The sequence below is a fragment of the Numida meleagris genome, chromosome 10, assembly GCF_002078875.1.
Source record: "Numida meleagris isolate 19003 breed g44 Domestic line chromosome 10, NumMel1.0, whole genome shotgun sequence".
NCBI lineage: Eukaryota > Metazoa > Chordata > Aves > Galliformes > Numididae > Numida > Numida meleagris.
Window position 1 is genome coordinate 6,497,977 of NC_034418.1, and position 141,582 is coordinate 6,639,558.

Consider the following 141,582-nt stretch of genomic DNA (forward strand, 5'->3'; position numbering starts at 1 on the left):
TTTTTTTTTTTTTTTTAATTAACTTTCAAATGAGTATGTAACTTAACACATGAACCAATACCCACTGACATATTTTCTCCATAGCTTCTTCCTTCTCTAACACTTCTAATAATCCTAGTAAAGACAAATATATGTAATGTTGTCTTTTAGAAGTAGGTCTGCAGTAGCAGCTGTCCTTGGCAAACACTTTAGGAAAACGGGTATTTTATATTTCTTTGCATCTTCCATTAAAAATATCATAATAGATGGAGAAATAGAGGGGTAGATTTTTTCCTTAGATTAGCATATGCCAGATCTGCTTGCTTTTGAAGAGCTGTTATTGTCAGAGGTCCAAAATGGGCCAAGTCAAATTAGCACTAATTAGCACTTCAGCATCATTTGTGCTGTAAATAGCGCATTTACCGCAACTTACTACTGCCTCATTGTGGTAGCCTGTGAATAAATCCACAAGTACCTAGCAGATGCTCAGACATTTAGGGGATATAAACCATGCCACTAACTAGGTAGCCTAATAATCTAGATTTATGAGAACCTGATATGTTAATTTTTTTTAAATATATATGTACTACTTCCTGCTGCTATGGTGTGTGAATAATGCATTAATATTGAGACAGCGACTACATATGCTGCAGGGTTAACTAGCTTCTATTTTCTAAAGCATTGTTCAAACTGTCTCTAAATGCTCTCCAACAGTTGCCTTATTAATCAAGTTTATAAACAAGAATCTGGAAGTTTTATTTACAAGAAAGGGCTGTTTTACTCAAGTTTCTGCCTGCATGCTTGCCCAGGTCCCCCCTCCAATTTAGAAAGCCTGGAGTGGAGGTAGCAGCCTTTGAAAGAAGTAATGTGGAGAGTCTCTTCACAAACCAAGGGGCTGCAAATTCTTTTGCAAAATTCAGCGACACAGCTCCTTGGCTGTATGAACAGCTGTGGCAAACAGCCCTAAACAGGAGGAAAAAGCATGGATACAGTGGCAGATGAGATGGAGCAGGAGAGAGTAGACAGCATTTGGTTGAGCAGTTGGGTAGGGATGAATTTAAAGCAACAGAGATTTGGCAGGAGGGTTTTGAAAATGGTCAAAGCATGGAGTAGAAATAGTAGCATGTCCCATGACGCTGACAAAAGATCACTGAAAGCCTGATTGGAAAGAGCTGCATAAGGACTCTTAAATATGTTTGATCTGAACAATGTTTCTAATGCTAATGAGACTGGACATGCTTTCTAGGACTACTCTAAGCTTGTTTCTACGTTTTAATCATTCTAAAGTTTTTGACAGCAAGAAAACAAATGAACTTTCTCTGCCTCCTCCCACAAACCATGACAGAGGGAAGAGCTTTGGTTTTCTCTGATTTAGAAAACTGCTAATGCCTAAGTATTTAAAGAAAAAAAAAAAGCTCTTCTAATGTATCATCATGAAGAACTACCTCCATTTCTTTTAGTGAACATCTTATCCAAGGGGATGAAACCTTTCAGTAGTAGAGGAAGAAAATTGCCTTGGAATGGATGAGTTCATTGGTCATCCATCTACTGCACTTTAAAACAGTAAATGGTCTTTCTGACATCTCTTCCCTCTGAATATCAGTTCTCATTTTCAGAGACTCTGTCTGGCAATTGTATACATTAGGGAATGCTGCTTAGAAGTAATAAAACATGCTATGGTTGTGATGAAATAAAATTAATCTATAATGCCATGGAGGAAGCATATGTTGAATGCTTCTCCCAGGGATAACAGGGGTATTTAATCACCAAAGCTTTGGGTTTTGGCCTTTAAAGTGTTTGATTACATACATTTAAGAGTCCCAGCCCCCAGAGTAATACAAAGAAGTTTGGAAAGGTTGGGGCTGGATTGTTGCATGCTGCTCGTATTGATTTGTTCTGATATTCACTAAAACTTGAATAAAAAAACATTTAATACCACACTTTGTGTTTATAATTTCTATTATGATAAATTCATAAAATATGGCTTTTTTGTGTCTGTATTTTAACTGTGAAAATGGTAATATAATCTTGAATCATCATCATCTCTCATATTTTTCTTCTCTTTACTATGAGTAGCGATACCTGCCTGTCTTCGTGTTTAAATAGGCATTGCTGTCTGGTTATTATTGTTATTGCTCCTACATTCTCACTCAAAACATAAAACCAATTTGGCATAAATTCTTTACATAAATGCTATTTTTAAGTGCTACCAGGGATAAAGATCGATCTTTTCCAACCTTGGTGATTCTGTGATTCATTAAATCCTTCTGAGCAGTAACAACCAGGAGGGTTTAATGGAGCCCCCATCAAACACAAACACCGAGGAAGATGGAGAAATGCTTCTGTGCATGCTGCCTGCAGCGTGGAGGGGAACAGAGCAAGGAGAACCTCTATAATTTACTATCATAAGGAAAAAAAGAATTAAAACACATCACCTAAACCAAAGCCCAGTAAAACCTGTGGGAGGCTTTCTGTTAACTTCAATGCTCACTAGGCCTGGTCAATAGATTTCTAAAATATAAAGCATTTCACGTTGTGTGTTGAAGAGATTTTCCATGCAGTGGACACACAGAATGAAATCCTTTCTTCTCTCTCTTTCCCACACCTGTCCTTGAAGAATACCCTCGAGCTGAATGTCTCTTAACTTTGAGCAAGGTTGGATTCTAATCTGAACTTTGAGGACAGAATCTTTTCTCTTCTTGTTTGTTGTGACACATAATTTCTTTCTCATTTGCTGCTCTTTTCTTGGTTATTTGCAGGACAGAGGATTCTGAACCTCAAACAGAACTGCAGATGGAAATGGACTATAAGGGCCCATTTCTCTCTACCCCATTAGAAGTGCTTGCTGCTTTCCTTCTGTGTCATGGAGTCACAGATGTATGTGCAGAGTCGCCTTTAAACACAGATGTTGGTGAGTGTAATTTTTTCTCAGCACAAATGTGCAAAGTAGAATAACTAGTAAAAAAAAGTTAAGATCTGTGTTTCAGGTCATTAGATATGAACACACCAGCATGTTGGTGTAGCTTCCGAATTGATTTTGTCATCTGTTACTTGGCTTCTTGAATGCTTCTTTGAACCAAGCACCTACACACAGTGGTACATAAATCAGAGGCCACAACAACTGTGCAGATCTGTGTTCAGGGGTACTGGAGTCCCTGGGGAACTACAAGTACATCAGTGGTGTGAACAGTTCAGAAAAGTGGAAGGGTTCCTTACCAGTTCCACAAATGGAGCTAGGTAGGAGCAGGGCCCAGCCTGTCCACCGGAAGAGATTGCTCACTCCTGTTCACAGGGAAACACCTTTGCTGAAGAGAAATTATCCACACTTGTTTTCTCAGCATTACAAATATTTACTTAAAATCAGCTTTTAGTGTTTGCTTTGAGTGGAAGAGCTTGTCTTGAACAATTAATGTTCAGCTCAATCCTGTCATCGAGCCACATAAACGTTTTAAACAGTGAACTACCTAAAGTGTAACCTTCTCTGTTGTGTTGAGCACAGGAGAAATAAAAGATGTGTAACCAGGCCCAAGATTCTGCATCAAAAGTGACTTGTTTAAACACAGTCATTTTTTTTTATGTATTCAGCCATAATCAGCTCAGAAAGGCAATTGAATAGTTTACTGTGGCACTTCCAGCATCTTGCCTAAACAGTGAAGCTGCTATCTTTGGCAAGTGCTGAAGCACCAGCTGGTAGCCATGAATATTTTTGCTGCACAGAAAAGCTGCAAGCTGTTTCTCATGGTACTCAAAGCTGTAGGCTCCTGAGCAGTACTGTCAAGGTCTCTCACAGGAAAAGCGTTTGTGCTTTTGTGCCCCACACAAGGCTGTCAGTGCCATCACAGCTTTGGCAATACGCTGCTTCTGTCACCAAGCAATTCTGTGTGTTCATGGAAACAAAGGACTTTATCATGTGATTGCTGTTAGTGTGTTGTGTTGATAAAGTGGTTGCATTTTGTTTTTCACCAACTCATTTAAGCAATTCTTCAGTTTCTTTGTTTCTTTGCAGTTGAGAGAGATGAGTTTAGGAGGATACAGATGAAAATAGTGCATGGAAAGAAATTTTCAATGAGGTCATTTCGCTGTTTCTTCACATAAGGAGAAGGTTAAGGACAACTATTCAGGCTTGCTGAGAACACAGATCTCTAGTAAGAGGTAGAGATTCTCAAACATTCATTAGATGGCTTATACCAGGAATGTCATAATGTTTTTCAAATATGTTTTTTGCCAACCATTTCTCTATTTTCTCCCACAATTCAATAGATGGGAAAAAAAAATCTGTTTATGGGGAGGCTTTTCTTCTGTTAAAAGTATTTAGATTGATGCAAAGAACATAACAACATTAACGCATCATTGTTCTGATCCTCATTTCATTTTCCATCTGCTTTGCCCTCATGTGAAAGACTATGCAATGTTTAGGGCAATGGAAACTGGCTCAGTTTGTGTGCTTTTAAAAAAAACCTTGTATACGTTTGGAAGCTTGCCACCACTTAGTGGTCTCAGGGTGCTTGGAGTCATTTGTTCTGGAATAGCTGTGCCCAAAATCCAAAGGAGGGTACCCAGAGGGGATAAAGAGACTCACGGGTTGAGGGGGCTCTGCAAATGAAGTCAGTGAGATTTAAGAGAATCAACAACACACATTGCTTCTTTGGATTTCATAAAAATGTCACTATCCCAATTGTGGCTCTGTCTTGTGATATGCCCCTCAAATATATATATATTTTCCAGAAATGTTTGAGTATATTTGCAGATAAATTCTATCAAAATAACAACAATACAGGTACGTTTGATTGATCTTTCGTGTGTTGTCTGTTAATCACTACAAAGCTGAAAAGACACTGATGGACAACGAAACAAAAAAATTGTAGTCTGCTTGAAGAGGATGGGAAGCACCATTCATGTAAACTTTTCTGATTAAATTACAACTGGTAACAGTAAAGTCATTGTTTCCAAAAAAAAAAAAAAAAAAGGAAATGGAAAAAGAAGATAAGAGGAGAAGAAAATAGAGGTAGTTAAAAACCTCCTTCCGAGCCTCCTGCAGAGTGGGCAGGAGAGATAGTTGCAGGATTTCCAAAATGCTTAATAGTCAGTGACAGTGAAAAGAGTTGAAAGATGAAGAAATCCTGTTTCACTGACAAGATCTGCCCTGTCACAGCAGAAGCCTGCAGGGGACTGGTAATGCTGCACTAAGGTGTTTGCAAATTCACTAGAATACTTCTTGATCCTGAAGCGTGTAGTTTAAGAATGTAACTTTTTCAACACCCATCTGCTACATAAAATACATAATTTTAGTGCTGTAGACATAATTTATAAATTAAAATCAAGGGAATCTGAACAGTTAATGTAGGGACTAATTGGAGAGAATGGATCTATGATATAATGAAGTTCTAAGGAGGTCACAGCTGGAATATTAAAAGAAATACAGCATTTCTCTTCTTTGTCTGAGAACCATTATCTTTTTAATTCTTCATTGAAATATGAATCATGTCAATCCTACCGTTGAGTTATTTCTTTATCTCTGCTTTGCTGGCTTCATAAGTTATCCAAAACACAGCAGAGGAGAGCCATGAGACTATATGTCAAGTATTATAGTACAATAGTGTAATCACTTTTCTCTCTAACACATTAGGTTTTGTCATCAAGTTTTATGAGTAAAGGTGTTACTTTTCTCAGAATCTCCTAAAACTATCCATCTTAATTAGCAATAGTATAAGGTTCTTCAAAAAGTTAGAAAATACTTTCTTATGTGGAAGTTCTGTGGTAAATGTACGCACTTAATATTTCTAAAGAAAGTGATACAAAACAATTTCTACAGCTCAGAAAATTTTCTTTATTAAAAAATCATTTTGCTGCTGTTGCAGTAGGGCTAGAAGTTGCAGTATTTTCCCTTTAAGGGACTGGATGGTGAGCTATGGTTTGCAGTTCACAGGCTAACTGCTCTGAGCACCAGAGCCCCGTAACTGCTGATGTTGTGGCAGTGTCCCGGGTACATAATTAGGAGTTGTTCTCTTTGTTGTCTGTGCTGTGATGTGACATGTTTTCCTACAGTCCCGTGTGAAACTGTGGGTATTTTTTGTCTTTTGACTCCGAGCAAAAAAGGCTTTTTAATCAGAGGTCAGACTCCCACTGACCTCAGCACATGCAAAGTGGATTGTGTTATCAAACAACAAAATTACAAAAGAAAAATAATACAAAGAGATAATCCAGCTGTCAATGGCCAACCCTACAAACAGATTTCTTAAAGATGAGCTTAGCTGCTCTCCACTAAACTTTGGAGGTAGAATATGGGCTAAATAGTCCCTGGGCTAAATAGTCCCTGAGCTATGCGTGATGGTAACCCGGGACACCGATTCACCAGCAGCAGCACCCCAGAGAGCTGGCGCTAGTGTCGAGAATGTTGTTCCACACAGAGTTATTTCTAGTCGTGATGTTTTGCTCCTTTTTTTATTTCTTCCTTTTTTAAGAGATTGATGAATAGAAGACCCTGAATGAAGTGGTTCGGCATTTGTTTTCTGATGTGGCAAACAACAAAAGTTGCTGTGTTCAAGGCCTCCTTAATCCTCAGCAGCATTAAACTAGCTGTGTCCTGTCATTATGAAACACTGGAGATATTTTTTTTCATTAGCTGCAAAGTAGAATTTGACAAGAAAAGCTCTTGGAGAACAACAAGCATGAAGGGACATCTTATACATTTGAATGGGGCATTTATAGGTTATTTTTATTATCAGCTTTTTGTCAGGGGGCAAAAAACTTACTCTTTTAAAAACTCTTGGCACTGTTACTCATGTGAGATTTGCCTTCAAGCGAGCCTAAATTCTTCACCCCTAAATTCTTTATGGACTCATGCTGGGCACTGCATGACTTCTTACTTTCAAAAGAGTAAAGACGTCCTGTGGTACTGATTGTCTGAAGACGAGCAGCCTGTTCAGCACTGCGGGGCCCTACCTTGTCCTGCCCTGTTCCGGCTGCCACAAGGCAGGTGTCAGCAGGTGAAGGACTCTGAGGTAGCTCTCCTGTTAACCCACCGTGTCCCGCAGAGGGTAGCTCACATGCAATGCGGCTCTGACCATGCACAGCTACTTCACTGTTGTAATCTGAGCACCCTGCATTTTCTGTTTAAGTGGTGATCCTACTGAACTAATGTGTTTTTACCTGTGTATTGTGGTCTTATGTGAAAAGAAGATTATTTGAACTCTCAGTGATACATACATACATAGAGAGTTATTTTCCTTCACTTGCATTTTCTTTTCCAGTATGGATTAAGCATGTGCATTTGTGTGTCAAAATATGTATCTCAAGTTCCATGAAGGTGAGAAAATGTGATGTGTATATGCAGTAAAGCATCACAGCTTTGTGCTGATAGTGATTACTCAATATGGAGCCTGGACAAGAGAGGTTATAGTAAATGGTGGCATTTATGGAGAAGCAATTTATCCGTTCGTGTCACTCAGTCTAACAGCTGCATCTGAAATCTGTTGCCCTTTGTAGACTGATCCTGGTATTTGAAACATTATGAGAACTGCACTGTTCAGGTGTCCAGAATTTGAAACAAAATCAATTACAACTGCCATAGGTATGGGTTTTTATGGTCATAAGGTTCTAACGACAGCTGCAAGGGAAACCATCAGGAACTTTCAGCTAATGTTTATTTGTAGACGTTTCTATACAGTCTTAAAATAACAGTAATTGGTGCAGAAAAAGTAGGTACAGCATGATCTCTGCTGCTACAGGAAAGTAACTATACAGATAGATAGGTACTGTTAGGAATAAAAAAAATGAGATGTGATACAAAAATGCAAGTCATGCTTTTAGATAGAAGACAGTTGGTTTCGCTGCACTGGCTTCTAATGGCAATTTCTTCACAGGATGCTTCAGAAGTGATGGATTGAGGAGCACACGTAATGACCTGTTCCAGTCAGAAACTGCGAGCCTCAGAAGGAGTTGCCAACCAGATCTATAGAATGAGACGTGAGTGTATACGAGATCAGTGCTTGTACATTTTGCATGTCTGTCTTCCTGCCAAAACAAGAAAAAGTCAAGACTGCACATTTTCGAGGATTAATTATCCGAGATTTTTCTTTAATTTATTACCAACAGAAATACTGTTCACTTTGTTTCTATTTTACAGGGAAACCCACATAATCTTTAAAAGACATAAATAAAATGAAGTCCACGTAGGCTGTGGGACTGTGTAACAGCTGTTCATGTGACACTGTATCTTATCTGCATGTATTTAATCTTTCTTTTTTCCTGAGTAGCTGTCTCAATCTATCAAAATATTTGTAAATAGATTCAGTTTCTGGTGAAATTTGCTTTCACTAGCACAACAGAGAGACAGGGAAGACTTATGCCGTGTGGGAATGAAAAAAAAGCAAAATTGTTTTCCATTCCGGGCTGAATAGATCAGTCCTCAGGCATTTGCCATGAAGCCTGTGTGAATCTAGTACTCTCACTTAACAGCTACCTCATTTCTTGGAGGTGATGTTTCATTTCATCAGACAGACTTCTCCAAAACTGAACAAGCAATAAGCAAAATGGTAGGTGATGGACGGTTGCCCATTGCAGTAGAGGAGGAATTCACCTTGGCAAGAGGGATATGTGCGGTCTTGTCCTGTTTTTACCCCTGATCTGCTGTGTCCTTATCTTATTTTCCTTCTCTGTGTGATGGGTTAATTCCTGTATTTTGGAAGCGCTCTGTAGTCTGAGTGTGCCTGGGGGCTGCTGTGTGACAGCTTACTACTATAATGAAACAAATAAGCGGTAACAACTTCCTATCACTAAAATTGTAAATTTCGTATGCATTAGCCCAGCCTCCTTGTAACTGACCCTGAGTGTACAGGTAGGGGAGGAGGCCTCTTGGCCTTCCAAGTCCATCACTGCCTTTCTTGTGAGATACCAAAGATACCTGCATTAAACTCACCACACAGGAAGGAGTGACGTTAAGTCTTGATCAAACGGCAGTGAGGGCAGTTACCTCATTAGAAGGTATCTTTTAACTGCTCTCCAGAGCTATCCTGGAGGAAACGAATTCTCTAAATGCACATGACATAGGATCATTTTAGGAATGAAAGCATGCAGATATGTCAGCATTGCCCGCTAACATGCTCATGCAGGCTTGTCTAACAACTTCTGCACCGGCAGTCAGATCAAAACTGTGCACCTGAGGTTGTAGAAATCCACATGCTTTGATTGGACCCTGAATGAAGTAAGCCTTACAGCTCAAATCAATATATTGAACCTTAGCTCTGCCTATAAAACAGAAAATCCATACGTCAAGTCTATTTTTAAGCCCTGAACTATAGCAACAAAAGTTAGTTTCATGTGTTTGATAAACCAAGGTGATTTCTGTGTGTGCAGGACTACCTGGGGTCTCACGGAAGGGCTTGCAGGGGGAGGAGCAGGCTGGGTTAGTTGTGCAACTCCGTTGATGTTTCAGCCTGGGCTGGAGCTGCTTTTGGGGTGACTGAAGCAAAGAATCATTGTTTTACGCAGAGGCAGTACCAAGTATTGACTGCACTGTATGTTTGTCATACATTTTGAACTCGTGCTTCATCCTAAATTAGGATACAGGTAAGCCACAGCCTTGTTGCAGAGCAGAGCAGTAGGCAGCCACCCTGTCTTGGCTGAGACTGTTATGTCTGTGTCCCAGCTGGGACCACTGCTGCTCTTGGTGTACCCAGCTGTATCTTAAGGCAGGTGCTGAGGATGCAGTGAGACCAGCATTTGCAGTCACGTTAATTTAGCTTTGACCACTGATGTCAGAGCTGTGTGCAGGGACTTCAGTATAAGTGAGTCAGACCACTCATTATTTCACTGATGGGTCCTCTGGCATTCTGGACCCCATACTCACTGGTTAAGTGGCCAGATGTCCTGAAGTTGTTGCGTACAGCTGGAGAATTAACTGTCTGCCACAGAGTAATGGCAAAGGCCTCCCTGTTTTATTAGGATAAAACCGGCCGTTTTATTGACTGGCTTTTTGCCTTGATCGCATTTGCAATGTTACACTCGACCCATTTAAATAATTTCAGTAGCGAGCTGGATACTCTGTGAAAGCAGTTCTGATTTCCAGCCTGAAGAATAGGTAGCTGTTTAATAGAAACAGAGGAATAATTATTTTTCATATTAAAATGTGAATATGTGACAGTTCATTGTAACAGCTGACAGCTCGTTTTGCTGCAGGCAAAATACATCTTTGATAAAGTACACTGCCAAAATGAACACCGCACTATCAAACTGCTGCTTTTGCTACCTGTGTACAAGACACAGTTTTAGGTGATTGTACATAAAAGAATCCACTACAGATGCTGGAAACAGAAGTCAAATCAAAAAGCAGTGAAACCAGGAAGATGTATCAGCCTGACTCGAGTGAATCAAAAAACTGATAAATGAGGGATCCCCATAGCCCCAGCTGCCAGGCTGTTTCTCAGGCTGTGGTCTGTGGGACATCAGAAGGTCTTCTGTCAAACAGCTGTGAAAGGAAGAAAATCCCTTTTAAGAAAAGCCGGCACACATCCCTGCAAGTTGTGAGCAAATTGCATGTGGGCATGAAAGCAGCACTGTATATACATATTTTAATTAGTTGCAAACTAACTTTTTGTTGGCAGCTCAACAGAAGATGTTCTCGGGAAAATGAGATATTCCTTTGCTCCAAAGGTGCAATGTAGAAACAGCATTCTAGGAAATGCAGCTGTACTCCTGTGAACGTGCTGTCCTAGTCCACTATGTCTGCCATCTCCCCGAGACACTCAGCACAGGTGCTGCGAGGCTGCTCAACAGCCCCCACTCGAGTGCTTACCTTAACGACTGCACTTACCTACATTCATATCAGAGCCTTTTTCCTTTATTGGTTTTATTCCTTTCTGCTAAGGCAGAGCAAGTCTGCATTAGAACTGCCGTGCAAGAAAATGTCACGTAAATATCGCTAACCCACGAAAGCAGCAGGAGCTTTGCAGAGCGCACTGCCGGCTCGCTCTGTCTGGCCTGGCTCCGGCTCCGGCTGCAGCTGCCGGCGCGGGGCAGCAGGTGGGGCTGGTGCTGCAGCAGCGATGCGGGCTGCGATCTGGCCGCCAACGGGGCACGGGAGGGTTGTACAGAACGTTCCCGCGGACTCCTGCTTTCCAGCTGCTGCGGTTCGTGTAGTTTAGGGAAACGGAATTGGTAAATATCAGGAACTTCCACTCAGAAATGTGAAAAGCACCGGTCTTGTGGTCACAGCAGTATTTAGGGAGCTAAATTTCAGCATGAGCCAGTCACAGGATGGGAGTCTGGTTTGGGTGTCCAGCCTGATCCCCTGGCTGAAAGAGATTTTATGGAAGCAGTGCAAACATTTGCTTGCTGAAGTTATGAAAACCTCTTCAAAGCTTTGGAGCAAAGGGTGATTTAAGAGACTAACTGCCCTTTACCAGCTTGAAGTTTGATTTAGAGAGAGCTTTTTTCGTATGATTCATGAGAGCTCTATGTCCTTGGAAGCTCATGGGCTGCGAGTGTTACCAGGGCTGTAGTGGCATGCTGGAAGGCCCACAAATGTCTCCGTGCTCACCTACCTGGGAGAGTGCTGGAGAAGCGTGAACGCGTGCATGATGACAGAGCTGCAGGGGAATTTTAATTGAAATAGTTTCAGATGAGCAGGCAACTTTCAAAAGAAACAAGGTACTGGGACATATTTGACATATATGCAAACTAAAGTGATGTTTAGCAAGCTTTTTTTTTTAGTTTAGCAAACAAAAGGCAGTATGCCAGCAAACTAAATGAGAGAGTATTAATGTATATAACATAGCTTATTTCAGATTCTTTCTCCTACATTGGGAATCTATCATGATCCGATTGTATCAGTCCATTATCTCATTCTGTCTATTAGCCTTGTGCAACCAAACCTTTAATTAATGTCAGCTGTTATACCTCAGCTGACTTCATCAAGCTGTGCCAACACATACCAGCTGTACACATTGGCATCCCCCTCCAGCCCTGCCAACTCTTCGACCTTTCCTGGGAAAGTCCTCCTTTGTTCAGCCAGTTCTTGTCTTTCAGAGCTGGTTTAACATCCTTATCAGTCTCATTAAGTCTGCACTGTTCTTAGCTCTGATGGTTACTTCCTTATGATTTCTTATTGGTATTTTTTTTTCTGCTTAGGTATACTTAAGCATCTCTATCTAATTCAATTCTCTGTAGGTGACCTAACAGAAATACAACTGTTTAAAAATAAGCATTGTATCTAACTCCTTTGTAGCCTGCAGCATGTGGCTGAAAAGGCTCATATAAAAACCAGAGAAAATTCAAAATGATCATCTTGTTATTTTTCATTCTGGCTTGGACAAATACTTTTTTAGGAGCCACAAACTTCTTTAAACATATTAGACCTTAGAAACAGGAGCATAATATGCATCTCTACTTCCTTGCATGTCAAAGGTGCTATATTTTTGAATGTGAATAAAAAGTCTCATGATTCAGCTACTTAAGCACTGATGTTAGTCCAGCTTTCAGAAGAGCTTTGCTGCTGTTTGGACATCTCAGTGAGAAAACTACCAGTCCCTAAAAAGGTGGCTGAAAGTAAGAGGGACCACTGCATTCTTTGCTGATTTAGAGATGCCACAATGGTATTTACTCTTTCAAAAATCTTGAACTGAGTGGATTTGTAGTGGTTTCTATTTAAATGCCAATAGCTGCTGCTAAGTAAAAGAAAACACTGTAAACCAACGTCTCTGGGGAACTGCATGGAATGAATGTGTTAACTGTCTAATCTGCTATGCATTAGTATGAATTTGTGGGTTAAATCATTACTTGTAATCTGAGATTTACTGAAAACCTTCTGAAGAGAGAGCAGAAAGAAACGGCACAATTATTTTTGTTTTGCCTAATGAGCCTGGAAAAGTAGAAGGTCACCTGAGAGTGGAATTTTTCAAGGATACCAGCATTTCTTCATCCTATAGCAAGTGTCTCATAAAATGGCTGGATCTCAAGATGTGTTTGCTTCACTAATTGAAGGTCGTATTAGCATGAATGGATATAACCTTAGTCAATAACTACTGTTTTAATTCAATGTCAGTTTTCTTATAAAGCAGGTGGATGTTTTTTATAATACAGCCTCATCAAATCCAACACAGAATGGTAGATTCACATCTATGAATAATCTTTCCCATTTTAAACAAACAGAATGAATGACTTAAGGATGAATGAATAAAATCCGTATACAATAGGAAAGATGTAATAATGTGTGTGTGCATGTATATGAAACATTGCACCACACCTTCTACAATGAGTTAAGGTTTTGTTGATCTTAGGAGATAAAGATTCAATTGGATTATAATGTGGAGCTTCAGTGAAGGTTCCCAGGGTCTTAGAAATGAATGCACTGTTTATGAATATGGAAAAGGTTTCCTTGTGGGATTCAGAAATGAGGTGACAGTGCAGCAGCTGGCCATCAGGGCCGTGTGACTTTTGGAACAAGGGTATATAGCATCCATTGCTGCAAGCAGAAGTTAAAAATGTGGCGTATACAATCATTTGTTAAGTTGGCTCTGGTGCAAAATAACTTTTGAATCAATCCAGAAACACAAGAAGTAAAAATTGGTATTGTTTATGTTATATTGCAGGCAGGGATTTATTCCTTTGAAGCTTCTTGTGCTGCTGAGTGTCGGAAGCAGAATCCTTGCCTCAATGATCCATTGCTCCTAACCAGTTTAGTAGTTTCTTATGAACATAATACTAGTACTTCCTAGGTGCTTAGAGCTTTCTACATTTATTATAATGTTGAGAAGTGCTTTGAGAAGGGGAATGACTCAGGTTCATAACAATTTTAGATTCTATTTGAGTAGCAAGAGGTTAGGTGCATTTTTAGAGTATTTGGAAAACAAAATATTTTGAAATGAATCTTAGCTGATAAAACCATTATCCATAATCAAAATTCTCTGTAAATGTGCAAATGCTTTCCAGCATAATTACTTAGAATAGCTGTCTAGAAGTTACAGATAGAAGTCACCACAATGAACAGTGACCAAGTGTGAAAATGAGTTTGTGTTTAAAATAGTTCTGGCAGGCCCCTGGACTCAAATCACTTGATTTCATGTAGCTCTGTTTAGTCTTACTCTGCCAGAGACACTCCCCCCCGTTCCCCCCCCCAATTTGCAAGTTGTCTTCTTACTGATATGGGACATAACAGAGGGTTAGATTAATGACAGCTGAGATAGCAGCATAATATAGGATCTTTGGAAGGGGATAAATTACAGTCTCCTTTCAGTGTCAGTGTGTGACACTGGGAGACTCGTACACCACAAGCTGGGTTTCTTGCAAGGACTGTAAATATTCATCAGGGCAACTGGGATAACTAATTGCAGTAGGTTTTTTTTCCCTGTATTTGAATGAGAGGAAATTATAATTGTAAGTATAGTTAAAATTTGTTCAGCAAAAACAATTTGTGGCTATACAGGAGAATGCTGAGCAAGGAGATAACTGTGAAGAGATGCCTCACTGTTTCTGAGTAATTGGGCAGCAGGATCCCAATGCAATTTGTTTGTTATAGAATCTTCTTCACAAGACTCTTTGCTGAAATTTGTGGGTTCCTGAGATGTGACACCCTGCAAAATAAGCATAGGGTTTCCTGCAATTTAATTTTCTACTTTTCTACCTATTAACATATTTCTTGATTACACTTAAAGTTTTCAAAAGAGATGCTGGAGTTTCCCTGCAGTAAAATTATTACTTAAATCTTCATTCACTTGTTTGTGCACATAGCACTGATCTCTGTGGACAGAAGCAGACAATCTGCACATGCTTTGTTCTCTGTCCACAGCCCTGGCATATGCTCAGTGGCATTGTACAGACCAAGACATTGGTGCAAGCACTGGTTTCCCAAATGCTGTCAGATCAGAAAAATGGTTTACCAAGCTCTGGTGACTTATTTCTCATTGTTGGTTTTTATTTTGTTTTGCTATTTTAATAATAATAGGTCAGAGGAAGAAAAGCCTCCTTACAATCACAATGTATGCCATGCATAAACCCTAATTTACAGCTGCAGGGGAACACTGTATTCTGGATTACCTGTCAGATGTAGACAGTGCCTTTCACTCCAGAGTTGCAGTGAGGGAGAAATAGAAGGCTGCTTTTCTCTGCTCCCAGGTACTCTTCTACTCTGCAGTGCCATGATGAAATATTAATTACATTTATCAGAACAGGATTAAACGTGGAATGAATGATTAATTATTTGGCACCGGGATAGATTAAAGTTCTGTCCAGGGTTTATGTATTCATTAATTACTTGTTAAATCAAAACCACACTACTGTCTTTGGAGAAGCTGGAAAAAATTCAGCTGCGTTGGTGCAGTGGTTTGTACAATCAGTTTGTTTTTTGGTGGTGCTTTCTGTAACAAAATAATTGTCACAGTAATAGATTATTCTACCTAAGCATGATAAAGAAATCTTTACATGTGTAGTGCATGGTTTATTTCCTTGTGGGTTTTACCCTTTTATTATCTGTCTTGTCTGATGCTTTGAAATGGTTGCTGTCATAGGATTTAACATAACACATCCTTGATAAGTTTTTGCTATCACAACAGAAGGGAATGACTGGAATAGATTTACTTCTGCCCTTCAGCAGTGGGGAAACTCACTACCAAGAGAGCAGATGAGCATAAGCCTTCCCTGCCAGATGGTTACCTGCCCGGTGCCTCCACCAATGTGTTCAAACCACACCAAAGTGTTGTTACATGCTACATCTGTATTCTTTACCTGGATCATATTTATGAATATTCCTCAGAGAGAGCGTTTCTGAGCTGAAGAGATTTTTGAAGAACTTTGTGAAGTCTCCACTTTGTGTTGTCAGTATCGTACACGTGGAGATTGTGCTTTGTGGTATTTTCACTGATTTTTTAATTAGGAAGATGCCAAGACTGACTAATTACTGTCCTTGCTTGAATCTGTTGGCACTTTATACATATGGTGTCACAGACTGAAGGCTATCAAATGGGATCAGTTTTGTCCTGTTCTGCTTGCCTTAATGTCTTTATTGTTGTTATTATTTTACTACTGGTCACGTTATTCTTCATCGCTGCTCATCATATTATATAACAGCTGTATTGCTCTGACTGGCAGAATAGAGGGCTTCATGTTCTTTTGTGCCATTTATCTCTGCTTATATTTTGTGAGTGATGAAGGCCATCATAAACGTATATTTGTATGATGAATCCCTGTTTCTCCACAAAAGTCCCGTGCTTGTAATGTTCACTATTTAACAAAGTAAATCAGGATACAGTTAACAGCTGTGGGACTGAAGGCTTGCTAGAATAGCCAAGTAAATACTGATCCTTCAATTTTCTTCTTTCTCTGCTCTGATATTCTTATACTGCGATCTCCTGGCACTTCTATGAACATTATTGATGAGGGAACACTTCAGTTCCTTTCAAAAGCAGTGCATATTATTGAGAGTGCAGAATCAAGAGCTGTAGGTTTTTGGAGTTTACAAAAAGTGTAGGGATTGATTAAAAACAGAGATTCTGTTCAGGTCTATGTGGAAGTTGCAAAATAAAGAGAAAAATCACAGAATTGGTCAGAATCCCGGGTACTTCTAGAAATGAAGAATAGAGAAAAAGGTCAAAATGGATGAACACAGTTGAAAAGATTAACTTCCCCCAGACACCCCAGCCCACCCACCAGGGAATGCAGCTGTTTTGGGCATTGCAAGGACCACATGCAGCAACTGCAGTGAGCCTGTTCTCCTTTCAGGCAAGCCCTGAAATTCCAGGGCTTGATGAACAGTATTATGAATGTAGCACTACTGAGAGACACTAAAGAACATGTCATACTGAAGATGTGGAATAGCACACTGAATCAATAAACAGGCTTCTGACTAACTGGAAGCAGTGGGACAGATTCTCATTTGTTGCTCACTTAAATAAATCCACGAGTATCAAGAACCAAGTTGTGTTTCCCAGTGGTACTGCGTCATGAAAGGGTATTCTGTAACCTAAGGGTAGGTGACATTTTGGGGGAACATACCTTTCCTGCAGAGCATTTTCCAAGTTTTGGAAGCTCCAGGATTTGTGAGATGTCATGTTTATGAGTCAGTTCCCACTGCTGGCCATCATAAATTTAAAAAATATCACAACATCAGTTTTTGTATCCTGGACCGACTGTGTTGTATTGGTCTAAGTAATAACATTCTTTATTCTTAAGCTGAGAGCATTTTGTTTATGTATTCTCTCCACAAGGGAAAATATACTTCTGCTATCTCTGCAAAGCACAAGGGACAGTTAAATCTAATAAGTTAATCTAGACTTCTAGAAACAAAATTAAATTTTCAAATAAAGGCAAACTGACAGCTAAGGCATAAATCTTTTATTTAAAGTAGAAAATAAGCCCATTCAAATGCAATCAGAGAAGACAGATGTAGGTAAAAACAAGTAGAGATAGGATATATAGTGCATAAATTTGCTATGTCTGTATGATAGATCAAACAGGGTGACCTTAAAAATGTTCCTAAAACATCAGCTAAAATATGAAATTTGCATATATTTAAATACTGCTTGTTAATGTAAGATGGACTAGAAAGAATGTTAACACTGAAACTAAAATACAGCACAGGTGTAAAGTGTGCAACAGAAAGGTCACATTAGCCATCAAAGTGCCTGAAATGTAAATATTTACTAGCTCGGAGCTGGCAGCAAGTTCTATAAATGAGAAATATTACATTCCACTGTTTAATATATCTTTTCTGGTAAAATATTTATCTGAAAAAAAATCTTGATTTAGCAACATTTGTAATTAACTAAATGTTTAACATCATACATCCTCTTAGATCCAAATTACCTTAATGGGACTACTCACAGAGGTAATTTTCATAGAGGTAGAGACACATCTCTCTGATGAAAGATGTTATCAAGATCACAGATAAGGATGCTATGAAATTTTGTCTGCCTTTGGATTGGTAAAAGGAGGTGTTTATACTCAGATTTCTCAAGTATTTTTCATTCTCTTTTTCTGGGTGCAAAGCTATGGTAGATTATTGGGTTTGCTTAGGTGTGGTATCAGGCTGCTATTTGGAAGGTGGCATCTATTGGCCTATTCAGGAGAGAAAACATAACTTTTCAAGAGGACCTGATACTAAATTATAAGGAGCTCTTTCATGTACATATCCTCCTTGGACAAAAAGCTGCCTGTGTTTTCTTGATTCCTGCTCTCTCTTTCTCCCCTGGATACCTATTCCTCTGTCACCCTGTTGTCACAGCAGGGCATAAGGCATGCTGCTTCCCAGTATGGGATGTGTTTTGATCCAGTCCCCTCAGGTGTCTGCTGAAAGTCTCCGTCTGTTTTCATCATATTCTCAGAATGGGAATATCTCCAACTATGTAGGCAACAGCACGGGCACCTCTCATTCAGCTCTGTTATTCTTACAGAGTTTGAGACTGGCTGGTCCATCTGCTTGTCCCTAGAAGTACATCATAATTATCTCCTGGTTCTTAGTAAATCTGGGTTTTCTAGAGATTTCCACTGTAATTGGATCAGTCATTAATGTAGCCCAGATTTCTCACAGTATTCTGCTGAGATTACATCTGTTCCAATACCGTGACCCAGTTAGAGCCCAATATCTTTGTGACTATGAAAATCAGTTAGGAAAATGTTCCACGTATTTTGACATACAAATGCAGCTGAAGAAATGTAGTCAATTCTGATAGTATCATCTAGCCTCAGAGAACTGCGTGTGGATGCAGATGATTCTAGCTCTCTAAATATGGACATAGGTACCAATAGGCACAGGGTATGTAGCCTTTCAATTTTCTTGTTCGATGTTTTGTTCTGTTGTTTTGTTAGCTCATTAATGCTCTTTTCTGTGGGCTTTGTGAACAATTTACTTTTAAAGTGATAAAATTCTGAAAGATCTTTTTTGTATTCATTTCTAGGAAGAGTATAAGTTCTGCGAGTCATTGATTAGTGACAAATGCCATCTATGGAGAAGTTCTCTTAATCTTTGGGATGTCTCTTTTGAAGGTCACTTCCATTTATTAAAAGATTGCGACTGTACACTTGAATATTTCATGAATTGTCGGTATTGTTTCTGGCTTTTGCAATACTTCCCCACAGAAAAAAAAAACACAAAGGTCAGATAACAGATTTTTAAAAAGTTACCCAGAAAGCTACATACTGACCTAATAATATGTTGTCAAAGGTCAAATTGGATTGTTTCTGTCACATCTGTATTGCATAACACCGGATAAATTGAGGTGTGAGTTGATGTATATGGTGCAACATGGGAATACAGCTTTCACACTGACAGTCAGCTACTTGTGGTTGGTAGAGTTGTGTGTGTAGACCTCTGAGAACACCTGCAAATGTATAAGGTGAAAATACAAAAATAAACAATAGCAAATAGCCAGAGGGGCTTGCAATGAATTTGTCTAGAGAAGATTAAGCACTGGATTCCCTTGAATGTGTGGCATGCTACAGGTCTGAGGTCACTTTTCTTTGCTCTCAATTGCTGAGGAGTGTCATTGTCTGAGGAAGGTGGAATTTGGTGCATAATAAAAGGCATAAGTCTCTCACTGTTCCTTGCTGAGAGCTCCTCCTGCACAAGGCAGGGGTCTGTCATTCAATAGCAAAGGTCCTAGACTCAGTCTTCACTGATGATCTGTGTTTAGCTGTGTTAGGTTTGCAGTCTCACCCTGTGGGGAATAGAATGTTGAAGAGAAGGTCCTTCACACTGAGGGATTACTAAATCCAGGTCATCTACAAAAGATTTGGTCTGCAATAGAGACTTTTCTATATGTTGTTATAATAAAACATGCCTTGGCAGGAGACATTTTAGAAATGCTATTTTTAAGAGCACAACATTAGAGTAAAATTTTAAATTTGCCCTGTACTCCCAGCACTCTGAAAGCTGAACTCTGGTTCCAGGAGTCTATAAACTTTATTCATGTATTTTTTTCTTTAAACACTGACTTGGAACATTTGGCTGCTTTTCAGACTGGTTGGAGTTACACAGTCATTAGAACTTGCTTGTTTAGGGCAATGAGGCTCCTTTGTTTGCAAAAGGCCTGTTCAGAAAAGATGTGTTGTTCCAGCATGGTCTTTCCTATAGATTAGCCACAGTAGAGGACATGTATTGGAGCAGCCAAAATACATGTAGACAATTAGCTTTTCTACCAGAGACTAGTTTTGTTAACATTCCCTTGATTTGACAGCTGGAATAGATGAATGTCATTGCTGACCTTTTCAATTTTACAGCTTCTTCACTTTCATAATTCTAACTCCTGCAGCTGCAGCATGGAAATGAACTTTAATAATGTTCCCCAAACTCTTGAAAATGCATTACTTTCCGTTAAATTTTATAATACTCTAAACAATAAGAATCTTTTATATCACTGCTTCTTAAACTACAAAATAATTATTAGCAATTAAAAGAGCTGGACGTTTCCTGACTGCTTTCATGGAGCAGATCTGAACAATCAGACACTAGGTATCCAATTTTCATTGTGATTTATGATGACTGAAAAAATTGTTCTGCCCTGAGTTTTAATTACTGCTGGAAGATATTCTCTAGGTTCTTCTATTAATGTCTTTCATTTACCATTAGAGGGTCAAATGCTGTTCACTTTATTGATATGAATAATTCCACTAGAGCTAATAAAAGGAAACAGAGAGCAGAAAATAGTTTTGCATTCTAAATTCAAGACGTACAATTGTTTGACACGATGCGACAATGTAATGTTGTTCGAGATGAGACTCTGCTGTTCTTAACTTAGTTAATTATACACTAACTAACATAAACATCGATTGTGGTCAAATTTGAGTTAAAGAAAGGAAAGTGTTAGAGGGAATAATGCAGCCACTGTGGAGAATTTGAGGCTAAATAACTTGCATTTAAAAGTATTATCACAGGTCTTTTAGTCATATATACCTAACGTGATGACCAGTTTTAGTCCAGTTTTAACTATCCAAATTTAAAGCTAAAGGACTTAAAAATTGGGAAGCAAGGTGAAATTGTGTAACAGGTTGAGGCCAACCTTAGAAACTGCCAGAATCCAAACTGTTGGTGATGTTACTGGATGGGCTCTAGGGGGAACTTGAGCCTATTAGTGACTGTGTCTGCAGGACTTGTGGAGAAGCTCCCCACTAAAAACCTCCTGTCAGACAGCCTGATCCGAGGGGAATCTTGGTAAAGTTCACAGTGTATTAACCACTTTTTAATGTATTCTTATAGTCCTTTTGAAAGGCTTATTTCAAAGCTCTCATGTAGCTAATGGTTTGAGCCTCTTCTGAGAGTTCAAATATCCTAATGAGATTAACTCATTAAATAACTGCCCATCACTTAGTGTCTGATACTCTGATTCATTTGTTGCACTGGGAAGAGAATGTAGCCCATGCAAATGTAGACTATTTCTCTTTGAATATTTTTAGATTATTACATTTTCCATCCCAGTATCCTTTTCTATCATGTAAGTGGATTGGACTGAGCAGTAACAGTCTTTCTCCCTCCAGGTTGGTCGGGCAAAGTGACAGGTTTTGCCACCACGATGTTACCTCCTCATTTAGGAATGAGACTTAAGCCTCCCTATGACTAATTAATTAGTTGTCTCTCAGGGATGCTTACACAACCAGAATGGCAATGACTCCTTCTACAGAGCCAGAGGAGGTAAAAAGTAAAGTAATGTCACCTTGAATTTTACAAATCAACCAAAAACCATAAGGGAAGGGAATACATGTGAATATTTAATTCACAATTCAAAAAAGCAAAAACCAATGCAGATAACATAGGCTACTGCTAACTTGCATACTGGTTGTATGCAGGAGCTGTTGCTCACTTTAAGTTAGGTAGGCTGAGTCTTGCTCTTGCTACCTTGTTTGTGTCCCATTGGTCAGGGAAAGCCCAGGAGTCAGTGGTTCTTTGGAGAAGAGCCAGAAAGGAACTTGTTTTTGGAAAGGCTTGTGTGGGTAGCAGATGAGCTTGGCACAGAACTGGTCAGCAGAGCAGCCAGGAAGAATCTGGGCAGCATGACCTGTCTTGGCTGCTGCACTATGCTGGTTGCTCCAGTTTTAAGAAATAAAAACTCTGTCTCTGGACAAAGCACACAGATAATACCAAGGCCAGGAGATTCCTCTGAAGAACTGGCTGCCTGCTTGAGCTGCTGGCATGTTTTACCTTTAATAGACCTGGAGGTTCCAAGCAAGCTAAAAAGAAAGAAATGGCTGTAGCTGTGATCTTGCACAGACATAGGCAGTGGCTTACAAGAGCAGCCCTTGGAAAAATAGTAGCAGTCCCATTTGAGGAGTCCCCACATAACGCAACTATCAGAAAGGCATGATTTGAATGGTCTGAAGAGGTTTGGACCCAGTGGTTAATGAATTCATGTTTGAAATTCAGACAGGCACTGTTATGATGACTAAGACCACACTAGTATTGCGATGATGCTCGTGTATAATCAAAAGTTCATGTATAGCTCTTAAGATATAAAACAGTATTAGATGTTATGCTTTAAAGAAATGTGATGTGATTTTCCCTATGCTCTGTGCTTCTCAAGTGTTTGTCTACACTAAGTCTTTTTATGGTCGCTTTTTTCAAAAAGCTCTGATTTCTAGAAATGTGAAGGATGCTCTTTGAAATTTGTCAGTGGCGTGAGTCTGTCTTGCTTTTCAGGTTCTTTTGGTGAGCAAAGCTGGTCAAAAATACAATGTGAAAGTTTTGACTATTGGAGTGAAAATATAAACAAAATCTGTAATTCATTTTTTCCTGTTTCTAACCCATTCTACTGTTGGTTTAAATATTTAAAATAATGAAATTTTGTCTGCTAAATCAGGATAGAAAGTAAGAAAAAAGGGAAATGTTTCTGTCTGATCTTTTTGCATGCATTGACTGTGTTTACCAGTCATCTACAGAGGGACATCAAAAAGTTCTTAATTATCTGCACTAGGACTCAGTATATGCTCATCTCTATGATAAAAACCATCCAAACTATTGAACCTACTGAAGTAGACCCTTCTTTGGTTTTGGTCTGTGTTGTTTTTGTTGTTGATTTGTGGTTTTTTTTTGTTTCTTTTTCGTTTGTTTGTTTGTTGTGTTTTTATTATTATTGAATCAAGCCTTGCAAAAAGAAAAAAAAGAGCAATGCATTATTAACATAGCTTTACTATTTGCTCAATCAAATTTTTAGACATACTGTTTGATATAGATTACAGGACAGCCTTGACTGTGACCCTTAGTACCCTATATTGGCGCCCATATTGCATGTAATTTTACTATTTTTTTGTATCGTAGGATAGTTCGTTGTACTGTACTGTCCTCCACATACTTGCAATGTAATAACTCTAGTGAAAAAGTGGAAATGCCTCAGATTCCTAATGGTTTACCTTGTTTAGGCCCATTCAGATGAAATGTCAGTCAACATCTGTCCAGATGCAGTAGCATTTGTAATTGAAACAAAATAGAGAGCAGCAATACTTCATTGCTAATTTTTACTGGCTGTAGTCTTCCTTCAAAGGCAGCAGAAGGAAATGGAAAAGGAGGGAAACTGCCAAAGTCACATCTGTACCTAACTGTGACTAACATTATCTTTTATGTCAGATCATTAGCATACCCAAGAAAAAAACACTGGTGTTTGGTGCCAGCTGTCTGCTTATTACAGCAAAGGACTGGGAGAAGACACTGGGAATGAAATAAGCACTTAAAGGAATACAGTACTTTTGCATTATTAAGGTCTTTAGGTATTACTAGCTTTGCTTTGGGATAGTGGGCAGGAGGCAGCTTGGTGCAGAGCTGGGAAGCACGTGGTAATCACAGAATCATAGAATTTCTCAAGTTGGAAAAGACCTTAAAGATCAAGTCCAACCGCAACCTAACCATACTATCCTAACAACCCACCGCTAAATCACGTCCCTGAGCACCACATCCAAACGGTTTTTAAACACATTCAGGGATGGTGACTCAACCACCTCCCTGGGGAGCCTGTTCCAGTGCTTCACAACCCTTTCTGTAAAGAAGTTTTTCCTGATATCCAACCTTGTAGAACCTACTGTCAGTCTGCTGGAGCCAAAGGCAGATGCAACACTTTGTCAGCATCCTGTGCCAGCAGTGGTTATAAAGTGGTATGGGCTGATGAAGAATGGAGGGAGGCAATCAGTGGCTCACCTATAGAATGATTTTTATAGCAGAAGAGACATTTTGGCCATCTGGGTTAGTGGACAGAGAGCCTGATATTGTGTACACGTGCCTTGCTAATCTAAGAAAAGGGAAAAAAATATTTTTGAATGAAGAGGGTAAAAGTGGTAGTAAGGCTCAGGATCAGCCCCAGCAGTGGGCATCCCATTTCTGCCTTTGGTTTATTCAGTGAAGAAACTTGTTACGTCTGAAGTTTGATCACGATTTAATGCAAGAAGTTGTGTTTTGATGCTGGTTTTTTTTTTTAAAAAAAAGTGAATGTGTACTCTTATCTCTGTGCTTTTCACAGTTATGAATGATGGCAGATTTCAATATTACATTCAGAGTTACAGTGGTAAAGAATGTGTGCAGTACAGGATGCAGCCCATGATGTGGGATGTGCTCGGGAAGTGCGTAATAGTAAGATCTTATGTTAATAGCCTAAACCATTGATTACATCTGCTTTGATATGAAGAACGGCACTAACTGAACTTACATTATCATTGTGGCTGAAGTCAGGAACAGATTCACTGTATGACTGTTTTTAGCCATTCAGCTTCTGAATTATGTGTCTTTAATTGCTTTGGATTCCTGTTATTGATCTCTCATGTCAAAATAATTGAACTTTATGGCCAACTTCTGATGCTTATTGAGAAATCATATAATTACTTCCAACCATCTGTGAGTCAATAAAAGTTGAGTACATACCACTACTCAGATTGCTTGATGGATACATTTCTCTCCAAATAAACACAAGATGTACAATATATTAATAAATCTAGCAGAGCACAGTTATAAGTTACATAATTATATCTCCTAATACTTGCAATAATATAAATATGTTATGCATTTATAGATAAAATACACCTACTTCAACCCTGACCCTGCAACACAGGGAGAGTGCTGTGCCTGCAAGAGAGCCACCAGCACAGGTGCAGTGGTGTGCTGACATACACAGCAGGGATCAAAATCTTTGTGGCCAAGCAAACACTACAAAGCACTGGGAGCCAGTGTGTTTTATCACCCTAAGGCTGACTGGGACATGTCCTGTAAGTTCACACTCGTCTGTGTGTCCTGTCCCATATATCTCTTTCTTTTTTTAGCTTTGCCTTTACTGTTTTGTTTACACCAATGAACTGTCTGGAGCCTGTATCCTTGCTCTCCTTCAAAGAGAGTGTTAGAGTAGACATGCACGTGCAGTATCTTCTTCAAAAACCTCATACTTCTACCATTTCACAAAACCCCAACATTTTTGCTGCCTACAGGATGGTGACCATTAAACAGTTCTAATACCTTTGAACAAGCTCCTTAAGAAGTACCCTGATAACCTGAAGCTTTTTTTCTATAGGGGTTTCATGTAGAATTTTCACACCTCATTGCTGATGGTAATAGACTGCATAGTGTAACACACACAGCTGGCAAGATACTTCCTTGAGTGATAAAAAATGTTTTATGTGAAGGTAATGAAAGCTTAGTCTTGCCTAGTTGAATAGCTTTAGCTGCCAATTTCTAGACCAAATCCTATCTGAGAAAGGACATTAGCTTTACTGCATCTTGTTTCCTATGTAATCACTGTGCTGCTAGTATTGGTTTTATTCACTCCTGTATTTCTTTTAATATTGTTTTAGTAATTCTCCTTCCTTAAGGGGAAGGGAGCATTAATCAGCCAAGGCATTTAGCACCTATTTACATTAATATATAGACAATGCAGTGATTTAGAATTCTTTACATCTTTTTGCAGGTTTTTCACTATATTTCCTAGTGTCTTGAGGATGCCTTTCCTCACGACACTTTACAACAAACCTTTGCAGAATGAATGGCTTTCATTATGAAATCAATGATATTCTCTCTAAACTTCAGGGGCAATGTCAAAGAAAAGCTACTCTAATTGCTAATGCTGAGCAGTTTTTATGACCAAACTCTACTTTCCAGATGTCAGAGCAATGCAGTCATCACCTTCTTCAGCACTTTTGCCCTCCCTTGTCACCATGGTTCTCTTTCTCAAGAACATGATTGTCAGCTATGGCTTTTTCTGTTCTTACTTCTTTACTCTGCTTTCTGTTCCAGTTCAACCTTAAAGCTACCCTTTTCAGCAGAAACAGTCTGAAGTCTACAATCGTGACTCTTCATAGCAGGAACCCCTGACCACTGCCTCTTCTGAAGCATAATTATACAGGCAAATTTTAATTCTGAAGCATAGGAAGTATTTAAGACCTTACACATTTATTTTAATTCCAGAATTTTTAATTTCTTTTTAGGAAGATCTACTGTACAGGCACAAAATAGTGGCTGTGACCAGCCCAGTTCTGGCCAGTCTGAGTTAGTGGACAGAGTGCCTGTTATTGTGTATAAATATGTTGCTAGTGTGGGGGGAAAAAAAACAACAAAGAGGGTAAAGATGGTAGTACTGCCTCTGCTATTGATGCACTAGCCCTTGTTCTCACACAGCTTGAAAAAGCTAGAATACTGTAACATGGAAATTCTGCTTTGCATGTCTATAAGTAACGTAGACTCATAGGTTTGGTGAAAGGCTTATAAACTAACAGGTTAGAAGTACTTGGCGTCTGTTCATTGAATGCAGGTAGTGTTTGGTCTAACAAATGTAAGTCTCTCTCTTGTAGAGACTAAAGTTTCTTTTACTTTCATTTTTGAAGTTAGTACTTACGTTTAGCTCTGATTTACAAGAAAATGCAACTGAAATCGTAAAAATTTGTCAGCATTTTGATATTCTCTTGATTAAAACCAGTTTAACTTGTTCCTTCCCTTTTTAGTACAGAAATAGACATCTGAGTCATTAATTTGTTTGCCCTCTTTGAGGTTGTTGAATTGTAAAAGAAATGAGTTAGCAGCCCTTGGCAGTGGAGGCATTGATGGAGACGCTGACAGACTTTATTTATAGCGTGGTTGCGCTACCAGGCATTACTATAATGCAATTCAATCAGGGAAGTTACTTTGACTTCTTCAAGTAATAGCTGTAGTTAAACAGCTTTATAAAGCTCCTTGTAGCACCATAGTGCTTAGATGATTGAATTTTTATCATAACAAAAGTATCATAGAAGTGGTTATCCTTAAGCTCTGTTTCACTTCAAAGGCATAGAATTGTCTTATCTCATTCCCTGTCTTAACTACTTTCAATGTACTGACAAGCACAACTGACCAATTAATAGAACATTTTCTAGTCTTATCTCATTTGTTATCCATGATGCTCTTCCATGTTGTAATTACTTTTCAATTTTTCATGACCCAAAACAGTAGATGTACATAATGAATACAAATAGCAAATTGATTAAATGTAACATGCATTGTAGCACCAAAGAGATTGTCGTTTGTTATTAATGAGAGAGATTTGTCAGGTTCTTGTGTAAAGGCTTGTGACACACAGCAGTCCAGACCTAATAGCTGCAAGACTGCAGCTGACCTTCAGCTTGTTATTTGTCGTGCAAGAAAAATAAGGAAGACACATGATTTTCGAGACAATTTCAAATTTCCCTTTTTTGGTGCCATCTCAATGTTTTCAAGATTAATTTCAAAGAAGACAGGTCAGGTTAACAGGTAATTTTGTGCTAAATGATGAGGCATTGTAAGGCAATGAATTTCAAGGCTGAAGCGATTTTGTTGGTGCCAAATACTGATTTTTACACAGATGAAACTGAGGCCTTTTCCTGAGCCATTGTGGCCAGCAGCTCAGTAGTCAGGGAGCTCATGCAAGAAGTGCAAATAACTGGTGTTCAAATGTTTTTCCCTGATTTATCAACACACAAAGTATATACTTTTCCTTTCTCATCCTTACTGAGTCACCTAGCCATCAGTCAACAGACTGCTCCAAAGCCTTGTTCAGTTGCTCCTGATCAAGTTGGTTCATTTTACATAAGTTAAGTATCCATTGACTATGCACTGGGAAAATATTTTGGTGTAGGCAGGGAGAGTTTATGATTTTGAGAAATCTCTTTCTTGTCAACATTTGACAAGAAGTTTATTTGAAATCCAGAAGTTCTTTGTGAAATGAGAAGTTTTCTTCATTGTACAGAGAATGTCATTGGTTTTATTAATGAACAGCAAGGGAAAGTTCAAAAATGAAAATGGCAATGCAGGAAATTATTTCCCATCCTTGAACCAAGGGAGGTCTTGTTCCCTTGGTTCCATCAAAGCCGTGGCACTCCCTTTGGATACAGATAGTTTTTGTTACAGTTGAATAGCTCCAGCAGCATCAAATAAGCTTTGCATCTGCTAAAGTCTGCCTCCTGGTCAGTTTGTTCTTGCTATGGGCCATACTCAATTATGGATTACAAAAACAGGTTTTCTTTCAAATTATATGTTACAGCGTGAACGTGTATTATTTACCTAAGTTTAACAAATTAACTGGAGACCAAACCATGCAAATCTTGCTATTCAATTTCTTAGAATTCTGCTTTCATAAGGGAATGTAGGGATTTTATTGGCATTTTCTAAAACAACATTTTTGATCATAAAGCATCTGAAGCATTAAATAAAATGTTATGCACTTCTTATACATCTCAAGGTGAGGAGAATCTTTGAAATGTATTCTGAAATTAGAGACTATATTTACATAATTTATACACTGAGTATTCATAAAAACGACTACAATTGCAACTCACCTGTCATCAAAAGTAAAAGCACAGAAACAATGGCCAAGACTGAGGCAGGGAAATAGTGTTATGGATGTTATTTCCTAAATATTTTCTAAGGAACAGTTTCTATCAGTTACTGAGGAAATTAAGGAAAAGTGACAAAGCAACAATCATTTCCAAGCAATAGTTCTTTTTTCTTTTCATTATCTGTGCTGTCTGCCCTCAGATCTCCTGCATTGTTCAGATTTCAAAACATTTCCTGTTGTAATAGACAAGCAGGAGACATTCCACAGGGTAAGGAGGAGAGCTCTGCTCCTGCAGCAGCCTTAGCTGGGGCAGCTCTGGGGTCTGCTGCTAGACGCTGGCCCTGAATAGCCAGGGGAGTCTTCATTACTTAGGGATAATTTTTCTGGGCTCAGAACTTGGTTTGGGTAAACCTGTGAAAACTGGGCTATAATTTAATTGTAATGAGCTGCTTGTTCTATTTGTTTTCTTTTCTTGCCTCCTAACTTCCCTAACAGTACAGGATTACTACCACTTGGCTTTGGAACCACTTCTGGCTCATCAGGTTTTTTCTCTCTGCCCTGCTGCTACCTAAGGTTGTCTCAGGAGCACCTGTTTCATCTTCTGCAAGGATCTCATTATTAAACACAGGTCCTGAGTAGGATTTACACCCTTCCTCTGGAAACATAAGAAGCTTGTGTCAATTCTTACTCTTTCACAGACACATGTCAGCTTGTTAGGGACTATTGTTTATTAATAATTTAACAGAGGAAACCTGACAGGATTGGTCTCTTGGTGATACAACAATATGAATATTTAATAATGACATGATGATACATTTCTATTAACACAGCTAGCATTCTGCACTTGAGCACGATGGGATAATAGTTCTCTTTATGACTACACAGTGATTAATCTATTTATGTAATAGGTGAATGTCCAAAGCTACAGTAAACAGTACAGAAGAGGCAATGCCTTAGGACCAAAGTGGTAGAAATCCCTAGTGATTTTCCCATAGAGTACTGGTATTTGTGGACTATGAAAGGTCTGTTTTCTCTGAGTTAGAAGTTTGCCTGTGCCCTTTGTGTGTACCCTCTTCTACTGTTCATTCATACTTTACTAGGCTAAAGAGAAATTAAATAGAAGCTCTTTCTTTGCCACGCAGTTAATTAGCTGCTGGGGCATTCTCTTCAATAATTCAACTGCACTCTGTCCAAGAGGTTAGTCTGACCCTGCTCATTGCCCCATAGCATCAACGTTGATTGTTGCTGCTTTTTTCCTATTGAAAACCTGTCTTCCAGTACTCGGGTGCCAGTATGGGCTGGCATGTCTCTACTCTGTACAGGATTTCATTTCTCCAGTGAGTACATCTCTTTTAAATCATAGAATCATAGAACCTTTTGAGTTGGAAGGGACCCTTAAAGGTCATCTAATCCAATTCCAAATTTGAACGGCAATTCTATTGAGTTTTAAACTGTTAATTTATAGCTTCATAACAAAGGAAGAGCAAAGGAGTCATGCAAGAGTTTAAGCTAAGGATGGACAAAAAGAATCAGAAAACATAGGAACACTCCAGCATAACCCCTAAATTAACTCTTTTTGTGGAATGTGAACTTCTCCCTAGGCTGCATAGAGGAAAGGAAAGAGGAGTCTGACTGGCAGCACCTCAGTCTTCCTCCTACTCTTACTTGTGGCAGGTGACAGGAGGAAGGCTCACCAGCACAGTTTATCAGTTCCTGCCCTCTAGCATCTCTTCCAGAGTCCTTAAAATATCTCCTGGGGAAACTCCATTAACCTGATTCCACATTAGAAAAGAGGGGAAGAGTATGAGTTGTTCTAGTGACTGCTGTGGGAGAGTTTGTGGAGCACGGTATAGATTGCTAAAATTAAGGAATCTTAAGTGCCTAAAAAATTCTGGGAGGAAGAGAAAATACAGACTTTGTCATTCTCTCTCTCTCTTTTCCATTTATTAGCATCTTCTTATGTATAAAGTTGTGCAGTTGACCTGTGAGGGGAACAACATATTTTTACTTTTAAAAATAAATCTATTTGATTTTTCTGTAAAATCCATTATTTTCCAGTCTTCCTAAGTGGTATTGAACATAAGTTTTTGAAACTGGACTTAATTCAGGTCATAATTGGAAAATTGTTTGAAGTTTTTTTTTTCTCAATTCTGTGTTTGAATTTATGTAACTGACAAAACAAGCCAACAGTTTGTAACTTTATGATCAAAAGTACTGCTTTTTCTCTGCTGATTTTCTTTACTTTACTGTTCAGAGCTCTGTTCAGAAACTCATGCCAGTTCTATGTATATTGGAGCAGAAGTACTTATCCAATTAAATTGGGCACTTTTCTACAACCGTGCCTCAAAAATCTATGCTGCTCAGTCAAGTGGAGGTAAACTTTGGGCATTGTACAGCAAGGACAGGCTTGTTCTCAGTTGTGCACAGAGACATGGAACTTGTTCAGTGTGGAAAAGCCGGCGGTTTAGCATATACGTTGGTTGGTACACTTGATACAAAATGTGCTATATACTGCCTCTGAGCTGCTTTGAAATCTGAGGCCCACAGGCTTATGCTAGCAATGCATCTAATATATGTGCACACATAAAAGTAGTCTTTCCTTCCCTTTCTTCTCAACTTAGAGGAATATTCTAATTAGTTATTGCAGGCAGGAGAAGAAGGGGAAGAAATTTGGAGCAAGGGAAATGTGTGACTGTTGACTTTGCAGTAGCCCTGTCAAAAAAATGTATTCTACTTTTAATACATACCATTTGGAAGCAAAGCTCCTTTTAAAATGCTTCGGAACTCATGTCCTTTTTAATTGCCTGGAATTCATGGCGGCTGTGTGAGAAAGCCATAAACATATACAATCATAAAAACACATTTAGACAACCCAAACAGAATCAGTGCCATATTATTTTAGTTTATTATTCCTAGTGGAGTACAGATTGGTCTTCCTACTTTGATATTTATTTATACCAAAGAACTACAAGAACATAAATGCCACTCTTGGGATAATCCTAATGCTGGGGCTGAACAGAATACACATTGCATCTGTCTCATTTGCAGTAAAATGAAGGCGTGTTTAGGTGTAGTCCTGCTAATGAAGGACAAAGTTGAAGGTCAAATGTAGTCTTCAAAATGAATGTGTCACCATGAAACTGAGAGAACTGTGTTAAGAAGTTTTCTTAAAATATCAAATAATGAAGAAAGGGAAAAGGAAAATGAAGCCCTTCGGTTTTATTACTCCTTTTTCTTTGAAGCCACTTAAGGATTCTGCTCAAGACTTTAGTGCTCATATGAAAAATTAATGATGGGTTTTTGGTAGACAGAAAGCCTTCTTATTTTGCACATGATTAACAAAGAAAACTCAATGCAGAAGCGAGATACGCAGCAGGGGGTGGTTCTCTCGAAGGCCAGCTCACAGCTTCACACCAGAACATTTATTGACATGGGAAAATACCCACTTTTATCCAAAGACAGTTAAACAGATAGGATATGTGCAGAGCTGTACATAAGAATAACAAGGAACAGATTCTCAACAAAGGAAAATGTCAACCAAAATAAACAAACAGCCTATCAGCAGGCTGACCCTGCACCACGCCTGTGGGCTGTTTTGAGTCTACTGCAGAGCCAAGTGCAGTGTTAGTCTTTCACTAGTTACTGTCAGGAAGTAAGTTATCGGCTGAAAGGCTGGAGGGAGGCTTCAGACACTCTTCCTGTAGAAGAAAAGCCAAGGATGTGTAGGCAGAATGTGTAAGCCAGGTCTGCACCCTGTTCACATGCTATTTTGGTTTAATGTTCCTCACCTACAAAGATCTCATTCTGGGGGGGCTGGGGTACTTTTCTCACAGGTCTTTCCCATATGTAACATCACAATGTAAGGCCACGTGAGCTTGTCCAACTTTAAGCAGCATGTTTTAACTCTGTTGTTCCTGTGTATTCCTTTCAATTTTTAAACGTTCTTATTTTCATCTAGTCAGCTAACTTGGTGCATCTTCTGGGGATTCAGAAGGGCCATCTGCTACCAGCACCCACAGGAGGAAAGCCAGCCAAACAAGGTATAGTTTTTACAAGTTTTCATGTAAATGCAATGAGCTTTAATCATTTTATTCATTACTGGTGTATATTTATGATTTTCTCCCAAGTACAGGAGGAGCTTATAAATATTTGTTAAATACATCAGTGCACTACAAAGAGCTGATTGGGGTTACGAATCTCAGGTCAGACTCGGGGTTTCAGATGTCAAACAGGAATAAAACAGATCACCCTGGGTGAACTGGTCCAGAAAGTTTTTTCTTTCCTTTTCTTGTTATGCAAGCAAATGGAAAATGATCGCCTAAAATACTGCCATTATGAACTACAAGCTATGTTTATCTGTAGGCTCAAAAAGGAATTCTTAGCTTTGAAAGTGCTATGTATAAGTATATATGAAAGGTGCTGAATTAGTGTCAAATGAGCAGAAGTGATGTTCCAGAAAGCTGATTTCATTAAAGCTTCCTTCCATGTGGCAATAATGAATGCCTCTTGCTTTTGAGGAAAGGAGATGTAGTGAAAGTTAAAGTTGGTAAGAAGTGCAGAAGGAAGCAAGGTAGGATTTATTTTGAATAAGTTATTTCAAAATGATAGAGAATAAGTTACACTAGATTTAAAAAGGCATTAAGCTTCAAATAGAGCATCTGATAGCAGCATTTATGAGCTTCTCTAGAATGCTTCATCTTTTGTCTAATTTGGTTTATAGTTCCTTTGCTTGAGCAATTCTTTTGAAGTTCTCTACAGTGGTGGCACTGAAATGCAGTGACTAGTGTACAGTTACAGACCCAGACTGGCTGAGTGATAGAACTGACCAACTGCCATTTTCACAGCAATTATGTGGTTTTTTTCTTGTGGATTTTTAGATCAGATCCCTGCAGGAACAGAATGAGTGGAGTTTTTATTTTGTTACTATGAATGTTTTGATATTGAAGTAATGATTTTTTTGATATTTGATAATAAAACCTTGAGATTATAGTAGTGGAAGCCTCAGAGTAGCTTTCATAATGTATTGATTTTGTGTTTCATAGTGGTGGTTTTTTTTCTTTGTCGCCATCAGTTGTTTGGTTTCTTTAATTATTTTTGTGGATATTTCTCTCTGTGTTTTTGTCTACCAGCAAGTGCTGCTACTTACAAAGTATATACAAATAAGTATGTTTACATTACCCTATCAAGAGCTACTAAACAAATGCAGAGCAGCACAGCCCAAGTTTCGTACATCATCACATTCAGTGGGAGCTTTACTTTAAAAAAACAAACAAACAAAAAAAACAAAGATCAGACCCTATCTGAGAGCAGCTGGAGTGTTTTTGATTGGTGAGACTGTATTACAGTCTGTAACTCAAGATTGATTTAGGCAAACTGTAGGTTTTAAGAATTAATATGGTTTGTACCGCTCAGTTGTAAAATCTCAAAAACAGGAATTGTGTTGCCATGTGTCATCCACAGAATGTCCTGAAGATGACATAATTGTAACTACAGCTGCAAAGTGCAGAACCAGAGGCTTGCCTGCAAGAGCTGTGCCCTGTGCTCCTTGGAGCCTCTCGCTGATGTATGCCATCGGGTATCCCTAATGCACCCTCACCAGCTAAGATGCAATTGCTGCACTGGCTTGTCCAAACTTAGCGTTGTGCTGATGAGTAGCAATAGTGATGAGCGTTGGTTTGTCCTTTGGCTGCTGCTGACTGCTCAGTAACAGTGTGGATTTGTGTCTCCTTCCTCTCTGTCACTGAAGGGAGCAATGCAAGTAACTTGTAAGAGAGAAGCAATATTAAGTTTATTGTTGCAAGATAGCAATTTAACAGAATAATCATCATAAATATGACACTTACAGGATTTAAGATGGCAGGGTTCACACGAGACCAACTGCAGTGTATCTGGGGGGGGTCTCAAATTAGTTGCGCACCTAAGGATTTCACCCTATTGGAGTGCAATACTCATTGCAGTTATGTGTTGGCTGTCAGCAGATGATTGTGAAACCTCAAGGAGTCTTCCCTGAGAACACTCACGGGGAACTCCCAAGCTACAGCCTGCTGTGGTCCCAGAGAGCTCTAAGAGGTCTTGCTTAGGGACACTATTTATAGGATCACGAGATCATTGACTTTTAGTCTGTAATTTTTCATTATTTGGGTCTTTTTCAATTTTTGGCTATCACATAGCCAAATGGCTTAGCACATAATTGTGCCTTCATCAGTTAGCCACGTCACCAGAGCTCTGGATATGGTTGGGGGAGGCCTGATCATCCTGTGCCTGTAGCCTAAACGTAACAGGGGGATGATGCAGGGTCAGGCTCCAACATGCTCTGTAGGTAACAGGAATGATGCTGTGATAGCTCATAAACCTGCCATACGGATAAAAAAGTAATGATGATGTGTGAGAGCTGCTCCACCACGCTCAACCCAATCAAAAATGTCCATGAATTCTTGCAGGTATGCATTTATTTTTTGAGACATGCAATGCTTTTGTATTTTGGCTGAAATTTTCTCACAAGCTAAGAAGTTTCTTTGAGGCAGTATGAGAGAAAAATAAGGACAGACAGACAGACAGCGGTGTCATGACCCTCATTTCCTTAGGAAACCAAGCTAAAAAAGAAAATATAACCTCAGACCCTTTGCTGAGGGCTTTGAAAGCCAGGATAAGAACGTATGTATCCCAGATTAGAAAAGACATCTGTGGAGATTACTTTGTTCTTGTTGCTACATTAAAGGAGTCAAGAAAAGAAACCATTGTGAATAGCTCTTAATTCCTTTTAAATGAACACTATTATTATAATTATTAGTAAGATCATTAGTGTGTTTAACTTTTCAAATTTTAAAAATGGTCACTTGGTACAACAGAAGCTGGAGTGGGCTGCCTGGGGGGCATAGTGTAGCTGTGCATGCAGAGGTGTCCCTGGCTCTGACCCCACTCAGGGGGCTCTGGGGAGTGGGCTGCTGTCATATACTGTGATGGTCAAACCAACCAGGAGAAGAGGCTGCATCAGGAACTCTTCCCCAGATCAGGCCTAGAACAGAGATCAGAGAAGATTTCGATTTTTGTTATGTGCAGCAGCAGGGAGGTTCAGGTGTGGTGCAAGCTCAGAAGACGAAAGCCACGCATCCTTCCAGGGCCACGCTCACCTACGTGCTGTAGTCACTAAGAGGCAATTTGTAAGCATTTAGGTGGGTGTTCAGTATCTGCATGATGTGACTTTAAAGCTTTATTGAAACTCTTCAGTCAATTCACCAGTGACCTTGAGAGATCCTATCGTGTGTGCTGGCGATCGTGTACTTGATGTATTTCCATATGAGGCACTAAACCCTTCCGTATTGGAAAAGTCATTTGGTCTGTTAGAACTTGCATTGAAAAATACAAATATTTCATAAGGACAACCTGGCAGATTATTCTCAGGCTATTGATTCCACATTTTGTTCTGCTGAAAACCTGCTGCTAAACAGACCTCCCTACTGGGGACCCTGAGCAAAATGGCCATTAGAGGAAGAGGCTCTGGGGATTTATTGATTAGACATGAGAACACTAATCATGCAATAGCAAAGACTGAGCATGCTGTTGTGATGACTATTTGCATAAACAGCTAACATTTGAGTGTTGGGAAGCTAGATTCTGTCAGAACATTAACAGTAGCTGTCCCAGATCTGGTCGTATCCCTTTGCCACATCCAGCAAGGCAGCCAGTTCCTCAGGCTTCTCATTTTCCAGCATCTAAACAAACAATAAATTAGCAAATATATTTGCTGTGCTAGGTAGATATTGAAAATGAAAATCCTATCTCCAGCAAACCTACAGGATATTGTTTTGCCTCTCAAGTATACTCAAAAATGGCATCAATTTGGGATTTTTGAAATGGCTAATGATTTTGTATGATTCTTATAATCCAGAACTCAGTTTAATTAATTTCAATCAGTTCTTGTAATCATAATCTTCTAAACTTTCCTTCCTCCTGAGAAAATGCTAATGTCATCTTCAAGTATTCAAAAATGAGGAGGCCCTTAGAATGATGAGCAAAACTTTTGTATAGTTTATTCTTTCCCACTTCAACTTTCTGATTTTTTTTAATGCAGTTCATCAAAGATACAGACTAAAAATGAGGATGGCATCTTTCTACACTGTTTTTAGACAAATGCCAAATTTTACACACATTTATACATGCATTTATAACTCCTAGCTTTATGAATTAAAAAAAAAAAGTTAAATTGTAACACTCATCCTCAAACTAGGCAACACTTACTAAGCTGTGTTTGCCACAAAACTTACCTGTATGAGATACTTTGAAGTTTCCACATGGGTAATTTCTCTTTTGTCAATGTCAGCTGGTAGGGTTAGTCATGAAAAGCACCCACAAGTGTATTCACTGAGGACTTCACTTGAAGAATAATGTAGATAACCAGAAAATAAAACTTGCTAACAGAGAGGGTGTAGGTCATCAGGGGACCCTAACCAGGCACTGAGCTGGGCTCTGAAGAGTGTGCAGGTGTTTGTCAGAGACAGGGGAAAGTCAGTCAGAGAAACCAGTGGAGGAAGGTTGTGTATTTCATATCATGTGGTCAGCCTTTGAGAGAGGTGCAACCTTCGTGTGCAATTTTTTAAGCACCGCTGGTGAAAATGCATAGCTAATGGTGGTGAGTATGTTAAAAAATTGTTCTGTAGCTGAACCCCAGCAAACAGGGTTATTGTGCTCTTTGTATCTGTTGTAGCTTCCCTGGAAATAAATGGGAGACATTACTTTCAGAGAAACCTACACACATGCCCTTGTGTATCCGCCTTGCAACCTAAACCCTGCAGTAAAACATTCACTACCTTTTCTAGAAGCATCTAGAAGTAGAGGCTGAGACAAATAATAATTTAATATTGTTTGTGCTAGGGGCTGGAGCCAAAAAAATCTAGTCTGTATTTCCACACACATGTGGATGCAAACTGCACTGGTCCAGTATTGCTGGAGCTTCCTGTGCTGCTATGCTCTGAGGCATGTTGGAAACAACTAGTTCTGAATGAATATATGGAGACAGTGCAGTGCCCATGATGTAGCTCTTCAAGTGCAATATGGCTTTGTTTATTAAGGTAGAAATCAAGATGGCCCAGACTGAGCTCTTCTTTCTTAGACTAGACTCCCTGTGACTATGGTACTCTGTACCTGGAGACTACAAGTCTCAGTTCCTTGCAGATGGAATTCAGCAAGGTATCTTAAGTGCTGGTACCTCCACAAGGTACTTTACCAGGTAGGGTTCTGAAACACATCATTCCTTAAACGACTGTTTAGCCTGCTGGGGGACTGGAGGATTCATTCCGCATCTGATAAGAGGAATCAAATTGTCTGTTCAGTGGGATAGTCTTTCTGTTGTAGGGATGAAAAATCTCGGAGGACTTATGCTCAGTGGTCTTGTAATTAAATGTTACACACTTGATGAGCATTGCATTGCAAGCCTCAAGGCTAATTTACATGTTACCACCAAAATGTCTTATTTCAGTTTGCTTGTAAAAAGACTGTACAGGCATCGTTGCACGTCACTGCGAATAGTTTGTTTCAACAGTGCTTGGGTAAGCCTCAACATTACTAAAAGCTGAACATAATTACTGCTAAAGAGCTCTATACAGAACCAATACTACTTCCCCTACAATAGCTGTTTTATTACTGAGATGGCTTTCCTGATGTGACCGACAATGCTAGGATCACAAACAAGTGGCCTGCCAGCTAATAAAGAATAGCATTTTTGGGAAACAAAGTAGTTTGATTCAATTATGGTATTATGTGCATAATTTTAGTGTGTGTCACTTTTCCAACAGTTGCCCATAATTCACAACAGTAAAGCAGGGTAGGAGGAAGGAGAGAATAATGAAAGTAGATAGAAGAAAGTTGTATGAATAGTGATAGCTATGATATTGTTCTAATGTATTTACTGGCACATTTAAATGCTTTATGTAGTAAAAGTTACTTTCAGTGATTTGGGGTCACAACTCATGTCAGTGTATTCATAATGGATGAGTGACGAGAGAAAAAGCTTCTCAAGCCTCCAGGATCCATTTAGCACATGTAGCTTTATCAGTTTCTTGTTTTGAGAAGGTCATCCCACAAGTAACATTTCAACAGAGGCATATCAGATGGACTGAACTCAGGTTTCTTACAATTCACAATTTCTTTAATACTTATTTGACTGACTTCAAAGCAATGCTAAAGCACTGCAACCACTTATTGGAATGTATTAATAATAATAAATTAGAATTTCATTCACTGAATTCAAGCTCTTAAGAAAAAATAACCTTGTGCAGAAGCAGAAAAAAAGGCAGAGAGATATTAGATGACTTACCCAGTTTGCAGCATGGTGAGCAGGAGAATAAGAGACAGAAACTCTGGCCCCTGTCCTTTCTTCCAGATCATCTTTCTTGTGTTTGTGCCACAGTAAAATGATTTTGCATATGTCCTGTCTTGGAAATATGAAAAATATATGCAATATGCAAAGCAGCCGATGGGACTGCATTTTAGAGTATATCATCATTTATGAAATCTAGTAGCCTGAAGAGATTGCATGCAATTAACTGCACACAATCCAAGAGACTGCAGCACTTTACTGCCCATTTGTAAGTAAAACCCAGTATGCAAAAGCGCTTAGGCCAGTGGGGTGAGCTTCCATCGATAAAGGACAGGCAGCGTGCAAATGCAATGCAACACAATTCTTACACTTCAGCCTTTAAGAATTGTGCTGACCCTTTAAGAAAATGTAGTAATGCAGAGTCATTGAATGCAGCTAGGCTTCTTCATTGGTAAATATTTTACATAATCTAGATGAAGAAATCCATGCTTACATGAAAAGCTGAAAGAATAATTAAAAGTCATCAAGTGCAAAAAGTCCTTTTAGATTTAAATCTTGGCAAATACATAACAATGAATGATGTTGGTAAACTGTGAATCATTCCAGACACGGGACTGCAAACAAAGCAAAACTCCCATTATTTCTTTATTCTGACCATCAAATGATCTTTGTTATGAATATGCTCATCCTGGTGGCTGGCCAATACCTGACTGGATTCCTTATGCAGTGCTGTCTAGCTCCCTTTGTATCACTGCTGTTTCCATCCCATGTCTCACTGTTCCCCTCTGTTACGTTCAATAAACAGAATATGCTTGGTGCCACTGCTGATCTGCTGAGCCAGTCAGTGTCCAGCTCAGTGACTCAGACTTGGTCTCAGCTTCAAAAGAAAAATCATGATGCCTGTCTTTCTAGATTTGAGCCCCTCCAGTGAGTAGTATCACAGATATAATACGGATGCTCGGTAATTACTGAAACAGCAGTTTGTCACAAGCTGCTGGGGGCACTGATGGACTAGTGCTTTGTGGGTATAGTTACGGGAAGGAATATGTGAGAAAATATGGTAATTGTGACAGGCTCAGCTTGGAATTGTTTGTGTTTTCTTTTCAGGGATAAAATGTACATGTGGAAGCCATGCATTTAGAGAGCTAGGTACCTATTTTTATCTATCGTTCTTTCCACCTCTCCGATATTTAATATACATGCAAAAATTATTCCAGTGTAGATGAGAATCTGGGCCAGGCAGTAGCCACATCTACCCTAAGCACAATTTGTATCTCCTGTGAAGTTCACATACATCAGCAGTTTCCTAAACAAGTAGATTTGGCTCTTGGGAAAGAACAGAACAGCCTGTATATCCCAGCCACCCTCCACACCAGTGCCACTAGGGGGTCCTTATGATGCTGAATAAATAAAAAATCCCTGCTCCACAGCCCTGAGCTTTGTAGCAGATCCAGAGCTTACTGCAGCGTACAGGCACTTCCCTGTGCTCTGTGAACATGAAAAAAAACCACAGAAATCTAAAACTTCACTCTTTGTGTAAAGCAGTTCTGCTTTTTATTCTTTTTCTCCTCTTATCTTGTAGTGCAAATGCAGCTTCAGAAATGAACAAAAACATCAAAATCCACAGATTGTTAAGTAAATTCAAGACTGAGAGAGGATGAAAGAAAAAGAAAATGGACCTGGAGCCTGATAGGCTTTGGATGAAGCTTTACAAGAGTTGCAAAGGATGCTGTTGCAATGGGGACCCATCTGGACATGCAAAGCACAGGCTTGATTTGCTGCACAGCTGAAAACGCAGTATTTAGAGGTGGGAATGCTCTGCGTGGCCGAAGCATTATTAATGGCACTCTGTTTCATAGCTTCATAGTATTTAAACTATATTCTAATTACTGAATTGAAGACATTTTGTTTTCTGAGATACATCCCTCTCCCTCAAAGTAAAACATCGTATTTCCATTCAGCATTTTTTTTCTAAGTAACACTTGACTCTAGTAATAGGTTTCCTTGAAAAGCCATCAGTGAGTTTATGGCACAAGTAGCTATGTCTCTCCAGCCTTTATTAATTCAGACATACAAAACCTAAGCATCTACATGTTGCGGTTGTTCTGTTTGTGGCACTGCTGCAAACTGATAGTGTTTCACCAGAAAACCTCTCGTGTCTGCAGCTATCCTATTTTCTTTCGTGTCACTCAAGCGAACTGCCTTGCAGCTTGCCTGCGCCGAGGTCGGAGCAGAGCCGCAGGAGCTCGCGGATCCTGCTGGGGGCTGACGTGCCAGGCACCCGCTCAGCCCCTGGGACCTGTTGGTGCAGATGCCAGCAGAGCTTCCTAGCACTGCTGGGAGCCAAACGGGCTTTTGCCTGAGTGAGTTCTGGGGGATGGGGCACTCATTCAAAGGCACAAACTCCTTCAGCACTGATGTGTTCAGAAGATGGAAATTAGCAATATTACAAATGCAGAAAGCAGCAGATGAACACGTAACATACTGAATATGAGCTCACTCCTCTTTTTGACCAGCTGCTCCAAACACAGCAAGCCCTCTGACCACTGCAGCTGCAGCCTTTGGCCTTATTCATTAGAGGTATTTTGATGTACTGTGAGCAGTATGGAACAGTATCCATATGCTCATTTATGGGTTAACCCTATCCTTGTTAGACTCGTACTTTCCAACCTGAAGTCATGAGTTTGGTTGGCATGCAGGGTTTTGCCCTCCCTTTCTGCTCTCTCAGCCACTGAAGTAATCTGAAGTCATTTTCAACTGAAATTTTTTACGTGTTACCTTTATCTCTACTTGCCAATGTCTTTAAGTGCTTAACCCCATACCTCTTAGTGCCACCTCTTGCTTCTGGAAAGCAAGGAGGAGACTTCCACCTCCTGCTCCTGTTGCCAGCATCACTGTGGTTTCCCAGCACTGAAGAACCAGTGTATACTGAGCAGTACTGATGCTATACTGGGTTCCCGATGGGTATGAAGATGTGATTAGTCGATGTCACAAAGATTTTGGAGGGCAGGATAGAGGAGAAGGGAAGAGTATTATTTTCTTTAGACTTCATCTTCTGCCTTCCCTTGACATTTGCCCCACACAACTTGCCTCTGTCACAGTGTGCACTTCTTTCTCCTGCAGAGGCTCTGCTTCTTTTGGAAAAGGCTTCCACAAGGATACCAGCAGCATTAAAATCCCACTTGGTCCACTTGTTTTTTTACCAGCCCTACTCAATTGCCCTGCAAAAACAGAGGAATATTTTCCTTGTTCTCAGGAGTAAAGTCCTCCATTATCATGCCATGAAAGGAAACAGGCTGTTTGGTAGCTAAGGAAAAATGCTGACTTTAAACCAGAGATAAGGTTCTATCATTTACACTAATGAGCTCACTGGTGGGAAATTTGTAAAATTTTATGATAAGAAGTAGCTGTAGTCAGTATTTGATGGAATTTTCTATTTCTTTTTTTTTTTTTTTTGCTGAAAATACACATAACTACTACTAATTTTCCCATCCAAATCCAGAGAGGAATAAATGCAGTGAGAATTGTCCCAGCTGAAGTTCAAAGTAACCCATTATTTTAGGGGGTTATTCTCTAACCACAGGTTGATCTAAATTCTGTTGGGAAGGCTGTAAACACATTTGACTGGTTAAATAATGAGTTATTTACTTAGAAGGAGGAGACCTTAATGAAATATTAATATTAGGATTTTAATTGCTGATGACTTGTGGTTAAAAGTTGAGCCTCAAGATCTGATAGTCACATCACGTCAGATTTTTATTTTTGATGGAAATGTACTCTGAGATTGTATGTCCAGTAAGTGCTACGAAAATGGGGAGGTATCTAATAGCCTTTGCTGGTATATTCTGCCAGAGCACTGACAAACACTGATGAAATCTTCTAGTTACTGTAGGTTACAAAGACCTAGACTGTTCTGTTCAGAACCAGAATGGAAAAATCCAGCTGGAGAGAGCAACCCTGCTATGAAACTGGTTTAAGTGAACGCAAGCAATAGGGTGACAGTAAGCAGAGGAAAAGAGATGTCTTCAGTTGAAGGGCTGGAAAACTCTCACAGTTTGGCCCCCATTGTGAGACATGAATGAAATTCCAGCAAGTTTTCTCTCCCCCTCTGATTTTTTTCCAGCCTACCTACTGAGTCTGAGATGTTTAGACTTCATAGTGTCCCTGGTTTGATGCTTGGAAAAGCTGGCCAGAGCTGCAGTACCGTGCAGGGACCTCCTTGCATGACCACTTGCCCCTATGTGCAGGGAAGAAATAGGTCCTTACAAAATATTCCATATGCTGGTTGTGCCTCTGCAGCCTTGCTTATGGGTAGCTCTGCCTTTGCAGAGCTCTCTTCTCCTAAGGGTCATGGGTTTGACTCATCACTTTGATAGCATTTTGGGAATGGGTGTTCGGTTGTATTACAGGCACTAATCTCATAGTCGAAGTAGCAGAAAAGTAAGCAATGAACATGCAGACTGGGATATGGGTTTGCTACTGTTGAGAACAGAAGGACAGATGAATTGGAGCATGTAGTGGATAGCAAAAAGGTTTGAAGGAAACAAGAGGGATAGATGTTCTATAGGCTTACTGACATGTTTTTTTACTCCTGTAAGGTGCTGGCAATATAGGAAAGCAAGATAAGATGACAAAAAGATTGGTCTGAGAGACTGAGAAATGGCTGTGAAGCTGGTTTTGCACGCAGGTGATCACAACTACTATCATCTTTCAAGGAAAATGTGTTTTTCACAAAAATATAGTCAGATCTGCAGCTCTTGTTGTGCATCTCTGTCTTCATACGGCTTTTATCACTCCAAGATTTGAATTTGCTAGTGCACAAAAGATTGTATCTAATGTCTCCTTCCTGTCTAGCTTCCCTCCATGCTGTGCCCATCACTTTGTACCTAGTACAGATGAAATGCTGAAGTGTTGCAACTTTTCTGTGAGAGGAGCAGCCGCTAGAGGGGAGGATGTACTCTGTGAAGTCCCCATCAGTACCCTGTTACTGAGGCTTCCTCAGTAAGTAAAAAATAAATAAATTTTAAAAATCAGAATTTTACCAATCATTTGTAGGCTGTCCTGGTGGATCCTTTCAGATAAAAGATATCGAATGAGGTTATTTTTAGTGTTGCAGTTTCAACGCTTATCTTGAAACACAGCCAAAACTAAGGGCCAGGAAAAAAAATCATTGGCTAAATTACACAGAGAAGATTGGATTACCTGTTCAAACACAGCTCTTAATTCTGCATTTAAATAGAATCCCCAAATACAACAGAACTGTTGCAGAAAATAAAGCTAACCAACAGCCCCTAATAACCCCTAATTATTAGAAGCTTCAGTTAAAATTTGGACAGTGTTGGTTTTAATTCTTTTAAATCAGAAGAGGCAGCATGACCGTGGTATCCCCATTTACAATTACAGTGAGCACACACGCTGTTCCAACACATGCTGGCTTTAGCTGAGTGTTCTCTGGCAAGTTGGCTTGGGATTTTGCCCCGATAAAATACAATTACCTATTTGAATAGCAAATAACTTTCAATTTGAGCTATTTCTTTGTAATGATGCACTTGTTTTGACAGAAGTGTCTGACAAGAAAAACAGGTCAAGCTCCTGACATTGGCATCTTTGCTTGCTTAGGAATTTTTTGTACCTGGAAGAAAACCTGCTGATACCCTATCCAAGCAACATTCATGGCATCGGTAAATACAAAAGAGATCTGCCTCGAAGGAAGACGCTCCCTCAAGGTAAGACTGAAACCCAGTGTTACTTTAAAATAAGAAAGAGAGAAAAGCTTGGCAGCACAATGGATATATGGACAATTACAGCTGTGTAAACCGGCATGTTTAATGGTTGTTTCAAGGATAGTTTTTTCAAGTATCTTTTACATTGAGCTAATATTTTTCTCACTTTTAACATTATCCAATGTAATGTATAAATGGGAGATTAGAAGTCAAAGACTGTATTGCAGGCACCCAGTGAAAAGCAGCAGATGACATTACCCGAATTGTCTTAATAAATTTGTTCTTCAGAAGGCACAGAACCCAATATCCACGCAGCCCAGTGATCCTTCGAGGTCAGTGGTTTTATATTTTTACTGCTGCAGTCCCCACTTTGTTTAAGATCATCTAACAGCTTCCCTGTTAACCTCCTGTTTACAGCTACTTGTAAAGATCAAAAATTCTCATTTCTGAGACTGACATTTGCCAAAATTGCAACTGGAAAATGTGAATTTTTATTTCAACATTTTATCATAATCTTTGTGAACATTTTAAAATACTTCAAAATACTGGGAAAACACTAAGGTTATTTTGATAGTCTCTGGGCAGAAGTAAGATCTGAAAATAGAAAATCAGAACTATTTCTCTATAGGAAATAGGGCATGATTAAGCTTGGGAACCAGTCTGGTTTAATTGGATCAAATAAAATCACAAAATGTTTGGATATGAATATATGCAACTGTCTACCTGGCAGTTGTTCTTGGGTACACACCTCAGAAAGCTTATGCATTCTTTAGCTGTTCATGTTACTGCCTGGGTTTTAGCCTCTGTGCTTGCTTTCTCCTACAACCAGAAGTAGTCATGAGAGAATTCCCTTGGCCCAGTGCTGTTCCCCGCTGGCACCTGAAGCAGCCTGCCTGTGCCATTCTGTCCTTCCTCTGCTGTGCAAAACCTGTGCTGGCAGGCACGGAGTGCAGCAAGTCTGCAGCCATTCTTATTCCACAGGGAGCGGGCTGACAGATCGCTGCTGCTGGGTGGGACCCCAACAGCTTATCTGCTCCTGCTGTGCGCTCTCTCTGGACTTGACCTGCTCTTTGACATACCTTAATTGCTTGCTGTGGAAGCTGAAGGTGACACTGTAAGCAAATCACCATAAATACATGCAAATCTCTCTTACAACTGCAAATCAAACAGTTGTAGTAGTGCACAGTACAGATCAGGAAGAGCTCTTTTGCTCTAAATCTCATTTTCACACATTTTCAGACTTTGTACAAAATGCCAGCAGATGCTAGGGAAGAGGGGTATCTGAAGTTTATAAGGGCAAAGATGGATCCCTGAATTGGCTTTTTGCTGTTCAACTAATATAGCAGAGAACAAACTGCATTTTCAGAACTGTGAACAAACCACACTTCATATAAGTTACCTGGTTACAGGCCAGACCTTGTATTTATAACTCAAGAAGGATTAAATCAAAAGGCATGTAGTCCGTGAAAGGGTGGTTTTATACACAGCCAGCTAAACTCTTGATAAATTGTTCTCTTGAAGGAAAAAAATAAAGGCTTCTAATAGATTTTTCTGTACTTGTTTTCAGAGAAGCTTATGGTTTCTCCCTTTAGAGGCTTTCTTTATAAGGGAAGCTAAAGTTAAATGCATAGTGAGACTGAGTTTCCAAGGGTGATTTCCCTAAAACAGGATTAGGGTTCACTGACAATGTAATGCAGGGCAGGTAATGCTGCTGTTGCTCATGGTTTGAACTGCTTTATGGCTAAATTATATTTCAGTTTCTAGAGGTATCAGTTCAGTACCTCTGAGCTTTCAACTTGCTTCTGTTATGGTGAAAAAAAACCAAACAAACTGGTTTTTTTGGTCTTCCCATATTTTCTTTCTGGACTAAAACAAGCAATTCTTTCATTGTCTGAGCAGGACAGTAACCAGTCCTGAAATGGAGCACCAGAAATTTATGAGGATCATTCAATTATTTTTTTTTCCTCCAGATTATTTCCAAGTTGATGTTTTTCTTTAAGCACGGCTGAAGCATTAGAGGAGTTTTACAGACTGACAGTCCATTCTGAATCTGTAAACCAGACCAGCCAACCAGCCACATAACCAGCTCAGGGCTAGCTACCATGAGGTTCACCCATTTTCTGCATAGCTGTAGAAATATTTTGGAAGACAAACCCAAAAAAAGAGCCCTACTTGAGAAATACCTTCATTTCAGTCTAATGCCAATAACAAATACTATCATTTGTTAATACATTGACATAATTGCCATTGTATCTGAACAACAATTGCCCTATTGTATCTCAGTGACATTGATTACAAAGCAGTTTGTAATTAGATGGAGTCGTGTAATTCATGGCCCTCTATAAACATCTGGATTTGCAAATCTGCACTCCTAGCTTGGGAGCTCTCTGCCACACATCACTAATTAAGCCATGTTCTTATATATCAGTACATACTCCTGCTGAGCATCCTTTCTTTGTTCCCAGTACAAATAAGAGCCTGTTGTCAATACAGAGAAAACCAACGTAACTGCCTAAGCGCAGTGTGTGGCATTTAATGAAGTAATATCTCATTTACGTGGCTGGCATTACTGTATTAAAGCCAGAGCTGCAGAAGCTGGGTGCTACAGCACCAGTCAAGTGTGCAAGGCTGACAGTCCATGGGAACGATGGTGTCCAGCACTGGAAGCTTTGCACTTCCTCCTGCCTGTCTGCCCACCCCCTGTTTGCAGGGTAGGGCTTCTGGGAAATCGACAGATCTGTTCCTTTTCCCAGCCCCCCCAGTTCTTGTTCTCCCTGTTACCTCCATCCCTCAGAGCCCAGGGAGCTGGGAACCAGAGCCCCCCTTGCTTCTCCCAGAGGAGTCCCCTGGAATCACCATGGGTGAACTCCAGCTGAGGAGGGAACCCATCAAAACAGCACTACAGAAAGCAGTGCTGTAGCACAAGAGATCTATCTGTTGTGCAGAGGAAGTGCCTTAAAAGGAATATATAGACCTTTTTTCACACACACACACAAAAGCCAAGCAGACACAGGTATGGCAGAACACAGCCAAGCACTCAGAACTTCTAACAAAGTTGTGCTCCTTCAGTTTGCATTTCCCTCTGCCATTTCACCAGTACTGACAAGGAAGCAAAATCCTTATTGTGGCTGATTCTGATTTGCTTTAGCCTCTTAGACATATTTAGAAATAACGATTTTATTTAAAGAAAGTTTCTGATTCTGACCTTGGTGCCCAGTTCAGCCGCGATACAGCAGAGACCAGAAGCTGCCAGCGGGACAGCTCCTGGCAGCCTGTGCGTGGCTCCTCCCTCTCCATTTCAGGCTTCGCAGGAGTTATTGTTTCTGCTATCTCCGACGCCGCTCTGACCGTCTTCCTTCCCCCGTCTCCTTGTTGCGGTTGCGCTGCCCCCAGCCGCCTCCGCGCTGCTGCTTCCCGTCCCGCAGCGGTACCGGCTCCCGCACGGCCCGAGGCCATGGGCTACGCGCACCCCGACCCCCGCACCGCCCCGGCGCGCCAGTAGGAGCAAGGTTTTATTGGCACCCGTTTGCAGAGTGAGCGATTTGCCAGGTTAACACAGTGAGAACAGCCCAAATAAGTGAAAGCCTTTCCCAAAATTTGTACCGGTTTGCACACTTGGAGACCGGCTTTGAATGATACTTAACTTCCAGAGAGGATGCTACCAACTCCAGTTGATTTTAATCTCTGCATACAAGTTTACTTTTGCACGCCATCTGCCACTTAGAAAACTTTTGTTGCAGCGCTTCATTTCTCATAGTTCACAGTGAATCCCTTTTGCTCCAGTCCGGTTTTGGCGGCGGCACCTCCGGCACGGACGCGGCGCGGGGTCCGTGGGCCCGGGAGCGCCTCTCCGCAACCAGAACGGCGCCGGGGCGCGCCGCGCGGGGCCGGACCGGAGCCAGGAGCTCCCTGGCAGCGGAGCGCCGTGCTGCTCGAAGAGGGCTCGGCGAGCGAGGAAAGTTTCTTGGTTACAGCCGGGACCGCGCCTCTCGCTCGAGCCCTTCCGCTCCTGCGGAAGGGGACGGCGCGGTCAGGGCATCGTCCCGTAACGCGGGAGGGGCTGGCCGCGGAGATCGCCGTGCGTCCCGACGGTGCCGCTCAGAAGCGGCGGGAGGCCTCTACCCCGCCCGCAGCCGCTCGCTTCCCGCATCCCCGCCCCGCTCCGCGCCGCCCCAGCCCCACGCGGCGCCGCTTCGCTCCTACCTGCGCGATGCGGTGCGGTGCGGGCGGCTGCCGGGCACCTGCTGCTGGGCACCTGCTCCCGCGCCCGCGCCGCCTAACAAGCGCGGCGGCGGCAGGCGGACTGCGCGGCCATTGGCGGCGGCCGTGCGGGGCCGGCGCCGGTTGGGTCGGGCGCGGCGGGGGCGGGCGCGGGGCGCTGACGCCAGCGCGGGGCCGGTGGGGAGGCGGGGCCGCGCCCCGCGCCGTCTTTGTGCTCGCCGGCAGCCCCGGCAGCGCCGCCGCCTCCCGCCGCCTCCCTCAGCCCCGCGCGGCTGCGGGCGGCTTCGCTCGGCCCCGCACCTCCCCGCACCGCGCGGCCCCGCTCCTTTCCGCGCTATGTGCGCCGGCGCTGCCGTGCCTCCTCGCGGCCGCTTCCTTCCCGGCGGGGCGCTCCCGGCCCCGCTCTGAGCGCGGCGGGGCAGGGCGAGCGGAGCGGTGCCGTGCCTGGACGTGCCGTGCCCGGACGTGCCGTGCCGTGCCGTGCCGCGGAGCGAAGGAAGCGCGGCGCCATGCGGGGCCCGGGGCCGGCGCTGGCGCTGGGGCTGCTGCTGGGCGCGGCGTGGCTGGCGTGCGGGCAGAACGAGACGGAGCCCATCGTGCTGGAGGGGAAGTGCCTCGTGGTGTGCGACTCCAACCCCACGTCCGACCCTACCGGCACCGCGCTCGGCATCTCCGTGCGCTCCGGCAGCGCCAAGGTCGCCTTCTCCGCCATCCGCAGCACCAACCACGAGCCCTCCGAGATGAGCAACCGCACCATGATCATCTACTTCGACCAGGTGCGATGCGGGGCTGCGGGCGGGAAGTTGTCGGGGCTAGAGGGGACGCACCGCCCCGCGGGGCTCTGCCCGCCCCAGGGGGGAGCCTGGGGCCGGGGCTCGGCGGAGCGCTGACGGTGCCCTTCCCTTGCAGGTACTAGTGAACATCGGCAGCAACTTCGACTCGGAAAGGAGCACGTTTATAGCGCCCAGGAAAGGAATTTACAGTTTTAATTTTCACGTGGTGAAAGTCTACAACAGGCAAACCATCCAGGTCAGCCCGCGGGAGCAGCGGCGCGGGGGGAACGGAGCGGAGCGGGACGCGGCGGGACCGTACCGTGCCCCGGGGCGTCCCCTGCTGCCCCGCCCGAGGGCCGCGCAGCCCCGAGGCCTCCACTGGCAGCCACAGCAGCCCCGGGCCCGGAGCTGACGTCCCGACAGCCGGGAGCGCCCCGCACGGAGCCCGGCAGCACTGCCCGTCCGCCGGAGGCTGGGCCCGGGTAGCTGGGGGGCGCCCGGGACACGGATCCATCCGGAATGTATGAACGCAGCGCTGCGTGCGGGCATGCAGACACCCCGTACGCGTTCACGCCTTTGGTGTGCGGCTCGATGCGCACGCACCTCTGGGTAGGGATAAGGAACTACCGGCCCGAAGCCAGGTAGCAGAACCCAGGCAGAAAATGTCTGTGCAGCGATGCGCATTGCAAAGGTGAATGCACAGCTGCAGCGCCGTAGTGCTTCCCACGTTAGGTTGGGCAGGGAGCGCGTTGTTAATGCGGGGTACACAGTCCTGGGATCTGCAGCGTGAGCTGAGGAATGCCTATCGACTGTTGTGGCACACTGCCTTTGCTGCCTGACAAAGGCAGACACCCCTGAACACACCTCGGAGCCGTGCTGAGTGCCGGCGGTGGCAGCGCTCCGCACGGCTCTGAGCTTCCGCACAGAGCCACCTTTCAATAAGTGCGAGCAGAGCTCTTTCATAGCCTGAAAACATACGGGCACCCCACTGAAACCCTTCAGAATAGGATCAATGCCTCGTTCTATATGCACCAGAGGTTTTGATGTGGCTGCCGCTCTAAAACAGCGGTGAAAGCCCTCTTCCCTTGGAGCGCACACCTCAGCCGGGCTCACATCGCTGTTTCATTTTTATGGGCTGGAGTTGCGGCTGCCAAAAGAGGCCCTTTCCTAACGACGCTTTCCCCTGCGAGGCGAGCCTTGCACTGACGGAGGGCTTTGTTTTATCTTGCTCTTTAGGTGAGTTTGATGCTAAATGGGTGGCCAGTGATTTCTGCCTTTGCAGGAGACCAGGATGTGACCCGAGAAGCTGCCAGCAACGGAGTGCTGATACAGATGGAGAAAGGAGACAGAGCTTATCTAAAACTGGAGAGAGGGAACCTGATGGGGGGCTGGAAGTACTCGACATTCTCTGGATTTCTGGTGTTCCCGCTTTAAACCACATCTCATCCGAGAGAAGGGAGAGCTGCAAGTCAGAGAATCTCCTGCAAGTGCCCCAGCCCCAGCTGGGTGTCCGGAGCTGTGGACAGCAGACTTTTTACGTGCAAATATTTAAGAAGCTAAATCCTGCTTAGGTTGTGTACATCGCTTTGAAGAATTACTCCTTATTTCCGTTGTGTTGCAGCCAACAGGCGGGAGACACTATAATTGATCACAGCCCCATTTCTATTCCTCTCTCCTCCCACAGAATTAGTTCCCATCTCTGTGTCACTGTGTAATCGGCCATCGTTCCCCATGGTTTCTGCCTCACACGAGTAGACTTTAGGTATTTCCATTGTCCTTTACAGCATATTTTGTAGTTTTGTTTTTAAAACATGTTAATCTCGACTCTTTTCTCTGAGTTTTAACTTTAAAAAAAAACAAACAACAAAACAAAAGCGCGAAGTATTTTTGAATACATGGATGCCATGGTGGAAGAGAAGACGCCTGCGGCTGCGTGCGGGCGGAAGGAGATATTTCCACGTGAAGAACTGTTTGCAGCGAGGGCTGACCGCAGTATTTCAGTATTTCTATGTAATTCTGAGTGATTGTGAAATTTAAGGCTGCTAAATGTTTTGACGCTTGTTTTGCTCTTGTAAAATGTGGCCCAACTAAACGCCAGGAAGTATATTGAACTTTTACTATTACTCTGTAATATATGTGTGAATATTGAAAATTAATTTTTGCTTTAATTCAATAAAGTTTAAATGGGACTTTTATTTTTCTTAACCCGCACTGAGGTTCCTCACTGCAGGCGGCGGCGCGGCCCCGGGCAGGGGCTCCCGGCTCCCACTGTCGGTGCGTCTGTCTGTACTCCAGCCCATAGAGCGCAGCGCATTTTACACGGCCGCCTGAAACGGCGTTACGATGGGTGCTTCGACGCTAGCTGCATTTAGTCGCCAGTGTTGTTTTGTTTACTGTCTTTTAAAGACGGAAATGCTGTAATTTCGCAGCGCTCGGAGAGAGAACTGCTTTTATTAAAAGGTGCGGACGAGGATTTCGATCGTAACGAAAGGCGAAGGCGAGCTGGAGCGGGGCGAGGAGCGCAGGCTGTGCGCGGGGCGGCTCTGCCCCCACACCCGGGGCCGCCGGTTCGGGTCCCGCCGGAGCTCGGGGCGCCGAGGCACGATCTTTGCGGCCGAGGAAAGGCGGCCCCGCCACCCGCCCTCAAGAGCTCAGCGGGGGCCCGGCAGCCGAGGGACTGGGGAAACGACGAAGGTCTACGAGCAAGGGCCGATAACGGACGGCAGTCGTCGGGCTGTCTTCTCCCGGAGTTGCGCCGCAGCCCCGCGCAGAGCCGACGTTGCTTCCCCCGAGCGCGGCAGCGCAGCGCGGTGTCCCGCGGCCGGGACGGCTCCGCAGCTGCAGGGGACCGCCTGAGGGCCGCAGGTGGTGCTGATGCTTTTTTTTTGTTTGTTTTTCCTTTGTCCCTCTACGCAAAGTAACTAACCCCCCACCCTCAGCTGCGAGTTCTCCCCCGGCTGCGAGCGCCTCGTTAACTCGCTGCAGCTGGAGCTCGCTCTGCCCGGCTTTGCACTGCCGCGCGGCCCCGAGCAGCAGCGCGAGGCTTCGCCTCGAGGCCGGGCACGCGCCGGGGGTCAGCACGCGGCCGCTCCCTCGGGCCCGGGGCTGCGTCCCCTCACCGCTCCCCGCAGCGCTCGGCCCGCGCCCGGGGGGTCCGTGCCTCTCAGCCGTCGCTCTCCAGTCGATGTAAGTAACGTCTGATTGAATTTATTGCTGATTAGAGCTGAGCATCGGTTTACACAACAAGAAATTATGCCTCGTTCAGTTCATTAGCGTGACGGGTGTTTGGTTTATGAGTAGATCGCTAATGGTAATGACCGGAGCTGATTGATTTCTAATGCGAATATAATGACGCAGATGTAGGGGAATTAAGGAAAAAATCCACACTGATAATTGTTGGGTTTTCAGGGAGCGCGTGTGGGGGCGAGGGGAGGAAAAGGAGAAGCCAACCGCCTCGCTCCTGCGTGAGCAATGCGGGGATGGAGATTAATGGCTCCGGCAGGAGACGGCAAGTTTGGTCCGCAAGGAAAAGCGCCGTAACTTCGGGGCAGGCGCCGCGCACAGCGTTCCCCTCCTGCCCGGGCTCCGCGCTCCGCCGCCGCCGTGTGCCAGCCGCTGTGCGCCGGGCGGGCCGGGCTCGGGGCTCGGAGCCGGGCGGCGGGGAGGGCTCTGCTCGCGGCGCGCCGCGGGGCCGCCCCCGGCAGCCAGCCTGCCCCGCTCCTCCGGGACGGGTAAGGGCAGCGCAGCGGGACTGCGCGCTGCGGCCGCCAGGTGGGATTCGAGAGGCGGGGAAGGAGGGACGGGGCGCGAGGTGCGTAGCGTAGGTCCGCGCGCAGGGTGGAGGGGGTCTCGGGTTGTGGGGGAGCCCCGCGGTGCGGGCTGGGGGAGGGTGTGCGGGGCGCGCTGCTGCCGGGAGGGCCCCGCTCGCCCGCCTCGGGAAGAGGCCCCGTGGTTGTGCGGGGATGTGCCGCGAGCCACGTGCTGCGAGGGGGGAGAAGAGGGCTCGGCAAGGCCGGCAGCGACCGGTCACCGCGGGCCTCCGGACAGCGCTGCTCTCCGTGCGGCCCTGGAGGCCTAGCGCGGCTCTGGGGCTGCGCGCTGTACCGAGGCTGTCCGAGCTCCGTGCGTTTCCCCACCTCCCAGCAGGCCCCCTGGGACGGGAGGCAGCGGGCGCTCCCCCGATGTGAACGCGTGGCTGCGGGGCTCTCCCCTCCTCGCCTCATCGCGGCTTTGAGCCTTCTGTTGGACAAGCGAGGAAGATGATGCTGTTTGTCCTTCTCCCACTTTAGATCTGTGTTGGGATGATGAGCGAAGTGCCTTTTTAAACTACATCGTTGAATTTAGTTTCTTATGGCGTGGGATTCTTGCAATGAAACAGTTGCTGTTCTGAACTCAGGCCTTGAGGCTGAGAAGCCCTTGGGAAGGTAGTTGTGCTATCAGAGGTTCTAACATGGCGTCACATCTAAACTTGCAAAGCCCAGGGCTCTCCTGTTACTTGCGCCTATATCACTAGCAACAAAGCATTGAGTGTTGGGAGCCTTCCTTGAAGAACGTGACTCTTAGTGCTCTTGCATTAGGAGCCTTTTAATTCTCTTTCTCCTGTAGCATAGCAGGTCTTAGTCTTTTTGGTCTTAGTCTCTTCCTTTGGTGTGCCCCTCTGCTGTGTTTTAGAGTGTAATTCTGTCTGGGGGAAACAGAAACTCTGCTGATCTGTCAGAAGATGAAGACGTGAGGAACGGATGCTATGCTGGAAGAGTTTGAGTACAGTAAGGACAGAAGATGTGACTGTCATTAACTTATGCTGTGTACAGTGTGTTAGAAATATCAGTGCATCAACTTCAGTTATAAATCCCATCAGAAGTGCTGAAAATTTCTTTGCTAGAAACATCGAGGAATAATGTGGGGTTTTTTATTTTTTATTTTTTGTCTATGCATTCAAGGACTGAAGATCACAGGACTCCTGCTTTGTTTTTCAATTAGAAGTCTCTCAGCTCATAGTGGAAATTCCCCTTTCATTCTTGCACTTAAGGCTAATGCATTTTAATGTGCTTTTGGTACTTCGGGCTCAGGGTCATCCAAGTCAGGGCCATCCTCCTTGAGCTTCTTCTGTACTGGCGGTGTTTCCTAACTTTGTCAGTGGTAAATGACACTACTTAAATATTGTAGTGAAAATGAACATTATCCTGAAGCCTTTGTATTATTAATAAAAACAGCCAGTAATTTTGTGGTGGTTGTTTTCAGAGTTGATGTCACTGAAGTATGAAGTAGTTCTGTTTTTCTCTTCCTGCTATTAAATAAAAGTGCTGTGTTTAAAAAAAAAAAAAAAAAAGGAAAAAAGGTAAACATGCTGTATTACTCATTGTAACATCTTTCCTTCAACTTTCCTCGTGAAACACTGCGGGGTGCTGGTCAGACTGCCTGCTCTGCTGACCTGGCAGGTAACACTTCCATTGGAGGAACAGAGAAACACTGCGTTCTTTCCCACTCACGAGCTCCTAAATTCATAACTGTTGAAGTCTGGTCTACAGAACTCGAAATTCCATCAGTTCTCCTCCGTACTCCAGCTTCCCTGTAACCCTTGTGCATGTGTTGAGTCACGTGCTCAAATTATCCATTGGTGTTGATCTGTCACTCCCTTCTGAATGTTTGTGTCACTTCTTCTGCCTGGTTTTGTACTTCCCAGCTGTCAGCAGAGCTGAATATCCCTACCGTTCTGTCTGTTGAGTTGTAGGGATAGAGAAGCTTCTGATCTCTCTCTTTTTAATCTGGTTTTATTGTTCCTTTGCTGTCTCCTTTCTGGTGATTAATCTCGCTATTTCAGTCTTCGGAGCGCCTTTCCAAGGGCTCAGTTGTTCTTAGAACCTGGAGGACTGCAGCCTCTGGTTTGAAAGCGCCTCTTTTGAAATGGCACAACCAGTTCTATCCGTGATAAGGAAATGAGGCTCAGCGCTTATTGGATACATAATAGAAATAATAATGGAGGTAGCCATGCAGTTTGTTGTGTGGCCAACGTTGTGCAGTGATGTACTGAGCAGAGATCTTTACTGAATTTCCTGCTGTATATTCCCAGGTCCCTACTGTGGCTTGATTAAGCTAATTGGGAACCTGGCAAGTAATTCACTACTGTTAATATGCATAAACTTACCAACTTCACGTTTAGCTTATCACGTACATAAAAATTGCATGACTCTGATCGGGATTAAATTATTTTCCCACGCTGGGCTAAGGCAGCGTTAAGTCTGGAAGCACTGGTTTAATGTAGCATTTTTGATCTATGAAAGTCATATTTGTTTTCCTAACGTACATAGTGAAAAGACTTCATTGACTTAAAGGTACTTTGGAATGGGTATGCTGAGAGAAAACAAGCTCCTTCAGGAGGTGGAGGATCTTTCATTGTTAGAGCAAAGGTGCCAGGGCTCAGGATTCAAAGCGTAGCTTTAAATTCCAGCGGGTTGTTAAATGAAGTTTTTCTGCTGACGAAAATTTGCATAGCTGTATTGCAGTGCAGATTCTTGCATCTTATTTTACCCGTGGGACCTTGTGGCAGAAGCTGGGAAATGGTGTCATTACAGGAGTGCGTCCCAGCCCTATTACCTCTGTTGTGGCATGCAACTGCTGTACCTGCATGAGGCAGAGGTGGTGTGGATCAGTAGGGCTTTGCAAGAAACACATCCGTATTCCCATTCTGCCGTTTTCCTTTCATCTTTCCTGTGTAACTAACTCAATTCTTTTGGCCTTGTTTTTAAGGTCATATGAAACTTTTGGATTATGGGAGGCATCCCAATGCAAATGGCATGAGGATGCAGTTGTCCAAAACTTAAGATGTCTAAATGTTGTTGTTGTTGTTTTTTAATAACTGTAATATCAAAGGGTTAAGGCTGTCTGGTGGTACTGGTGATGGTCACATCAAGCTGCATCAGTACAGGGTTTTAGCTGCCTAACCTGCTCTATTCCCCCAAGAAGCTTTTAGTACTTTATAAAATATTTTATAACCATTTATTAAGGATACAGAAAATGAAAAAAAAAATGGTTAATACATCTTCACTTGGATAACATCCTTTATTTTTTTTTCTTCAAACAGTAGCTGGATTTATAAAGAAACCATTCCCCCTCTGTCCAACTAGCAGTCTCTTAAATGATACTGAAAGACTTGAATTATTGTCCTGTATGGGGGGGGGGGGGGGGAGAAAGGAAGCAGGTGAATTGTTCTGGAGCTGCTTTAAACAAAACAAGTGAAATGCATACAAAAACATGGAGAACGGTAACAAGGACAGAAATACAGTATTTGTTTCTGATGCGTTTTTGTGTACTCTATGGCTCAGATTGTTGGAGTATCAGGTAGTGCTGAGTCTTCTGAATGCAGGTGAGCCGATGTTGGCGTTCTCTAGGCAACTGGTCAGTACCCCCAGGTGAGGCTATGGCTGCTGTATGGCAGTAACGGGGTACTGCAGCCACATCCCTTTGGTTATACTTCAGCAGCTGGGAAGATAAATGAGTCCTGCACAACTATAGATCAACTGCAGGATGATAATTTTAATTTAATGTTTACACGTGTTTTTAACGTTCCCCTTATTGTAATGTGTTTTCAGCAAAGCTGGAAGATGTTGCAAATACAGCATTGGGGTGTTGTTTCTAAATTGATTTAATTAGATCTGGTGTGATTAGTGCTGTTAATGTCAGCATGTTTCAGAGGATGGAGGGTTCTTAATTCAGGTTGGCTTCCTTTGTATTCTCTTAATTTGAAGTTGTGGGAATATATTTTATATTTTCCGAACACATCTGTCACATCTTACCTTGGTGGTGATAGCATATCATACCGCACCGTGTTCCTATCCTTCTGTAGCTACACTAATGTCTCCTCGACAGTACTGCACAGAGGCTTTTGTTCCTAGTGCAGCGAGCAAGCTCCTGCCCGGCTCAGACGCCTCGTGCTCAGCCTTCCACCTCTGCAGCCCATGGAAATTTCCCTCCTGTTACGTTGTGGCCAGGTTGCAGCTAACCGTATATCCGTTTTCAGGGTCAGAGGAAGAGTGCAAGACAATCCTTTCTGCATCTGTGCAGCAAGAAAGCATTTTTGCAGGCTGGAAGGGAAGGGGCTGTAATGCGGTAGGAAGCAGCGATCACTTTAGGGAAGGCAAGGTAAGGTCTGACCACAGATGACCACTTACAGGAGAGCTTTAAAGCCTCTGCCACAGCAGTTTTACCTCTGTGCCCAGAGCAGTAGTAATGTGCTGTTGAAGTACAATCTTTGAGATGCTGAAGCGTTGTCTGTGTATGTCTTCTGATTCGGCCATTCATATTCAGTGTTCCCTCTGCTAGTTGTGCAGCTTTCCAGTGTTAACTGGGTTAGTCTGTTCCTTCTCGCGTAGCCCGATCCTATGGCTGTGCCAAACAAGGGAGGCCTTCTTTGCTGTGCTAACTCAGTTTGCGTCTGCTTCATTGTATATCTGCTTCTGTCAACTTAATTCTTTCCTTTAGTACCTCTTTCCAGTTTTCTCCTCTACCTTTGCACATTGTTCATGCTGTGCTTTTCCTTTTCGAACTTAATTTATTTCTTATTTAGAAGAATCCTGTTGATGTACAGTATTAGGATCTCTGCTGGAGACCAGTAATATGTTAATTCTGTCTGAAGTTCTGGCTGCCCACATCTCCCATTGGCTCCTTAGGAAATGGTGGAGATAGGCCTCTGAACAGACATACTGATATCTGTGGTTTTGCAAAACACTTAAAATGTGCTTGATGTGAAAAATGTTTATCCAGTTGAGAGCAGCAAGGTGCTTCATGTTCTTGAAGTTAAGGCACTTAAGCATAAGCTTGCCAAGTAGATATACCTTCAGGATGGTTGATAGAAGAGGTCTGTTTTATATTGAAACCAGCAAATAAGTGTCCTTTTAAAGACTGAAACATCCTCTTAGAAGTAATTATGGGCACCAGACAACTGTTTTTAAGGTGGATCTTGTGTGTTTGGGAAGAAGACAGTGGGAAAGGTTCCTTCTGCGTTTAAGCCCAAGTTAGCGGGATTGTTTCTTTTACAATTATTTAAAATTTACTTTATTCAAAAATGTATTTTTATTAATGCACAGTACCAGAAACGAAGTGTTACTCTGCATTGTAAACTTACCCAAAAGTTGAGGTCTGCTTTCTGAACAAGGAGATAAATTGTGCCTGTTACTTCTGCTGGCGTGCTTTGCTTCATTATCTGTACAGGATAGGACAGCAACTCTTCCCTTTTCCAGTCGTACATAAGAGCCCAGAAGAATTACCCTATTGGTAGCTCCTTAACTAAGTATCCATCCAGGTTCGTGGCTGAGCATGAAGTTTCTTATGGTTCAGAGCTTAGTGTTACAAGGGAATAAGATACTCCTCACTAAATAATAGTGAAAACACAGTAGGAGGCATCTTGTTCAGGGCATACAAGCCATTGTCCTACCCTTGCCCAGAAAGCAACAGATATTAAATAGAAGATGTCTTCCTTGTGTTCTAGCTAAATCAGTGTTATTTCTTCCAGAATACCGCTGCTTCCATTCCTAGAGATTAAAAAAACAAAACAAACAAACAAAAAAAAACATAGCTCAATGTCAGTAGATAACTCTTCCTCTTGGGCTTTTTGTCCTTGTCCAACAGTTTTTAGCTTTGTTAGAAAAGGAATACTTTTGTTATCCCCAGAAGTTTAACTTGCTTTGCTGGCAAATCTGGTTCATTGAAGAAACTGAGGAGGAAGAGCAGGTAGGGATGAAACAGAAAACAATTTCAGATTAACTTCATAGTCTCCCGTTGTTAGGATGTCAATGTCATATATCGCCTATATGGCAAACATGTCATACATTGAGATATTTCTGCTTTCATTTTTATCCAACTACTAGGAAATGTATTAATTTTGTGTAGGACTTTTTTTGATTATTGGACTCATCTTTAAAATATAGCCAGGATGCTCAGAGATTTAATTCTCAAATCCACTTGAGAAGGATGAATATTAAAGGATCACACTTTTTTTTTAATCTGGTTCTGTGGAAAATAGTGCCCTTTTCTGCTTTTTAATATGGTACTGCTGTGCTTTGAATGCTGTTACCTCACACTGGAGAGCTGCTAAGAATGCTAGATTAAGCAGTACTTTCCATAACTGTGGGCTCTGATTTAACGCTGTTCACACTCCTTTTGATGAGCGTAGAGTGGATTCAGTTACTGTAAACATGGGTTTTCCAAAATGGTCTATAGGAGTAGAAAGAAGGTTAATGAACCAGTTACGGGGTGGGGGGAAGCTTCTCTAATTGACAGAAGAGAAGGTCTGCAGGGAGTCAGCTAGACTGCACGCAGTTGAGGCAAGCAGGCTGTGGTCTGTGATCTTGGATGGTGGTTAGTTATTGATGACTGTATTAGGCATTCTGATGTCTGAAAGACAGCTGCAGTGTGCTTAGCTCTTAGCAGTGGGTTTTTTCTTTTTTGCTTCTGCAGCAATTAGACTTTCAGGGTACCAGGAACGAAGGGCAGCACTTATTCACAAAGTATGTCAGCTTGCAAACTTTAGGTCCATTTCTTCCCTTTTCTCCATGATGTGGGAACAAGAAGTGACTGAAGTCCCTTGGAGCCCGGGTGTTTGCCCCGGCACTGGAGGCACAGCACAGATCCATCACTGCACCCTGGCAGTGCTTGTTTGACCTCAGAGCAACTCCTGTCCCGAGGGCTCTGCTCTTGAGCTGCAGGGTTGACTGTGGCCAGAGAACGTTTGTCAGAAGGGTCCCAGGCTCTCCCTGGGAACAGAAGACAGAGGGTGGATAATGAGCAGAGCTGAAAGGTGAGAGGTGTTCTGTAGTTCAGCTCTCCCTTGGCCAAATTCCTGCTCCTTCTTGATCTGCCTAGTTCTTATGTAGAGTCAGTCCTCAATTTCCTTTCAATTAGAGCTCCATCCTACTTTTCTGTCCCTTCCAGTTTCTGGAGTTTAATCGTCTCTCAATTCTATTTCAGCTGCGTTTTTTTTCTTTGCTTTCATGACTCAGGACTTTTTTCCTCTTTTCCTCATGCTCTGTCATTTCTTCTGGCTGGAGCAGTGTCCTCCTTTTCTGAAAAGAAACATCAGTCCTGCAGGAGGATTAAAGGAGAGTTTTAAATAAATTCCCAGGGAGTCTCAACCCTCTGCAAAAACTGGAAGAAAATGGCAGTGAGTTTCAATTACAGTGAGCTTTATTTCAGCACAGTATAATGTAATTCATAATGTTATCAATATCTGCAAAAGCAGAAAGAAAAGACAGCTGCAGGAGTTACAAAAAAAAAGCCAATTTAATAAAATAAAAACCACTATTTAACTTCAAAATACTGTAGAAGGGGAGGAAGGGCCAGAGTGAGGAACACAAATTAGAATCACAAATCAGAGCTATTCTGGGAGAAAACAACTTTGGAAAGATTCAGAAGTGAAGCCAAAAGATGGAGGAAGTCCCCCAGACCAGCAAAGGGGAAGCCCATCCAAGCCAGTTCTGCATATGTTAGGAACTGAGGAGGTAGGGAACTTAAGGAATTTTGATTTATGTTGTGCGCAGAAAGAAAAAATAATCACCAACTTTCCTCTGGGTAAAAGGGATCAGAGAAGCGCAGTCAATTTGACTATATTACAGAGACAGTGTTTAAAAAATAAACAAACAACCCTGCAGCTTTCTCATCAAACTTCCTCTGTCTTCAAATAACAAGTCCAAAATATAAATCTTAAACATCTCCTTCAGTCAAAACATGGACAAAATAAAGCAGATTCTCCTTTAAAGTTGCTAAATAAGTTGGAGATGAGATGGAAGAGTCTCTTCTACTTTAATGAACATGATTAAAACCATAGGGCTTCATTTCCATACCACTTGAAAAGCAAATAATGAAATAGAGAAACTACATCAGTAAGGTGCTGCATGCTCCATTCTTAGCACTGCATTTCCTACCAACTCCAGCTGCTATTAGCAGGATAAAAATCTGGGTAACTTCTGTCTGTTTCCCGGGAATGGAAATGTTTCTGCCACCAGTGGAGAGCACCAGCCTGTGGCATGAGCTCAGTGCCTTGAAGGCTTAGAGTTGTTTGCTTGAAATAAAAGCAGAACTGCATGAGATTTTGATGAGAGGACATCAATAAGATAATGACAAGTTACAGCCAGAAGTAACACCGCATTTGTTTCTTTTGTCTTAGGGATGGCTCCATTATTTGCCCTGAAAACTGTTTTCAGGTTATTAGAATCTGCATAACTTTGAGTATGTTGCTTTTTGAGTTTCTTTTATTGAGTCAAATGATAATTTGCATCAGTTCTTATGTGTAGGAATCACTGCTTCATTGCATAATAGAACTGTTTCCTTAAACGTTCTGCCTAAGGCCTGTGCAGCGTTATGGATTGTTACATTTGAAATAAGGAACACTGCTTCTAGTTTTAAAAGTCTAAAAACGGGATGAAGTGAATGAATCTTGCCTTGTAACTTGTGAGGTTGCTGCTGCTTGTTCCCAGTTAACTGAAACCTCAGGTGAAACTGGATGTTTGATTTGATTGGTATTTCAGGTTATTCCTGATTCAGCTGTTACTTTTACTTGCACCTAGCAATAACTACTTATTTTCTTTTGCTAGTAAAATAGTAGGCACTTAAGACTAATGCACGTTACTAATATTAGAGTATTGATGACTGTTTTTTCCTTGTCCAATAAGCAGATTCTTGGTTTGTCTTTTCAAAACTCAGACATTTAATTTAGCTGTTGCATTTTCACAGTGCCACCTCAGTAGGCTGATTCATTCATATTTCAGTTAATTCCCAGTGTTCTTCTGCAGAAGCAGGGAAATTGGTGCTAATTGTCCTAGGGCTGGGAAGCAAAGAACACAGTCTGAACATGCCCTGAAAGGCCCCAGTGTGTGTCGGGTCTGGGTTCCTACCCCGCAGAGCCCCGGTGTGATTCCCAGCTGATGGGATACCACCTGGTAATAGCAACTGCTCCTGCGGAATTCTGCTAGCCGTAATAAGGTGCACACTGTATACAATAAAAACAGCTCAGCTTTATTACCTGGCTTGCATGCCTGGTAATGAATAGAAGGAAGGCTCACTCCCTCACGAACAGCAAAATTTAATATAGTCTCTTCCTGGAGTTGCACCAGTGGGACTAAAAGTTTATCTCAGCATTCCAAGGGCAATAAAAATCTAAATTTAAACTCAGAATGTCTTACTGGGGCAAGAGTACCCAGAGGCTGTGTACTCTTCTAACTTTGTTTAGGTCATAACTGTTTAAGTAAAGTTAGTTTATACCAGCTAGTTAGGTTTTATGTTTTTGAGCACTATCTTCATTAGGAAGGAGAGACGTATCAAGTCGAGGGGATGCATATGAAAGTTCAGCTCTCCTTTACTATTGCATTTAATTTATTTTCTTACTGCTCAGTGCATAGCTACGTGAAGAAATCCCTAGCTCTTAACCTTCACGTTATAGATGCCTTTAAAATCGATTCTGATTCATTCCCATAGTTAGGCACCTCAGATATTTGGAGTTTATGGTTAATACGAAAGAAAGCGGTAAAAAAAAGATTCCAGGTGAAGGCTCCTGTTAGCTGTGATCGCAGATTGGAAAGACTGGCTATAGAAAGTAACCAGATGCCAGCAGTGGGCTTTCAGATTAGAGCTTCCCTGGCTCAGCTGTGGCTTGTTCTCCTTGCCCTTAGTTTTAAAGGAGGGGATGGGAAGCAGAGAAACTCAAATGCCATTTCTGCAGCATGAATATGAGTAAGACAGGATGAGGAAATCAACTGGAGGTTTTCCCAAGCCAGGGCATTTGTCAAGCACTGTGTGAGACTGTGAGTCGACAATGCCTGTATTCTAAGATCCTCATTAGCTGTTTTCAGTCTGGAAAGTGTGAGACTATTGGCTTTAGCCACCACAAAGAAGAGATGGATGTGTGGAAGGGGGTGGTTCTGACGATAGAACTTGAGGGGAAGGAGCATTCTCGCTTAGTGCCACTTAGCAGCCATTTCCATCTCTGCATGCAATTCACCCACATAAGGACACAGCCATGCTTCCACAGAGCAGGCAGGGAGAAAGTGAAGAGATCAGGTTTGAAGTTCTCATGGTTTCTATGTGGCTCTGTGTAGTCATTAAAGCTGTTCATGAACTGTATCTGTATGTGCCTGTTTACGCTGTTCGTTCTTTGGAATAGTTGTGCTACAGAGAGCATGCTCTGTATCTTTTAGATATTTGGTGCGATGACAAAGATTAGAAATTACAGTGAATTAGCCTAAATTACATAGGCATACCCCTCGTTATTCAGGAAAGGTCAGAAAAAAATAGTTCAGTATTTTGGAAAACTAACGTGCATGTGATGCACCCTCCAAAACAGGCAGCCTTTAAACTGTGGATAAGTACACAGAGAAAATAGTTGAAGAGAAGTCCTTGCTTTTTATGGGTATCAAGACATACTTACAAATCAGCTCACAATAAATGTTCTACTTTCTTTTCATTTCTTCTGTCTTAACCGCCAGTCCCATTTTTCCATCAGCTGCTGCTTTATGTATCATTTGTCAGTTTTGTCTGCCTTCCTAGGTCTACTCAGATTTCTTTTCATCTTTTGATATCTGTTTCACCACGAGTGCTGCATCCTTCTAATTTCCAACACTTGCGACATTCACTGCCATTCAGCCATTAGCATTGCTAGGTTTTTTTTTCAGTCCCGTAATTGTGTTTTAATGCATTTATAGCCCCCTGTTGTGTGCGCGCTGAAATCTGTGTTAGTTGGGTTTCTTTTGGTGGGCAGATATGTGGGATTTCCTCTGTCTGTTGTTGCCCAGGCTTCCAACCAACAGAGCCACAGCTGACTCAGCATTCTTGGAAATGGCCGTGTGCTTCCATCTCTTCCTGGGGTATTCTGCTCAAGACATGTATTCACATGCACTGTACTCAGAGTTTTGTTGTTAATTTTATTATAACATTTTTCCAAGATTGCTCATCTTCACCATTCTGCCAATGCTGCTTTCAGCAATGAGCAAACGTTAGTTATTCATAAGTTCCATTTGTGCAAGTCAATTAATTACTCAGTAGACTTGTTACGGTAACTATGGGCATGGTAGAGCCTTTTGAACAAAAAGCTGCTATATTGGATGGTGTTAGATTGGACAAACATCTAGAAGTTCCCAATCCTTCCCAAATATATTTAGATTTCTATGAGAAAAACAGACTTCTGTTTCTCGTTTCTCTTATTACATGCATTATTTTTACTCTAACCCTAATTCTGTAGGAGCTGCACAAAATACGTCTTTTTGAAGAAAATGGGACACGAGTTACAGCCTTATGAACTGCTTTGGAATACAGGTGCTTCCTTTACAATCTCTAAAGAAGTTACTTCTGGGAGCAAAAACCTTATTTCTTCTCTGTGACACTTTGTTGTTCGGCTTCCTTGAAGGAGCCGTTTAAGGCGCTGATTGTTTCTGATGGTGATAGCAGTTGCTGCAGTCTCAGTGAAATATGACTGTGGTTTGAAGATGAATATACGGCATAAATTATAGCACGAGTAACTTTCCAGTGATGTGTTGGGCTTCACCCTTGTTTCACAAAGGCACATAAGCAACTCTATACTGCTGTTTTGAGTTGGCATTACAACCGAGTACTCATCTTTTCTTACTTGCATGGCTTGCAATTACTTTTTGACTTTCTTCATAAATATTATGTAGTCTTTATATTGTGTGTTCTTCTCCATCATTTCAGTGATTTATTATTACTCACAGGACAGTTGCAGTTGCAGCTCCTCATGTTTGCAAACTTACTACGAAAGTGCAAACATTTAGAAATGTGCAGATGAAGCTGTGTGCCTAAGACTGCCTGGTTAAACATTCTCCTGACAGTGTGCACGTTTTCAAAGATTTGATCATGGCCATGGACTGTGTGCAGACATGGTGCAATGGAGGATGCTACAAACATGGTCCTCAGGAAAGGTATAGAGAAGACAGTTAATTATTACTTGCCATTAAACATTGTACAGCTACTAGAAGAGGAAAAGTAATCAGCTTCAGTATCTTTACCCTTTTTAAAAAATGTAATATTGTAGTGATTAACTTTTAATATGCAAGTCCTTTACAGGTCGTTAGTGGTGTAACTGTGCATATATGTGCCTGCTTCAGAAAACAGTTTAGTCCATAATCTCATAATGTTGAATTCTACCTGGCTGTTTTATTTGAGCTTAATTTCTTTTTCTTCTAATGCTGTTAGCTGGAGAGTTATGAGACAGGCATCAGCTGACAGCACCAGGGGAAGGATAGGTATTGGCAATGGCATAAAAGCAGAAGGGGAGGAAAAGGAATAGCTATTGTAGCATTTATCAGTATTCTACTAATAGACTGCTCAGACACAAGTCCGGAATAAAACAGACGTTCACACTGCAATTTCTTTCAAAGGTTGGAGCCATTCATCTGCAGGGTTACAAGACAAAAGTCTACACCTCTCAGATATTATAGTATAGCTGTTTTACTGAATTGTTGTAATAAGAAGAAATCTTAGAAATGGTTTCCTTAGGTGTAAATATTCTACCTCCCTCCCTTTGGAAGGCATGTGGATGTGAGCAGCTGACTTTCCTAGGACGCGCTTCTTAAAATAGTTGATGTCTTCACATGCGAAAAGAAAGCCATCTGTAGCCAAATACTATAGACAAGTAAGAGAGGCAAGAGGCTTTTAATTTAGGGCTTGATTGACCATCCAGTAAGTGTAAGAAAAGCTCTTGTTGGTTTCCATAGGTTTTTTATTGTCACTTCAGCAAGGGAGCACTGTGTGCAGCCAGGTGGAGAGTGGGGGGCTTGATCCAAGTGCCGTGCTTCCTATGGGGGGATGACACCAGGCCTTGCTGCATAGAGAGCTGTACTGGCAAACCTGGGAACTCCAACTTAAGGGGAAAAAAGGAAAACAACGAAGTGGGGAAGGCTCCTGTTGGTTTGGCATCAGCAGACCTGCGGCCTATTGCTGCATTAAATTTAGAAACTTAAGATTTTCTTTCGAGCTGATATACTTCAGATTTGGTCCACAGTGTTCATAAAAGAGCTTTCTCCTTTTGTACAATGTAATTGTTAAGCAAGGAGAGGACTTCAGTGAACGACAGTTTGTGAAAGAGGGCATTTTATAATGTCCAAAAATACACCGCAAAATGGGTTATGTTTACCCAGCAATTTCCTTAAGAGAATGGAGGAATTCATTAAAAAATGAAATGCTTTTCATATACTTAAATACTCCATTTTGATGTTATTGAAGTCGATCAGACTGTTTCAAGTTTTACGATATGTTGGAAGGATTACAGTGAAGAGAACCAACATTTGGAATTGAGAAAATGAGCCACAATTTTCAATTCTGCTTGAGAAAATGAAAAATATTTACTTACATTGAAAAACTGTATTTTCATCCAGATACTTAAATTATTGTATTCTTTCCAGAAATCCTGTTTTCTGGAATTAAACTGTCACTGAATTTTCAGTTGAAATTTTTTATTGTTGTTAACTGCAGAACAGAAACAGTTAACTAGGATCACTGATAGAAACCTATTCGGTCTAAAGGTTAGAACACTGAAGTGGGTTCAGATTACGTTAGAACGTACTTGTCGTATTCAATATTATTGCCGGGGAAAATATGATGGAAAAAGTAGGGAATTCCGTATCAGTATTCTCAGTTGTAAGCTCTAGATATTATTATTTTATGGATTTTACATCATTCATTCTTCTATAGTCAGTCATGTATGTTTAGATTTATGCAAGCTTAGTGAGAACATTTTAGAAAAATACTAATTTCCAGTGGAGTGGTTTATCATGATTAAAGTTAACAGTAATAATTTCATTGCATTTTTAAAGGCAAGTCGCATTTGGAAATATATGGTAACTCTATAATAATTACACTGATGTCTTTTACTAGGTTTTGTTGTTCTCACTTAGCTAGTCCTTGAAGGGAAATATTTTGTGTGCACGTTTCTGTTGTCTGCTTTGTGTCAGAAAATGCATGTAAAATGCTACCAAGTCTGACACCTACTTTGTCTCCGGTGTTTTCCTTGTGTAAAAGACTCCCCGGCTGCATGGAAATAGGAAAAATGTCTGCTGCTTCAAACAAAACTTCCAGCCTTCTGGAGGTTATTCTCAGCTGAAGTCAATGAAAAGAAGTAACTAGGCTTGTTTTATGTCAGATAAACAGGTACCAGAAGGTCTGAGGAATGAACTTAGCACTCCATTTTGGTGAAAGTTTCTGTCAAGTAACATGCCTGGATGAAATGAGATTCATTTCCTCCCAACTGTTGGTAAGAGATTTTGCCATATTCCTTTTTCATCCAGTTTTATGGACATAATTGAGGTGATGTTTCCACTGTCTTCGAGTCTGAAGAAATTTTTCTCTTTGATAGTTGCTCTAAAAGGAGAGACTCTTCCAATTATAAAGGAAGAACGTAACATTTATCATTAAAAAGGTAAAACAGAAACTCATTTACAAGAGAATAAGCTTTGTCAAATGCACTTTTGTATTGAAATATTTTGGAAAAATCTCTCACAGAAGATTTTTAAAGAGAGAAGCGTAGAAAGATAATTTCATTTTTTGACATGTTTTACCTTTGCAAAGTTACTGGGCTGTTGACAGGTACAACAAGACGTGCTACACTTACATGCTATTAGTGCAGTAGGCTTTGAAACATGTCTAATGCATTGGCATATCTGACAATTTAGGGTATTAGTTAACGGTAAGACTCTGTAAATAGAGTGAATTTTAGCTACAACTGCTGACTTGAGCACTCAGTCAACATCTGCAGTACAGGGTTGAACTATATGCAGCAAATAATGCCATTTTATGCTGTAGAGATGGTAGCTGGCATTATACGCCGTGTATGGCTCGGTCTGAGAGCAGTGGTAATTGCAATATATTGAAGTTTTGCATTGTAATAAAAATAGGGACCATTAGTGGATACCATTTATGTCATTAGTATTTAGTGGCTGCGTGTTGCAGCTTTTTTAGTGCTCATAAAACTGTCTCTGCTTGCAGATATGTGACAGCACTGATATAAATTTAAATGTTTGGAAATCCATAAGACATAAAATATAGATAGTAAATAGGGGCATAATACTATAGACAAAAAGTTAATAATTTGGCACACAAATGTTTATATATTTGCATGTCTAGTGCAGCAACTAGCATAATGGTGATCACATTTGTACCACAGAAGACCTTGATTAAACAGACAACAACAAATAAGGTAAAACTTAAGCACGTTGTACAAAAGCAGCAGAGAATTCTTTCAGGTTGCAAGAGAGCTTTAATGTTGGAAGGTGCATCCTCTACATATGTTTGGTGGGATACTGGTTTTCCTTTTTATAGACTTTACTAGTAATGACAGCTGTTCCACTAACTAGCATTACAGTTATTCCTAAGAAGTGATTATAGTAAGTATAAAATGTGAAAGTGAGAATAAGGTGTTAAGGGAACACTGAGATTGAGATTGGATGGCACTTATTTAAGAGCAGCGGAGCCAGCCAGCATGGGGAAGATTACCCAATGCTCAGCCCAAAGCACCAGCACCTTGTCAGGAACTTGGCTGGCAAGAGAGCTGGCTGAGGAAAAACCTCTTTGTAGAGTGGAGGTGGGAGGAGTCCAGGAACACGGCCCAGGGGAATCTCACTGAATCCTGAATGCTGTGTGTTAGCCAAAGACCGTATTGTTTTGAATTCCCTGTGTAAGATTTTTGTTTAAGACCTCCAGGAAATTCTGAAGCCTGATTGATTTCCATGCAGAAGATCTCTGGGAAAGCCGTCTTCTCTCCATGATTTCAGGAGTGCCAGTTTTCAGTTATTCTAGGTTAAGAATAACCTAGAGGCAAATCACCATGGCTGATTTGCCTCTAAAAGAGCAGTGCTTTACTGTCCATTTTTTCTCAGTGAAAGTGATGGATTTGAAGCAAGAGGATCTGAGACTTGTCTTCTGTACACTCTGTCTCCATCTTCTTCAGCTGTGACATTTGCATCCTGAAAACACAGTGGAGGTTGGTCACAGAGCTCTTGGGGGATTTAGAACTCAAACAAATTACACTGCACTAAGAGAGAACACAGAAAACTATAAAAAACGCTTCCTTCATTTGGAGTGAAGGACGGGAAACGTTGTTAGAAAAAGCATCTTTCCAATTACGTTTCCTTTCAGAGGAATGTTTTATCAACAGTTTTAGTTTGATACTTGTATTAATGTTTCAGCAACATCAGCTTCTGTTTCAGAAGAGAAGAAAACCTCTGATAAATGAATCTCTCCACTAAATTGTAATGGGTGAGCAGGGTGGGAAAGATGATGCTATAAATGATGGTAGGTATGAACATCTGCAGAAAGCTTGGGGCTCACATTAACACATATTAAGGTTAGACAATTAGATGCTTGTCAGGAGCTCAAGTAATAAGCAGAAGTGAAACATAAGCCTTCTGTACAGTGAACGTAAATATTTCAGTGTCTCTTACAATCTAATTATGGGAAATGTTACAGTGGAAATCATACTGTTCCTTTACAAAATGTATTTGTCTGTTTATCTGTCAAAACAGACTGAAATGTAAATCTCCAAAATGTTTTCAGTCTTTGAAGCGTTCAGTACAGCTATTTATATTCACGTAAATTCTGAGATCTTTTTGAAACTTTGTATTTCTGATTGCGGAATTCAGCGTCGCTTCTTAGCACATTGCATACTGATGGCTTTGAACATACACACAGCGGTAACGCGGCTACGAGCACCACCCTGCTGAGAGACATCTCTAAAGGAGCAGTGACTTCTGTATTGAGGTTTGGGGTTATTTTTACAATTAGGGGAAATGTCAAAGTGCATTAAATTGTTTAATTCTCCTGTACACCACTAAATTGCTTGTTGCTTCATTTATCCAGCAGATATTTGAGAGCAGAGACCACTTTCTGAAGCCATTCTGTAGATAAGTTTGTACTAGAACTGCTAGGGGACTGAAATCACAATACAGCTGAACAGGTGAGTTTTGAAGTAGAGACTAATAAATGCCTGACGGGATCTGTGCACACTTATTAAAAACACACATAAAGGAAGCATATGCATTAGAATGATTTTAAGAGAAGTGAGTTCTCCAAATCCTGTAATGTCATAAGGCAGAAGACTGGATTTCTTGCAAAAGGTGGGTGACTCTGACAAGATGCCCAGCTGCAGGTAACGTGCACTGGAATGACTGTAGTAACTGTAGGGACCAGAAAACCCTATATGAAGTCTGAGTGAAGCACACTCTGTTAAACGGGACATGCAGATGTGATGTTTTGAGTTGGAAATGAATGTTGAAATGGTGGTATCTATTGGACTATATAAGTAAACTTTCTATTCTCGATAATGTGTTTTCTTTAACTGTTTTTCCTTAGACCTGTTTTTTGGGTTCACTTTTGCTCTGCTAGGTGATACTTGCTATGAAGCTGCTCTCTTGTACTTCCTCATATCTCGCGAGTAGACAGTGTATCATCCCTGATGCTTATGGGACAGTCAGCCTTATTAGGTTACCCAAATTGCTACAGGTCACAGCTGAGATGTATTGGTGGAATTTAATAGGAAAGCTTGTCCAATACAGACTCAGCTGTTCCTACTGCTTGTTATTGCTTTCATGAGAAGCACAGGAGATTATTGAAAGATATGTTTATAAAATATACAGTGCAGTACAGCTCCACACCAGCTTTATGCCAAATTAGGTCTTGAACTTGAATGGATTCAGGCATCTACTGCAGTGTAGATTACAGTTCTCTGTGTGACCTCACACATGTAGGTTGGCCTCCTCCTGGCTTATTTAATCCATCTGCAAGATGGAGAAAAACAAGTACTTCAGTGAAAAAGCAGGTATGCTTCTGGGCCCAACTGTCCTGGGTAAATAAATTACAGATAAGGCAGTGGCTCAACTGAAGGGATAATAAAGAGGAAATGCAAGTCTCTTTGTCTTCTACACACATTTATCATTAACCTAGTGGTGTACTGTGTTTAGATTTATTGGCTGTGTTTAGTCTCACTGGACTTCCAGCAGAACAGATGTGGAGTCATCGGCTTTTCCTGCAGTTCAGTACCCTGGAAGCACTGTGCGGTTTGTCTTATTGGAGGGGACGCAGGCAGCGGGTTTTAGTGACTTGTGAATGAATCAATAAAGCATGTTCCCGTAGGTTTCTGAATTGTCTCATTCATTAAGAATGGAATTGGGCAGCAGCAGATTGATTTTTTTTTTTTTTTTTTCAACAAATCAGCTATTTTTTTTTCCCAGCAGACCTTCATTTAGACACTGGATTTTTGGAATCACAACGCCTCACCAAAAATATTATGCAGCATTTAAACTACAGCAGGAATTATGGTAAACAGTTTAAATGTCCCTTTTCAAACACTTTCGAGAGCTCAGAATGACATGAGAGATCTTTAGCAATCCCAGTCGGTTGACTTAAATTGGTGGAAAGGTGCTGAGCTCCCACAGCTGAGGGCTGTGGCTCAGAGTATCTGACGGATGCAGGCAGGAGATACTCGGACAGAGAAGCATTCACAAAGAAGTGTTACCTGTTGTCTAAGGATGTAACTGAGAGTCTTGTCTTTGTATATCACAGTGGCTTATGCCAGCTCTTGACAATGGTGATATGTAATTTAATATATTCTGCTTCAAATGCAGTCATGCTTTAGAAACATCTAAATAATGACAATAGTATAGGTGTAGAACCAGTTTAATTTTTTGGTAGAGTTGTTTTAAGTTTATCTTTTGCTTAGTCACCATGTGGCTTTGAAATTCTGGAAGAACTTAACTTCACAAATGTGCTTCATAAGAAAATATTTTACCTGTGTGGTGCATGCAGGCTACCTGGGCTTCACTTAACTGAGCGGCAGTATGCGTTTAGGTTGATGTAATTCACAGGTAATGCAGTGTTCATCTTGGAACCTGTGCTCCTAGTATGCACATGTGCATTTCCAGCAATTTGACCCAACGTTAATTTCACACGCAGACTGAGGACAGGTAAGGGCAGTGCTGCATAAGCAGTTCCTAATTTTTTTGTCCAATCATAAGAATTCGGAATTGTCAAATCCTGAAGGAGCCAGGGAAACAGGGATAAGCCACAGTGCTGAGCCCAGACAAAACTCAGCTGAATCAAAATAAAAAGCAACATCAACAGTTAAACTTCTAAGCACGGTGCTTTATTAAGAACTCATAAATTGCCAGACATTACTTTTTATATCGGTACTGCTGTAAGATGTTGGCTAGCGATAAGTTGCTATGTATTCCAAAACATGCCTAAACCACATAGGTTATCATAATATATATTCTCACCTGCTATATATACTTAACTTGCTTTACATGCCCACAGAAGATAATAGTATTAACCCGTAATTCTCTTGAGAGGCAGTTACATTAATTTTCTAGTAATTACTATTTAAGAATTGATTCGTGTTACCTACATATAAAGCATTCAGAAATCATTCACTGCTCGGTGTCAGCCTGAATCTTGATTCTGCCCCACTGTTCTCTTTGGGGAACAACATTCTTCCTAGTTGACTGTAGGAGCATGCAGAGTTATCCCCGAAGGGCACCAATAAATATTACACATAAAAAGAAGATATGTGCAGTAACAGATGCTGGTGGCACAGTGCCTTAGGTGGGTGGTTTCTACTTCACTTTTCTCTGTTACAGTCATGATTTGTGATACTGCCTTTGCACTGTTATGTCGCAGGCCTCACTGGTCCGGAACTTATTAAGAATGAGTGAAGTTGGCAGGATACAGAGGTCTGGCTAAGATAACAGAAATCTGAATAGTTTCTCACAGCTTAGTAAGAGGTGGGCTTCCCTGTGCTTTAGGTGGACATCTTTCCCTTCAAAGCAGAGTATCAGTTTTTGTAGGGTGCCTCATCACGCGGAGCAGGAGGCAGCGAGCTGCAGCCGTGCACTTGGTCTCAAACAGGGCGTTCCTCAGTTGGGATGAACATCAGCGGCTTTTTCTGAGGAGCTTTCCTAAGCAGGGTCTCAATTCTGTCTTTGATGTCCAGAGAAGAACACAGCTTTTGCCTTATGGAATTCTCTGGAGAAAATAATAATATAATAGCCATAATTAAGGGTCTGTCACATGAGAGACTGAGAGGAGTAAGAGACTTATTGTTATTCATTGCTGTGTTTATAGAAGAGCTTACAGCTTACACAGCTCTCACTGGAGATGAACTGAAAGCAATCACTCTGGGGACTATTTTTGCACTAGCTAAAGGTGATTTGCTATATGTTATTTAGCCTTTCACAAAATCTATTGTAAAGAAGGCGCAGAAGCCAAGGGCTGTATTCTGTCTTAGTCAAGAAAAATATCCATTAAAATTAGCGAGTATTTTGGTTGAATGAGGGTGGTAAAACCAGTCCAGAGTGGTTGTGTTTAAAAAAGAGAAACTGTTATTTTAAAACTTGTGTTGTTAAGTGAGAAGAAATGGAATATCTGGTAAAATGGCTGCTTTAAAAATAGAGCTGTCCCTCAAAGCTGTGGGCACATTTCTTCCATGTTAGGCTTTCATCATTTCCCTGAGTGTCTCAGAAAGGAATGTACTTGGAGCTGTTCAGGAGGAAGAGAACACAGCAGATGTATTTGACTCTGGATTCTGGTGAGTCCTTCAAGGTAAGAAGGCATACTAAAGACCTAAATGTATGCATGCTATTGCTTGCATGTTTCTGAATGGTAGAGATGCTAAGACCTCCAGTGTGTCCAGCTCCCTCGTGGGACCAAAACAGAGAACAGCAAACCACCGAGTGACAGAAAAGTTAAAATCAGTGGCTGGAGGTGGGAGTGACAAACTGAGAAGCTCAAATGGGCTTTGGAGTGTGAGGTAATAAATGCTAGTGTAAGCTGGTGATAGAATAATAGATTTTTCAGTTACAGATTAAGATATTGAGCCTTTCAGGAAGATGTGTTTGACACAAGTATATTATGGGGATTGATATGGAAGTGACTGAGTAAAAAAGGTGATGTCGGAGGTCAGACCAGAATGTCTTTACGGTTCCTTCAGCTCTTAACATTTAAAGAAAGTTAAACTGAAACCTCTCTGTGCTGGGAGTCTGAATAGCACATCTCCATAGAGTTTACACATCTCAAGCTCAAGGGGCATTAAAGTTCTGAGACTGTGATGTTTGCGTGGACTCGTGTTTTATTCTTGAGGACTGCTGGCCTTATAATCCTTGATGCGTAATGGAGAAGCCAAATAGTGGACACGAGCAGTTAAAAAAGACACGTGTTGTGGATGAAAAGGAGATTTAATGAATATTAGTGATAATATAATGAATGATATTATATTATTATAAATGATAATATAATGAATATAAAATATCAAGCTGTCATTGAAAGACAATAATGTCTGTTGGCTATGATGGGTAGGATTTACATGAGGGCTATAATTGCACAAGTGAGGGTCTGAGGAAGCAGGGAGCAAATGCTTCTTAACAAACTGGGACAAAGGTAAGTGATACTGACAGCATGGTCACCTTGTCCATCTAAGGCTCTTGTTCAATCCCTGATGAAATTTGAACAGCAAAGGAAGGTAAGAAATAAAAACTAGAAATTAAGAAAAAAAATCCAGAAAAAGATGTTTACTCCTATTCTTTGTCTTCCTCCATTAAGAGTCATGTGGGATTTGTGTAAGCCTAGGAAATGTAAATGGAAGTGGTCTCTGATTAGTGATAAACACTACTGCAGAGCTATAAGGCGCAACAGGATAAAGGGCCTTTGCTGAAATTCCCTGGAATGAAACAGAATGAAACAGAAATGAGACAGTCACTTCTGTCTGAATATAAATATTTGGTGAAGCTTGTCCTTTGGAGTGATAGTTTGTTAGAACAGAAGACCCAAACAAGGTTGTTGAACTTTGTGCTGTTTTCATGTTTTTTTTTTTCAGGCAGAAGTTTCAGTTCAGTCATCACAATTGTTTAACTTTCTGTATGGAAAAGTAGAGCATTTCAATTCAATAGATCATGTTAAAGAAAAAAACAGCTACCCAAACCAAAATTCTTTTGATGTTTTGTTTTGTGGAAACATTTAGCCCCTTAAGCATTTGTAGTGTTCAAGATTGCCTTCTTACATACTTTGTTACGTCCCAGTTCTGCCTTACAGGTTCATAGTTTGGCATGGTTCACAACTGCCACAAGAATCAGCTGAAGACCATAGCAATTAAATAATTTTGTGGTTTATTATCGTATTCTAAATACTAAATAGACGAATATTCTCCGAGAGATTCGGCAGCTGACCTGCAGACTGTGCACAGCATTTGCTTGCATATTTAAGCCATTAGTATTTCTATGAAGATACAGTTGATTAATATTATTTTATTGATGTTCAATTGATGTCTTATTAAATGTAAATCAGATGTTTGGGAATAACAATTTAATGGGACGAGTCAGGTGAGAATCCTCCAGACAGGTTGTGATGAAGCTTCACATTATCGATAATTCTAACCGCATAAATTGTGGAAAAAATTCTAAAGTAAGCTATGGAAATGCTAAGTGGTGGTAAACAGATACATAATGTGCTGGGACTTCTGTGTGATAATGCGTATTTGGCGCTAAGTCACCTAAGTCAGAATCACTTCAGTGTCTCCTGCTCTTACCAAAACATTTCATATTTAGGCAGGTATCTTCCCCTTGTATCCCATTATTATGCTGCACCATTCTGTTCACAGACATTTTGCCTTGCCTGGGAAAACTGTTAATTTAATACACTAAGCTGACCCCGGAGGCGCTGAAATGACATGGCAGCAGCAGTCTAGAGTGCTGCAGTATATCCTGCTGTTAACAGCTGGGGAGACTGTGCGCTTTTCTAGACAGTTGTCTGAGCACTCTTTAGGGAGGAGTGAGGAAGTTGGCTCTTTGACCACACTGTGTCAAGAAGGATATGTCCTGTCCCTTAGCATCCTTCCTCTTCTCCATGGAAGACAGATTTCCCAGTTGCTCCTCTGATTTTCTTGAAAAGCTAGCAACAAGGCCATTGGTCTTCCTCCTACAAGAAAGACAGAAAGGAGTAAGTACCCTTAGGTAAGAAAAGAAGGAATATACAGAAGGAGAAAACTTTGTTTAAAATGGTTCTTCTCTTAGGAAAAAAGAGGTGGTATATCATGGAAGAAATTGTATGGCCTGATGAAAAACCTTTTCCAAATGGCTGCCTTTGTTTTTCTTTACCACTGCGTGCTCATTTTCACTTAAATATTTAACTTCACAGCTCTGGTTTGGGACTTTTGTTTTTGTTTTATTGGATCTCCAGCATCCTGTAAAATACTTAGGAGATCCGAAATAACCATTTCTTAAGTAAAAACATCAAAAAGTTATCCCAGCCTGTAAAGACAGACTTAAGTCCAGGGAAGTATTCGATATCTGTATCTTCTACTCCATTAGAATTGTAGAAATTCAGCATTTCTTAAAATACTGCTGGTAATTTAAGGAAGTCACATGACAGGTCAGTACATGTGAAGAAGCTTAGTAAAGAAAATTAACTTCCTGGTATTTCAGTTAGTGGAAGTGAGGGATGCACAGAATTCTGAAAATGTGGCCCCATGGCCACAATGGCACATGTAAGTAGTGGTGACACAAGCATTCAAATATAGATTTTTGGAAAAAAAAAAAAGTTCAGTTAATTTTTTTAGTACATGAGCAGTGAGGTGGCTTAGACAGTAGCTTACACTTTCACCTAAAATTATATTCCAGGGATTTGATTTCTGAAGGGTTGCAAGACAGAAATTTGGTTTAATACACAGAAAAAAAAACCCACAAAAACCAGCAAAAAAATATGCTGCTTTTCTGATGAAAGACCTTGGTTGCTAGGAAGAGTGTATTCAAGTGTTTGCTTATGTTTTGCTGGGATTTTTATCGGAGTGGTGTAAATGGCTAACGCTGTGCATTTAAATAATGTTTTCTTAAGTAGTGAAACAATAATGTAGTGAAGAAATTGCACTAATCACATTTTCTCAAAAACTGAGAATTACTACCTCTCTCTTATTAAAAGACTATATTTCAAATATAAATCTGCTGGCTAATACATTTTTTAATATACTTTCATAATTACAGATTTTTGAAATCAACGTGCTCTTGAAAAAAAAGAAAACGCTGATCCCACGCATTCAGGAAAGCGTATTGATCCAGTTTGAATTGTTCATTTTTTTTCCCTGATGTCCAGCGTGCTTTGGTGGCAGTGTTGGCAAGTTGCTGTCCATACAGTTGCTGATGCTTTTCAGAGAAGGGGATATATTAAGCAATTGCTTGAGTCAGGAAATGCCTGTTCCTCCTTCATCTGCCTCCTACAGGTTGGGCTTGGAAGAAGGCCCTGCCCTGCCCTCATCCTGACATTGTTTGCATGCTGCTCAGCTTAATCATGACCATTCATTCTGTCAGCCTGGTAAGAAACCCTTCCTGAGCACTATTTGCTGCCATGGCTGTAGGAGCACTGTGAAAGACAACTAGATGCCACTTTCTAATTTCAGAATAAGAGAAGTCTTGAGGCTGCTTTCACACCTGGGGCTTGTCTTTTTGCTGTCAAATATGTTTCTTGTTCTGCAAGAAAATAAAATACAAATGACTTCCAACACAGCTCCTTTTTCTGCAGCTGTTACGCAGACAAAGGTGGGTTTGTAATTGTGAGAATGTATCTGTCTACGTAAGAAGTGAAAGGTTCAAACAGGCATTTAGGCTGTTTGGTGCCCTGTGTACCTCTGGTGTGTGTAACATAAAACAGGGAATGTTTGTGGTTGAGCATTTGCCCTTGTCTCCTTTTCTGTTACTGCATATCTGTATTCAAAGTTACAGATGCTGAGGTAGAGAATATCATAGTATTTGGTAATCAAAATGAAGGGAGACGCAAAAGAAAAGGCCAGTAATGCATGACAGTTAAGAGTTACATAATTTGTCACAGGTGTACCTTTGAAGTTAGGTGGAGGCAGCGTTTTACCTTAGTGCAGCAATATTCCATGCTGACTGCAATACAGTCCTGGTAGCTTTTGGCTAGCAAAGATGGAGAATTTCATGTTTGTGGTATGAACTATGTTTAAACAATAAAACCAAACAACATAGCGAATTAGTAACCCTTGAGTGTGGTCAGAAATCCCTGTAAGACTGGGATTGGCAGTATCTAAGGGTTGGAACTGTTCGCATCCGTCAATGACTTGACTGTGAAGCTAGCGTTGTAGGTCAGTCACAGCCAGAAGTGCAAAGCTCAACAGCAGACTGTGCTCAGTAACACATACTACAGCTCAAGGAGCACGTGTTCCAGTACATGGTGATGTTAATGGAAAAAATATATATGTTGACTTCCTTTGGATTTTGAGGTGCCCGTGAAAGGAAATGCATTAAAAATTTAACCCGGAGCTTGTTGCCCATCTTTATTTGCCCATATTAACCAGCCTCATTCCATTAATTACCAACATAATGTGTCTTTGCTGCAACTTAACGCTATAATATATTCCAATTCAATTTTACTGTGGTACAGCTGTATTTCAAATGCTGTGTTTTAATTCAAAGTCCGAAGTGGAAATAGAGAAATTAAATGTCAAATAATAGAGTGGCAACCTTCTAAAGGGAAATGTCATTTCAACTAAATTTTCAGAGGAGGGAATGCTAAATCAGGTATTTTCTGTATCATAGTAGCTTGTTGAGAAAATCATGCATGTCTTAATGTTTCTTGATTAGCTTTTGTTAGTGCAACAGGAGTCCCAGAATTTGACTGTACAATTACTCATCTGTAGAGATGATGGTCTTGTAGAATAAGCACTTTGTAGAAATTTGCCCCAGGTCTGGAGAAAATGATGTTTGCCTGGGAACCTAGGCATCTTGATTCTTAGCCATCAAAATTTACCACTGAAACCAGACTAAATGTGCCTCTTTTTTTAATATCTACTTGAAGGAAAGGGTCATTTGTATGTATGCACACAAACCTGTGTATCTGGCAACCGCACACCTTGCTGAAGGCAGATCTGTGGTAGGAAGCTACATCATGGCTGTGTTTTTCATGAGGAGATGATTATTTTTTTGCTGCAGCAGCTGTATATAACGTGAACATTATTCTCTTTCATTGTCTTAGATCAACTCTATCTCTGGTTGAGTTTAGAATCCCCAAATGGTTATGTGATAGGTACAGTATAAAGTTTTTAAAGCTATATTAATGTCATTTCTTAGGTGTCATCGCCTCCTTTCAACATCAGTCTGTTGTGAATCATGCAGAGAAGGAAAAGAATCCACCACAGCCTGTGAGCGGTAAGAAATTTCAACTGGATGACTTTGTAAGAAAGAGGTTTGTGAGACTGCCAGTAATTTTTTTTTATATTCAGAGTTAAATAGAGCAATAAGATGGAATTTAAGCTTTAGTGCAATGGATTGAGGCTCTTCAGTCAATCAAATTATAGTTCAATCAGTTCATTTTAATCACTTCTCTGGAGAGAAGTAAACCCCTGTGTTGAAGAATATGCAGCCATTTTATTGACGGAAAGTTTAATTGTTTTCATTTTTCCTTACCGTCTGTAACACACTAGACTTTTAATCAGTGGGAACTGAAGTTATAATGAAGTAAAGTCCACTTTCCACAGTTCACAACTAGCTGAAAATAATTGGGTTGAGACTCCCATCCAGACAGTGTAATGCCTCTGGCATTTTCCTGAAAACTACACTTAATTGCTTTGCTGATGTTGTTAAGTGGTCCTGAGGGGGATGAAGTAGTAAAGCTGCCCACATATGCACAGAAACAATACACAAAAAAAATGTCTTACAAGGTCCTTAAAGGAGGACCAACTGGTGACTAAAAGAAAATAGATGGCCTTTTCTTCTTCCTTTCCTATACCATAGAGAACACACAGGCTGATAAAATAAACCATGGAAATTCTATGTACGCTAACAGTAATTTTACTTAAAAAGAGAGAGTTTGGGACTGCAAATACAGAAAACATCAACTCTTGCAATCAGCCCTGCAATTCACTTGGCATTTTTACACTGAATGCCAGTTAGCGTGCTGCCTGGCTTCAACACCTCATCTTGAGCAACAGTCCTCATGTCCCTACAGAAGGAGGACAGCTTGATCGCTGTGCTCCAGTGTGGTGGTGTGGGAGCCAGCTATGAGCTGCAAGTCTTGTCCAGGCATCAGTGGGACCAGCAAGGGTATTGGATTAGGTTCTGAAAAGGGTCAGAGAAAGAATAATGCTTTGGAAATTTTCTTAATTTAGTGCAGTTGTGGGGAAACACTCCTCAGCTGCTTGGTGTTTGAGGCCTAAAATGATGAATGAACTGCTAGACTCAAGCACATCCCAATGGAGAAGTATGTTATTATTTAATAGAGAAAAATACTTATTTAGGACAAGTGAATTAAGTAGTGGGAAAAGGGAGTTCAAGAGTGCTAATTTAGTTTTATGCAGATGTTTGGGGTTTTTTTTTAAATTAATTGTTTGTTTATTTATATATGCTGATACAGCAGTCTGTCAACAGCCTGGCCTTCCTCAGCTAGTGTCTGTGTAAATTTCAGTAAGGCCTTTGCTTATTTTATTATTGCTTTGATAGGCTCTGAGCTGAGCAACTGCCCCCCCTGAGCATGTAGACAAAATCTGGGCAAAAATCTTAATAACCTCTCATTCCACATCTGATTTAGAGTGGTGAGGGATTCCCTGTCAGCCTCGAAGTTGGTACCTAAGATTTTGGCCTGCAGAGTAGCCCGGGAATGTTTTTCCACTGAGAGATCCTCAGATCTTGACAGGACTGGAGTACTTCAGTATCTAGCCCTGTCTTAACCTGACTGAGCCCTATAACAGGCTTCAATACCTAGTTTTCCTGTGACAAAATAGTAACCTTCCATACACTCTGAAACCACAAGCCATATGCTGAGGCTCTCAAGCTGTCAGTTTGGAGATTAGCCCTGGGAATAGCCTGTTGTGTCTAATTGAGGCTGTCTGCCTGCCTCTGGGAGAACAGCTCAGCAGCAGCAGTGGTTATGCTCTGCTGTTTGTGGGGTCCCACTGTGAGGTGAGGAACATGGTACGGAATGGTTGTAGCAAATGCAGCCTATGTTTTAGAAAGCCAGAAGACTTATCTAGGTTCTTGCAGTCCTTCAGGATCAGTAAGAATACAAAATCCAAGCTAAGTCTCCATTTGCCTGTTTCTCTGATAAACTGTTCACATGGAAAGATGTGATTTTCACGGTTGTCATCAAAGCCAGTGTACTCAGTTGTGGGAACATGTCAGACACCATATGTCACTAACATGACTTTGAAATGGAGGTGTCTGAATTATTTTTTGACTAGCTGAATGGCATATGCTTAAATGTAAACATCTGTTCTGTGTACTGTACTGTATGTATTCTCTATATTTTCTCTTAGTTAAGACTTTCATTGAAACCCAGGAAAATCTTAGGATTCATCAATTTCTAAGGAAGTAGAGCTTCTGTATTATTTCACTGTGTGGCCTGTATGTTCTCTTAATCAATGGCAACAGCATTAAAAACAACATTTTGATTTTCTATAACCAAAACAATTGCTTCCAGGTAAGATAAAATGTTACTGGACTGTAAGCGTTAGGTGAAAAGATTGTGTTGGTGTTAAGCAGGTTCTGTTATGTATGGATTTAAGTAGTCCATGTAAGAGTAGTGTGTTCAACAATGATGACAGTAAATTGGTTTTATCCACAAACTTTTCTGATTCAGTTAAAGAACATACAGTGTAATTAATGACTTAATAAAGGAATGAAATAATGTGTTTGTTAGGCTATTTATTATACATGGATGAAGCTGAAGAACTGTTGTCACAACAAAGGGATCCAAAAGCAGTTATTACAACTCATCAATCAAATAAGCCACTGGAGTACCATTCACAGTGCTATAACCAGCCTAAAAGGCACAGTTTGATCTGAAGTAATGAACAGTTTCTTACCATTACGGCAGAATGACGAGAGACATTATGAACCAAGTGGGAATACCTGGGGAGTGCAGAGCTGAGTGTCCTAATGCTACAGTGCGGAGAAGCTTATGAAATGTTATGAAATGAGTGACGGTGTTGACTATGAGCTTAATGGCACGATGTCAGGAAGAGGCTATTGAAAGAAGCAACCACAACAGAAAACTGCATACTTCTTCAGTAAATGCTTTGTTTAAGCATGTGATCGTGCTCAAGTGCTTCATGAATGCTGTTTTTTACCTTTTGGTAGCAGCAAATGACAAATGTCAACTCTTGGTGTACTTACCCCAGGCTCATCACAGTATTCTGTCTGTGTGCTTTGGCCCATGCCTAAAGAAAAACAACAACACCCCCACCATCACATGAGAAACCTAATTTAACCTAAAAAAAAAAATCACAAAGCTTTCTAGAGGCATTACCGCAACACAGAATGATAGCTTTTCATAGGCATAGCTTAAGAAAAAAAAAAGAAAACACAGAATACCACCAGCAATAAATAAAACCATGAGAGGCTGTGGGGCACTGGTGCCACCAACTCATTCAGCTAAGAAGAAAATCAATTAAAAAAAAAAGTTATCACAGCCCAGATTGCATCTGCTTTAATGGGCTTATGCCTGGGCAGCAGGCAGCTCCATGTGGCACTTTCAGATATTAAATAAAACCAACAAGAAAAAGAAACAAAAACCAGCCAAGCCACAAAACCCACACCTCCATTACAGTGACTGCAAATGTTCTCAGAATGGACCAAAGATGATCTTTCACATTCATCCAGTATAGTTTTACAACTTAAACAAGGGTTCTTTCTCAGAAATTATTGCTTGGCTGAAAAGAAATTAGGTACAGTTCCAAAGCGCAGTAGTAATGAGTTTGTTTTACATGTTTATTGCAAGGCAGTGAATCATGTGACAATGTAGGTAGTAGAAGTGCTGTGATTTCAAACATCCAAAATTTTCCATATACACAAGGATTTAATTAAATTCAGAATTTATTTTTTATGCTGATTATAATTAAAGATTAAAAAAACTACTTTATAGCTTGATTACTATAAGAAGACTCACTGCAACTTGATCAACATGCTTTCTAAGTAAGTTTTGTTGTAGTTGTTTCAAGTGAGGCTTTATCATATAGTGGAGTAAGCTGCATTGTTAGTCTCAAACCCATCTTACAAGTAGTTATAATATTAAACTAGTCAACTTGCAGTCTGTATTAAAATTACATCATAATTGATTACACGTTCATCTTCTCTTAAGAAGGCAAATAACTTCTTTTTCAGGCATCCCCCATTTTCAGTACTGTGTATATATTTCTGTTTGTTTACTAAACCTCTAACTTAGCTATCAAACTATTTTGTCTCATTCTCAAAAGGAAATTTGCTTTTATGACTAAGAACTAGTTTTTCCTCACTCCCTTCCTGCCCCAGTGACTGGTTTCATGCTTTCTTTCAGGAGGGGCTTGACTTTGTATTATCCTTTCATATAAAAAATTCCCAGTAAGTAGCCACAGAGAAATCTGGGAGGGCATATTAGCCTGGATTCCCTTTATGCTTCTCTGGTGGAGGTAGAGTTGTTATTTTGCTGCCTATCAGAGGCCCTGATGTAGCTGCAGGTGCCTGGGAAGGGACGTCCTTCCTTTCTAGCAGTAAAATACTCACAGCCTCTTTTATCACATAGTGTGCGCCCTGCAACAGCCTCTGAAGGAATGGAAGCAGAAAAATGCTGCGGCTGCCATAAAGAGGCAAAAATTGAAACTAGCTCCAGATTTAAATTTCAGAGATATTCAAGCATCAGCATTCTCAGAGCTACCTTTTCATTTTCAAAAATACAATGCAGATAAGAGCTCACATTTCAAAGAGTCCAAGTGTTTTTCATTTTAGAGTTTGGGCTCCAGCCTTTTGAGAGACTTTGGCTTTGTAGCATCCCAAAATATAGTTCAGTCAAAAATAACATTCTCCTAATGGAAAGTTTTCTCCCCTTTCCTCACTTTATAAAGCTGGTCAAAACAAGCCCTGTTTTGCCTACAGGATTCATTAATGTGTTATAGATCTTTATATTAGACTAGGTTTTTCAAGGTATCCCTTGGAGAGACTGTATTTCTACTTTGTAATAATTTTACTATTGGAAAAGTTTATCTAGAAATATGCCTGGAAAACCACAAGGCCACTAGGGAATTTTTTTTTTTATTTTTATTTTTTTTAAGAATCTAACTCTCCCTTGTAGAATAATCAGAGCGAGATGTTAAGCTGTTACGTCCTCTTTCAATCTTTTGTTTTGAGTATTTCATTATCAAGTTGCTTGCACTGTGATAGGCTAAAACAGCTGGGTTAGTGCAAAGCACAGAGTTACTGAGCACACTGAATACAAGTCAGAAATAAAATGAGGTTTTGGAGTGCTGAGCTACTGCTTTTTTGCTTTGTCACACAAGCAGATGTTGCCAAAGGTGAGGAGGAAAGGAGCAATGTATTTTTTTTTTTTTTTAAACTTGGCTGCCAAAGCATGCACAACCTGAGTAGCCAGACACTGCACAACTGCTGGTTAGATGCTTTTCAAACCTGTCCTCTGCCACAGGGCTATCAGATGTGCAGCTGAGGTGGAGAGAAAGTTTTTTTTCCATTGTCATTCTCCATAACTTGAGGACATGCTGCTCACTGCAGTAAGTAAATTGTTGCGCTCCTTTAGATCATGAGACAGCTTTATTAATTTAGGAGTTTAACAATATTATTCTACTCGTTCCTCTATTACAGAGAGTTCTGCCCAGTATGGGAACAAGCTGCAAACGAGCAGAGATTAAATATCTCACATCTAGGGAGGAAGACTTCATCCCAGACAGTTGCTGGAAAATCAGGGTGCAGCTTAATTTAGCCTGAAAGATCCAACCAAAACTGCCTGCCAAACATACTGCCTTTTGATAATTCTGGCCTGCCAAATACTCCAGCTACCTTTTAATTGGTGGGAATTTGTCCACAGAAGAATCCCAAGGTCTGGTAACTTTCCTAACCCATTACCAGCCTATCCTTTTACCTCCTGGAATTCAAGAAGCATTCAGCAAATAAGTCTCCAGGACTAATGAACTGGAGAGATACTCCAAGTCTCTAGGTGGTCACTGTCACGCCTTCCAGTGCTCACCTAAAAAGTGCATTCTTGCTCTTGTACCAATATTTAAGGAAAAAGCATAGTACTTTTCACAGGTAGGAAATGAATGTATGGTTTCAAGATATGTGGTGCCAAGGGTTACAAGAAGAGTTAGGAGAACTGCACCTACCTTTCCCAAACAACCTATCATGTGTCATTTCCTACAGATTTCCTTTGTGCATGCATCATATATACCTCTATTGTGATTCCAGGTATCTCCTCTAATAGCACGCATCCAAAATAAAGTGCTGGAAAACTATTCTTGTGTACCTTACAGAGCAATGGAGGTTTGACCTTCCGGAATACTGGGGACACATTTCCATCCATGTAGCTGCCGTAACTCTATATAAGCATAGATCCTGTGTGTAAATGAAGAATCAGACAGCAAGGTTAGCACATAGAAAGGAAAGGGATTTGGGAGGGAAAACTGTCGTCACTGAGGAAAGATCATTTGAGAGCAGCTCCTACACAAGACTGTAACAATGAGGAGGTGCACCTCAGAGTAGAAATATGAACCCTAATAATATTTTTTACTTAACAACATAATCTCATTTTAGGAAGTCTTGGGTTCGCCTACTTCCAAAACAACTGTGCTATCTTGTTAAGATTTTTACATTATAAACAAACAAATATCAGAAATTGGAACTGTACATAAATAGTACATAACATTATTATTTTACCCTTCCCTCCCCCCCACCCAGTATTTTCATAGTCACACATTTTCCTGTAAAGTGTAAACATTACTGACCCCATGGTCAATTACCAACAACATCTCTCAGAAAACCCTACTTAATAGGGAGAAACATGAAAACCTCAAGAAACAAAGGTATCTGATTTCCAAACAGAATGCCTATTTAAGACCAAACCTCATTAGGGAGAAGTCCTCCAGGCAAGCATCCTCTCATTATTTATTGTCATGGTTTACTGCAGATTCCTTAGTGTAATTCACAGTTGGCTTTTAAATAAATCTCTCTGTATGGCAAATGTGATATTCCTTCATTTAAGCAGCAGGGTTAGCTTAAAACTGAGCAAGACCAAAATTTCATATTTCAAAACTCATAAACAGCTTAGAGCATGACAATAATGCAATGACAAGAAGAAAAAGTACGACTGACAACATATGGTTGAAAAGCAAGGTACCAGTGGTTATACAACATCATAATGAAAGTCAGACTGCAAAGCAAAAGCAATTAGCAAACAAGTGATGATAATGAAGTATTATTTACGGTGAAGAACTTCTCTACAATGGAAGGATGGTTCTGTGTTCTAATCAAAAGTTAAGGCCTTAAAGTCCTGGATTTAAAGCTTGGCATTCTATCCTTGGTCCTGATTTTTAGAGGGTCAGCTGGGCCCAAAAGTTCTGAGGTACTCTGATCTGTTGGCAAAATTGGTCCAAAGCTCCTACAGCTCAAGTGATCATCTGGAAATGAGCAGGAGACAGCTGGAAGCTGGAAAGCATCTCTTTCTCATAGGGTATGCTATGGTTTTCTTGTCCATCTTTTCCAGGAAATGGAAGTTTGGGAGATTTCCCTTACATATTTTATCACATCAAAGGGTTAACTAATGATTTTGCCTAAGATGAAAAGTGCATGACTACGATTTCCATTTCTTATTGCAATAAAATGCTGAGAATGGTTAAAGGAGCCCAGAGTACCTCAGTAATTTGCATCTCTGATTAGAACAGGGTGAAGTTCTCTTCAAGGAGAAAGTCCTTTGGTGTGATCCATTTTTCTGCTGTAGCTAAAAATTCTTGGGCTGATTCAGCATCTGGGCTGATGAGTTGGCCCCTGGAAGCACTCACCCTGCTTGCTCTTGAGGAAGCTGGAGGGGCAGCACAGCGGAAAGTTTCTCTCCTCACCAGAGGACACACACGCAGAGCGGTGCTTGCCAGGGCAATGCCTCCTGCTCCCTTACTTGGCTCAGAGCATGGCATCTACCACTACTCATAGAAGATCCTGTCTCTTGAATTTCATATTTATCACTTTGCATAACAGGTTTTTTTTTTTTTAAAAAACGTAAAGCTGATTAGGATAAGTAACAGAATAAGTGAAAACAGTTGTTCTTACCTCAGTGTGTTGAATGCAGCTATTAATGTGAACAGATTGCCTTTTTTAGTGTACCTGTTACAGCGTCACTCCCATTCTTTGCTGAATGCATACCTACGAGACCGTGTGCGTCTGTGTGCAATAAAACCCTCAGTTTATTAAGCATTTTTTTCTATTCTGCTAAGTCAGTCTAAATTCACTCTGAATGCAGGAATGATGGAATTGTTCAATATATTGTGTGCAGAAGGTTACGACCTTTGCAGTCAGCCCCTGAAACACCGCTGTCTTTACTTCTGGGATAGCTGAAATGAATTAGAAGGCAGAGTTGTAAAATCATAACATTTTACTAAAGCTGAGACCCCTGAATATGCAGTATTTAAGTATTTTTGTCTTCTCTCACATTTCCAAATTCCTTAAAAATCTGTGTAAGATTTCAAAGATGAAAACAAAACATACTGTTTTTACTGATTATTTTGTTTCTAAACAAGGTCTCAATTCAACAACAGCTCAAATTGGTGAATAGCCTTTTGCATATAATAAAAATATCACTGATTTCTGCGTCCTTTTGTGTACATGCATGGTAGGAGACATCTTAAAATTGTTATTATACCATCAAGTAGAAAGACACGGGTACAATTGGTTTTAATGCTGCAGAGGACATGCCACATCGAGCCAGTCTCATAACCCAGCCCCAGGAATGGGTGAATGCTTACAGTTTGAAGGGGACAGAAGTAATATGGTCAATGAAAATCAAAGACAAAAGTAAAATCCCACCTGCCTTCCTCTGCACATGAAGACAGTTCTTCTGTTAGCACACAGACTGACCCAGCCAAACCAGAACACCTAGTGTAAAGTTATCATCACTCCTCTACATTTCCACATTAATTAAACATAGGCAAGAGCTCCAAGCAGTCCGTTATTTTTCTTCCACACACAAGTGGCTACACAGCATCAGAAGGACCCTCAAAGGATAACTGAAGAACCAAAATTCAATTTACTGAAATTTATGATTGCTGGCTGTTACTCAGTAAAGTATTTTAACACCAAAATTTCAGTAAAGCTGCTGTAAATATTCAGTGCCATGGATGCCCAAGGTTCAGCAGATTTCTCTGTTAACACAACGGGTCTAATTTAGGGAACTTGAAGATCTCCCTAGCAAGACCCTCTAACAGATGCAACTGAAATAGTCTTTTGAAAAATAAAGCCCTATTTCTCCATACCTCGATGGTACAAAGCCTTGAGGAAAACGTGTTAATGCAGCCAAAGGCCTAATAACCCAAGCTTAACCTCAGCACTCAGGGAAGCGCGCTCTGCCTCCGAGTTGGGGAAAACCAGGCTGTCCCACTCACAAAACATCCTCTTTGTTCTCTACAGGAATCACCTTGTATTGCTGATAACTCACTTCTTTCCAAGGGTTTCAGGTTTAGGATTCCCTTTGATGCTAGATTCACTGCTGGGAACAGTAAACTACTCTAACTTTGATGGAGCTGCAATTATTGCCTCTTGTCAGCTATTCTGTTGTTTCCTCTAAAACACTTATTTATGTCACTGTTTCATTTTGGATAGGTTCCCCCCTTGATCCTGTCTGATAGCAATCATGCCATTCAGGAAAGTTACAAGTCAGACAGCCTGAGGAGCAGGCAGTATTTTGATACAAGATATACAAGATTTCCTCCTTCTCCGTAACATACGCAACTGAAATCGCATCAGCCACACCAGCAATCCTTTGTCAGCTCTGCCTCCGCTGTCGCTACTGGAGTGGCAGCTGCAGCAAGAGTCACGAGAGCACAGAAACTGCCCAGTGTGGGGCCGAGGGGTGTCTTGGTCTGCACACGTGTTGGCGCCGATGCGCCTGAGGATTTCAGCCGCTCTGGAGCATTTAACTGCTACATCGGGAGCTTAGTCTGGTAATGGTAACCTAAGCTACAAGCAGCAGGGAGGTATTTGTGCTGTGCTTTGCTTAGAGAAGCATTTGGAGCCTGTGACACTGTCTGACACTGACTGATTAAGATACAGGTACTGCAGCGCTGTCAGGAAAGAAGAAAGAGGACTTGCAGTGCTGTTGCTGCTCGTGGATCTCCAGCAGAGCAGCAGCCAGGCACCAGCACACAGCAGCACCGTGCTCCGCTACCTCTTCTGAGAATTACTGCCTGGCCAACCCTGAAGCGATTCAGTTCGCACCATACTTCGAGCACAGCCTGCCCCTCCACACAGACTCTGAAGGCTATATACCACGGGTGATCAGCACCTCATGACTGGGGAGGGGATTGTGATGAGAAGAGTCAAAGGAGCTTTGAGAAGGACAAAAATCTGAACGCTCTAATGAATTTTATCAGGAAACCATTAGGAAGACTGCTGCTGCAGCAAACTAGACCAGAACCTAACAGGGAGAGAAACAGAGCTACCAAGCCATGCTACAGGTACAGACAGGTCTTCATTTTCTCACTGGCCTTAAACTGCCATCTTAAAAAGGATGCATTCAAATCTCTCTCTGAAACTCCTTTTTTTTCTGGGTATCTCCAGAGCTCACTTTACACCATTGGTGTGAATTGTGAAAGGGACTACTCTGCCAGGCAAAAGCATTTATTACCTATGCATGCTGACTTGAGGATAGGCTTTTCAGTTTTACTTAGTTTAATTCTTAGGGCTCTCCCTGTAAAAGAGAGGCTTTTCCCTCCACATACCTTCTCTTTGCAGGTGATGAAATTATTATTTCCCTCTTCTGAGGGTGATGCTGAAGCCCTCAGAAAGAGTCACATAAGTCTATATCCAGGGCGTCCAGATTTAGGAATGCCCTTCAGCTCAGATCTACATTTTCTGCCTTTTGGGATCACCTCTCCTCCTTACAGCCTGTGCTGGCAGGAATACAAGCAACAAAAAGAAGTCTCAGCTGTCATCAGAAACCTGAGATCTGTTCAGACTATAATTCTCATTTGTGTGCCAAACCAGGTGTGGTTTTGTCTTGTGTGTGGTGCAAGCGTCCTTGTCCTCCATGAGGCAGAGGCTGGAGGAGACTGGAAGGATTCTGCTCTTCCTTGCACCAGGGAGGACGCTCCTGGAAGCCCAGGAGCCTCTGTTCTTCATTTACAACTGGGCTGTTTTCATCTCAGCTTTCTCAATAAATATTTAGTGGCAATTCACATTTTCCCTCCTGCTCTAGCAGAGCTGATTATTGCTAGGGTCAGGTGATTACATGAGCTAATTAATATTCACAGGCAGCAGTAGGAAATAAGTACAAACCCCATCTCCTCAGCTTTAATTACAATATCAGTGTTATCAAATTCCATGTGGATACACCTCCCAGATCAGCTCCAAACAATTTCGGATGTGTATACTAACAAGATCCACAACATCTTTAACTCATGATCTTCTGTCATTACAATATAATTACTCTAATGCATCTTTACTGCGCAACACCCGCCAAAACTAAGAACCATTGAGTATACCATGTAATTATAGAATAAAGATGTTAATGTAAGCTTACAGTGACTCTCAGCATTTTTCTAGTTCCATTATTCAACATTTGTTGGCAACTTGACTCCAACCTGCTCCCCTTCCTCTCTGTATTTTTATGAAATACTTATGCAATTCTAGCACTACAAAGTCCCAGGTAGCACTGAAATCCCAAGAGAAATACTGCATAAAGATTCAATAAGGTGGCAATAAATTGGCCAAACTTTTTTTTTTTTTTTTTTTTTAAAAAAAAAAAAAGCTCTGGAGATATAGATGAGAAATAGGGAAAGGCAAGTCAGGGAAGAAACGCTGCAGTTTGCACCTTGCTGAGCTATGGGCCAAAGTCTGGGCCTTGTGTAAACATGACAGAAGAGGTTAGGAGAGAGATGATGGAGAACTGGTATTGGCCAATTAAGGTACTGAATAACCCTTCATTAAATGCTGATAGAGGCAGAAACAAAGGTCACCTAGTTAGGGAGAACAGGATAAGCTTCAGCTGGCCTTTATGGCAAAAAGAGATGTCTGTATTTCAGAAGGCAAAGAATGACCCACTGGAATAACTTGTCAAGGGCCAAGCCATAAGGATTACCTCTCCTAACTGGAGCTCTGCAAGCAAAGACAGTCAAGGATTCTCTGGTGTTTTTGATTTTCAAGAATTGACTAGGATAGGAAAGAACAAGATGGATAATATAGAAAGTTTGGGGGAAGACGAATTCCTCCTCTGGAAGGCAAAGGCCCTTCTTGAGTCTGTCCCAGGTAAACCGTAAGAAAAGTGCAGCTGCTTCTTGGAGCAGTACTTCATCTCCGTTGAAGTTTGAGTGGAAATGAAAATTAAGAGCTGCTAGGCTGATCTTCATCTCCATGTTTCATCTGTCAGATTTATACTGTCTTTGCTGATGTTCTGTCATATCCCAGTTCAGCCTGTTCACATATTAACTGTTTTGTCTCCCACATGCTCATAGAAGGATCATAAATACCTTCTGAAAGGTACAGCCACCACTTTGAACAGGATGAACTATTCTTTTTCTCTCTGGAGAAGATGCAAAAAGAAAATGAGAAGAAACGAAACTACTTTAGAGTAAGTTTTTTCATTAGCAGCCAACCAGAACATGGAAGAGGCAGTTCCTAAGACAAACTCCTTCCCTGACAGTCATTTTGCATCTACACCTTGAAGAGTTGCCTTCAGAGACGGCCCTCAGCCGGATCCCAGCTAGGGAGAGATGCGGATAATGCAGTTTCAAGTAAGCTAGAAGCTAGCAGGTAATTCTGTTTGAATCCAGAATTTAGCTCACTGCATAGGGTGCATGTATAAGAATGGGGCAATATATATAGTTCATACAGGGAAACAGAAGGAGGAATGGACAAGATTTGTGGTTTCATAGGGGGTCATTTCTAATTTTAAGGAGATTTGTCTGCCCTGTTTCTAGGGCAGAAGGCAGGAAGTTCCTAAATGGAAAAGGAAAATATTGTTCTACTTTAACATCACACTGGCACTGCCGGATGATTCACAGGCTCTGGAGAACACAGACATTACCAGCTCAGCACATCTATATACCAATCACCATTTGTCATATGTGAGTACTTCCCACAGTCCTAAAAAAGGATTTGTTTTGTGTATTATTTGAAAGAAATGTAACAAACTTCATACTGAACAGCAAAATAAAAACAGTACTTGATTGTTTTATTGAATATTTGCCTATTTACTTGGGAAAACTTCACTTCAGGATTCTTTATGCAATCTAATAAAAGGACCCCCACAGCTGTCTTCTTTTTGGAGAAAAGCTGTCAACATCCAGTATCATTTTCTGCATATTGAGTGAAGTACTTGAAAGTCCCAGTTCCATTTTAATGTGTGAGAAGCTCATCCATTTGTATGCAGCTGGAGAGAGTAGTTTTATCCTCATTTACAAAAGCCACATGATGGATTTCTTGCTTTAAACAAACACCATCTCAAACTTCTCTTTTTCTCCTCTCTCTTTTCCCCTCCATACACCTTTCCTCTCTCGTTAGGCATCACTGTGCTCAAATCAGCGCACAGCATTGACACCTCACTTGTTATACAAAAAACACCAGCACCATTTCTTTTTTGATCTCCCCATATACAATCTGCTGGAATAATTCCCAGATTAACTGTTTAATAATAGAACTATCGCAAAACCATTGGTGGGGAAATTTCCTGATCCTGCAAATGCTTCACCACATAGGAATAGTCCTGCTGCAGCGAGAAGGCTATCTCTGAGTATTTAATACTCAGTACTCTCTCCTATGTGTTTACCACGTTTGTTTTCTCAGGTACTTCTGATCAAAGTGTGCCCTGGTACAAAGACCCCATAGAAGGGCCCCAGGTAAATCTTCCTACGGTTGACCTGTACATGCAGCTTGCCATTCCATCTAGTCTATATAGAGGCACATTAAGTATATGCACTACATATTTCTCGATTTTAGTAAAATTTTCTCACAACTGATTTCTGGTGGATTATTAGAGATCTTGAATATTTATTGTGCGTTTTGAGAGTTGTAATTATTTTTATCTACCACATAATGAACAAACTTCATCTAAATTAAATGCATACTAGTGATTATTAATCAAAAATGCTGATGTCTTTCTTTCATGTACGCAAAAGACAGAAGACCATTCAATGGAAACGTGGTGGCATTCTTAGCACCATTCAGTGTTAACTCTGGTGCAACAAAACATCATTTCTACAGGTAGCAGGGAGCACCTTTACCACACACAACTACATAATATTTTCAATTTTTCTGTCAAGAGGAAAGATTATAGCTCTGAATGCAAAGGGAGATTTTCTGTAACAGAGTCACAAAGCTTAGTACTGTGCGCACACCATGACTGAGTGCAGCATACATATGCTTCATCACATCTTCACACTATAAAACAGAGAAAGTTATACTTAAAAAGCAATTATTTCCCTGAAGGTTACAGAACGCTTAACAGCTCCAGTATAAACCAAAAACTACCAACAATTAACTGCCAGACATTATCAACTTCCCACTCTGGCTATGCCAGGTATCACAGGCTAAGGACTAACTGGAACTGCCTCAGGTGGTAAGCCTCCAAATACAACAAGTTTAGAATGATGCTAGGAGATCATGCGAGGCAGCCGGCCTGAGGAGCAAGAGTGACTAGATCGCCACTCCCAGTGGAGTTGCGTCACTTACATTCAAGGTCTCTGTTCCACATTTCTGCTTTGAATGAAAGTTAAAACAACAGCACTGAAAATTTTCAAAATTTCTAAGGGAATTAAAACTCTGAAATTTTTTACATTTGAAAAATTTGGTAATTTCAGTGCTTATTACTTTGTCTGAAACAAATGGAGCAAGCTGTAGAAATTCTGGATGAGCCTCTGAAACATCCCACTGTGAATGCAACAGATTGAGAACCTCAGGGCTCCTGGGGTCTCTTGTTTATCATGTACAAATAGAGAAGGAAGCTCATAAATAGGAACATCCACATTTTAAGCAGCACTCTTAGTACCAACAGTGCCCAGCATTGGGGTTGCTTCTGCTGGGCAAGCTTTCCTAGAGCTGCCAGGCTTCCACCTTCACAGGTTGGCACAGTAGTTACCAAAATTAACATATTCATTACAGCAGAGAAGGAGGACCAAACTGCAGAAGGCTCAACATGAGCCAGAGACCTCAGAAATTCGGAGTTTCCAAATCAACCAAAGATGCTTGCAAGGTATTAGAGCTTTGGGTTCAGCTGCAGTTGAGCTGCAGGCAACCTGCAAGGTGCCTTGGAATCACAGTCTGATGCAGAGCAACAGATAACAGAGACCTGCCTCTGCTTTGGGGGTCTGGGGAGAAGACCCAGGGAGTTTCCTAAGAAATAGTTTTATTTTCAATAACATCATTTTCTAATTCAGCATTGCTTACTGGAAAGTTTCTGCCTTTTTTTTTTTTCTTTAAGCTGTTCTACTTTCTGCATTTCCTCTCACATCTAGCTGCATTTCCTTAAGTTCAGCGGTATGTTAGAGCGTATGGGAATACAGTATCTTTATACGTAAGAGAGAGAGCTTGGGGAGCTGTAAAATCATTTTGGTTACTGCAAGATCATCAGTGCTACAAGAAGGATTACTTTAGTGGCTGAGAAGTTTTTGCATACATAATGTCACATACATAATGTGACTACTCTACGTTAAATTGTTTTATTCCATTATGGTGCATGAGTGCATTACAGAGTAGCTGCTGTATTTTTCTGTCTCCTCGGGAACATTTATCACTACGATGAGCATACTGCACTGACTCCAACTAAGCCCCAGACCCCTATTGTGCTAGGCGCTATAGCAACAGACGGTAAAAGGCAGCCCTTGTTCCTAAAGACATTTCTGTTTAAATGGACAAGCCATTGCCAGAGATTTCTCTTTTATTCTTCAGTTCATAACAGTTGCAAAACAACTTGGACAGCATCAAGAATTACAATCAATACACTGATATACCAGCTGTGGGACGAACCCACATGTAGGTGGGAGACCCCAAGCCAGCAAAAGATCATGTGTGCAATCCGGACCCCACAGAATTAACATGGAAAGTTCTACCAACTCTAACGGGAACTAGGATTTTCTCTCTCTTCCCATTTCACCAGATAAACATCTATATGGCATGAGTGTCACACAGTGATAACTCCAAACTAGCTTGGTACCAAAAGCAGAGCTGCAGTACTGACCTATTGTTCCTATCAAGAAGTATCTGGGAACAACTTACAGGCAGTGAGTTTACAAGGTGCCAGGATTCAGCAATCACAAAACTACCACCTTACCACTGATGATAAACTAAAGGATTATTTTCTACAGTACTCCATGGCCTTTATCTCCATTCAGCAACAATGCAGGGCCTACTTAGACAATTCTCTTTGCATACTGTTATTTCTGTCACAGATCTTTTCTCTGAGTTATAGAAACAAAAGATATTACTAAGGTAGAGCTTATAAACAGAAGCATCTCTTCTGATACTGAGGGACTTGCTATCTTCTAGATACTATTTGCTTCCATCACATAGCTTTCTTGCCCTAACAGGAGACTCAAGTAACTTATTTTTTTTAATCCTAACAGATGCAATACACATCCAAGCAGAGATGTTCATGATTTCATACATGCAGGTCTGTTTTCTGAACATTCTGACTATGAATGTAATATAACAGAAGTTTGAGTGATTCTCATTTTGCACCTGCAAGTTTATCACAAAATTAACAATCTTGATTATTTTGCAGAACAAGCAGTAGCACCTCACCAAGGGTATAATCACCTCAGTCAAAAGACAAATAAGCTCTTACTTTATGTGCTAAAAATATAGTTGAGAAACCTTCAATCTCAGACCGTGTGATAAAATAGACTGAGTTGGCTGAGCAGATCAGCAGCTGCTGCTGTTCAGGCGCCTTCACCCTAACAGCGTTCGTCTTTCTCTCCACCGAATTTAGAGATGATGTCAGTGCAGCCAACCCTGGGAGTTCAAAAATCAGAAGACAAACCAAAATAGAATCACAGGATTGATATCAAAGCTATGAAGGGTATTGAAACTGAAGCGTATGATTTGGGGGGGGGTCAGTCTTTAGATTTTTCAATTCATAGGAGACAGTCTTCTCCCTTCCAGTTGTCTGCTCGGTTCTGGCTGCCTGATATGCCCTATTTCAAGAGCGAGGCAACACAGGATAATGGGAAGCACAATGGATTGGGAATCTATTTAAAGTTCAATTCTCCACCATATGTAAAGCCTAAACCCTGCAAATACCTTATCTGAATGCTGAAGTTGATTCATGCAAGCAGCCCCAGTGGAAAGCAGTAGGGGTCCTCTCATACTTGAAGTTTGTCACTTAAATAAGTTATTATTATTGCACCTCAGAAATGTTACCTTCTGTCAAGTTAAGAAGAAACACCTAAGAATGAATCGAGTCTGTTACTGACTTTGTGATTTTGGGCAAGTCCTGTATCATTTTACATCCTAGCTTCCTGCTCTTCATAAAAATAAAGTAACCTTTATCTCTACAAAGTACTTGGAAGCCTCCAAACAAAAGATAATAAAGTTCAGAGAATGAATAGACTGTGTTTTTCCAATGTAAATTGAATCCTAGATAACACAGCTGAAAAGAAGGCTTAAAAATCAGTCGAAGTCTTTCATAATTTAATTTCTAAGAAAGTCAAACCCATAAAACTGAACTTGAGCCACTATAGATCAACAACCAAGAGAAAAGTCTCATCTTTCTCAGTGCTGAAAATACTGTATTTCTCATTTCACAGTCTGGACCTTTAGCACTTCAGAAGTAAAAGCAGGATCCTTTTCTGGAAACTGCAGTTCCTCAGAGCTAGAATTCCTCATACAGAAGTTTATCAATATCTAAATATGTCTTCACTTTTTTTTCTTTGCTATACTAAATGTAGAATTTTCCCTGGATTTAATTCTTCCCAATTTGGATTTATTCTGAATGTGAATTTTCTGATGTGTTAAGATGAAACAGCTTGTTAGAACAGTACTCACTAAAAATAATGAAAGGCTTTCATCTTTTATTAAGCATTTGAAATGACTAAATACTACTCTGAGAATGGCTTAATTTGAAGAGCCAAACTGATATATTTCGTTAATTAGACAATTAAAAAAACTCATTTAGGTGTAAATAAGTCTAGGTCATTAAATCTTAATGTACAGTGTCAAAGTGAAACTTCAGTTTTCGCACTTTCTATTAATGTTAATTCATGACCCTAAAAATTAATTTTAAATAGAATTAACATCAAAAGAACTTACTTCACCCTGTCCTCTTGTTAAAGAAAAGAACGTATTGATAGTATTAGAAAAGTGTCATTTCTGGTCTGTCCTCCATTTATACATTATCTCTGTCTTCAAGAGTTTGTTTACACTTGGATATATAACATCTATACTTTGAAATGAGTTATCTACGTGAATATATTTAAAGCACAGAAAAAGATAGCAAACAGTAATAATCAGTGATACTGCCACTAATATTCATGATAACAAGGACAGGCTATTTCAGTGAAATCACATAATTAGTCCAACATGTGATTGGGCGCAACTGAAAAGGAAATACTACAAGGTTGAAGTCTTGTAGTGACTACCATCTGTAATGCTATAACGTGATGGAAAGTACAGCGATAGTAGTGGAGTGGCACAATCCTAGGCTACAGCAAACGAGAACAAGCCCAAATGCAGCAGCTGTGGATGTAAAAACAAAGAAAAACTGCTCACCCTTAGAAGATCTCCAGCAGACAAGGATCTCCAGCAAGATCCCCTTGCCTCCACTGCCAACCCTTAAATGAGGTCTGGGAAAAGGTGGATCCTGGCTCCACCCCACCCGGTCACTCAGGTACATTGCATGCACCTGAGCTCCCCTGAGTTGGCCCTGCCTCCCCACCAGGTGCTCCATCACTGCTTCAGGCTGTGACTTAGCATTCCCACTACACCATCTAAGTTCTCTTTTCAGTTTTTCATAACTTTACAAAACAGGAACTATTTGGACTGAATGTTTCTAGGAAATTTCAAAGGCGCTCAGGCTGATTTTAGAAAATTTCAGAAAAAAAATCAGAAAACTGTCAGAGAAATTCAGGCACTTCTACAAGCAAGGAACAAGCTACCTCAATTGATGATAGAGACATGTTTTAAAGGAATGTTGATGCAAAGAGACTGAAGAAAGAATTGACAGAAACTGGAGATGGAGATTAGAGTACAGGAAAGACAGGCTGAGTGGTCTAGAAGGTGGATGCTATACCACAGAATCCTATGGATCCTGGATAATGGAAAAGAATGAGACTGAACTAAGAGTGGAAAAGGGAAGGAAGGTGGGACAAAATCAACATTAAAAAAAAAAAAAAGAGCGTAGGGAATAGGAGAGGACTCCTGTTAAGAAGAAATCATAGGTCTTAATAAACTTGTCTTAAGACGAAATTCCAAGGACACCAGAATCCCAACACTCCTGAAAAAAGCAGTAATTTTCATATATATTCCCACATATGTCACAGACCAAAATTAAATTTTTCCATAGTATAGTAATTAGTCATTCTTTTCAAACATATCCTTCAATGGAAAGTTAAAAGTTCTCTCGTTTCCAAGTGCTACAATCAAGAGGATGTAGAAATGTCTGTTCTCTGTAGTAACAGCCAGGGAGGGTTATACTACCTCCCATCAGCAGGGATACTACCCAATGTTTACAGGGATGTTCTGTGACTCTAACATTTGACTGTATTTGTTTCTGGACTCAGCGTCTAGTTGACTTTTGAACAGGGAAAAATAAGGGTCTTTAAAAAGACTTAAATTATTTGAAGCATTCCAAAATCACTGTGACATGCTACACGAATAAGCAACCTAACTTGTCTCTTCTTGCCTTCTAGATAACAATCTTCTCACAAGAGTGACAAGTGTTTCACTGAAGGATTGTATTAAATACGGATGTTCTTGCACAGATGATATCAGTAAATTGTATTAAATATGGATGGTCTTGCACAGATATCAGCAAATTGAGGGTAGATTCGGATTTTAGACTTAAATAATTTTTTCACTGTGCAGGTGTTGAGACACTGGAACAGGCTGCCCAGTGAAGTTGTGGATGCTTCATCCCTGGAAGTACTCAAGGCCAGGTTGGATGGGGCTTTGATGGACCTGGTCTACAGGAAGATGTCCCTGCCTATGGCAGGTGGGTTAGAACTAGATCTTTAAATGTTCCTTCCCACCCAAACTGTTTCATTATTCTGTGATAAATGAAGCATTATCACAGTTAAATAGGAGTGATTGCTTTCACTATACATGTTCTTTAGAAGTGTGTGACACACGCAATCAAGCACAACACAAGAAAATTCAAAGAATGTTTAAATGTACCTCAGGGAGCCACTGAGTTTTCTAAGGGCTTTACAGAAGAAAGACTAATTGCATTTGCACATTGCAACTGTTTTATTTCCACCAGTGCTCTTAATTTTTTGTTTGGTAAAGATTTAATGCAGTCTACTTAAAGAAACTTGTAATAAAAAGCAGGTAATTAAAGATTAATCAATCAGAAATTATTGGACAGCCTGAATAAATTTAGGTTCCATCATTTTAGCTATGCTTACTTGTTCCTACTGATTTTCTGTAATATCAGCAATACAGTAGAATTGTCCCATCAGGCTGGCATCAAGGTGGTGTAATATCAACACTGTTCTAGCTCCAAGTGCAAAGCACAGCACTATATGGGCTACTGTGGCAAAGTTAACTCCATCCCAGCCAGACCTGGTACAATTCTTTTGGCAAACATAGTCAAGCTTGCTGTATTAAACACATTTGTTTTTACTGAGAACATAAGGTTGTCATGTGAAGTGGTATACACACCACCTCAATGTGCCCTCCATGAGATAAGCAAAATCAATGGAGTTAACTGAGTGAAAAAGCACATCCATTGGTGAGATTGTCATGGGCTCGTTAAATGCACAGTGAATTGGAGGCACAAGCTGCAGCTGAATGACTTGTGTCCCCAGCTGACTGAAATGCCTCATGTTAACAACATGAATAATCCGTTTGTAATAATGATGAATATGCCTTAATGATAATGGAATAATTATGTAATTTTCTTTTTAGAAAAAAGGGCTTTCCTGATTTCTATTTAGAAAGTTCACAGAATTTTCTGAAGTTCAAACTACTGCTGTCTTGGAAATTCTCTTACTTGGTTTTCAGAAATGTGATTACTTACCCAATTATCAGGTGGAGCTATGTGACAGACAGGCTGCAGTCAGTAGTCTGGTATGATCGAATTTGACACCGCTTATTGCTTTCATAGATGTTTTTTTTTGACAGATTACACTTGGTGTACAAAAGTCCAGGCGGAGATTGTTGGATTATATGATCTTCCTTTATAATTTATCCAAAATAAGCTTTAGCTTGAATTTACTTCCTTGCAAAACCTGAAACAAATGAAGCTGCCACTGATCTGTTGACACACTGAGTTCAAATTTCTTCTTGCTTAGTACACTGTCGAGTGCTTAAATGAGAATTCTCTGCTCCCCTTGGACAGGTGAAGATTGATTCCAGTGGTCTTGCAATCAGACTGTAAATCAAGGGAGTTGAGACTGACAGCATTTCATTGGTATGACCAAGAGAAGAGCCAGATTATTCTTTGCCAAGCTATATGACTACGGAGAACCGTTCTAATATTTCTTACTCTCTTACTACTTCGCTATTGAGATTCTGACAGGTTTGTAATACCATTAGGCTGTGGTGCCAAGAGCAATCCTTTTAAAGAGTGTGACACTGAATACAGTCTATGGCAAATGATGCCTTTAGTTAGAAAGTATAAATGAGACAGAACTCTTCCAGAACCTTTTTACAGAGAATATCTTGACCAAAAAGTGACAGAAAACACTGCTTCAACCTGTGTAACATAGCACTGAGACAGAAAAATCTCAACTGAAAATTCCTTTTTGTGCAATGATTGATCTCACTTTCATTTAAAGTAACGTAAGTCACAAGGAATCACTGAAATCAGCTGGAACTACAGCCCCATATAATAGATGTCCTAGGTATAAAAAATATTTTAAGATATTTTTACTGGGTCACTTAGCTCTGCTCCTCAGTTTTATTTTGGCTCTAACATTTATCACCCTTGCTTGTCCAAACTAACTCTTAAAATAGAAATATTTAGTGAAGTTTGAGAGAAACGAGCATACTAGATTGGATAGTCAAATAGCAAGTAATACAGAATTTGTCATAATGGGTCCATCTGCTATTCTACAGCTCCTCTTATACTTTATATGACCATAAAACATCTAAAGGACAGTAAGTGTTCCTTCTTCATCATATTTCTCCGACTCATGAAATTTGATCATCTGTACAATCACAGCTACAAATAGTATTAGTAAACATAAATTACCCAGCCCTATTACATAAGGGCACATTATCTGCTCTCTGTACCACTGAAAATTCCACGGACTACCTATTCTCTAGATAAAATATTTCCTTTCATTTGTCCTAAGTTCACTGGCCTTAACTGCACAAGATATTTCTTTCACTGAAATATGGAATGCAGAAAATACCCCTAGTGCCCTGCTGAATACTGGTCTGTTTTCCCACTGCTTCCTACTCTTCCCAAGCAAAACCACTCTAGGATGAGAATCTCACTGGTATGAACTGGTAAAGGCAGTTCACATCTACTGAATCTTCATAGTCCTTGTAGTGCTTTTTATGTAAATCTCACTACCTTTGCTGCATTTTTGAGCTTTCACAGACAGACAGTTCTATATTCCAATTGTCTTGATCACAATTGGGAACAGCTGTACTGGAAAGGAAAACACAGCTCTTGAAAAGCATCTGTCATATCATCATGGTGTCATGAAAGAACTATAATCAATGAGAAATTCTACTCTTCTGGTTATTATAGTGATTTGCTAGAAACTTGGCTTCTTCCCTGTTTTTTTTTGTTGTTGTTTTTGGCTCGGTTGGATTTGTTGTGGTTTTGTTGTTATTGTTTAAGAATACACCACAAAGACACAATACTATTTTCACGTGGTTTTGTTCCTCTAGAAATCATTTTATCTGGTCATAATTAAGGATCTCTAAAAATGCATCTCCAAGTGTGATCCAGTTTTCTATTGTAATGTTGCAAATATATGGAATTAAAATAATACTGATGAAATTGACAGTGTTTTGTGTCACTATTGGTTCATTGATCACTGTGTATTCCACTGCTATCTGTATACAAGGCCTTCAATGCCATACATGTATAAATATTAAATTTAATGGAATTAAATGATGACATAGAAATATGAGATAGATAATTAATGATTAAGCAATTATTACTTTCTTACAAGTCACAAGCTGTTCTATGAGGCACTTCAGTCTTGCAAGGAAAAATTCAATGCTAAATTCTAAATTAACTAGGTACTTGTAGAATCACAGACTACCTTTTTCATCTCCTGTTACTACAGACTGTTTTTAAGCTTCTCAGTTAGCTTTTTCCTCATCAAAAGAGAAGGTAGTTTAAAGGAAAGCTTTTCCTCACCTTTAAGTGAATATTTGACTGATGGGACCTAGTCAAGTTTTACATTTAAGAGACACTTAATGAAAAGGTACATCACTCTTAAATGGTCCTTAATTGGTTCGTGTGATGTCTGTGTTGGTACTTAGCAGAGGATTGAATTTCACACTAAAGGTTTATTTCTACTAACCCTTAACTCATGCTGAGTATCCCTTTCTCCCTTGTGCATAGCCTTATTGATTTTTCCCAGAGTAATTTTCTTTCTCAGTTCTACAATTCTAAATCTTTTTCTCTGTAGTTTTTATAAAAGAACAAAATCATTTCTTCTAGATCTCTTATAGAGTAAATTAATTTTAACTTTCTTTGGTTTTGCTTGTAAGCTATACCAAGCTATCAACATCATCTAACATTCACTGTTTCTATCCTGTATATAAACTTTAAAAATCACACATTATGCCCTTTCAAATGCAATTGCCAGTGTTTCCCTGACATATGGAATTAGCACATGATCTTAGTAACTCTTTTAATTACTGTCACTGCCTGTGGGCCAAATACCATCTTATTTGCACTGAAGTTCTCTTATAACTCAGAAGTAATGTTTCTTAATTTTTCCATATATTGTTTCAGTTACAACGACGACGGCTGCTTCAAAAGAAATGTCTCCTATTTTATTATGTGGGCCCACAGCATCAGAGGAAAATGCTGATGGTATGGCAGAAGAGGTTGAACCTTCCCACCAATACTCCCTTACATCTTTTTTTGCCATGTGACAGATGGCAGCAGAGGGGCAGTCTGACAGAATGGCGCCTGACATGGAAGTGCTTATGAAGCAAAGGTGTGTCACTGAATTCCCCAAGGCGGAAAAAATGGCACCCACTGACATTCATCAACACTTGCTGAATGTTTATGGAGACCAAACTATGTGCTCTATCAAATAGTTTTAATCGTGCTCTTTGCATCTGTCCTAGCTTCTGAGGAAATAAATGAGGTATTACTTTCAGAACAACCTATGTTCTTTCAATCTACTACCTACAGCTGTAGCACTGGATAAGAAAAAAAAATTATCAGTAATCAGTATTATTCTACAAAAACTGAAGATAAGGTATATTTTTCAAGGTATTTCAACAATTACTGACTTGATATAAAACTCAAGAGCCTTTCAGACAGCCTGACCTAGGCTTGGATCTATCACAGATTAGCAGAGCTCCTCTCTGAATATAACAACTAGCTTTTGTACATAAAAATTATTTTTCTAGTGGTAAGGAACCATATGTCTGTTGATAAATTATAATTTCTAATCCCAGGAGCAAGAACAAAATCTTGTACAGCATCTGTACCTTTGGGACATAGGCTAGGACTTCATGGGCTAAAATAAACAAGAAACACCACTCAGAAAATTCAGGTTTAGAGTCATGTTTCACTGAAGATCTTATAGACACAGACAATACTGCATACTTGATCTAAAGGAAGATGTTACAATGCTGTAACTGCTATAACGATTCCACAGGAAAGGCATTTTCCATGTGTTAGTGTCAAAAGAAGCCCACCTCTTATGGCTTGACCTAACACGCCACAGTAAACATTTGACATTAGTGAACAAATGGCCACATAACAGACACTGAAGAATGAAGGTAAGTCATCCTATCCTGACCAGAAGTCAGGGAGGTTGCACTGCAGACTGTGGGTCAGTGAAGGACACTTGAAAAGGTAGAAAGAAAACACAATGAAAACAAGGAAAACAAAGCCCACTGCGAGACCAAAGAAAACCAAGAACCAGAAACCACTACTGAAACATCAAGAAGCAACCTGCTCTCACAAACATACTTGACATATACTCCCACTAATTATACAGATATAAGGGAAAAAATATATTTTAAACCTTATGTGTTTCTGAAATCAGAGTTTTTTAAGTAGCTCAGTCCTGTTACAGTAAGGAAGAGTATTAACGAAACACAGAATTTAAGGTATTCACTGTCCTAAAGCAATAATACCTTGAAGGAAAGTTCTGCAAAAAAATTACTTTGCAAGATGGCATCAGCTACCACCTTCCTCATTTTAACTCATCCGTTATTACCAAAATATTAATTGAATAGCACACGTACTGAACAGTTGTCCTGCAAGTTGCTTTTGCTTTACCAAGAACCTAATGAATTAAAATTTAAAACATTCAGATAGTTTTGGAGTTTCACGTATGGCTAACATTTAGATATTCTAACATCCAATGATCCCACATTCAGTGCTTTTCATTAAAAAAAAAAAAACCAATCAACATCATTCATTACCTTTTTACTGTCCAGTTCTGACTAGACTCTTCTAAATATTCCATGCAGGGAGGGTGAAGTATAATACAAAATATACCAAAACCACAATATACACGTAAGTTTCATGTCGCAAAATATAACAATTGCAATACACAGTTCAATCGCAATACTGATGTAATTCTCATTACCAATCTCTGTAACACTCACCATCACAATGCTTGGTATTCCCAGCAGCCAGGAAGAAATATGTGGGTTGAAACCAGCACAAGCCAGTTGTTCTTTCTGAAACTCTTTTGCTAGATACCTAGTCTCTATGCTTTGTGATTGGCTAAAGCACTTTCCCCGACACTTGTCAGGCTATCTCAGTGAGAAACATCTACAACACCTGTGATACAGTCAGTTGATCCATACAACAGACACAGCTGTTTATTTAAAACAAAGGCCAACCTCATTCTCCCCTTGTACTGGGGTAAATTCAGCCTTCTTTCAACAGCTGTGGCCAGTCACACCCTGCATTATTCTTTAAGCTTCATGGGTGCATTTCCCTTGCCCATTTCCACTGAGTATCCTTCCTCTGTAGGACTTTACTGACCACTCCTACACCCAGTAAAGCCTACTATTATTTTTAGAGCTCTTTGAGTCTACAGGTGTTTTTTGCTGAAAAAGGTTAACTGATAAATTAAGGAAAATCAGTAATAAAACTTTTTTTTCTACTGTATGCCACAGAAAGAAAATAATCCATTTGTAATGTAGTAAAACCAGACATTAGAACTGGGATATGAAACGCTGACCATGTTGGAGACTGCTACCAGTAAATATATCAATAAAATAAAAATGATTAGATTAATAATAAAAGCAATGTTATGTGCTATTAGTTTTCAAGTCAATGATGGTAAAAATGATAGCTATGGTTTAAAATGGTTTTCATTATTTTAGTAAAGTATTAACAACTGTTTTGTGGTCATTCCACTAATTCACTAACTGATATGAATAGATTTCATTTCAATATGAGTCTTGTCACTTGAAATATGCCATAAAGAGGAAGAAGAGAAAGAGTTGAGGAAATGTAAGTGTATCATTTTGGAAAATTATAACTACCTCCTTCAGCAGAAAGTGTCATGATTAAGTAGCAATGATCACTTTGAACCATTACTGTGTGTGCTCATCTGCCAGCAGAGATTTAAGCCACTTTCATGTCATGCAACAGTAAGTTATTCTGGCAATTCTATTAGCACTTTATTTTCCAGATCTCTCTATTATATTTTAGGAAAAATAGCTCCTTCTTAATCATAATTACAGTTTTAAATAATCTTGTATGGTTTACTTAATAGAGTATGATAGTCTATTATGTCAAAGCCTATTGAGAATTTTTAATCAGTTGATCATTAACCCAACAGACTTTAATACCTCAGACAGAACTGTTCGTGTCTACTGGGGTGAATGCAGATGCATTGCATGTGCTATAAATCCATAAATTAAAAACCTGTTTGAATCTGCTTAAAACCTGTTACAAAAGCTGACTGAAATTCTCTTCCTGGGGAATTCTAAGTTGATATTTTACCCTCCATCCATTTCACTGTGCAAAAAAAAAAAAATCTGAACGTTCCCCCAAGAGACTTAAAACACACTGATATGCCAAGAGACAGCTGAAGGAGTGAGTAATTGACTGTGGAAATTTTCACCTGGTTTAAACTCATTCTGTGTTAAAAGCAACTGAAATGACACAAAGTGTTAATAATATTAAAATAAATGATTGTGAAATATAAGAGAATGAAAAGCACACTCACAATCTGCATTGGCAGCCTTGATATGAAGGCTTCATTCAAACCTCCCAAGCCACTATTCATAGCTATTGTTCCTTGTTATGTCATCTACTGGGAAGAGATTGCCTCTGTCATCTTGCAATTCCTCTTCTACAGCCTATGGCTGGAGGCTGCTATTAGGATCTTCGCCAGATAAAGCAAATGCATTTACCACAATCTCTCTACAGAGAACTGATGCCCTAGGTCCCTAAATATCCTGACAACCCTCTGATGAGTCCTCTCCAGCTTGCCAACATTTCTCTTGACCTGAAGGGCCTGAAACTGGATGTGATATTTGAGGTGCAGCCGCAACAGTAACGAGATGACATATAATATAGACCAGTATGTGATTTGCCTTATTCACAGTAAGAGGGCACTGCTAGCTCACATTCAGTCCTGCATCCCCTGTAATTCCAAGTTTCCAGCAGGGCTGGCTCCTTCTTAGTCAGTGGGATCCCAGTCTTTACCAAAGCATAATATTTTTCCATCCCACTACAAACTTTGATCTTAGTTTTGTTGATCTTTATGAAGTTTATGTTGCCTAGATTCTCAAGTTTTTCTGGATCCCTTTACACTGAAGTTCTATCTTTTGCCACACGCACTTGCAATTTAGGATCCTCTGCAATTTGGCCAACTAGGTATTCACTTGCTTCACAGTATCATTTAGGTTGGAAAATACCCTTAAGATCAAGTCCAGCCATCAAACTAACACAACCAAGACCACCACTACACCTAAGCACTATGTCCACACATCTCTTAAATATTTCCAGGAATGATGAATCCACCACTTCTCTATCATCCAGATGACCAAATAAGATATTTCACGTAAACAGCTTTAGTATTTACCCCTGCATACTCTCACATCAAAACACTGGTTGACCCCTTTAGCCTGATGATCTACCTAATGTTCAGACCCTTTAACAGCCCAATCACTCAGCCCCAAATTTATTTTCCAAATGTGATTACTGTGAAAGCGAAGCCAGTGCAAAAAAGCCCTTGTTGAGTCAACTTATAGTACATCCGCTACTACTCCCTTCTCTATCATAGCCTTTTCAGATGAGTAGTTTTCACGCTGGTACAGTATGACTTACCATTCTCAAGTCCTTGCTGACTGTTCCCAATTATCTTCTTGTAATTCATTGTTTTTGAGAAAGAAAACCACCTCAATAGCTACTGCCTCTTTGTTCAGCCACATCCTCATGCTCCACGGGGCTAGATTCTAATCAGTACTTCAAATGCTCTCAGGTTTTATAATTATCAGATTGCTGACTATTCTGGTCTCCTCACCTGACTTGAATCCATTCTGAAAAAGTTCCCTGGTGAAATTTTCATGATTTCTTAGATGCTTCAGTTTGAGCAATCTTTTTCCTGATAAAAACATTTCTGAAAAAAAAAAGGATTTTTGCTGATTAATATGATACTGATATCATAATCTATCATATTTATTAAATATTAATAGCATTTGACAATGCACGTGAGGAAACATAAAAATACAAAGGAGAAATGGCTGTCTAAATCTTCTGAATGAACGTTGTTACCTTTTCTAGTAAAAGCCAGTATCAACATCTCTTGTTTATAAATTTATGCCTCCCTATATGCATATGCAAATTCTGTTCACAGCATATCGTATTCACATATACACATAGAATTTCTCAATCTCAAATGTGCTCAGAGTTATAGGCTACCCTACCCAGCTCCAGACAGTTGCAGATATGTTAAGATGTACAGAAGAGGAGCTTGGGGAATAATAACGTGATAAAAAAAAATGTAGATGTGTCCTCTGTAAGGCAGCAGGCAAGCAGGCATTTTCAGCATCGCAATTTTGGAGATAGGCAACTCAGACCCACCTGCTTCCTGAGGCTTGCCAGACCACTGCAGTTATTTTGCACAATTCTGTCACTTCAGCAAGCCAGCATGCAAATCCTCTCTGTTGCACCTTATGTGGACACACCTGCCCAGCTCAATGTCAAGACAAAACTAAACAATGAGAGTTTCCTGCAGTTAAAAAAAAATAATAGAAAGGAGCTTAAGCTTGATTATTCTGACTTTAGAACACCTTCCAAAATATCCCTTGTGGCTATCTCAAATTCTAGTAAAGTTTTTGGTTCAGAGGAAAAAAGAAATAATTACAAAAGCATACTGCAGGAAAACAGAAAGGACTCTACATTATTTCTTTAATGAATACTTTTCAATAACCAATCAGTATTCATTAGTATTAAAATGTCTATTTCGTACTGTTATTCCAGAAAAACACATGTTATATGCTGAGAAGTATCAACTTTCCTCGCAACGAAAGTTTTAATAGCCCAGCTATAAACCTCAGACCTGAGTTTACAGAGCAAACAGATCTTTCCTACAGCTACACAAACGCAACGGCTAAACTAAAACAAATCTTATTTAATATAAAATTGCATCATGAGCATTAAATACACATTAAATGAGCTTTTAAGGCTTTTTTTTTCCTGTAAGTAGCAGATGTTATGAATAACAATCCATAAAATCCTCTGAATTCTAAAAAAGTGTATTCCATAAAACTTTCATTTAAATCTTTAATAGAGCTCAAACACGCTGAGTGGTGATAATGGTGAAATACTACAAGTAGCAAACCATTAGAATTAACTGAAATAAGATTTGATCTTCTAAAAAGGCCTCAGATCTCATCACAGCAGTTTAAATAAGCTAAGCAAAATGTAGCTACCTAGTGAATTAGCACATTTCTGCTTCATGAACTGAATTGTATGTAAATTATATGTAAAAACAAAACAAAACATAACATGCAACATCTGCCCATTAATAGGCAAGAGAATTTAATATGTTCCTCTTAAGAAAAAGATACTCAGTAGCAATGGCTTTATCCTTTTTATCACCACAGTATCTTGGGAAAAGAAAAAAGAGACAACAGAAATAAAATTTAGGTAGGAGGAAAACTAAACATCTTTAAAAACATAGTCCCAATAGATCTTAGTTTACAGTGGATCAGTAGCGTTTAAGGATGAAGACAAGAGCAAGCTATAACGTACTTTAGTAAAAGTCAATTAACCACTCATGTCTTTGCTGTAGCCTTTTCTGCCAACTATGTAACATGCACAAGAACAGTTTAAATATTAACGGATTAAATGAACACTGCTAGAATAATTACCCACTGAGACAATAACAATCAGTAATGAATACGTAAAAGCAAATCTTGTACTGTTTTGTGGCTTTAAAAAATGTGTTGCATAATAAAATAGAACATGTTTTCCAGTCATCTACTAATATGCCCATGCTGGGAGACTTCTGGAAATATAGATATAAGGCATTTTTTAAGTTGGGGTATTGTATATGAATGATGGCTACTTCTATGTAAGTCTGTGAAAAAATCCAAACTGCTGGAGTCACAGATGACCAGAAAATTATGAGGGCTGCTCTGAAAGTCATGCCTCCTATTTTATTATGATAGCCCACAATGTCAGAGAAAAATGCTGATGGCACGGCAGTAGAGGCTGAACCTTCCCACCAAAGCTCCCTTACATTTTTACCTGTGTCACACATGGCAGCAGAGGGGCAGTCCAACAGAACGGCTTTTGACATGGAATTGCATATGAAGCAAAGGTGCGTCACTGAATTCCTCCACGCAGAAAAAATGGTATCCACTGGCATTCATTGATACTTGCTGAATGTTTATAGAGACCAAATAGTGGATGTGAGCACAGTTAGTTGCTGGGTGGTGTGTTTCAGCAGTGGTAACAGAGGGTCAGATTTTTACAAGTGCAGCATGCAGGTTCTTGTTCACTGCTGGCAAAAATGTGCAGCTAATGGTGGTGACTGTTGAAAAATAGTGCTTTGTAGCTGAGAATGTGCTCACCAGCAGACAGTGCTATTGTGCTCTTTGCACTTGTTGTAGTTTCCATGGAATCGGAGGCATTACTTTCAGAATGGCCTACATATTTTGCTTCTTGGAATTCTAACATGAAGATAGCAGTTCTCCTCAATAACGTTATTGAACTGAAATGTACTGCAAGAAACCAGGTGTTTTTGAAATACTTTTGTTCAAAGATAAGCAGAATAGTAAAAAGAACTCTGTTGCACAGCAATTAATTTCAACTGTACATCACTTCACACACTAATTCTACACCTTACTTTTGCAAGCAGCATTCTCAGGAAGTCATGGCTCCGTCAGACCTGATTCTGATATAGATTCTATTTCATGAAGCTCATAAATCAACCACAACAGTAACACGTTCTTTCAGTCACAAACGGATCCTCTTCTAGTCTCAGTACAACAGTGCTTTAACTTTGCAGAACAGTACTATACGATAAGACAAGGAAATAAATCTGTCTACAGGATGAAATAGTTGATGCAGAATTTCATTACATAGCCATCTGATTAACAGTGATAATTATTGTGATGGGTTGTCCTATGCACAACATCTAGTTTGGAATATGTTAAAAACTCTAGGCATTTTCCAGCTACTGTAGCTTTCAGCACCTGAAATTTGCATTTCATCAAATATTTACCACTTGCACTCATAAAATTCTCTGTAGTTTTAACTGGGCATTGGTAGACTGCCACCTGCCAAGATGCTAACTTTCCAATTCATCAGACTCCTAGATTTCTACTTGCCTTTTCACCTGTGCCCTCCTCATGTCTTTGATTATTTCTGGGTTTGGTAATACACTTAAATGATATTTTATCTTGTAAGTTATCTGTGGTCAGATTCTAAATTCTTATCAAGTGCCTGAAAGAGACTATATGGAAACAGCATTTATGAACCAATTTAAGTATTTGCTCTAATGTTTTGAGACAGTCAAATTCATCTTTAAGCACTTCTGAAGGCTTATGAACATTCATCACTCATGCCTGAAAATGAACTGCACAGCCATTTATTTATGATCACACTGCAAACACCACAGAACTCAGAGACTGTGCAACTAAACATACACAGTAGAGCAAACAGACAACGAGAAGACTGCAATTAAAGGAGGTTAATATTGTATCAGCTTTTGCTAATCTATTGCTTAGTACAGCAACAAACACAGGACTCATGTGCCAACACTCTCCCCACTGCTGAAACAGGCAAGTCTCACTACATTCAAGAACAGTTTGAGACTCATTTAGAAAAGTGCATGTGAACGAACTACTGGAGTGAATGTTTTGCTCCTTTGCAACTGAAGTACCATATTCTTCCCTTGGATGTTTCAATATGATCTCTATTTTGATCTATAATGACACTTTTTGTTGTTCCTACTTAAATCAATTACACCACATAAACATAACTGAAGGAATCAATTTCTTGACACATAATTCTTCTACACATATTTTGTAGAGTTAATGAAATATAACATAAAAGGAAGAGAATTTTAAGGTCTCTTCCAACTCCAACCATTCTACAATTCTACGAAGATACATTCTGAAACAGGTAACAGTTTGGAGTCTGTTCACTACATAGCATAGATTTATCAATGACTATACGACACAAAGCACAGTCTTTTCCTGATTTGACTCCTGATTCTTGGGATTCTTTCTTTGTAGTCTATACTTGAGTTATTAATTAGTCATTTTTAATGGATAATTATTGTGCCGATCAGTATTTGCAAGTGCTCATTCATTCTTTGTAGTTTTGTCTCCATAGTGTAATATTATAGCACAGAATTTGTTACCTGTCACAAAACTACCCTGCAGTTTGAGAATTTATTATGGTTGACATCACTTAGGATGCATTTCACCTGAAGAATTTTAAAGGACTAGTGAAGATCATGAAGGTGTTAATAAATCCAAGACAGTAAACCTCTGACGCAGAAGATTAGCTTTTGTCTCAGTCTAGATGTAGTAACTAAAACACTGCTCTGGGTAATACTTGTACAGGCCTCAGCAGGGAACAGGGCTGTAATTAAAAGAAGCACGTGATGCCTGTAAGAAAAACAGCAAAAGCAAAAACATCTGCAGTTTTTCTTTGAATAACAAGATTCTGGTAAGCACATAAAGTAATAGAAAAGCATTTTTAAAAATCTTGAAAATTCTTTTTCCAAATAACAGAATGGAGAATTGGATCATTTGATTTTAGTTAGAAAAGAAAGAAGTCAGAATATTTCTTTGGAGGACTGAGAATTTTAAGCCACAGTTTCTCCCATGTAGAGATCTCTAGTAAAAAAGAAAAAAGTTGCAGATGCTATTAAACAAATTTTGTTGCAGCTTGTTAAACAATGAGGAAAAATTAGGACTAGTATTTCATTCACTAGGCAAGGCTCAAGTTGTTACACATCTGTTGTTTCTTGTACATCCCCCAAGACAGGACTTTTTCAAATCAAAAGAGGGGAGATTTAGGTTAGATGTTTGGAGGAAATTTTTCACTCAGAGGGTGTTGTGGCACTGGAACAGGTTGCCCAGAGAAGCTGTGAATGCCCCATCCCTGGAGGCATTCAAGGTCAGGCTGTATGAGGCCATGGGCAGCCCCTACAACAAGGGGGCTTGAAGTGGCTGTCTTTAAGGTCCCTTTCCAACCCAAGCCAATCTGTGATTCTACGATTCCAGGCACTTTTAGGAAGTGCTGTCAGAGATTAGGTTAGGAAAAGTATCACTGAAATATCTTCTAAGTGAGTGGCATGCATTGTATCTTCATTTTCTGTAGACTTCTCCAATAAACCTGGGATTCAACACCGATGAATAAAACTTTGCAATATCCTTCCTTATAGTTGCTACTACTTGCTTACACACAAGGCATGGTACCCATATTACTGTCTATCATTGCCTGAAGTCAAAGACTCTGACTACTATGCCTCTCCTGTGGTCATTCCACACAGGGTCAGCAGAGGAACCTATCTGGAGTAGTGTGACACTACAGGCACTACAGGCTTGCCACAGATTGGCAGGAGCTTGGATCAAAAAGGCAAGAGCCAAAAGCTGGAGTGAACGTCCTTTTATACAGAACTTAGCACAGACAACATGGTAGCTCAAGGAAGCAGGAACAATACTTAATGAAAATACTATGTGAAAAATGCATTAGAATCATAGAACCACCAAGGTTGGAAAAGACCTCCAAGATCACCCAGTCCAACCGTCTGCCTATCAATAGTTCTCACTAAACCATGTCCCTCAACACAATGTCTAAATGTTCCATAAACACCTCCAGGGATGGTGACTCCACCACCTCCCTAGGCAGCCCATTCCAGTGCCTGACCACTCTTTCAGAGAGGCAGTATTTCCTAACGTCCAGCCTGAATCTCCCCTGGTGCCACTTGAGGCCATTCCCTCTAGTCCTATCATTAGCCACGCAGGAGAAGAGGCCAACCACCACCTTGCCACAACCTCCCTTCACGCAGTTATAGAGAGCGATAAGGTCTCCCCTGAGCCTCCTCTTCTCCAGACTAAACAATCCCAGCTCCTCCAGCCACTTCTCGTAAGGCCTGTGCTCCAGACCCCTCACCAGCTTCATTGCCCTTCTCCAGACAAGCTCCAGGGCCTCGACATCTTTCTTGCAGTGAAGAGCCCAAAACTGAACGTAGCACTTGAGGTGCAGCCTCACCAGTGCTGAGTACAGAGAGACAATTACTTCCTTGCTCCTGCTAGTAACACTACTTCTGATACAAGCCAGGATGCCATTGGCCTTCTTGGCCACCTGGACACACTGCTGGCTCATGTTCAGCTGAGCAACAACCAATGACACAGTATGGAAATTATTATATTATTATGACATGAAATCACATGAGAATGAAAACAATCTGATGAAACGTAAGGGCTAAAGAAAAGGAATTTGAAGCTTCTGTGTGTTGTTCCTTACTCTAGCTAAGCTCTTGCCTTGCAAATTTAACATTAATGATGATGCTGACTGTAGAAAGTGCTGCATGCTGCCAGCTGTTCTGTTCAGCTTCAACAAGAGGTTAATAAATTAGAAAAGGTCAGAGAGCAGGGTAAATAAACAAAATCTTCCCCTCGTGTATTTTACTACAAGTCTTCTCCCTTTGGGACAGAAAGTCCTAACTTTCTTGTATATGAAGTATTTGAGGACAACCATAACATAAATAACTAAAAGCTGAAAAGAGATCTTTGGGGAAAGATAGAGTATCCAGTAATACTGTGTGATTCCTGAAATACTGAATCATTTTCAGAAATGCGAATGTATTTCAGGGCTCTAACTGGACTTCCACTGGAAATTTTTCATCTATTTTTAAGAGAGATGGAATAGGTTTGTAATTACTGTTCATATGAACATAGAGTAGTCAAAAAGTAAGCCAAGCAGTTCAGCTTTTGGAGTCAGTGCTTTCAATCAACATCACAACATGTTTACTCCAAAATGAACACAAAAAGTAAAAATATAGAGATATTATAGGTGTATTCAGATGAATTAAAAATGTTTTTCCTTTACCAAAATCTCAGGCATTTCCTATGCGTTTTAAAGATGAAACTGTATTATTATAATAAAGAAATCAGATACTAATAGTAGATCACACATACACCAATCCATAGGGTTCCAAACATAAGGCAAAAAAAATAGTAGTAGGGAATGCACTTTCTAGATATTTGGAATGCAGATTAATGTTGCTGATTAAATTGTACATACCGATGGCAAATAGAAAACTGTTTTCAAGCCACTAACTAAATTTAAGAAAACTCCTGGCAAGGTGGTGGAGGACAAAGTGAACTTGTTTCATACCCATCACTAGACATTGATGTGTTCCACTGAGAGTATCTGATCAGTCTTTTCTGCATCTTTCACTTTGAGCTATGCTATAAGCTAATTGTACAATATGCTATCATTTGTCAATGGGCAGCTACAATTTTAGAACATAAGAAAATGATTTTTCTTCCTCTCACCACTTGCTTTCTCCTATTGATTTCTTCTTTATTCAAGGAGAATGTATTCGAAGGATCAAAGCAAATGATTAGGTTTGTAAAATCTCTCTGATTATTGAATTAAAATTCAACTGGGAAGAAGAGTGAGGACAACTGTGTCAGCACATAATTCAGATTCCAATTCTACAAACACTTTCTCTGAAAAATGTTTTGTCTACCTCATTTTTTTTCAAAGAAAAATGCTCCTTCAAAATTATGAATTTTGGGAATCCTTTAAGGCAGTCAAGGTTGGTAAAAGCATGTCCACTAGGAATAGTCTAACATGCCTACTTTTTCAACTTCTACATAAATAATTCACATACAGTTTGAGGAAAAAAATACATACTAGCTGTTTGTTTTTATTAGTAAGAAGAAACAGTAAGGTTATGCTAACCTTTTTCTGCAGGTTTAACTGTTGCTAAGATTCTGCTGCTACTTTGTTCACCTTCCATTCTTAGGTTTTCTCTTCCCAAAGGAGCAGATTACATCAACTATTTGTTTTCATCTGCGTAATTTTTAAAAGTACAAAACCAAATGATTTCATCTGATTCTTTTACAGTAGAAACACTTCCTAGCATGACAAAGAGCTAGTGACAAAAATGGCCAACTTGTTCCTATTTAATATCTAGTAGAATGAAAACAGAAAGCTTTCTAAAGACGGATTACTTGGTATTTCCTAATATTAAATTAAATCCACTTAATTCTAATACTGAAGAGAGAGACATAGGATCAAATACTTCAAACTGTTTACTGAAATAACTGGCAAATTTAATATTTTGAAATTCTTCACAGATGCCCATAAACACTATACAGAAAGTTCAAAAAAAGTGTCTAGTTACTGCATCAGGAACATAGTCTTGTACAAACCTTTGACTGTGTACCCTGGCACAAAATTCACTTCTAAACATACATGTGGAATTATGTATAGAAAGGAAATACAAATGGCATTTTATTGAACTTATTTGAGGAAAAACTCTGAAATCAAAGTGAAGTGGTCAATTTGCAAGACACCTTTTCCCTCCATATATTTTTGTGAACTATGGGACCCATCTATTGTATAAGTGGAAATTAGATTGTGTTCCTCAGTAATGAAAACTATGTTCAGTGGAAAAACCAATGAATCTTTTTGTGAGGAAGCTCTGTGTCAGCCTGATCCAATGTCTCCCAGGTTCAATAGAAATGATGAAGATATTCTGCAATGCATCAGCCAGGAACATATAGCATAGAAACATGGTTTTGTGGCATGAGGGAAACAAAAATCCTTTTACTGAATAACGCTTTGGAAGAAAAGTCTGCAAGACTCTATAATCTCACTGAATTCTATTCCCTAACTGTCTTGTCTCTTCTTTCATCATTTATACAGCTCTTTAAAGAAAGACTTACAGGTTCTGTGCGAGCAATGCTTATTTTGGCTTGATGAAATTGCTTTGTAAAGGGAGATAAAAAGGAGAGAATAGCAGAGGTTACTGAAATAGCTAAATAGGCAATTATTTCTCTTGATATCACTAATCTTGCATTCGAAGTCTTCTTCAGAAAACACATTTTACCTAAATTATCTGAACCAATTAGCAACATGAACAGTTACTTTAGCTAATATAGCAGAAAGTTTGCCCCTGAAAATAAAATAAAGATACCGTGCATTTATTGGTCTAAGACATGCCCAGTCTTTACACTTGCTAGAAATTCTCAAAGCAGTCAAATCTTTAGTTGCCATCTCTACAGAAGTAACAGTTTTTACTGTTACCCTCCCCTTGGGTCATTCTCTGATAAACAATGGATGCAGCAGCTTTAAAGACTAAAAGGCAGACAGAATCATCTTTAACATTATCATCCTCTAGGTCTGTATTTATTAAGAAGCTCTATCCCTTCCAAATCCCTGTTGACCCATCTGGGACACTTAGAGGCAGAGAAATAATCTGATAAAGTATAATTTTATCTTCTACCAGTACATAAAATTTTATGGGTATCATATAATAGCATACCTAATAAAATCTACCATTATAAATGGCAAGCTCAGACAATGTTGTCACTGACCAAAGGCAAGAACCAACAACTTCCCCTTCAGTTACTGAATAAATCTATTTATCAACACAGTCATGTTGAATATTCAAGAAATCTTTATTCAGACTCACATGAAGAAATTTCTACTATTTTTTCATAAAACATATCTTATGACATATTAATTCCATATAGCTTTTTATTTCATTGTCTAGAGCAAGACATGAGAAAGTATTTTTTCTGAGCCCAAAGACATTTTGCACTAAACTTATACCTACTGTTCTATACAACTGTCTACAAGAATATAAGGAATGAAAGGTAATCGAACACAAGGATACATTTTCAGAAATATACTTTATACGTCTAAGAAAGCTGAGCATAGAGGAGATGACAGTAGCTTCTTGGTTTCTACCACATTGCTGGGAATCCTGTTGTCCCTCAAGACTGTCTGGGACACATTTAACAGAGACACAGGCTATTTACAAGCCTTAAGAGACAAGAATCCCAGTACTGTTTTTTTATTTTCTGAAACATTTGATCAGTGGAAATTTCCATTCTGATGCTGATCCTTTGTCAAGTAGCTTTTTTTATATGTTTTCATTTTTGTTTTGTTCCCTAACTCTTCCCACTGTACAGCTTATTCAACAGAGCACTGTACTTTTTATTATTGAAATTAGAAAAAAAACAACAAAATAATCCTTGGTAGAGTGATGTCATTTCCTGTCTTCGAATTAATTTCCTTTTATTTACAGCATTAGCATTTGTATATCTACATATTTTCATTTCGTAGTCTTTTGCAGGAAAGGTTCAGAAGTTCATTTCTGAGTCAAGATCTATATTAAGATCTTTTAATACATTTTTTTAGGCTCTTCCCATATCAAAATATTTAAGACGCTTATTTATGGTCTGATTTCCCATTCTCATATTTAACTGGAAGAATTACAATTGCTGCGTTAACTCAGGATCATGTGAGGAGACTCATAAAAATGGATAGCGTGATCATATCTGGAATTTACACAGGACCCTATTCAATAAAGCATATTCTGCTCTTACTGTAATATCATCCTCCAGAGCTTTAAAGTCTTTCAAGTGGAATAAAGATGTTGCTATAATGACAGTGAATGTAATGAGATTAAATGTAGTTGGGAGTCAAGGTAAATGGCCTTACATCAGAAAGAATGTAGTAACACAGATTTTTATAATGAAGACAAAGGATATTACCAGCACATTTTTGCTACATTTCTTTGGCAAAGTAAGGCCACAGCAGGACATGCCATGCAATATGGATTCTGTGTTCCTTTCAGTATTTTACATTTAATAAAACCTGCATGCTTTTAGACATCAAAGAATAAGAAGAAATATCTTCAATGAGCATTGAAACCTGTATTAGCAATGTATAACCTCCCTAAAAAACTGAAAATCTATTTTTTAGCATATTAAAAAAAAAAAAAGAATTGCATCAGAAGTGGACTATATTTTCTCTGAAAACTAAATAGTCACAGTAGAGAAATTCAAGGACCAAACTGAGGTCTGCCCAACAAAGGACATGTATACAAGTTTTCCCTGAGCTCACACATCATTATGCAAGCCCTTATTCCAGTAACACAACCCAACTGTTTCTTAAATTCATTTTGACTCTGCCTCTAACATTTCTGAATGAATTTACTAACAATAATGTGCTCTTTAACTTGAGATTCTATCTTTAAACACATAGAAGAGATGATCAGAAGCATTGTCACAGAGGTCCGCAAAATCACAGACTGTTGTCATATAACCATGGATGCCATGAACTACTGACATATAGCCACAGATATAATATTCCACGGATATAACTATGGGAATAATATTACCCCAACCATGATATCTTTAATATTGCGAGGTCTATCTCAAGATGCCATCCTATACTCAAAAATCAGCAGTAAAATTTCACGTTTTGGGTTCTGTATACTCCTGATGGATTAGAATATTTCTAGCTATAGCAAGTCAAATACCAGTGAATTGTCAAAGAAATACTGTTCTGTTTCCATGAAAAAGTCAGTAGACATAACTTTCATGAAAATTATTAAGCAGTTCATGAAAATTATTAAGCGTAGGTAAGTGATTGCGTATTTCAGCTATTGAAATCAATAGTTACTGAAGATGACCTTTTTCAAAAGAAGCAAATAATATTTTTATGATAATTGGGCATCAAAATCCCTCACTTGGCTTTAAAAATAGAAATTTTAAAATCTGAAATTCTTACAGCATCACATTTCTTAAAGCTTTATAATATATTCCCTAGAAATGCACCAGTGGTTGTACATGGAAACTGATTTTCTCTGCATGTGTGTGGATAGTTAGCTCTGTAGGTTTTTACATATACATTTGATCATAAAATCACACAGTAAAATCTCTACGGATTGTAGGTGGACTGCTGTCTATGTTATTCAGTTTTGCAGTTTAATGTGTCTGAACATTGTTGCCTGTCTGCCTGATTAGAAAGCAAGTATTTGGGCAGATTTCTGCTCAGCTGAAGTAAAAATGGAAACAGCAATATCAGCATGGGTGAAGTTCACACATGACCATGCGTACTGCACGGCAGGCATTAATTCAGTAACATTTAAATTATCAATGTGCTAGTATTTATGATTTTTTGCAGAAGACCTTAATTACTACATAAAATCATTTGATTGTGAAAGGAAAGCAATAAAACAGAGCTTAGCCGTAACAAATTATAGCCTTATAACGCTGCCTCAAGTATAGAGGAGCATGAAATGAAAACCTTCCCATTCAGGTACAACACAGCAAAATATAACCAGGATTGATTAAATAAACTTCTTTAAAACCATGTCTTAACTTATGCTGATGCTGTTTTTTATTAGCAAAGTAGCCAACTCCAAAACCCTATCATAACAATTCTGTCAGTCAATCAGTCAGCAAGACATAGCTGGAAGGTTTGCTACTTTTTGAGGTGCTGCAAGATACTACATGAATTTAGCTGTCTATGCATGTCACAGGGCAATCTGTACTAGGTGGTCCTACTTGAGCAGGGGAGTTGGACCAGATTTCGTGAATTTGTTCCGCATATCCAGTTGAAGTGTCCATACATCACTACAGTCCACACTAGGTCTGATCTAGCAACCAGTTCCTTGTCCATCAAATGGTCCACTGTTCAATGTTTTGCTGCATTTGTTCTCTTATCTACAAAATGAGATGCATTGCATAGCACAGCAGGTGTAACCAAAACCAAGGTATTTTGAGAGGAAAAGCGTAGTACAAGCATTCAAGCTCAAACATGTGGACAGAACTGTCAGCACTTTATATGTAGAGGAGTAAATGGCCCCAAACAATGGCTTGTTCAACTAGTTATTAATATTATTAGCACAGGCCAACTTCAGCAAAACCAACCGATTCCCACTTGTGTAGCAGTATAGAAGTCCTGACGTTCCTGTGTCCAAAGCATTTTACATAAAATGAACTACTAATGCCTAAGTACTCTACGTCATATATCTCCTTATTAAAACTCAGCTCCTGCAAATACCCTCCTCTAGTGAAATTACATTGTGATCAAAGCAAAACTGAGGAAATGAGATTATGAAAGTCTGCCCTGCACTTCCAGTCCATGTTCAAGTGACACGTAAAGTACAAGCAAGTAATGGAGCCTGAAAAGGATTTTTGCAGCAATGTTTACGTATAAGCTTATAGGAAGAACAAAGATTTTATCATCTTCGATAGGGAGCCCTTACTGCTTGCAGTCTTTCATGGTAACTCTTGTAGTTTGAAGCTGTAAATTAGCGTAGGTAAGTGAATAAAGAAGGAACAGCACAATTTAGGAATTCAAAGAGAGTCACAAAGGAAGCTCTATTAAATATTTACATACAAAAGCAAAGGACGGAAATGCTACACTTCTTTACACCCTCCATCTGAGTAAAATAGAGTACAGCTGTAGCAATAAAACGTTGTTTCTTGAGAACAAAAGATCTAAGGAACATACCTATTGTTGGAAAAATTAAATTTTGTAAGAGCACTTTGCATGTAAGAACAACATTTAAGATCAGAACCATGGGCAAGATTTCCTCTGTAAGTTGCCTATTCCTTGGTATGGCTCTTGTTGCTCCTCTCAGAAAACTCTTCAGAAACTTAATTAAGTAATGTAACTGCTGGGAAGGACAGAAGAGGGGCAGATGATGGAGAATATTTTTTGATTTTTGGTTCTTTCTCAGATGCCATGGCAATAGTGATCAAATATATGTGAAGATTAGATCAGACAGACTGTGAGGCTGGAAGTGACTTCATTTGTATCACTAACATTTGCCTCTAAGAAAATCTCAGCAGACAGAGGCTATTATTACTCTGTTCCAACTGTCTAAATACTTCAAAACTCTGGCGTGTTTTATGTTTTTCTGAGTAGAAAAGAGCAGCAGTAGTCCATTCCATAAAAATTAATGTTCTGAGAGCCAAATTTGAATGATATTGGGAAATCAGAATGTGGAACAAGAGTTCCCAGTCATCAACTGTGTTTTATGAAAACTTAAAATAAATAAATAAACAAACAAATAAATGGAATAAAGTAGAATAAAGCAGAGAAAGGGTGCTATTCAGTACCTCCTGCGCAGCTTGATGGGAATTCAGAAACAAATGACTTGTGTACATTTTCTTTTTGTTTAATTTGGTCAGTATTTGTTTTTTCCTCTGCTCTCATAGTCACTACCATCTCTGTTTTATTGGAAGCTGTTGTTTTAAAAAGCCATAATTACTTTTTTTTAATTGTGGTAAACAAGTAAGGAAGAGCTAAGAAGTCCCTCTTCTTTCACTTTGAAAAGAGAACACTTCCTACAGGAATATTCCAGATCAACTCTGAAAGGGTTGTGGTAAGCAAATTTCAAGGAAGATACAAGCAAGTTTGGAAAAGTCACCTGCTAAGAATAATAAAGGTATAATTTTTAACAATTTAATAGTTTTAGAGATATATGCTCAAGTTTGCACAAATATTTTCTCCTTACATTTACACTCTTTGCTGGGTAAAGAACTGGCTGGATGTTCAGGTCCATGTGGAGCAGGTGGTCAGGAGAGCGCTGGTGAATGGAATCACATTCAGCTGGCAGCTGTTCACGACTGGTGCTCCCCACAGGTCAGAAATGGGGCCTGTCCAGTTCAACACCTTTACTGATGACTTGGATGAGGACATTGAGTGCACTCTCAGTAAGTTTGCAGATGACACCAAATTGGCAGGAAGAGTCGATCTGCCTGAGGACAGGAAGGCCCTACAGAGGGATTTGGGCAGGCTGGATCACTGGGCTGAGGCCAGTGTGATTAAGTTCAACAAGACCAAGTTCTGGTTCCTGCACTTGGCCACAACAACCCCAGGCAGTAAAACAGGCTTGGGGGACAGTGGCTGGAAGACTGTGTAGAGGAAATGGACCTGGGGGCGCTGGTCGTCCCTCAACTGAACGTGAGCCAATAGTGTGCCCAAGTGGCCAAGAAGGCCAATGGCATCCTTGGTTGTATCAGAAATGGTGTTGTCAGTAGGAGCAAAGAAGTGATCATCCCTCTGTACTCAGCACTGGTGAGGCTGCGTCTTGAGTATGTGTTCAGTTTTGGGTCCCTCACTACAAGAAAGACATTAATGCCTTGAAGCATGTCCAGAGAAGGGCAGTGAAGCTGGTGAGAGGTCTGGAGCACAAGTCATATGGAGAAAAGCTGAGGGAACTGGGATTGTTTAGTCTGGAAAAGAGGAGGCTCAGAGGGAGACCTTATTATTCTCTACAACTGCCTGAAGGGAGGTTGTGGCGAGGTGGTGGTTGGCCTCTTCTCCTGCGAACTAATTATAGGACTAGAGGGAATGGCCTCAAGTTGCGCCAAGAGAGATTCAAGTTGGACATTACAAAAAAGTTCTCTGAAAGAATGATCAGGTTTTGGAACAGGCTGCCCAGGGAGGTGGTGAAGTCACCGTCCCTGGAGGCATTCAAGAAACGTTTAGATGTTGCACTGAGGGACACAGATTAGTGGAAAATATTGGTGAGAGGTGGACGGTTGGACTGGATGATCTTGGAGGTCTTTTCCAACCTTGGTGATTCTATGATTGTATGAATCTCGAACTATGAACAGATAGGAGAGAAACTGGCAGCATAAAGGGAAACTAATATGGTGTAGGACAAGAATTTAGTGAGTTACAAAGTTAAAATTTGACTATGAAGACTGGCTCTGTTCAGCATGCTCTCTCTGTATGTCAGAGCAGACAAGATCCAGTGTTCTACAGAATAAAATACTCTCAGGAAATACTTCAGTAAGGGTCAAACAAATCTTCATAAAATAAAAATGAAATGGGGATTTGTAGACCTCACTCTGAACATTTCAATTCCTTCAGCTCTCTTGGATTCCATCTTGGGAACAATTTGACTTTGACTTTCCTTTGGGCAAGTCAGTCACTCTCTTGCAATCATTTGCAAGAATCATTTTAGACTTGCTTATAACTGTATACCTAATGGGAGTGTTTGAGTTTATGATCAGAAGTATTCATTTCAAATAAATGGCAAGAACCACACCAACAAAAGACTTGTGTGCTTTGGAGGGCTTGTACTCTAGTTTAAAGGTTGTTAGAACAATACTACAAAATGAAATGACAAATCCTAATGGAACCAACATAATATCTGTGTTCAGATACGCCTGAATTAGTCCATGAAAGATGCAAAGACTTAATGGTCCCATAACCTTCTGGTAAGACCCTGGGAGTTTTGCAGTGCCTCTAATGTTGGTGGTATTTTATTCAACTCCCAGCTGATTGATTTTTGAGATGGCATTTGTTATTTATCTGTAGATAAAAACAAGAAGTCAGCATTTAAAAAAATTCTGCAGGATATTCCTTAACTATGATTTACCTGTTTTAAATCAAGAGATAAATTTTTTATTTTCCCTTTTTCCCCCCTCTCCTTGAAAAGGGAACAAGAATATTATGCTAACTGTAACCTTCTGAATAAGATCAGAAACATCTTAGCATACTCTGTTAAAGCAGAAATTACCACAGACATTCGTTTAAGAAAAAGTAAATATTAGATGTAATTTATCTGACAGCTACCTGTTCCTTGAGTATTCAATCTCTTACAACACAGTAGAAGGACTGACTGATAAAATTACTTGTAGCTAAGTACGTTTCAGCTTACTGTTGGTTATCCCCATTGGATGCCAGAAGATCAGGACTGCTTCTCTTATGTAGCAATTCTGTCTCAAGTTGTAGGCACTTAGAAACATTTCAAAGATTTCTTGCAAATTTTCAGCTTATTTCCTGCAGACTTAGTACTTCTGTTTAGCTATAGAAAGGCATCAACACTTTCCAAGTCTTATTTCAAACAAGATTTTCTAAGTACAAGGACAACAGTTATGCCCACATTAAATTTTAGGAAACATCAGGTCAGTAAAAGTAAGTTTTGATTAAAATATATTCGTGATTTATTCAGGTGTGTGTATCTGACCTTTCCTCCCTTTCCAGAAACTTCTGCTGAATTAAAATGAAATCCTGACAGCATGGAAATCATACTGAGATTTGCTATGCATTTTAGTGATACCACATTTCACTCAGCCTTTTTATAGCTTAGCTCTCATAACAGCTATTTATATGCTCTCTACCAGGAGGTATCTTTGTGTGTTGTGGATTTGGTATCGGCTCTGCTGCTCAGCAGTGTTCTTTGGATATGAGTATACAAGTCTGCTTGTCCCTCAAGCCAACCATACTAAGTCAAGACAGATAAAGATGACAAAATAGCATTCAGTCCCTTGTTTATCTGTGTGTTACTTTGGAACTACAGAATGAAGAATCAACTATTTTCCAATCTGAGAAATATCATATTTTTTGATTTTATTAAATGAAAATTTCCCACACATAAAACAGAATGAGGTAATATTCACAAACATATTCATGATCAATTAATATAGGTTAGTACAACGCGGCCAATTATTCCATGTTTTGTATAGAAAACATATTGCATTTGCATAATGATATTTCTGCATTTGTGTTATGTTTGTTTTTTTCTTTAGGTATCTCGTTAGATATCAGTCCCACATTAATTATTCAGGCAAAGTCAAATAAAAAGAAAACCAGACACGGGCTTAAGTGCAAGGTGGGAATTCCAGTTTTACATCATCTGCAGTTCTTTACAGTTCTGCCTCTGTTGCATGATATGCAGACACAGTAATTACTGTTTCAGCAGCCATATGATCCAAGAAAAGTGCAGAAGGGAACATTACATGTTCAGAAGTAAAATGCTGAGTTATCATATTTTGAATTTGTTTCATGTAGAATACCCACACATAAAGCACAGTAAAAAATTATTTTCTATTATGAATAAACATCTGCAAGATTGCACAGTTCTACATGAGTTTGATGTCTAATCAAACTAGTGGAATAACATTGGAATCTATGAAGCATTTTAAAATAGAAAACTTAATTACTATTTGCATGATGATTCCTTCCATAAAGTATGAGACAAGCAAGTTGTGGAGAATAACTAGCATATCCATAGTCTTTCAACAACACCCTAATTTCTCACCTGAGAAATTCCCAATGGTATTTCTGCCAGGAAGAAGAAATATATAGCTTTAAATAGAGAGACTATAGCATGCTAGATATCTAACTCGTTAATACTAAAAACATTCACCGCCTGTATAACAGCAAGTGCTCAGCTATGCTCAGTGATGAAGGGTAACTGTTCTGGATGTAAATCTCACTTGTACAAACGCTGATACTTAGGTCTAAACAGCAACTGGTACACCCAGAAAAACATCTCAGAATTCATGGCAAATTACCAAAATATCCACGCGACTAACGTGCACACTTGTATCCCTAAATGAAGGTAATACACCCACTCTTCAGCAAGTCTCCTAACTGTAAGACAATCCCCTTGCCTAGGAACAGAAGTCTTTTTTCCCTCTCTTCCCTCTTGTGGTAGGTATCAGAAAGAACCAGTCAGAGACTTTTAAGAAGCGTATGCAGTGATTACTTCTCATCAGCCCTGTTCTAAACTTATGTATACAGTATCAGCTTTATGGAGCTGAAATATCCTAAAATTTCCTACTGTTTTACTGCTCTGCAATCATCACTTCCCTGCTGGTCATGCGTTGAAGTCAGAGAAACAGTTTCTGCTATGTGTTTTCTACACAAAGATTTTTAAAATGATTTTGGTTCTTCTGTACTTTCAATGGTTTACAACACTTTCCCTACATTCTGATTTGTAACCATTCCTTTAATTACCAACTAATAAAATAGACAAGATTATCCCTTGCTGTGTGCTTTCCCTTTTCAGGCCTCATCCCTATGAGGAAGACAGCTATGACTACTAAGATACTGTCCAGCTGAGGGGAAAAAGAAAACAACACTAATTGGTTAAAAGGAAAGTTAAAATCCACAACGTGGAGGAAAGCATCTTTTCCTAAGAAAATTCATGAGCAATCATTAAAAAACAAAACCACCAGAAAGAGCTGATTTTTCTTTCTCAGAAGCATAGAACTGCTCCAAAAGCAAAAGCAAACTAGGTGGTGTAGAGTCCCCACTGCCACAAGAGTTGATTTTGTCATCAGTAACAGTAAGTTTTAAGCAACTGATCTTGATTTTTGGTTATACAGCAAGAATCAATTCTGCAGTTGGAGAGGGCAACGAGGAGGATGGCAGTACCATATAGTGAACTGAGGACACACATCTGAAATTGTTCCTACAGCTTGTCAAAAAATCACTTTAATGCTTTTGAATAAAAATGTTTGCAAAAGTAATTGTTGAGGTTCTATGGAGACAAAAGTGAGGTGCTGCCAGGAAGAAGATTTTTTGTTCTGCCTCAGTATTAACATTTCAGGCTCCTAGCAAGTTAGAAGTTTCTAAAATTATTTTTCTAAGAGCATAAACATTTTGAAATAAGCAATATGTTTACAAGCATCTTCTCCATGTCAGCGTGGATATTTTAACCTTAAATATTTCAACCAGATGGAAACAAAGAAGCCCCTCTACAGCTTTGACAGCCAAGAATCTTAATGCCTCTCTCCTTGTTATTTTATCACTGATCAATAGACCTAAATGCCATGCATCCATCAAACTACAAGATTTGATTGCAAAAGCTGTCTTAGGTGGAGGAGCTTCTCTCAAGTTTTATGCTCCTAGAGATGTCACAGCAGAGGAAATCCTAACCCTATGAACATCGGCCTTTGTCAGATGAACAGAAATCCTGAATGAGGGTTGCTTTGGGATTGTCTATCACCTGTGACTAGAACAACAGTTTACTTCAAGGCAAAGAGAAGAAATCTCCTTGAACCTCTTTTTCTGTTAATTATGAAATCAGTTATTGACTTAACTACCCTGATCTGCAGACTCTTTCAACTGCAGTCTCCTTTGCTGATAGTTATTTATCCTATTAAATTCTACAAACAAGTCTCCTGGGTTCCAGGTCTAAATGTCAGTGAACCAAAGTGGAGGGAAAAAAAAGGGGGAAGGGTGGGGAAGGGGGTAAAGTGGGTTTATCTCAGTATTTATTTATAGAGAAGTTCAAAGATATAATTCTGTAAACCCAAAGGACTTCTATATGTAAAAGTGCTTCCCCACTGACTCCTCTGTTTATCAGACAGAAGTTCACAGAGCTGCTGAAGAATGGCCATTTTCACAAACTTAGCCCAAAGATACAGACAAAAATAACAGAGAGGAAAATACAAGTGCAAATTGCAAGGATTATTGAAGGTTGTCCTCTCCTACTTCACATTACTGTGAAGTAATCAGTACAGCCCACCTCAAAAAAGATTTAATTTTTAAGAGCACTAAATATGCTTATGCAAATGCCTTATTTAATAATAATAAAGTTAACCATGTATGTATGTGCATGCAAAACTGCAGCCTAGTTGATAACATATACTATCTATTATGATAGAGTTCTGCTTATGAAAATCATTTAACTTGTCGCTCTCCTCACTGGATAAACAGCAAAACAACGAGATCATGTGATTCTTAGTAGATAAAAAACAATAATTTTATTTGTCAAAGTCTGCCATTTTGATTCATATTCTTCTCAGTAATGATGCTTATCATAAATTATTTAAAGGCTCATATATATGCCAGAAAAAGATATTAACACCAGTAATAAGACACAGAGAAGAAAGACACTGCCATATTCTAAACTGTATTTAAGGAATAAAGCAACATTACTATCGAAGTTACCTGACATCACATGGTTTACGCAGAAGAACTAGGACACAAAAAAACAGAGAGTAGCAAATCACAGCTTTTCCAGCTGGCAAGAAAACATTTTGCTACTTTGGAACGTCCTGTATGTGATGGAAAAGCCCTATCAAGTGTCCCAAGGGTGCTTACAGTTTTGCTCCAAACTGTTGCCAATAAATAAGGTCAAATGTCCTTTACCATTTGTGCATCCGTGAGCATACTGGCCAGGCTGAAGTGGCAGTGAATAGGACATTTCTTCTACTGTTCCTTACAGGAAGACAGAACTTCCGTCAAACAATTTACAAGGATTTAAAAGAATTCTTTTGAATCTAAAAATATCTTTAAACACAACCTGATCAATTTGGAGAAATCACTCATAAGGCCATGAATCTCTGCAGTTAAAAGCCTTAATAATCTTCAGTGAGAGATTTTCATTCCTAGACAAAATGAATAGCTTGTCCTCAGACCTACCAGCTGAGCTACATAATACATAATAGATTTCCTTTCATCCTGTTTTTCTACTTGACTCTTAAATCTTCTAAACAGGAAAGTTCCTTTTGATATGAATGACGGATATTTGGACAAAGCTCAGCAGGTTGCTGTCCATTAAATTTTGCATTTTGTGTTTCTGTGACAGTACAGTTGTAAGGACAGTATACAAAGCAAACTTGAGTGCAGGCATCATTCTACACTTGTCCTGGGCAAGATACCTACTCTTATTATACTTCCCTCACTATAACTTTCTAGAACTGTTTTGCTCCACTGCGGCACATCCGTGATATGCGTGTGCTTATTCATAGCATTTTCATTTAAATTCTTCACAGATAAGAACAGTGGATCATAATTTGAGAGATTCTTTCATTAATTTGCTTTAAATTAATGTTTTATGTAAATGACTCGAAAAAGGAATATTATCCAAAATTATACTACACCCTTTGAAAAAGAATTATTATCAATTTTCTTTCAAGAATATTACTTATTGCAAAGTTGTCTTCTTTGAAGATATAGAAACTATTTATCTGTTTTTTGCTTGTAGGGATAATTAATTCAGTTGTTTAGAAAAAGCTTTTCACATATGTAAGGAGTGTATTCAATTCTTTGTTGTTTTTCCATTTTGATGATATTAAATAAGTTTTTTCCCTCACATCATGATACCTAATTTTATTTCCAGAACCAGTGTATTTGAAAGCAATTAAAGGAACAGTTCAATTCTTTTCAATGGGATGAATTTATAAAGCTTTTTCAACATACTAGATGAATCTGTTTGATTGCTTCAATGTTCTTTAATTCAGTAAGAGATAATAGTAGTTGCATTTTCTCATTAAATTAGTCCTTGAGATACTACTTTGTCAGTTTTGAATACTTCAAGTGTAAAAAGGGACAGATTTTGTTGTTGATGTTCATGCAAGAGTAAAATATCTTTATTTGTAAAAGAAAAATCTTAATTAACATAAATGCAGCTTTTACCAAAGCTTCTCAAATACTCAAAGGCATTCCTTTATACAGACAACAGCAAGACAGTTGAAAAACCAAAGTCATAAGCATCTGTTTATAAAGATTAATGTTTCTGCAGTGTGTTGAGACACTTGGTTGCTGGTGTTGCATAGACACTGTCACTGTAAGAAAAAAAGTACTCCATCACCCTTCTAAGCATGAGAGGGTATAAATGTAGTAAAGCTTCACAAGACCAACAGGAGAGTCAAGCAGCTTAACAGATTGCCCAAAGAGGTTGTGCAGTCTTTGTCTTTGGAAGTTTTGAAGACCCAGCTGGATAAAGCTCTGGAAAACCTGGTCTCACTTCAACATATCCAACAATGCTTTGAGCAGAAGTTTGGTCAAGAGCTCACCTGAAGTCTCTTCCAATCTGAAATCTTGTTATTCTATGACAACTCTCCATTGTTATTATTTATTTTTATATTTTAACAGTATTTCTCATAAAACTACTTTCTATCTGCTAGTTAATTAAAATGGTAGCTTTAAAATTGCTGACAGAAGACTTTGCCCTTTTCCTTTGATGCTATAGTCTATTGCACATCTATGTACAGTACAGCTCTGTAGTAGCTGACATCAATGTAGAAACCTATGATCTCAGACTGTTGTGTTGTTTTCTTCTTTTCTGATTACCACTTCCAATCTATGGAAGTTTTAAAGGGTCTTACGATTGTAATAGGTGGAAAAACATTGCTCTAGAGAACTCCAGGGAAAAAAAAAAAAGTGATCTCCTTTGGTGAGGAGCCCCTTACAGGCAAACTCAAATTCCATCTGTCTTCGGACATGTGAAATGAGGACACTGATCTTATTCCAAACAAGTCATATGGTCTTCTGCAGTTAGACCATTATCCAGAGTGAGACAAGTTTATCACAGTTCTCTCATGATGGGCTTGTCTTGGAGAAATTAGGATCAAGTCTATCGCAATGGCACAACAAATTTTTCTTTTTTTTTTAACTTTTTAAGCAAAGACCCTCCTTTCTTTTATCACAAAATCTTAATTTTATGTTCTACAAGAAGTGTTAGGTCATAAGTGCATACAGTCAGCCTAGAAACGTGTTTGTATAGAATTCTAATTGAAGAAATTACTAAATAATGTTAGTTTGGAGAATTTCATCTCATCATGTCTAGTTATACACCGAGATCGCTTCCAAATTTTTGTCAATGAAATTATCAAAGGTCATTTGCAGCAGATTATTTGTGCTTGGATAATTCTTTTCTCCCCTGGGAGCCTAAACATGATTTGATAGATTCCTAACAGGGCTGGAAGGGAGCTCAAGAGGTCATTTCATCCATCCTCTGTCCCAGGGCAAGATCAAGCATATCAGTCTTGACAGAAGTTTGTCTAGACTGTCTTTTTAAAAACTTCCAACTATGAGGATTCCAAAATCTCCCCAGGCAGTCTATTCCAATGCATCACTATTATTACCTTTAAAAGGTTTTTCCAGTAACTAATCTGAATGTCCTTGCTGCAATATAAAAATAAGACTGCTTTCTCAATTACCATTGATATAGAAAATAAATCATTTCCCTTCTTTTACACCCATTCTTTAAAAAACATACTTGAAGACTTTTTTTCAGAAGACAAAAACAGATCAGAGATCCAGAAAATGCAACTAAAAGTAAAGACTGAGAGAACTTAGCTATTCAACACTAACGACAGAATGATAAGAGGTTTAAACATGTAAAAATTCTTCTAGTGATCCAAACTTTTTTTATTTTACACTCAGGAACTAAAACTAGTCACAATACTGCAGGAAAGCAGCAAAGTAGAAGTATAATTTCCTGGTTATCCATCTGTTGATACAGTTCAGAGGAGACCTCCTATATTCATGGCAATACTTTTGATAACTCATGCTAAACTTACAGTCCTCGGATGCAAACTGCTATGAAGTCATTTGTGCCCATTTTATATTCCTGCCTAATCATAATACCTTGAATATATGTTGGACCACATCCTTTTTTTCCCCAGACAATATTTGACAAGATGATTTTGAAATCTTTCTTGTGCCTATTGTCTATAGACATCCTTCAGGCAGCAGGCATCTACTCACTGGCTTAACGCACTGCACTTATTGAGGAAGGCTGAACCAAGGTATCTTTAGGTTGCTCAGAAGTTACTCCCTAAATTATCCTAGAAATATCCTTTCTTGGATCCTCCTTTATTTACTAAGTTGGTAACGTCTGATGACTGCAACATGATTGTTACATGATTATCTACCTAGAAGCTACCCAGGCAATTATTAATTCCTTGCTAACATGGGCTCACTCCCTTCCAAGTAAATGGCAGTGAAATCAGAAAGCTGACTCTTAAATATACAAAATTACATCCCTGACCTAACGATCTATTGCAAAGCTACCTGTCCTGTTCCTTCCAGGAATGTATATAATCCAGGACAGATACATACTGTAATCAATTACATAAAAAACCTTCAATTTTATCAACAGAGTGGTTCCAGAAAGGTATGACAAGAGTTAAACAGTGAAAGCTATACAGAACTGGTTTAGTTTTGTTCTTTGATTTTTAGAAAGTTTCATAATTAGTGTTGGGGCACAATGGGCGCGGAATTCATTTCGCAGTATCACACTCAAAAGCAAGCCAAATTCCTCTCTGTGCAAAACCAACCTCAAGCTACCTTGACAACAAGATACCAATAACCCTGTAATTTCAATTGTTCACTCTTTTTTATGTGTACTGTATCTCAGTGAAGTCTCATCTTCCCAGCCCAGTGCCATAGGCTAATAGTCTGTAACAAAACTCACCCTCAAAAAATGTCAGAAGTAATGAAAAAAACAACTTCACAGATGAGAAAGTTGGCCTTCGCTAAATCCTAAGGGCCCTAGCTCCCAGGTTCCGTAGGTTCTTCTCTTTCATTCTCCAGCTCCAAATTAGAAAGGTTTGTGAAACTGAAAAATTCCTTCTTCTTTCGACTGAATCACTCATTACCCATCAAAGAATAACAGCTTCTCAAAGAATGAAAATTCTATTGCCAGTTGAGAAAAAAAAAGTCCCCAGCAACTAAACGCAAAAAGTGACCACAAACCTTAATGATCTGCTGAGTAATATTGTGTAGAACTAAAAGCAGCAGTTGCACATTTAATCTGCCAGCCTAAATGGTTTGCCTTCTTATACAACACTGTTATACAATACTGAAGGAAGTGTAAAATACTACAGATCCGATTCTGTAACATTTTGTGCTGGCATAAATTAATTCCAAGGCACAGGGCCTTTAATTCAACAAAGATCTCATGAGTGTTAGGAACCTCACTGAAACAGAAAAAAAGAAAGAGAGATGGGAAAGCTATCAAGAGAAATTCAAAAGATCATACTTGCTTTAAGTGTCTATTGTGTATGTTTGGACAGTTTTGGCAACAAATTAAGAATATTTAAGCAAATCTTATACTAAACATATGTTAAATTCGGAAAAACAGGGCTAACACTACAGAACCTTCCATTCATTTGTTACCATAAGTAACAAGGACAGTATTTCTATCCATTTGACTCAAACTTCACCACTAATGGCTGATAAATAGTGTCCAGCTCAGAAACAAATACCGTGATTGAGTTCTGATGATCTGACTTAATAATCACCAAGCCTCCATAAATACCAAATGAAGTTAACACATTGCCTCTAACCAATTTTTAGATGCCAAAACCATATACAACTAACACTGTCCAGATTCAAACAAGTGTCCTGGAAGCAGAGGTCAAAACTCTAGCTCTTATTTCAGGACAGTCCCAATAAGAAATGGCGCCACTTCTGAGAAGAACAGAGGAACTACCAACAGATCTACGGAACACTATCACTGTATTTTTCTTAGTACATGGGAGTTGCCTCTTTTCTTTGGTATTAACCAACTGGTATAAATCTTTGATAAAACAAAATCACTGTAAAAGTGTATTGGCTTAGAGGTAGTTCTTTATGAAATGCTCAACCAATATCTCATTGATTTATGCCACAGTGTAACACAATGTACCATCTTTACTGAATAAATAATATACCATTGCTACGAATGTCATGGTTTTCCATGTTACATTTTCTATTTTGGCAGGTTGCTAAATGTCAAGTCAGTGCTTTATGCTGACTTTAGACCTCACCAGAAGTCTTTCCCAATACACTGTAGAGCTAAATCCACTAGAATCTCACCCATGGAGCAGTGAGTTAATTTTACAAGCCACACAGCACATAGCCAAGATCAGCTTTTGCCACTCTGAATGAAAAAAAAAAAAATCCACATGTGCATTTTTAGGGCAATTAAGAATTTCTTAGAATCTAAAACAATATTTTCTTCTTATAGTTGTTCTGTTAATTCATGCTGGAATCAATATTTTTTATAAGAAGTGGGTTAATTAAAAAAATAAAAACAGGTCAAGATTCTTAGTCATTTTGTTTCCAGAACGTGAAATGAACCAACATGAAGCTAGGTATGAAAGTTTCAAAGTTAACAAAAAGGTAGTCCCAATTAAGTTAAGTGAAAATAATAAAATAATGGGTGAAATAAAATAAATGGGTGAAAACGTCATTTGTCCTCCTCTGCCACACACACACAAATTTCAGAGTTTGACAGAATTAAGACAAAAGCCATTTTGTTGTACATTTGTGAATTTTTGTGATGGCTGATCTTTAATTGCAAGTGTTAGGACATTTTATTAGTTCCCAGAATGGATTTCCTGGAAGACTGAGGAGCTGTTGCCTCCTGTCCATAATTAGCCCTCCGTTTTTTGTGACATTAGCAGTTAAAGAACAGCAGACGCTTTCTCTCTCTGTCATTATCTTCCCCCATTTAAACTAGGATTGCATTTGTTCACCAGTGCTATACATCCCATATTCTTTCTTACAAATATGTTAAGGACATTTTTGAGTAGTATCTTATGGTTGAAAAAGAATCAAGGAGGAGCAAAATAAGATACATATAAGATACAAATAATGATACATAAAATGCATTAAGGATTCCTCAGAATAAAGATGGTTTTAAGTATTTATAGTACGTGTAATATTCACTGCTCTCACCTGAAGTAAAATGGGTGACTTTAGTCTGCAGAGCACAACACGTTAAATGTTGACCATATGTGTTATAAGGCAATCTGGACATTTCTGAATATCTCATCTTCATTTTGTTATCTATCTAGAAGCAGAACAATTCTGAAATTTTGTATCTACTTGGTTTTGTAAGCTTGAAACTACCTCCAGTAGTATCTCTTCAGGTGTTTACTTGACACATAGAACAACTGAACAGCTTCCTTAACCAACACGAGTCACTCACACTCAGCTCTCTGAGTTACAGAAGGGTAACAATGAAAACAGGTATTTTTCCACAAAGGCAGTTCTTAAGAGCACATAATACCTCCAATAGTATGTGCAACAAATTTTTATTAAGACTAAAAAATAGATCTCAGACGGCCATTCAGGGCCGAAGAAGATGATTTTGAATATTTTATTAATGAAGATGTGGGTCTGCCTTTGCTGCCTACAGAATTTGAGAGGTTATCATTAAAAATGATATAACTGCTCCTACCTAAGTGTTTGGAATATTTGGATTTGTGATTAAGTACCAAGTCCTAATTCTTATACTCTTTTATTCACTACATACGTAGAGAAGTTTCATTTTCATTTCAGCTCAATAAATTATTTTCTGTTTGCAATCTAAAAAATAAAATTAAGAAAAAAACAATGCTAGTTTGCTCTTGGCTTTTTCCCTGTCAAGCCTAAACACTGAAAATGTCAAGTTTGCTCACTAATTAAACATGTCTGTCTTAGACTGCACTTGTATCTTTCATCATAATGGTGCAGAGTCCCAGGGAGACATTACACATTCATGTTTTCATATATAAGATGTAAAAAATACAAATATAAATTTAATGGAGCAATCTCTTAATGAGATAAGCAATTATGGCATGGGAGAAATGAAGGAATTAGCCTCCCAAAAAATTCTCAGTATTTATGGGCCCGGGGCTTCAGAGTCTGGTTAAGACACGTTTTTTGCACATCCTCTAAAAAGAAGACGAATTAAATGTGAGTTATTAGTGGAAGTCAGGGAAAATATGCTTAAAAATGGAGTGCTAAACTGCACAGCGTGCATTAAATTTATAATATAAATCATAAAATACGGCATTTTCAAGACTGAGATTGAAATTGTGAAGGAAAAGATTTCTTACGGTATTTTGGCTCATCTGCATCCACTTAGAAACCAAATCAAAACAACAAACAAACAAGCAAAAAAACAGTAACAAAATCTGCTAACCATAAGGACATGTATTAACAATCCAAAACCTTAGCAAAAGAAGCATTTTCTAAAAGTCTAGTTCTGACAATGGCTGAAGCTTCCTGCTGCTTATGCAACTAAGGGTTGTCCTGCTGGAATTCTTTTACTGATGACAGTCTTTTTCTAGTCTTTTTGAGAAAAGACAAATTCAACTTTCAGTTTTAGAACAATCAGTCAATAATCAGTGAGATTCTGCTTTATAAATAAATCTCAGAAGTTTGGTATTCCAATACAGAACAGAAACTAAGTTTCAGAACCTTGAAAGCAGAGTTGTGCAACTGAAAGGTGACATACAGCCAGATTATTAATGTTAAGGAAAAACAATTTTTCAAGGAGTCATGAGAGGGAATGCAGGAGACAATTACATCCTATATTCATATAGCATGTTGACATTAGTCTTGATTTTGATCTTGTTTATACAGTCTGTTCTACCAGATTTCATAGAAGATGTATCAAATTTAGGGCAGCGAACCACTGGAACATGTTGCCCAGAGGGGTGGTGGATACCCCATCCCTAGAGACACACAAGATCAGACTGGATGGGGCTCTGAGAAACCTGACCGAGCTGTAGGTGTCCCTGTTCATCGCAGAGGAGCTGAACTAGAAACCTTTTAAAGCTCCCTTTCAACTCAAACGATTCTATGATGATTCTATGAAATTTAAATGGATTTTAGTGGGATTGGAATTAAGTGTATGATTTTTGAAATACAGCAAACTGTCAGAAATGGAGACCTATTTTCCTATGCATCAGATAACATACAGACCAAGCAGTTGCCATTTTTACCTTGTTTGCTGTGTTAGAGGGACAAGGATGTAAACACTTCCTGAGAACTATTTACAGCGGTAAAGTAATTCTGAATTAATTAGTAGGATATTTAACTGAACCATATAGACAGAAGAATAAATACCTCTTTGGTTGTATTCCCTGGGGTTTCTTGACAGTTCATTAATGCAAAAGTGCAATCTGCAATGAGATATAATACGTTCTGTTTCAGTATCTTGTCATATCAACTGCTTCTGTTTTGGTAAACAGAAAATTAACTGCATTTTTCTGAACACATAGCTAAATGTGGAAGTGGCTAAAATAATCTCTTCCAACACAACAAAGCTTTTGTTGATCAGTTCCCTTGACACTGAAGAAAATCAACAGGGAAGCTTTTCAGAAATCACCAAAATCCCATTTTCAGAAAGAATATGTGCACTGAGAGGCTTGCATTTCAGTGCAAGTTACTGGGACTACAGCTCCTAAAACACATGTGTGCTTTTGAAGAGCAAATGTTCATGTTTTCCCCCAAGCCTTTCAAAAATATTTACCTATTGAAACAAAATTCAGATTGCTTACTTAAGCTGGGAGAGAATTCGGCAATCCTGAAATATTTTTTTTCTTTCATGCTACCACTGAATGAAATGAAACTCCAAAGGAAGCAAGCAAGCAATGGTAATGGTACTATTGCTCCTCCAACCATTAACGAAATCTACCCCTAGCATTTTATCCTAAACTGGAATAGATTCCTCATATTCCACTGGAAAACAAAAAGCAAATTTTTATCTGCTCTAATTGCTCTATTTGAAAGCAACATAGAATTTGTCACTAATTTCTTGGGTCAGGATTTCACCTACCAGATTTTATGTACATTCCCTCTGCACAAAATAAATGTTTTCCTCCTGAAGCATGCAGACATATGTATCTGTACAAGTAGGTATAGATAGTTTTAGGTAACTAGAGATTTCAGGTGAAATAAATTCTTGAATCTTTCCTGCGATTTGCATCCCTGGCAACAGCTGCACAGCCAACACGCACATAAAGACAATATTTTCTTCAATCAGCACACAATTTAAAAGGGAAAAATAAAGAGCCATGGCAAAGGGTCTAAAACACAAAGTGAACAGGATGAAGAATCACAGAGTTCCCACTCCTTTCTAAGCAGAGATACCTTACTTACACAAGCCAAACTGAAAGGACAGGCAAGTTGGGGGTTTACCACAAATGTGTTTTTAGCAGCAAGCAAAATGGACACATACTTCTCATTTATAGATAGTTGAAGCAATTTTGATTGTACTGTTTAAACATTTTTATGAATTGCATTTGAAGCACAATTCTTATAGTTTCATACTAAAAGAAATTAAAAGAAGCATTCAAGAGTAGTAGCAGAAATGTACAAAATGTAACAACTTTTCAGGCAAAGCTAGGTCTACTGTTCACACTGTACTTGCCAGAAGTTTTCCCTTTGGAAACTACATACATTCTAAGCAGGAATACAACTATTTGGCATACCACATATGATGTATCACAGTAATTATTTCAGTAGAGCTCTTCTAAGGTCCTTTAAGTTCGATTGTTGCTAAGAATTAATCCATGAACATCATCATCATCCTTAATGACACTTTTTTACCCAACAAAAACTAATTCATTTTTCCCTTTCTCTTTTCCCTATGTGTGTGACTTCTCTAAATCACCTTCTCTTGGTCTAGTGAAGAATCACCTACCCTCAGCACAGCACCAAATAATTTACAACATTTTTCCAAAGCACCTCCTCTTTACTCTACATTTCACCATTACACCTGTAGATTCACTGTTGGTTTCTGATTGTGATAATTAAACTATTCCTTAATCTCTGTTTCTGGTAGAGGCCTCATCTTCACTACCTTCTTCATAAACACATACTTAATTTTTCCTCCCAAATGGAGCATCTCTGAGATCAGCAAGGCTGTTGTCCAAATTCTCACAGAGCTTTAATCGTGGTCATGTGGTTAGCCATTCAGGCTACCCTTTCAGAGCTCTACCTATTCAATTCATTTTCTTTTAAAGCCTTTCCAGAGTGGCTTACCTCATGCTGACATGCAACACTAAAGAAATTGTTCAGTAATTTGTACATTTCTTCCAGTCACCTTTCTTTTGTACTATGTCAATCTCACACAATTGTTAGGTCACTGTCCACTTTCTCACCCTGCATTCAAATTCATTCTGAATTCTTGCTAGCGTATCATTCATATCTGAAAGGATTATTTTTGACATTTCCAGTGAGAGATGTTACTTCAGATTTTCATAGAGGTGATTTTCTTTCACCTGCACAATGAATATTATTTAACAATGTTTCATGCTCTTCAAAGTATTTTTCCTCACATTAATCACATGCTTGTCTTCTCTCAGGATTTCTCTAGTTTCTGATTTAATAACCTTGGCTAGCAGTGCAAAATCTCCTATCAATAATATTCTTCACACATCTCTCCGAAATACTACTTCTAACTCTATCCTGCTCTCCTGATTTCATATGTTCAATTCCAAATTTATTTAGTTTTTTCTTTGGACTTCATTTCTGTCCCTGATAATCAAAATCACTTTGAGAATCATTTTCTTTCTTGATCCAGTTCCTCACTGCCTACATTCTCAGCTGTGTCTACGAGGGTTACCTTAGCAACTTAACACTAAGCTCTTGCCCCTCCTTTAGCATCAACAGCGTTCAGAAATTAATATTGACATCAGCTGTATCTGTTCTGATACCAACATCCACCTCAAATATTCTAATAAAATAGGAGGCATTTCTTTCAGAGCTGCCCTCGTAGTTCAATAATCTCTAGACAGGCCTGTCTGAAGAAACAGTAGTGTTTTAGTATTGACAAAATACAGCTTTATTGTATTTTATTGTTGCAATAAACCTGTAACCATTAAACAATGAGCATGATGTGCCTGAGCTTCTTGCAAGCAAATGTAGGTCAGCTGTTTTATGATATCTGACTCAGCTAGTACTCATGAACTGACCAGAGAGAATACCCACATTGCTAGGAGAGCACTTTCAGTACACTGACTGGAGTAAGTAGACACATACTGACCTCTCCTTTCCCAATCCCAGCATCACTAACCTAGTTTGAAGTGATGTGACAACACTGGAGAAAAGCTGAAACCTGAATGAGAATTTTGCTACTTGTATTTCAGCACGACTCAATCCTGCAGACATATTATGCCTAGGTGTAACTGTATTTATGTGAGAAATATAAAACACACTGGAAATGTGAAAAGCTGTTTCGTGTGAATTTGCAGTACTGAGGCTACAGCCAGTAAGGCCCCATGTCCTTATTGAAGAGTAAGCAGTAAATCTATATAAAAATAGAAATGAAAGGAGCTAACTGGTAAAACATCAAGCTTGTCAATTTTTAATCATTGCCCATGAATTATATCCATTCGCAGTATGTCAGGCTTTTTTTTTTTTTTTTTTGAGTACTAGTTTAAAGGCATATAAGGAAATGTTACCAAAGGTCAGAGACTAGGAAAGGAATAGGAAAGGAAATAGGATAGGAATAGGAAAGAACCAAGTCCAGAGGGAGTGCTGATCTGCCTGAGGGTACAAAGGCACTACAGAGGGACCTGGGCAGACTGGATTGATGGGCCAAGGTAAACTGTCTTGGGTCCTGCATTTTGGTCATAACAACCCCAGGCAGCCCTGCAGGCTTGGGGAAGAGTGGCTGGAAAGCTGCCTGATGGAAAGGGACCTTGGTGTGCTGATGGACAGTTGGCTGAATATGAGCCAGCAGTGTGCCCAGGTGGCCAAGAAGGCCAATGGCATCCTGGCTTGTATCAGGAATGGAGTGGTGAGCAGGACTAGGGAAGTCA

At 39.7% G+C, this 141,582-nt stretch overlaps 1 protein-coding gene and 2 long non-coding RNA genes across 12 annotated transcripts; 2 read left to right on the top strand and 1 right to left on the bottom strand.

The window, feature by feature from the left end:
- Window positions 7,605-49,088, bottom strand: LOC110404369. Of its 10 annotated transcripts, XR_002442193.1 has the most exons (7): window positions 48,948-49,088; window positions 47,950-48,753; window positions 39,019-39,136; window positions 31,454-31,526; window positions 15,010-19,286; window positions 11,520-11,564; window positions 7,605-10,444 (listed from the first exon to the last, which is right to left on the bottom strand). It is a non-coding gene; the product is annotated as an uncharacterized LOC110404369 (long non-coding RNA). The 10 variants fall into 10 exon arrangements; XR_002442197.1 differs by lacking the exon at window positions 15,010-19,286; XR_002442195.1 differs by having other exon boundaries at window positions 7,605-11,564; window positions 15,010-15,100.
- Window positions 49,203-51,933, top strand: CBLN1 (cerebellin 1 precursor). Its single transcript, XM_021408945.1, has 3 exons — window positions 49,203-49,741; window positions 49,875-49,994; window positions 50,975-51,933. Exons 1-3 carry the CDS (start codon window positions 49,475-49,477, stop codon window positions 51,170-51,172), a joined length of 585 nt encoding a protein of 194 aa, XP_021264620.1. The 5' UTR covers window positions 49,203-49,474; the 3' UTR covers window positions 51,173-51,933.
- Window positions 52,686-72,691, top strand: LOC110404246. The gene is made up of 4 exons (XR_002442118.1): window positions 52,686-52,924; window positions 67,875-67,985; window positions 69,607-70,682; window positions 71,959-72,691. It is a non-coding gene; the product is annotated as an uncharacterized LOC110404246 (long non-coding RNA).

Excerpts from the sequence above, each read along its gene's own strand:
- CBLN1 (XM_021408945.1), top strand. The coding sequence starts at position 49,475 with ATGCGGGGCCCGGGGCCGGCGCTGGCGCTGGGGCTGCTGCTGGGCGCG. Across the intron at positions 49,742-49,874 it reads TGATCATCTACTTCGACCAG|GTACTAGTGAACATCGGCAG; the intron begins GTGCGATGCGGG and ends CTTCCCTTGCAG. Across the intron at positions 49,995-50,974 it reads ACAACAGGCAAACCATCCAG|GTGAGTTTGATGCTAAATGG; the intron begins GTCAGCCCGCGG and ends CTTGCTCTTTAG.